The sequence below is a fragment of the Alligator mississippiensis genome, chromosome 10 (genome assembly GCF_030867095.1).
Source record: "Alligator mississippiensis isolate rAllMis1 chromosome 10, rAllMis1, whole genome shotgun sequence".
Taxonomy (NCBI): domain Eukaryota; kingdom Metazoa; phylum Chordata; order Crocodylia; family Alligatoridae; genus Alligator; species Alligator mississippiensis.
The window spans coordinates 58,345,905-58,490,083 of NC_081833.1; the positions used below are offsets into that span (position 1 = coordinate 58,345,905).

The window sequence follows — 144,179 nt, forward strand, 5'->3', positions numbered from 1 at the left end:
GCTAATCAGCGGTGGGGGACTTGCTGCAAAAAGACTATGAAATCAGCTCCACATGCCACAAGCAGCCTCCAAATTCCCTTCATCTTGATGCAATTTATGCAGGTCCCTGCTTGTTTCTGTATGTTGAAGAAAGTACCTTTGACTTATATTTACTATATTGGGGAGGACCATGAACAAATAGGCTTCTATGTACAACATGCACACACACCCTACGCAAAACTCTTTTCTTTAGTGAGGCTTAGGGATGGAATTCTTACTTAATGGCTTCTGTTTCAGTCTTCTGAATTTCAGCCAGATTTCCAAAGGTATTTGAGTACCTACTCAACAGCGCATCTAGTGGGAATCTCAAAAGCATCTAGGCAATCACTCACAAGTCTCTGTTTAGTTCCCTCCTCTGTATAGTAGAGGCAATAGCATATCCATATTTACAGAAGAATTGCAAGAGTAACCAATCAGAAAAGTTGAGGTGTTTGGAAGCTACAGTGATGAGAGTCCAAGTATTTAAGATAGGTACCAGGTGTTCTGCAGTAAGCAGTTTCCCATGGTTCAGTGGGAATATCTAAAAGAGTTGAGAACCACTGCCCAAAATGGTCACTTCTCCATCCTATGTCACATGTCTTCCTTTCTCCTATATAGATGTGTAATTGTCACAGAGGCCTCTGTTAAGGACCTTGAAGTTAAGAGATTTCCATCATCACCACATGAGCATGCGTGCACACACACGCGCACACACACACACATGCACACACACACACACACACACACACACATACTTTTCTACACTGAGTCAGGATAAAAGAAACCCAGGCATAGTCAGCACCAGCTGTAGCCCATTTAAATTAATCATTTCACAGGAAAATGCAACTAACCCATACAAGACAAATCTACTTGTTACAAAATCCTTAGTGTTTGACAGGAAAAATGCACTTCTCTTTAAGACTCCTTAAACAATGATTTTAGAAGCCTTTATAATTAATACTTTATTAAAAGATTTTCGATAACAAGGAAAGCCATTGTCAGAGCACACATTGTATGTTAGATAGAAGCTTGCTCCATGTGTATATTATTCCCCATACAAATCTCTAAAGTAGAAAAAAATAATTAACTCATTAATGTGCAGAGCTGAAATGAAAGCATGGGCTCTGCCTTCCTGCTTATGTAGTTCAGTACCATCAGTGCTTCAAGCCTCAACTGTAATTGAACTATGGGTACAGACAGAAGTGACAGGTTTTGCTCAATATGGCCCCTGAAAGCACTCCACAGGTATGACCAAACAAAAGTGCATCACATGAGGGTTCAGATGAAACCATTTCAAAGCGTAGCATCTTCAACAACTTCTGTCTGCGCTGCCTCCCAGCCTATTGCTGTTTTCAGAATGGGAGCAGGGAAACGGAGATGAGGGAGTTTGAGCTGGGGGTTTTTCAGCCCATGTTGGAGGGTGGGGTGGGTGGAATGGAGCCCACCCCACCCCCCCAGCATCAGCTAAGGGACCTCTAGAAGAAGCTCCCTCTAGTCCCTTGCTCCCCTCCCATTCTGCAAACAACGCAGGCTAGGAGGGAGGAGGGGGCCATTGCTAGGGGAAATTGGCTGCAGGCTCAAGACACCTGCTAGATTCCCCTCCATCCTGGAACAAACAATGAACTTCTGTTTGGTCTGGGGGGGTCATTGTAACTCAGAACACTTCTTAAAAAGCGTTCTGAGTTGCAGCAGGGAGCTGCACTTCTGTCTGCAACCAATGTGAACACTAAGACCCTTTTACAGTGTTAGTCACGATCATGCAAACTGCTTGCATGCATGAGTTAAGTATTTTGTTCTACCAATTGGGCACGCAAGTGGACTTAGATACCTAAGTGTAATTGTATTCCACCCTCAATGAATCCCTGAAAAACAGTTAATGTAAAAAGTGGGTGCATCCTCCTTCTCCTTGTTGCTTTTTTGAGATTCCTTAAATGATGACAGTGTGTTACAAAAGTTGATATATTAATGGATTTTCAAGGACTTGAACACAATTGACTTAAGTGGCTAAATCCACTTAGATGCCTAATAGGTGGAACAAAATCTGGCTTTTAGTATTCCAGGTTTGATGGCTTGACCAGAAAATAAATAACTGTTTTGATGGTGACCCATGATACTAGACACATTTGTATGGGATACAATGACAGAGAGAGAAATCATTTTAAATTGGTCTTAGCCTGGTGAATGATTTAAAATATTTTTTAGAGTAAATGCATTTAAAATTAACCCATCTTAATCTTAACTCAGTTTTTAAATACTGTCTCCAAGTCGCTGCAGTTTTAAGGGAACTGAAATAATGGAATTTACTTGTTTTCAAAACTTGGAGTTTCTTGTATTTATTAAAGTTCCATTTTAATAATGCAAATTAGAAAGCAATACAGACACTCTATGCCTTTTAAAACGCTATGGGCGCATCCACACATAAAAGCACATGCGCTTGCAGCAGCTCAAATAGAAGCGGTACAAATTTGAGCCGGGGCTTTTTGCCTCAGTGCACATGCTTGGATATGCACTTTGTTGTGGAGCAAATTGTGCCACTTGGGGCAAAATAACCCTGCCTGGCTCCTCCCGGATCTGCAGCCAGGAGGAGCTAGAGCCTGAAGCCAGCACCTGTGCTGGCCCCAGCAATATAAAAAGCTGTCCTGCCCTGGCCCCAGCAGTACAAAAACCTGCCCTGGCAAGCATCTCAGGGCTACTCACTCTCCATAGCTTCTGGGACTCAGCCACTTGGTACCTGGGGACACTACCCCTTGTGCCAGCTGGACTGCTGCAGCAGCATCCCAAATCAGTTTTTTAAAATACCCCAAAATCCATGTTTTTCCACAATTAACACAAAAGACCACTCTATACAAACACACACACACATATATATATCTAGAGAGAGAGAGAGAGAGAGAGCGCACAATCAGTTGGGAAATGCTTTATTGGTATATCTACAATGTTAAAGCAGTGTGGAAGCCTACCAGTGTCTCTATCATCATGATAAAATAAATTCTAAATACCTATATGTGCTGATGTGTACTATTGGTTTTCTTTGCACATGACTGGTGTCTGATTGGGGGGGATGTGGTGTTTGCAGGAAAGGGGTGGGAAGGGATGTGGGGGAAGGTGGGAGTGTGTGTGTGGAGGGATGTGGTTTGGTGTATGGGTAGGTGTGGGGCAATTGCTGGGGGGACTGTGGGTGTGGGGGACCTTGTGGGGGGGCTACTCAGGAGGAGTGGGTCCCCCTGCCCCCCCACAGCACATAGAATTCCCCCCTACAAGGCCCCAGCTCCCCCCTGGAGGGCCACAGCCCCTATCTCCCATAGGGCCCCAGCCTCCCCACCCAGGGTCCCAGGCACCCTGGAGGGCCCCAGCCTCTCTGCCCAGGGTCCTAGCTCCCCCTAGAGGGCCACAGCCCACCTGCCCAGGGTCCTAGGCACCCTGGAGGGCTCCAGCCCCCATGCCCAGGGTCCATAACTTACCTTTAAGAGCAGCAGCGGGAGTAGGGCACTCTGAGCCATGGTGGCAAGACCCGGCATGGCATGTGATTCCCACGTGCTGGGCCCAACCAGGTCCTGCCGGCCCTGAGGACCGTCTGCCACCCAGCCTGGCCAGGCCCTTGCTGGTGTGACCTGAAGCGGCAGATGGGGACTGCATGCCGGGCTCAGCTGGGTCCTGGGGCCTCTCTGCTGCCTGGCAGGCCCTTGGTGGAAGGACCTGCTGCCATTGAGGCCCCTCTGCCATCCAGCTGGGCTGGGACCTTACTGGCAGGACCCGGCGCAGCACACAGCAACCATGTGCCAGGCCCAGCTGGACCCTGCCACCCTAGGGGTCCCTGTCCTGCCTGACTGGGTAGGGGCTGGGCAGCACAGGGTCCCTGAGGGTGGCAGGGCCCGTCTGGGCCCAGCACGTGGTCCCCATGCACTGCGCCGGGTCCTGCTGCCCTGGGTCCAGTGCAGCTGGGTGGCACAGTGGCTCTGAGGGCAGCAGGACCCAGTTGGGCATGGTTTGGGTGGCTGGGGGAGTCGGTAGGGCCAACAGGGGTCGCCCCCATGGTCCTCCAGCCCCCCTGGCCCCTTACTCACCATCACTGGAGCCCTGGTGCTGAACACACGGCCTGCCTAGCTGCGTGTTTCAGCACCAGGACAAGGTCAGCCAAAGCATCTCCCTGGAGGACCCAGCCTCTGGTTGCCTCAGGGCACGTTCTGGGACTGTGCCCTGCCCCACTTATTTTTGTTTCCTTTTTTTAGACCCCTAGATATCCAGGGGTCTAATTTTCTCCCCACACTGCAAACTTGCAGCATGGGGAATATTCTTTCATTCCTGCATGTGCCTCTTGCCCTGCCTCAAAGGGGTTTGAGGTGGGGCAAGAGGCATGTGCGCACTCGTCTGGATGCACCCTCTGAGACTTGGTCTTTACTCTGGGAACCTAGAATAAGGGAGAAAAGTTCACACCAAAAACAGGATCCATATGTCTTATCATTTTGAAGAACCAGTTTCTGTCCTAGGTAACATTTATTTATATACTGAGGGTTTGAGTCAGAGTATCAAAGAATCAACCAAGACCAGCTGCTTGTTCATTTTTTAAAAGCATATCGGATCCTGTTACCAAGGCAGTGAATACATCAATAAAACATCAGTTACAAAAGAGCAGAGTATCAAATTTTCAATTTATAAGCTCGATAACAGACCACCTTCTCACTCATGATACACACCTCCCTGGGTGCCTCCCTCCACACACGCGAATCCCCATCTCTCTACAGGGCAAACCTTCAAAAAATCAGGACCTCCATTATGTCCATCAACTTAAGAATCAGGTTCTAGTGTACTGTTGCATGTAGTAGGTTCAAGAGGCATGTACCTACCAATTGATAGCCCTCCAAAGGAACCATTAGGGAAATACTTGAATGTGGTGCCATAGTCAGGAACACTTTGTGTTTAGTGTGTTTCTGAAAGATCTCAAAAGAAATCAACTTTTCTTGCTGACATTACAGAGTTAAGAGTAAATTTGAAATATCAAAGGTTGAACAGGTGCTAGGGGAGAAGAAAGCTAAATGATACATTTCTCCATATGTTTGAAAAGTAGACAAACATCCTGTGCTTTTCTGCTAAAACAGTGGAAATCATGCAAATCAGATTACAGAAAGTAAAACTAATATTTGAAAGATCCATTAATATTTTTCCACAAAAATTCCTGGACATAGAAAGAAAAAAGGAATAATTTAGCCCCTAAATGCAAGAAATCAGGGTTGCTGCTTACTAATGCTAGTAAAACAATGAAAAACAAACTTGGAATGAATCAGAAAAAGCTACTCAACCCAAAAAAGTGACCCTTATGAAAGTTGGTGGAAAGTTTTGATAGTTCAATCCAAAGTAAACTTTGGAAGAAAATAAACTGACAATGTTATAAACTATATACTAAACTTTCATCCATTTTAATCTTTTTTAAGCTGAAAAAGTCAGGTCAATGATTTGTTTTAGCAATAAAGAGGCTGTCAAATATATTCATGTAAAATAGAAAAGCAGTTGACTCCTGTAGTACAATGAATTTCAGGACCATCAGCATTCAGACTGGGGTATAAATAAGTTATAATATAAACAAGGTCTGCAAATGTTTACATGATATAGCTGATTTCACAATTGGCCTGTTTAAAACAGTTAATTTATTTTTCTCTAGGACCAAATTTTCAAAATATTATTTATTTCCATCAAGTATTGGTGGAAAAAAATGAGAAAAAGTAATATTTTACTCCAATTAGTACATATTACTTTAAATGATTGTATAAGCTTGGGGCAGGTGGCAGCAGCAGTGCTGGGAGAGGGACTATGGCGGGGAGCCTACAGTGAATTTTAGGGTAGCTGCAGCCTCCGCCCCCCAGTGCTGCTGCTGCATACCCAAAGCACAGCCCAGCCCAGCCCAGCCCCCTGCTGGGAAGAGCTCAGTGCTGCCCTGGTCCCAGCCCACAGCAGCAGCCTGCCCTCACCCCACATGAAGATCTGGGGGCACACATCCCCATGCCTTCCCAGGGTGCATGCAGTGGCAGAAGTTGCCCACCCTGTGCCAGCCCCAGATGAGCCGCTCGTGGCTCTGTCTCGTACCCCACCCCACCCTGACTGGGCAGTGCCTGTCCCTGCCCTTGACCCAACCCCACTCCCTCCTTCCCCATGGGGGCCTCAATCTGCCTCACCCCACGCCTTTTCCCTCCTCTTGCCCCTTCCTCCACAACAGGCTTGCCAGCCAGACGTGCAGCCTATTGGCCTATATGGCTCATTAAAAATCAGCCATTGGTGTTGGTCAAAAAAATCTCTATTGGTGCACTCCTAGATAATTCTGGTTTTAGCCAATAGACTTATGAGCAGTGAGTTTGCTGCTCCCATTGGATCCACTATGTGAAGGTACTAAAATATAGCTGAACAGTTTTAAAGAAACACTAGCTCACATTCTATTTTAGGACCATACAGTCAAGTACAGTTGAATTTTCAAAAATACTTAGCATTGGTCTGTCTCTCCTCCCACTGAGGTCCATGATTTCATAGACTACATAGACATTAGGGGCTGGAATGGACCTCACAAGATCATAGAGTCCAGACCCCCTGCCATAGGCAGGAAGTCTGCTTGGGGCAAATGATCCCAGCAAGATAAGCATCCAAACACTTTTTGAATGAGTCCAGAGTAGGTACTTGCACCACCTCTTGAGGGGAGTCTGTTCCAGACCCTGGACACTTAGACTATAAAGAAGTTTTTCCTTATGTCCAGCCTAAATTGGCCTTCCAGAAGTTTGTGGCCTTTAGACCTTGTTATCCCTTGGGGAGCCCTGGTGAGCAACTGTTTTCCCAGATCCTGGTACATACCCTTTATATACTTCTAGCCTACCACCAAGTCTCCTCTGATCCTTCCCTTCTCCAGGCTGAGAAGTCCCATGTCCCTTAGCCTCTCTTCATAAGGCTTGCTCTCTTGGCCTTTTATCATGTGAGTGGCTCTACTTTGGACTTTATCAAGCTTATCCATGTCCCTCCTGAAGTGGGAGACCCAAAACTGGATGCAGTACTCCAGCTGTGGCCTCACTAAGGCTGAGTAAAGCAGGAGGATGACATCCCTGGTTTTACTTGAGATGCATCGGTGGATGCATGCCAGAGTTTGGCTGGTGTTACCGGCTAGGGCATCGCATTAGTGGCTCATATTTATCTTGTGGTCATTCAAGACCCCCCAAGTCTCTTTTGGTCTTGGTGCTAGCAAGCATAGTACTGTGATCCTATAAGTATGATGCTAGTTTTTCCTCCCAAGATGGAGCACCCTGCAATTCTCTACATTGAATGCTATTAGGTTTAGATCTGCCTACCTTGTGAGCCTGTCCAGGTCAGCCTGTATCACCAGCCTGTCCTCCAGTGTGACTGCCTCGCCCCATAGTTTAGTGTTGTCCATGAACTTTGGCAGTCTGCATCTGATACCCGAATCCAGGTCATTAATGAAGATCTTGAAGAGTACTGGCCCAAGTACTGAGCACCGAGGGATGCCACTGGTCACCTTGCACCACGTTGATTTGCTCCCATCAACTAATACTCTTTGTGTCTGACCCCAGAGCCATCGGACCATGAGAAGGTCAAGGCCACAGTTCTCCAGCTTAACCATGAGGACATCATGGGACCCCAAGTCAAAGGCTGTCTTGAAATCCAGATATATGACATCGACCTCATCTCCGTTGTCTAGGCAATGCATCACCTTGTCATAGAAGGAGATGAAGCTGGTCAGGCAGGACTTCCAGCAACAAAGCCATGTTGGCTGGCACTCAGAAAGTTGTCTTCCATTAGCCTCTTGCTGATGGAACCCTTGATGATTTTCTCTAGGATCTTTCCAGGGGTGCATGTCAGACTGATTGGCCTGTAATTCCTTGGATCTTCCTTCCTTTCTTTCTGGAAGATTGGGATGACATTGGCTCTTTTCCAGTCTTCTGGTACCTCTTCCTAGCCCCATGAGTTTTCAAATATCTGCACCATAAGGTGTGGTATGATGTCTGCCAGCTCCTTCAGGACTCTCAGGTGCATTCTGTCTGGGCCTACAGACTTATGGATGTCAAGCCTCTCAAGTGTTCCCTCACTTGATCTATGTCAATTGTGGGACCATCTCCCACCTCCTGTTGACATAAATATAATAAAACTCACATTAATGTCAGTGGGAGTAGAGTTAGCCAATAGGGCTGTGTGAAATTTTGCCTGCTGTTTCGATTCAACACTGTTTTAACTCATTTTGAGCTCAAAACAGTGAAATTAAATTGAAAAGAAGGGCTTCAAAACAGCCCAGAAACAAAATGAGGCTAGTCAAAATGTTTCGAAGCACGCAGCAGCAAGGTGGTGAGAGACGGGAGAACCAGCAGCAGCCAGAAGCACAGCCCTGGCTCTCCCCGTCTCCCGCTGCCTGGCTGCAGGAAGCCAATAACAGCACAGGGGAAGGGAACTGAGCCTGGGCTCAGTTCCCCTCCCCAGCACTGTGATCGGGCTGGGGAAAGGAACTAAGCTCAGTTCCCCTCCCCAGTCCTATGGTTGGGCTGGGGGTGGGAAGTCAGCCCAGTGGGCTATCTTCTGCTGACTCCCTGCCCCCCCCAGCCTGATCTAGCACCGGGGGGGGGGGGTTGCAAATATTCTTTCTATAGTGTAGATTCTGCAAATCCACAGCAGTTAAGTTTAATCACTTACTGTCTCCTACAGTCATACTAGCAGTGAATTCCTGGCCCTATTGCAATCAGGGATAGCTGAATTCTTCTTACTGAAGGGCACCTACTTCAGTCTCCTTTAAACATTCTCTCTCTCTCTGTCTCTCTCTCTCTCTGTCTTTGTAAATCCAGTTGGGTTTAAATGGTGAGTAGATATTGTGCTAGGTGTCTACATGGGTGAGGGGTTGGAATTTCACCAACAGCTAGTTAGAGCTTTCAAAGTAATTGGCGTATTTACATTTGCAAAACTCCTAAACAGCCTGCTTAGTCACTCATTCAGCAAATGAATGTACAGCATCAAGAAATGGTATCCACACTTTGCAAAGACTGTTCCGGAAACGTACATTAGAAGCATCCCAATTTATAAAACTTCCATCTAGAACAATATGATTTAATTTGCACTTGCAGATAATTAAACAAATCTACAAAACATTTATGTTACATTAATTTACTTCACTTGGCCCAGCAATGAGAGTATCATAATTACTTACATATTTCCCTTTACTATTTTCCAAAACCCTTTTCTAAATTATCACTAAGCGTTCCGGAGCCAGTTGGATTAAAAAAAAAAAAAAAATTGAACATGTGTCTGATTAATATTTTAAGACCATCAGGATCAAATCTAAAACACGATTTTTGTTTATTTATTTATTTATTTATCACCACAAGTCCAAATTAATTGATAAAAGCATCACAGAATATATGGGAGCTCTCTTTATAGTTGAATGATGCTAACACTTGCATAATAATCAACACAGTGAATACAAAGGAATCCATATTCCAAACCGGATGGCAGTTCTTTATGTTAAAAGAATGCAGTTTCATTTGAGATAGTTAGTAAAATGTTGGCAAAGTGCTTACATAAGTAACGGTGGGTGTACTCTAATGCCTTGCTTGTAAAACAAGAGATCACCTTGGGCAGCCATTCTTTGTTTGCTGTCATTACAAACAACTCAGGGGCGATCAGCAGCCACAGTGACAACCTCATTCCTCCACCATCTGCTAGCTGTCAATCAGGCAGCAATCCTGAGGCCATTGATACAGCTGCCAGGCTGATTGAAACTCAGTTGTCAGAGAAGGCTTTATGATGTCAGCTTAGCAGATCGTTTCTCCGCATCTACAAAAATAGACTCTTATTTCTGATTTACATAATTTTCCAAGTTATTAGGAGCAAAGGAAATACATAATGTAACATGCTGCTTCTGCACCAGCTTCTGCTTTCTCTCTAGTTTCTGAATACCATGCTGAGCTGGTCATGGAGATCCAGGAAGCAGCACTTTGTCCTTCTGAGGTCTGGTTACTTGCATGGTCTTTAAGCAGCCCACAAAACAGCCAGTCAGAATTGCAGGGCCTGAACTGAATTCACTTGAGCACCTCTGTGAAAATATATAGCTGATGGCAGACTCATGCAAGGTGGGAATTCCTGAAAAAGTCTGCTTCTCTGTGCTACCCCTGGGTCTGTATAACTCCATCCCATCCCTGCATTGGCATAGTTTACCCTGAGTCAATAATGAACCAGTTCCAAAGGCTGTGAATTAAATTCACCTTTCTGCAGAGGTCCTGTATAAGGAGGTTTTTAAGTACGGTTTGGTGGGTATATAGTTCTGACAGTGCCTTTCTGCACTGGGACAAAATTTACCTGGTATTTGGGGAGCTATAGGTATTGTTCCTGAAACATAGGACTTGATCACTTATGATCTTCAAAGATTCACTGTATCCCAGTAGCCAGGGTATATTTCATCTCAGGTAGTGCTTGGAACATAATCCCCAGTAATGTGCTAGTCAGTGCGGTATTTTCCTCCTTTCCTGGTATTACATTTATATAATGTTGCTGTTCCTATAGACCTTGGAGCAGGTAAGAGAGCTGAGAGGAAAACACAAGCAGTGAAGTACTCTCTTGAGAAGCAGAACAAAACTTTATTGTGATAAGACTAATATTGTCACTTGTAGTAACTGGCTCCTTGACTTCCACATTCCTCTATACACTGTTGAAATAGCTGTCTTGTTCCACCCCAGAAGAGACTGCATTTCAGGGAGAGATGAATTAATTCTTTCTTTTCCTTCTTCACAGTGATGTATAGAGGCTTCATTAATCTTTGTAAAGTCATTTGAGATTGTCCTGCAGGAGGTGGTGCCCAATTGACAAATATTACATTGATTAAAATTAGCAGTATTCTATTTATTAAAAAAAGGGGTGGGGTGGGGTGGGGTGGGGGGAGATTTGGGATCACCTTTCTGCTTGGTTATTTATTTCACTTGTGAATAGAGATGAAGAATCTGTAGAGAGTGGGTTCAAGTCAGAAAACAATGTGATGGCCAGAACGGTAAAACTCCTTTTTGTTTATGAACTTTTACTGCCTTCAGTTGAGGATCAGTTCATTCTCTGCGCTAAATTCAAACCCATAATCCCTTAGGGAAGAGGCTAGTGCATTAAGGACAGTGCATCCATCAAGTGTACCACCCAGTCCCCTCGAGCCTCTTCTTTTGGAGCGGCAAGATTTATGGGATTTCTGCCACTTAGTACCTTACAACATAAAAACAACATTAAAAAAGACACAAAGTGCCAGATTTGGCATAAACCCTACCAGCAATCCTAGATTTCAACACAGCAGTGCACTGAAGCACTGAATAACAGAAAGCTTAAATTATGCCTATTGGGGCAAATTCTGAAGTCCACACTTTGGCAAAAACCTTCCTGTGGTCTTTGAAGATTTTGTGCCTGAGTAAAGGTTTCAGAGTTCAGCCCGGAGATTTATGTGAAAAGTGGGAACGATCCTGTAAACACTGCAAAGTGGCATGAGCAGTCATTAACTGGGTGAGTAGCACCACCAAAGTCAATTCAGCATGATTAAGGACTACTTGCTACTCCTAAGATTAGGCCCACTGCCCTGGGGGAAGTAAGGCTAATGAAGTGTAGGAAAGTGCTTCAAAAACTTGAAAACAAGGCTTAGTCTATTAGGTTGGATTCATCCCTAGAGTAACTCCACTGATAAATTACACTCAGCGGATTAAAAATTCCCTTCCATGAGGGTGCAATTCACCTCTATGATGGAAAGCCAATGCACCATTTCAGTTTCCTCTTTATTTGTATTTTTAAGGTGTAAGTGGGTTTTAAATGGTGGGGTAAATATCACTTTTGTATCAGTGCAACCATTCTGAATGTCAATGGTAGTCACATAATGATGGGGTGGGTGTGTGGGACATGTCCCAACCCTTGTCTAGCAGGAGGGACTAGAATGGAGCCTAGGGGGGCACCTCATCCTCCTGTTGCCTGTCCCTCATGTCATGTTCCCTGCACCTTCCCTGCAGCAACTCTCTTTGGTCTGGCAGTGGAGAGGGCAGAGAGGTCTGTTACTCCTAGGGCCATGGGTTTAAATGAAGAAAATAAATTCCATCAGCCAGTAAATTCTTAGAGACCTAAAGTAATGAGAAAGTTGGGTAAAGCTACCTATTATAGTTTGCCTTCCACTTCTTAGGGAAAAGACACAGTAAGGAACAAGTACAGTGACTGGGTAGCCATTTTTTCCATAAAAAAGTAACTTCAACCATTTCTCTTGACATCTTTGCATAGCTGTGAAAGTTTGGTTCACATATCTTAAGGGAAATCTTTGATTGTCCAATCTGTATAGAAAAATAAAAGCACGCCTTGCATTTAACTTTATTAGCAAGCACAGTATCAGGCAGTAACGCCTTCATTATAGCGATCTGAATACTTACTGAATAATTCAGAAGTGCCAAACAGAAGACTTGTTGCTTGGATGTGCTAATGAAAATATCAAGGGAATTAATTAACAGTCAATTATATCAATTTTAGATTTGGACATTGATTATGACGCTAAAAGCAAAATCTACACTCTTTACTATACATAATTCTTTTTTTCCTGGTGTTATACCATGGTTTAATCATTTCAATCAAAAGTGTAAAGGAAACACAAATTTAAATTATTTTTTTCATTCCACCCTGTCCTCGATTTAATGTGCTCAAGATAAATAAGGATAAAAGACACAGTTGGAAAATGTACGGGTTTTTTTACAGCTATGGTTATGCAGATTTTGCTAGTTTGATCTTTTTAGTAATCTGTTTTGGGAAAAGGAAATTTGAATCTGGGGGATAACAAATTATCAGAAAAGAAAAAATAAAAATAAACTGCATACAATATGGACTTATTTATATTTTAACGTTTCTTTCAGAGCAGGCAGAGGGAATGGTATTTTATTTTATTACACCAATTTTTCTCAAAAATTGTAGTTTTGGTTTCTGTTAGAGTTCCATGAGGAGTACGTTTATTTAAGGCTCTTTTGTTAAACTCCAAATGTGTAAAAGAAAAAAAAACAAATAAAATGAACATTTTCTGATCATTGATATTAGAAGAAGGCATTTCATTGAAATCAGTTTTTGCATGATTTGGCACGAGTTGTCTAGACTGGTTTATGAAAAATGACAGCTAGTAGGAAAGTAATTAAAAATGTATTTTGCTGAAAGCAAAAGTATTTTTGGAATCTATAACAACCATCTTTAATTTGCCAACCATTTCCACAATTATATTATATTAACTGGAGGATTTCATATTCTAAAAAATATGTACATTGATAGCTGTGTATTGATAGTTTTATATCTAGGTCTTCTCACGCACACCATTCCTGCCACAAAATGGTGAGGGCACAGAAAGTGATCAAAGAGTACATACAAATCACTTTGCCGCCCTTTACAAATTATTCGGACTGACAATGGATGTTGATTGAACTCCTTCAGTGAGCTAAACTATTCTACTATATTAATCAGGGCTGCAGCAGCATACAGAATTATGTATTTGTATGGTGTTTCAGATACTTTTTGGTTGACCCCAAAAAGAAATGGCACTAAACTAAAGCAGGGTAGATTTGCACTTTATAGACTAACTAAATTAGAAATGCATAAGCTTGTCTAAACAGTAACATACTTCATCGGATGCTAGTTTATGAAAGCTGTGCATCTCAGGGTACAGAGCTACCCTGACTTCTGCCTGACTTCAGACTGGCATGGCTAACTACCTCCCATCAGACTACAACATCAGTTATGCACAGAACCTTGATTAGTGGCACAGATTCATCTTCACTTATAAAGAACTTCACAGCCAGCTGATAAAGCTATAGCTAAAAGGCAGTGGGTACAGTTTGAGAGGTTTTTGTAAAGGTTAATTTAAAACACGCTTGCAATCTTAGAGTTATTCTGTTTTGGAAAAGTCTCTTTGCATGACTTAGAGCAGCCTCAGGGCTTCTCTAAATACTACTTACTGCCAAGAGGTCTAAGGGGATATTCCAGCAGCTAGATATCTCTGAGACGTAAGTGAGCCCTGGGGTAGAGGTAAACTATTGAGCATCTATATTTAAGAGCTCTTACAGCACCATAAGAGTGTCTCTTTACACTAGACGCTGGTCCTTCATAGCCTCTTAGTGATTTTATACGTGTGCCAGGGTGTGTGTGTGTGTGTGTGTGTGTGTGTGTGGGAGGGGGGGATCTTTAATTAGAGCAGCTCCGAGAGCCGCTCAAATTAAAGTGCCCGGAGTGTCACATGTATCAGTGTCCCCATGCTGAGAAATGGCAAAGAGGTGCTTTAACTAAAGCTCATCGAACTTGGAGTCTGCTGGAACCTGCTGGAGCACCGTAATTACCGTGCTCCAGCAGACCTGATTAATCGAGTCTGCTTCTGCACGCTGTAATTACAGCGCATCAGAGCAGCCTCGATGTATATGTATAGGCACCCTTAAATGTCTAGGTAATCTAGTTTCACTAGTTTTATAGCAAAGTTTACTCCCAAAAGGCCATAATTTATTTTCTTATAATAAGTGTGAAGTACAAGGCTAGCTTTAGGGGTTTACAGTTGTAGTTATGGATGTGGAGGTAAAGAAACCAAAGGCCTTTTCATCACTTGCATTCTCAGAGTCAGGAAGAATGGCGACAGTATCTAGTGCTTGACAAGGAAGCTGCTAAGCTGGGCAGTTCACGGGAGTCCCGAGGGCTTCTGCACTGCTGTTTAGGGAGTATGAGTTCCCAATTAGATTAATGAATGTATTGTCATCTAGTACATGTACTAGCCAGAGGGGGGTATACTGCTCCTGTTCAAAGGCACAACAGAATTTGCCCCACATAACACCATATAACACTGTCAAGAAATATTGTCCTAGCCAGCAGGCCCACAGGACACCAATAGCTCCAACCCTGCTACTTTTAACATCTCCAGCCAAAGGAGAGTTTGTCCTAAAGTATGGCATAGGACATCAATTGAACTGAATTTATATTGCTAGTGCAAATTTATTGTTTTCTGGTTATATTTCTGATTCAATTTTTTAAAGATGAGGAAAATCAAACCTGAAAGATTTCAGTAATGTGCTATCATTTATTTTAAAGACAGAGATTAAATTAAAATATTAATAACAAATAAAAAATAGGCTGAAACCATGACTTGAGAGTCCATTGATCTGCACCTATCCACACCATCTCCACTATTCTTGGTGAGTGTTTTGTTCATCATACTGTCATCCTAGTATCAAATATTTATTCCATAGTGAATCAGAGATTGGAAATTCAGAACTAGCATTCTGATGAAAAAATGCCATTCTTACATTGTAGTTATGAGTAACCTTAAAATCCACCATATGACAACTAATCTATATATCAGTTAGAAGCCATATTCCACCTTGGAAACATACAAAGAACTCTCTTTGAAATCAATAGGGGTTCTGTTTTGGAATATAACATAGCAGTGTATAGCCTGAAATTAAACATTTGTGCTAATGGTCCCTCTCGCAGGTAGCAATTCCTATTAATGACACTTGCCTATAAACTCCTATAAAGGGCTCTGAAATCTTCAATGAAACATGTCTCACAAATGGATCCAGACCTGTATGTGATAGCTTAGTACAAGAAATGTTCTAGATACCAAACAGCTTAAGAAGATGTTCACAAGACTCTCCTCTAGGAGATGTATTTTCATGCGTAGAAAAATGCTGCCTTATGGTCCCTGAAACAAAGATATAAGATATGTACCTTAGAAACCCCCCAAAACTGTTCATTTTTTATGATAGTTAGAGATGATCCTCAAAAATCCCCGGGAAAGAGCTAGAAGATAGACAACCTGGTAATGAGACTTAGATGCTCTGAATCGTTGAGACTTGACTGGTGACTGAAACTGAGAGCAAACTGAAGAGCTGTACTGGAGTTTCTGTGAAAATAAGCTTTTATCCTGGTTTCAAATATATCCATCAGTCAAGATTCCATTAACCCTGTATGTTCCTGCTTGTGTTGGCCTTTTTTAATGTTAGCTTATGAAGACGTATTTGTGTTCTACAGTGGCTCGGTCTTGGTTGGTGCACCTTTCTTCAATTTAAATTGAAACCAAATAGCAAAGAGCATTGACTTGATAGTGCCACCCATAAATTCAGGTATATTAAAACAAGAAATGTGACATTTGTTCAAGATGCAAGCCAGTAATTCTAAATTTTTGTGGAAAATGGCTTGTAAGTCTTGTGTTTGCTTTTTACTTTGATTTCTGAGATTGTACTATTTTGGTGCTACACCCTGAGATGCGCACCTTAGCTTTAGAAACTGGGAAGTAGTGCCGATCACAGAAAATGCATATTGTGCACTTGCTGTGAGAAGCACAACTAAGCAAAAGAAGCATCAGGTTTTTTGTACTAGCTGCAGAATGATCCTCCTGTACACAACATATTGCACTAATCCAGTTTTGTGTGAAATGTTCTTAGGCTAAGCTTCTATCCACTGACCCACTAGTTGTGTAATATATACATACAGTGAGGATATTAGTCAGGGATTTGGACATTTACTAGAAAGCATTTTGCTAAGTCCTGCCAATTGCAGGGTGATGGCTATTATTACATATTACCTTCTTTGCCTAAGCCCTGTTTATGGAATACTAAATGCTGTCTCTGGGTTTCTGTTGTAAGCAAGATAGTACTGAAGCATAGATTATTAGGCACATCATCAGCATTGCTGGTACACTAACTCTGCATCACAGGTAGCCAGAAACTACCCCTACAAACACCTCTTACTTAGCATATTGACTAAGGATTCCCCCAGCTGAAATTTCTATCTGTTGTTCCTAGGAGTCGAGCCAGTGGCCCTCAGAAGTATCCTGGATTGGCATTAATTTTCCCAATGCGTGTGAAGTCACTGTATTGACCTTTCACAGATGCTGGGTGGAAAATTTTTCCCTCCTAATACCAGGAATAAATCACCTGGAATTACATCTTAGATCTCATCTTGAAAACCCCATACAACATTACATCGAGGATCTTCATTATTCAGTCTTGTATTTGTCCAAATCATTTCCCTGTCTCCTGTCTTTCTACCCCAAACCAAATCCTCGTCATTCTAGTTTTGAATCAGCTTGAAATTCAATATCAGATTTAAACTCTGGCTGAAAATAATCCAGCTGCTTTGTGAGGGATGAAGGGGGGGGGGGGGGGGAGAATTGTATTAAATAACAGGCTTGGTGCTGAAGGTCTTTATTACTGAGTGGCATCATCCCATTTACACTCCTGTAATAACCAAGAGCCAAATCCAGAGAGAGACCGGACACCTGCAGCTCACATTGACTTCTGCTGGAGCTGCAGGTGCTCAGCCCTTTGCAGGATCTGGCCCCGGCTGTGTAGCCATGTGGAAGAAACAGATGTTGACAATTGGAGTTTTCCCACCATCCCCACCCTTTGTGTGCATTTGTATTTATCTAGCTCCTCCCCTCCTCACTTCCCTGCCTTATTGGAGTCATTAATGAGGGTGTAAGCCATCCCCTTACCAGACAGCAGCACATTTTGGGCTTGATGACCCTGATCCTCCTCATGCTCAGCCTATCTCCTTTCAATTGTTTCATCAGCTGCGTGACTGTCGGCTCACACCTGACAAGTGACAAGTCTCAGACTCCTGCTGACTAGATAATCAAAGTCTTGTCAGAGCTGTCAATACCCTGCAGATAGGAGAGGACAAAGAGAGGAAAGGTTTCTACAGAAACCACTGCCTTCAAAAAATACTGTCGATTCTTCTTACAGAAATCACCTGTTTGTTTCAAAACATTATTTATTACTGCAAATACAAACTCCATAGAACAAGCATATAAGTGGAATAATGGCAGGAACCTGGAATGGCATAGCCCTCCATATTCATCCTTCTCCCAGTCTTTTGTTGGAAATTGTTGTGAATTCCTGACAAAAGGAAAAAATATTAACATTCAGTAGTCATTTAACCTGACTGAGGAAGCTGACTGAAGGAGGATCGGTTCAAGTGTAATTGTAATTATTGTTTGATTAAAAAAACCCACATATTGTAGAGTGGATAGTGTGCAAAGCTGTCCTAGTCTAATATTGTAGACCAATAATATTTATAAAACTAAGGGAACATTTTCAAATATGGATTTAATTTGTAATGTTAATTGAAATACAGGGTCAAAATTCTGCTGTTATTTACATTACTGTGTATCTGTAATACTCTCACCAAAGACAGTGAGCTTCATCTGCATGTCATTGGTACAAATGAGCACAATATTTGAAACAATTATTTAGACATCCTAATATATTTATAGTTAAGATATACGTTCTGAAGTTTGGGAACTATTAGATGGACAGGTATTCTGTACAAGCTGGAGTCAACAGATTTGAATACACTGCATTAGAAAAATAAAGGGTCTTTGATTTAAAGAACAGCTACTTCAGTAGAATAATGATATTACTCTGCACTATTTAAATAATAGTGATGTCTCTGAAAACTGTATACTGAGTAGCTGTTTGGAATATTGCCATTGCCCTGGTACATAGGATACCAGTGTTGCCTTGCCTGCCATGCTGAAATGCATCTTGGCACACTGAGCATTTAAAGGAGTCTTCCTCTAAGCAAAGTTTCATACCTGCTTTCCATTGCCCGTCTTTAGTTATAGTTGAGTTATAATAGCCAGGACTCTGGGAAGGGGCATCACATTCCAGTGCCCCTGTGTGCATTTCTTGGCCTTCAAATACTTTTCTTTCTTTTATGAGTTATTTCTCAGACTTTAAAATTGTACAGATGCCTGTCTTCAAATGGGATTGTCAAGGCTGCCCAAGTTTTGGTTCCTTGCATCCTCTTTATCTTCTGCGTCTACTCAGCACTGGGTGGGGCTGATCTTGAACGTGAAAGGTGACCTTGAAGACAAAGCTTGTTGAACTCCCAACATTCGTTTTGGTTCCTAGTTCTTTGGCTGGAAATGATGGGGAGTGGGTCTTCTTCAAAAAAGGTATCAAATTCATTATAAGCAGTCTGATCTCTGGTGTCAGTGAACTATGGAGTTAGTAAAGATGCTGCTTGCTTTTGGCTTAGTACCCGAACACTTCCATCAGTGAGGAAGGCTAAAATGATTATAACTTCAGGTAAAATCCTGCAGATTACAAGCCTGTCTATCAGCCTAAAAAATCTACCTCTGAGCGAGGAAGGTAGTTGGGGCACCCTGTACATATGTTTGCCCTTGCTCTTGCTCTGCCTGATTTTATTTTCTAGAATCAAGTTTAGGGGAGGAAGAAGGAATTGAGAAGGACAGATGGCCTGTGGAATGGAGGCAATCTCCACTTAAGGCATCTCTCCCTGTTCATCCATCATTCAGTTATCATCTAACCAGAGAGAGATAGAGACAGGTTCATCTATGAAATAGTTGACAATAGCAGGCAGCTGCTTTATCTTCTGAAGGAAGATGAAGTGGGGGCAGGCAGAGCTAGTGGGAGATGCCACCTGGTAAGTTGTATCTGAAACACTGTCGTAACCTCCTCAGTTGCAGGCTGGGGATTCCTCGCTGCAGCAGTTGCTAGTCAAACTGGTCAGAAATGTTCTGACGGCATGTTTTTCCATCAGAAAGTGCCGATTTGTCAAAAGCAAAACATTTCATGGAAACATCTGGCTTTCAATGAATCTTCCAACAGAGTGCTGCCTGCTAAGCAGATTTTCCTTGGAAACTTGCCTGATTTCCTGCCAGGTCACCTGCCTGGCTCTTCAGCAGCCTGCCAAAATCTGCCACTCTAGACATTCTCACTGTACACACTCTCCTGGAAGAAGGAAACCCAGGCTTCACATTCTGCTGCTGTTGGCCATTGCCCTTCTCCTTCTGAGTCAGAGATTTCCATTGTCCATGGATCCAAAGAGGCCCCAAAGTCAAAGGGTCCCTGTGGGCTAGGGACCACAGGGCATTGAGACTTCTCAGTCACCTGACTCTCAGAGATCTAGCTGGTAGTTCTAGGTCCCCCACTTCTATAGCAAGTCTGTCTTTGAGCTGTGGATCAGGGAAACCCCAGCAGATATTGATTGAAAGAGACATGATTCTAATGATTCTCACTGTTGCTTGCCCCTGAATATTGGAAGTGGGTAGCATATTTTGGTGGGGTTGATCTTTCCAAAACAAAAGTTTCACAGCACTAAAAGTTTGGGGGGAGATTTGAAAAAGGTCTTTTTGTTACAAATTGGAATGCTGAAATGTTTTGTGAACCAGAAATGTTGAGTTTCAGTCAGGTCCAGCTGCCAGCAGGCAAAAAAAAATAAAAAAAAATCTAGCAAGGCACTGTAAGTCAGCCGTATTTCCATGGGAAACGGACTATAAACTTCTGTGTGCGAGGGCCTTAGAGAACTCCCCTGGCATCATTATTTAAAGTGATGCCCTGTTGTGAAAAATAATGTGATATATATACACCATTGATGTGGTTATATATAATGTAAATAAATATATGAAACCAACTATGTAATGCCACTGTGCCTAACACAACTAAATATATATTTTTTAAATTTACTGGTATGTAAAGTAAATAACAAATTATAACATTTGCCAACCTTGTAGCAAATACTTATGTTCTACATAGTTATTAAACCTCAATAAATACCTTTTAAACTATCTAATTGTGTTTAGTTAGCATACAATGCCTGTCCTGATAAATCTGAATTAAATACATAATTAGGTGTATTTAAAGTGCTTAATTTAAAGTATTACTGCTTATTTAAACAATAGTTTTCTTATTAGGTATAAATTTATTTGTTAATCAAATGTCAGTTAAAGTGTCGAGTGGGTGGAAAAGAGGAGTTGTATGAATTACTTGAAAGAAAGCAGTAGACAAAGTAGGTGGTAGAGAGTAAACAAGAACTGGTTTAATTAAGATCAGTATTATCTGTCTATTTCTAATTTTATCCAATTTCCTGGTGTAAAGAAATTCAAGGAGGTAAAAAAAAAAGACCAAGGGGTTAGTGCTTTGTTCAATTAGATTGTCTTAGTGTGAGTCCAATGTGGTTTTGCCTGTTTTACATCAGTAGAAATGAGAAGAGGATCAGACCCCAAGTTTGGAAGCACAATGATGAATCAAGCAAGTTCACTCTAGGAGAACTCTGCAAGCCCTGCCCAATTCTCTTTACAATGGTATTCATGAAACAGATAGTCAAAAAGCCCAAGGTTGAATCTATTTAATCTTCTTGGGTTAGTCTTAGCTGTATAGATTGAACTGAGAAGTAAGTGAACAGACGTTCACTTTTGATTCTGGAAATGCAGCCACATGCCTGCAGAGGCCCAGGCCAGGATCCAGGGGGCACTAGAGCATGCCTCCCAACTCAGCTGAAACAGACAGCCTAGGCCAAAGCTAGCCCACCCACCCTGCGAGAGGTGGGGTTGTGGGGGAGATGCAAAGCATCCTTGGATGCTGAGGGACTGTGAGTTAACTTGAATCTGGAGAAGATCTGGGATAGAAGTTCAATAAATCGATTTAATCCAAATCAGTTAAATCTGATACTGCATCCATCTGTGTTTATCATAAACCAGTTTTGGTCATTTTGAAAGCAGTATCTGTGCACTGAATTTCTGTTGTTACAGATTAGAACCAATTTCTGATCACTTAAATCAGTTTGTGTGTAATTTCTGTCCCTAGCCTATAGGTTTGTTTCGAGCTCCATAGTCAAATGAGTTGAAAGGAAATATGAAATCCTGTATGGATGCCCTCTCTCAAACAATAAGTTCCTCCCCATTGTTAATCAAGAATACAGACCTGGTAGTTGCTGGGAGAGAGCCAGTCTTCCAGCTGGAGTGAGGATGAATTTGCCAGTTGACCAGCTGTGCAAACAACCTCAGTCCACCTTTGCTCAACTTATACAAGTATAGACTGAAGTGTGCAAATACCCTAGATCTCACCTAGGTCCTAGTCTTAGTTCAAGTGAGGTTCAGAGTAAATATTTTGGATGCCTTTCCACAGTACCTGAGCTGCACAATGTTCCAGTTTAAATAGGCGAGAGCAGTTCAATTTGGAAAGAGAGAGGACATACTTAAGAGGAAACCCATCCTTCCTCTGCTAAGCTAAGAGAAGTTGTCTATAATTTCTCATGTGTTCCCAGATGGATGCTTTCTCCTAAATGTGGTTTACTTATAAGTATTCCTTATAAATATTCTAGTAACTGATTATGCTCGGTGACCAGTATGTATCAAGGTAAATCTGTAAGTACTACAAGACTTAATTTAACATGCCTTTCTTCATGTGCTATCACTTTAAGACCCTTCCCCCGAAGCTGCACTTAACAATTCAGTCACTGGGAATGAGGACACTAGTTCGGGAATTCAGAGCTGCAAGATAAGTGATTTTAATAGTAAAACAAACTATAAACATAAATAAGCTTCTGATATAAGAGACTGCTTTCTGTGAGTATCTTATGGACAGTGATCTTTGCCTGCCTTAGGTGAGTGAAATTAGAGGTCATTTTTCTGTAGCTGTAAAACTTATGGCCACATAGAGATTGCATCATCAGAATGAAAGTAAGAAGTTTGTTGACAAAGTTCCTTTTTTGGGGTAAGACCAGTAAGACTACATACTTGTAGGATAGTGTTAAAATGCATGCTCCAAGGAAATTTAAAAAAATATTTAAAGGTTATTCCCTACCTTTTAAATGAAAAGATGGTTGCTAGAATTTTGCAATCATTTGCAAGAAAAAAAATACTTTACAAATTTTATAAGTTTGCAAAGGCATGGCATGATTTTGCTTTGCAATGCATACATGCACATTGTATATATTCAGATACTTACAGTGTGATTTACCTTGATTATCAATGATTGCATTAAGTTTTAGTAGAGTATTATTTGAGGGAGACATTTTTTCTACCATATTTTTAGATTATTGGTCTATAACCAATGTTCCTCCCATTGCTGTAATAGAATACTCATATATTCTGAAGTCTCTTTATTATACTAGAACAAATAAAAAACAAGTTTTTATACTGCAACTTTTACAGGAAGTGTAGTTAGTGAATATACTCTAAAGGTTTTATAGAACTGTCACAGCTAGTGAAATATTTGTTGCTTACACTGTAAGTTCCACTACTTTGTCCTGTTGTTTCTAAGATAATCAAATATATGTAGGAAAAAGTATGGATAGAAGCAAACAGATATGGTAAAAATTGAGTCTTCAATTGAGATAAAAATTGAATATTGGAGATAGCTTTTATTTAATATGGACCATTTTGTGTTTTCAGTACTGTTTGCAATTTTGGGGGCAAGGATGGAAAATATCTATTGAAAATGTTATCAAAATATGCTTTGACCTTTTTTTTATTAAATGAAAAATTACTATAAAATGTTGACACTGTTTTCAATAACATTTTCTTTTAAAAATAAATAGAACAAAGCAGTTTTTCATTAAAAAAAAGGTTACTGGAGTTGAATATTTTACAAAAAAGTATTTAAACTGCTCTCTAAGATATAAAATATGTTTTTATTAAAATGTCTTTTTTCCATGCCTTTATTATTATTAGACTTCCACTATTTCTCTGGGACACCCTTAGGACTTGTGAGCTGCAATACACTAGGCCAGTGCGAAGCAGCAAGTATTTGCTTTGGATTTGGATTCGGATTCCGCCGTTGCAGAGGACAGTGATTCAATTAAGAGATTTGAATCACTGTCCCAGTTTGATTCGGCTGAATCAGATCTGAAAGATTTGACACTGCTTTGGAGATTCAGCCATAGACTAAACAGGCAGCTGATACAGCTGCCTCCAGCTGGTAAGTCTGGTGGGGTTGGGGGAGGGGAAAGAGAAGGGGTATGGGGGAGGGAGGGAGGGATTGGGGCTAGGACAAGCTACCCATCTGGGGCGGGGGGGCGCATTACTTGGGGAGGGGGTGGGGGGTGCGGGATGCAGATGTAGCAGCTCTGGGAACAAGGGCTCTGCCCTGCTGCCGCTTCCCAGCCGGGGTGGTGGGGGATGGCGGGATGTGGGAGCAGCTCGATCCACATGGAAGTGGGCAAGTGGCAAAAGGGCAGAGCCCCTACTCCCCACACTGCCACGCCTGCGCTCCCCCCTCCGTCCCCAAGTAATGCACCCCCTCGCCCCGGCTGGGTAGCTTGTCCCAGCCCCAGCCCCAATCCCTCCCTCCCCCTTCTTCTCTTCCTTTTCCCCCAACCCCAACAGATTTACCAGCTGGAGGCAGCTGTGTCAGCTGCCTGTTTAGTCCATGGCCGAATCACCGAATCTTTTCCAAATCTTTTTCTGAATCAATTCGGATGCTTCAAATTGATTCAGAGCTTTTAATTGGTCTCCCAATTCAATTTAGATTTGGAGATTTGGTCCCTGAATTGGGTTGAATGTCCTCCGAATCGAATCAGCTATCAAAGCTTCTCACAGCCCTACAATACATCTCTAATTACGCCACTACTGAAAGCAACTCATTTAACCTGGTTATTGCTAACAAAGTTTCAGTTTACCCAAAGGAGCTGTTGGTTTGCAAAATAAGCAGTGGTTGCCTTCTCTAGTCCCCAAAGGTAGTCATGGTTTTTCTATGGAAGCTCAGAGCCCATAAGCTTCTAGGAAGTTGGTAGAGAGGACCTCTGGTAGATATAATAACTAGAAATTATTAATCTACTTGGTTTCAAAGGTCTATTTCTGGACTAGCTGGCAGTTTTGTTAAACAATGGCACCTGTTTGCATTTGGCCACAGGTAAAGGTTGAGTTTACAAACAAAAAAAAAGAACAAATGATTATCCATTTTATAAGATAGTTTGAGCAATGATATCTGAGTAATAGAGCTTGATGTTAAGTGGCAAGATTCTGGGATATTTGGCAACCGTGCATTTTTGCTTAGGTTTTTGTTGTCTCTCTTTTGTTGTAGAACATATAATATTAATGGAAGTTCTCTAGTAGTTCACTTTTTTTCACTAGTAGTTCACTTTACCAAGGTCTGTGTATTTTTATTTATTAGTTTACTAGCTCATGTCAAAATCCCTATTGTCTGTTGTGGTGCATTTCTCCTCAGAAGTTGAGTATATTGCCTGTAAAAGTTCTGGAAAGTTCTACCAAAATCTCTCTCTAAGGATTGCTTGTGCAGTTAGTTGCTGCTGATGGGTTACATAGTCAGTGTTAAAATACTGCAAGCAAATTTGCCCTCTGCAGATATGTGGGTTATTGTTTTCCCCTTGACCATGTGCAGCCTCCAGATTCTTTGTTCTTGCAGGCTGCAGGATGATTATGTATGGGGACACCTTGCCAACTTATTCAGAGATTTTTTTCAATGGACCAGCCATGTCAGGTTAAAGATGAATATTACATCCTGCACCATACCTGGGCTGAATGTATGTAACATACAGAGCAGTATATGAAACATTCTGTATTCATGTTCTGTTGTGAAAACATTGTTGTAGGGTGATGATTCTCAACCAAGGTGCTAGTGCACCTGGGGGTGTCACAAGAGCCTTTGAAGAGGGCCACAAAAATGTGAGGATATAAACAGGTAAGGGCAGTCTCAGGCTGCAGATATGAGGAGAACAGGTAAGAGCAGGATCAAGCTGTGCCTGCCTGGCCACTTCCCCACTCTCACTGTCTGGTCCCCATGCAAGGAGGTAAACATTGTAATAAACAAATAAATGTTTTAAATGGGATGCCACTCAATTCACCACAGTTATGGAGGGATGCCTTGAGTCTGACAAGGGGTGGTAGTGTGACTAAATAAAAATTGATAACCACTGTTCTAGAGGGTTTTGTCAAATACATTGACTCTGGCAACTGAACAGATCCAGGTTCTTCCTGCTAGGTCATGTGACACATACTCCTGAACACATGACTTCATATCTTCATATGGACTTCATATCTTCATGGTGAAACCACTTATGTTGTTTTTTACTGCTCATTCCAGATCATCAGTGTTACTGCTGCTACTGGAGCTGAGTGAATAATTTTCAATGAATGAGGTGTCTGGTGGATCTAGCTTCTTTCTGCTGTAAGTATGATTGAAACAGACTTCATTTGAAGCATTGTGTAAATGTTTACAGATGTTTCCCTCTCTACACATCCTGTCCTGTTGCAACATAATAGGAAGCATTGTGGCTGGTAGGGCTGTGCAAAACAGCACTGTTTCGTTTCGACTTCCATTTTGTAATTTCTACAGGACAGTGTTTGATTCCAAGTGTCATTTCATTTTGAAACCACTGTTCTGTTTCATTTTCCTGAAACTATTTCACTGTTTCGATGCTGTTTCGACATTTTGCCCATAGGCTATAATGGGGAAGCACAAAACTGCCTATAACTTTGGCAGATTTGAATGAAAACAGCTGGGATGGCAGCCCCTTCTGAAGCCATGAAGCCTACCACATTTCAAGGAGAAAGGTGCAGGGGTTTCTGGGAAACTGCACCTCAAGCTGCTGACAAGCAAAACTCGTGACATGTATGACTGTCTGTGTGTGTGTAAGGTGCACCCTCACTGGCGCTGGGGCCTCTACATGACATGGTAGTGTGCCCCAATGAGGTCTCCTCCTCTCCTACAGCCTCTTCCAGTCCACCACTTTAAATGACGACAGGTAATAACTTAGTAAGTAGCACCAGCAGCATATCAGGCAGCCAAACTGTCACAATATCAGAGCAGTCCTTCCCACCTCTTCCACCTCCCTCTCCTAACTTTCTGTTTCCCTGCAGGCAAACCCAGCTTCAGCTTTGAAACTCAAAACTTTTGGAATGTTTCGGTTGCCCTCATTTCGTTTTGAGGCTGTTTTGAAGCCCTTCGTTTCTTTTCGGTTTCCCTGTTTTGAGCTCAAAAAGAGTCTAAACAGCATTGAAATGAAACAGCTGGTGAAATTTCACATAGCCCTAATGGCTGGTTTGCTATTACTCTAGTTACTGCTGTTTTTGCAGGTTACTTCCCATATAACTTTTAATAACCTCTTGCAGGTGCAGCTTGCTTATTTTTGCTCAGTTACAGGCAACACAATTTCATGCCCCTGTTTCCCTAAACCAAGGGAACCAAAGATGTGGCGCACATGCTGGGTCTGGCCCCTACAGCCCTGTTGTCCAGCCCTGATGCTGCCCATGGGTCTCAAAATGAACCCACTAACTGCATGTGGCATGCACGGGACCAGCCCAATGCTCAGGGACTGAGACCTGCACCATACGTGCCCACCCCAGCTGCTCCAGGACCTACTCCACATGGATTTCCTCACAGCAGCCCCTCTAGGACCCACACTACACACAGTGGCCATTCCAGCCAGTCTGGCATCCACACCACATGCACTGTCTGTCCCAGGACCCATGTTACAAATGGCATCAAGTCCAGCCATGTAAAGTGCAGTGTTAGGTGCAGATCGAGGACTAGCTGGAATAGGTGTTGCTTGCAGCATGGCTTTGGAGCAGGTGCCACAGGTACAGGATCTACACCTAACACTGCACCTAAAATGGACCATAGCAACACCATTCATTTGGTCTCCAGGGCCAGATTAATTTGATAACCTTGCCCGAACCCAACATTGTCATGTTCCTCTGCTTGCCTGATGAAGTGGTCACCAGACATTGTATTTGGAGAGGAGGATATCACATTCAATTGTCATCTTCAGATATTTCCAAATATTTTGGTGGTTGTGACAGGGCCCATCTCTTTTGTTTCAGTGATTTATTTATTCAGTGGGGTCTTCAGAGTTCGTGTTCTTACAGACTCCCGAGTTCTCAAGTCCTTGACATCATAACCTCCAACAGAAAGTGAGCTTTCTTTTTTTGATTATTTAATACCTTTTTTACCTTTATTTTTGCAGTGTTCATGGGTGCCTCTTATCAATAATTCCATTTCATGAAAAATGTCAAGGTTTTGAAGTTTTTTTCCTCAGTCCTATAAGAACAAACACAAGATGTCTGAATCTTTTATGGGGAAAAAAGGAACACTACAGGACAGAGAGCAACATATTAGAATGGCCAATAGCTTAGTTGTTCAGGAACATGTCTGAGATTTGAGACAATCAGGTTCAGTTCTATTCTCTACCTAATTTAGAGCAGAAACTGGAATCTCAGTCTTACAAATATCTATTAGTTGTCTAGGCAATTATCTAATCTGGGGTGCCTCTGACCTTCCCCCCTACTAAAAACAAGAGTTCTCACATACGTTCTTAAAAGATTTAGAACTTTTGCTTCAGAGCTGAAATCACTCCCTAATGAAAGTGATATATTTGAGCAAAATGTTTAGGTTTTGATGAAATGGCATTTCTAAACAGAAAATTGTATTTGTAAAATTTGCAAACAGCTCTGGGTTACTGCCTCTTTTTCTTTCATCCCTTTCCTTTGTCCCTTCATCCCCAAATATTATTAAAATAGGAGTTTGGGCCATGACTCCTTAAAGAATTTGTATTTAATACTTCCTTAATGTAGAATCTAAATTATTTTTGGTAATCTACGTAGAGATTATGTATAATACAATTAATTGATATAAGTGGTTTCAATTCTCCTTAATATGACAAATCTCTGGTGTGAAATATTCTTAGTTAATGATCAACATAAAATAGATAGAGTTCATTTTTAATGCAAGTACAAGATTTGAATTAATTTGTAGTTAGAGCAGAGTTATTAAACTGTATAATATATACACACACGTACACACACACATCCCATTCTTTTGTTTTTTGAAGTTCTTTCACATGTAAAAGATAATGTGACATAGTTGGTATCTTTCAATCTACCTTTATTTACATGTTCTACTCTTGACAGAAAAGCATTTTAAAATTCTTCAAAGGTTCACCTCCTCCTCCATCTTTCAGTACTTTTGTCATAGATTTACTCTGGAAATTAGCATTTCAGTTTATACTGGGCCAGATTTTCAACCAGCATAAATTTTCCTAGCCTCGTTATCCTCAATGGGACATAGGTAGGGAGACCATATGCCCATAGGTGGTGGAAGGCCGGGGCTAACAGGGCCTAGTCCTCCCAAATGCAGGCAGTGGTGGCAGCGCAGAGGGCTGCAGTGCAGCCCGGGTGTGGGCTCCAGGCAGTTGCAGTGAAGTGGGGGAAAGGGCATGCAGAGACTCAGACATGCAGGCTACACCTCTGTCAGGTGGGCAGGGGACACCACGCAGCCTGGCCGACAGATGCTGGCATTGTGTGGCTCTCAGGGCATCAATAACAGGGTGCAGAGCCCAGCCCACAGTGGTGGCTTGCCTCAACCGCACACACAAATCCACAGGGCACATGCCTCCCATGGTGCGCACATCAGCAGGAGCCCTGCCACGCCCCTGGATGAGCCGCCTGGGCTCCACCCATCCCAGCACCTGCCCCCCTGCCTCTTCCCCACTCCTTCACTCACTGTGCAGATCTCAATATGCCCCCGCTTCCCTATCCTTTGCCCCTTTCACTCCAGAGACTTACCTGCTGGGCAGGGTGTGTGTGTGTGGGGGGGGGTGTGAAGGGGATGATCCTTGGACCTGCTTGTGATGCATCTGTGGATGCATGACAAGGTACAGTTGGCCTTACTGACTGCGTCCTCACATTGGCGGCCCATGTTCATCTTGGAATCAATAATGACTCCAAGATCCTTTTCTGCCTCTGTGCTGACAAGAAGGGAGTTCCCCAGCCTGTAGGTATGCTGCTGGTTCTTCCTCCCCAGGCGCAGCACCCTGTATTGAATCCCATCCTATTCTCATCTACCCACCCCTGTAACCTGTCCAAATCTGATTGCAGCTTGTCCCTCCCTTCTAGCATGCTCACCTCTCCCCACATCTTAGTGTAATCCGTGAATTTGAACAAGGTGCTTTTCACCCCCACGTCCAAGTTGCTGATGAAGATGTTGAATACTGCGGGCCCAAGGCCTGAGCCCCAATGCCCACATCCCTCCAGGTCGAAAATGACCGTTCCACCACCACTCCCTGGGTGCAGCCCTCCAGCCGCTTTGCAACCCATCTGGCTGTGTAGGCATCAACACCACAGTTGCCTAATTTTTTTAATGATGATGGGGTGAGAGACAGTGTCGAAGGCCTTCCTAAAGTCCAGAAAGACTACATCCACCGCAATACCTATGTCTAAGGATTTTGTGAACTGGTCATAGAAGGCAACCAGGTTGGTCTGACAAGACCTGCTCCTAATGAACCCATGTTGGTTGCCCCTAAGCATAATCTCCCCTGTTGGTCACTCACAGATGTACTCCTGGAAATTTTTCTCAAAGAGTTTCCCCAGGACCGAGGTAAGACTAACAGGCCCTTAGTTTCCTGGGTCCTCCTTCCTCCCCTTTTTGAAAATGGGGACCACATTGGCCCTTTTCCAGTCCTCTTGCACCTGGCCAGAGCACCCTGAGTGCTCATAAAGCCATCCAGGGGCCCTGCAATGACCTCTGCCAATTCCCTCAGTACCCTGGGGTGGAGATCATCTGGACCTGCAGAGTTGAACACGTCCAGCCCTACCAGAAGTTCCCTAACTAGGTCCTCTCTGACTCTAGGCCTGGCTGTGCCTCTCCTGAGTCTGTCTGGAATCCTGGTAGTGGGGATGTCCTGGTCCCTGCTCAGAAAAATGGAGGCAAAGAATTTGTTACAGAGGTCAGCTTTATCGTCTGGTGCAACCACCAGATTGCCAAGCATGTCCTGCAGGGGCCCCACGTTACCCGGTGCTTTCTTTTTACTCCCTATGTATTTAAAAAAGGAATTCTTGTTATCTTTGATCCTGGTCGCTAGTCCCAGTTCTGTCTCTGCCTTAGCCTTCCTAACAGCCCCCCTACAGTCTTGAGCAATGGAGGTATAATTCTACTTGGTGATGGCCCCTCCCCTCCACCTAGCTGCCAAAGACCTGTGTTTGGCGGGGTGGCTCCAGGCTCTGCTCTGGCAGTGTATGGCTGGAACAGGTATGGAACCTGGCATTGGCGACATGTAGGGGGTGCACACAGGTGCATGTGCACCCCTTGAGATTGGTGGTGTACCCCCTGTGATTGCGGGTGGTCGGTGCTCGCCACACCCCCTTTCCGCTGACTCTGCTGGTGGCATCTGTGGGCTGTCACCAGTCAGCGTTTGCCCCCCACTCGCCACCACCATGCCTCCAATGCCAACACCGCCGCTGCCACCTGTGGTTGGTCGCTGTGCTCCCTCAGCCTTGGAAGACACACAATGTTCATGGAACCTGGACTCTGTCACTTGGGTCCCTTTGGGCAGCAGGATCGCACTGGGGGGGATAGAGGGGCTCTTCTTCTCTGTGGGGATACTCTCCCTCCCCATTCACTGCCTCTTCCCTTTTCTGAGCTTAACCTGGATGCTGCCCAAGTTGTGGCAGGGGCGGGTGCAGTGTGGGGCTGTTCCTGCTTTGCCTGCAACAGCTGCAGTGAGCAGTGTCTTGGATTTCCCATGGTTCCATATGGTCACCCTAGACATAGGCCAGTTTATAGCAGCTATAGCTCATTGTCTGCATTTGGGGAACCAAAAGCCTCACTCTGATATCATCTTGGTAAAGGACCTCCACAGGTGTAAAATCTTTAGCAAAGTGAGGTTTTCACAAATTAATCTATCTTGAGCAGACTATTAATGCAAGCAAGGCAGTGTGCACAAGGTAAGGATATTAGTAGGGTATTAACATAAAACTATGCATGATTATCATGGTCTTACTTTCTTAGATTTAATGTGAGTGACATCTTCTAATATTACTATTATATTTATAGCAATGAGATAAGAGACACATTTTCCTACAACTGTGTTATCTTGGGAAAAAATATCAGGATAAGTGCCAAACGGAATTTGAATATTGTTTCAAAGATGTGTGGGATGGGAGAAGCGACTTGCAGGGAACATCTGTTTCTGCTGGACCCTGTCATAAAATTTCTCAAACTTTAAAAACACTTTTTTTTAAGATGGACCAGTTTTAAGATGGCCTTTCAGTGTGCAGAAACATGTCTGTTTTGGAATCCTTACTATCACTTATCACAAACTGCGTAAGCCAGGACTAGAAGGATTTGAGGTCCTTTTGGGCCCTTTGTTTCTCTGCAGGAAAACATATTTGCAGCATTTGACAGTTCAATGAATAGCCATCCTTTCTTTTTTTTTTTCTATTTTTTCGAGTTATTTTTCCAAATGGTGGGCCAGGTACTTGGCTATATCTGAGGACCATATGGCGCAGCACAGGAGCATAGCTTATAATGTTGTCCATTGAGTTGCTTGTATCTTGAAACTGCTTTGTATGGAGCTGGTTTCCCTATGTAACTTAAGGCTGTCTTCAAATAACGCAGGCTGTTAGTGTCTCACTTCTTTAGGAGGGTAAGACTTGTTGAACTTATCCACAGCTTCTTGGTCACACCCTGATACTCTCTGCAAAGGGATCCTGCATGGCTGTCATAACATGGGCTCTCTGCTAGTGCAAGCTTCCTATGCATTACAACAGCTATGCCATCTTGTACACAGGCATTTAGGTTAGAATTTCTTGCTTAATGCTTTTATTAAGGGAGTTGTTTTACCATTTTCCATTTATTCTCTAACGGTGAACTCCCCCAGTACACATTTTTCCAAAAACTAACAGAATTATTATTTTTTTCCTTCTCTGGAACACTTTGGCTCAGTTTTCCAACAAAATCAGGTTTGTTTGGGGTTTTTTTGAGGAAAGCAAAAAACCCCCAAACCCTGCATTGCCAGGTTTTTGTTTAAATTCAGTTTTTTGTTTAAAATAGTTTTTGATGGAAAATGTTCAGCTCTGCAAATGAAAAATTAACCAATACCACACATCACAATTTACTCTTGTTCTATAGTTTATTGTCATTTATTATTTTAAATACATGGCACATACAGTAGAAATATATGACATTATTGTTTAAAAACTTACATTAAGAAATCATGATCTTCTGAAAGATCCTTTTATAAGATATATTATTAGGACTTTATAGTTGCAACTGTACCAGTTAATGCTGTGATGCTGGTAGATCTCACAAGCTGTGCTGCATCACTGTTTGAATAAGGGATGTCTAAAGAGACTTATTATACATCAGGTAGTGGTGCTGATGGTATTCTTCCCTGTGAGTCAACACAGGACTAATGTCCCAAATAATCTTAGGAGGAGACTATTGCTGGAATTACTATGCTAAGATACTTGTAAAACATAAATTTGAGGAGGCCCTAGTTATTTTTGGTTCAAATGACTCATTTCATTTTTTTAAGGTGGTGCAGCTGGCTAAATTCCAGTTTGAACTTGGACATAACCAGTTCAGACATTTTGCATTTAAAATTCCCTGCTAGTGTCAAGTGAATATGCCTCATATCTTGGTTTGTAATGTTACTATGTACTCTTAAGCTACTAGCACTTTATGCACTTTTACTCTAAAATTTGCTGCATTTTAGAAGCAAGTTTTTCATGGAATTCAGAGTAGAAGCTATGTTATAGAAATAATATATTATTAATATTTAACTAGTAATTGTGATATCACCAGCTCTCCGGAACATCTGGGTTGTCTGCGTGGAATACATGAATTAGATGCCTCTTCACCCTTGTCTTCCTCCTTTTCAATACTAACTTTAAAAGACTAAATGACTTAGTTGAATTGAGATAAAATTTGGTTGCTATTACCATTGTTAGAAATAGCTAGTATACATAGTATTATAGGTGATGGTAAGCACCATGAGCTTTATCCTATCCCATTGTAATTGATAGGAAGACATTCCTGGACTAGGCTTTAGATTTTCAATACTGAAAACATTCTCTAATTTTTAGAAACTTTCTCTGTGGCCAAAGTATAAAGATGACTTGGGCTGGAGGGAGAAGCACAGTGAAGAAGGACTTTTGTGCTCAATTTGTATTTTTAGTCCCTGTAATTGCACAAACAAACAGTGCATCTATACCACTGGTTCCTGACCCCTGGGTTACAAGGAGGTAGTTGTCCATGAAAGCTGTCAACGCTGCCTGTAGAAACATTTTGCATGTCAAACTTGGTAGTAGAATCAAAGATAACTTCGGCTTGAAATGGTATATAATGATAACCTTTTTTCCCTTTTCCTGGCTTTGAATTTCTTTGTTGTCAATTTTCTATGATATAATTGTAACCAGACAGTGGTTCCTGAATGCAAAATCAGCCATGGTGTATATTGAAGAAGTCACAGGGTTAACATCCTAACTTAAGGATTTGGTCCTCCTTTAATTGAAGTGGGTGTCCACAGCAATGAAGCAAGTGGCTTCTCCCATTAGAAATGATTTTCTGCCAGAAATCTATATTCTGTCATACTCAATTATGCATCCTACTAATCAAAAGAGAACTTGGTAGCACCCCGGCATGGAGAAGTCTGCATCTGTTCTAAATCCTGCCCTTCTAAGCAGGATCATTGCCAAGCACTGTGAAGATTGCTTAGCTGGGTACAAAAGATGCTGTACCCAAGCCAAAAAAGGAAAGAAATCCTGATTTTATTTGCATGAGATTATTTTATTGGGTGGAAAAAAGTAATTGAATTACATACAATAAAATAAGTTCTTGTTTTTTTTGAGGAAAACAAAGACAAATATGATCTAGGGAAAAACCCTTGGAACAACAGGAGAATACTTGCCAAACACAGAGCTCCTTAGCAGCTAAAGTACCTCTTAGTTGCCCTCTTATCCCTCTGGAAACAAATATTACTAGATATGTTTCAGGCTGCTATATTAGACTTTTCTGTCTGCCCCTTTACTATACCTTCATCAAACAAAGTACTTAGGCACGTGCTTAACCTTAAGCACATTTAACTTTATCACCAGGAATCCTAGTTTTCTCTGTTTAAAAATTGCAATTGCTCTGATTTAGAAAGAAAAATCCCAAAGTATGATTAAAAAGCCCAAATCTATGTTTTTCCACAATTTAAAATGAAATGCCACTATATATAGAAAGGTATCAGTTGAACAATGTTTTATTGATATATTTACAATTTTAAAGCAATTTGGAAGCCTATCAGTGCCTCAATTAATAAAATAAAATTCTTTCTAAATACCTATACATTTTGTCATTTGATTTTGTGTTTTTTTTCATGTAAAATTAGAGCTCCCCCTGCCCCCTTTGCTCACCAGGATGCAGGTCCAGCTGTGGCTATCCCCCCACTGCTTTATGATGCTAAGCAGCCCTGACATGATAGTGCTCTGCTCATGCCATTGGCCCTCACCGCCAGCCCACAGCCTCACTGGTGCCCATCATTCCCCACCCACAACCCCCTGGTTGCTGCTGGTGCACCTCACCTCCAACCCACAGCCCCCTGGCCCTGCTGGTGCCCATCACTTCCCACCCACAGCCCCCTGCCCCCACCAGACCTGCTGGAGGGGACCCCCAGCTGCCAGGGCTATGGGTCCAGGGATCCGGGTCTACAGCCCCCTGCCCCCCCATCTGTGCCCTGGCTGCTACCCATGGGAGGTGGCAGCTGCTGCAGTGAAGCCTAGCTCCCCCTCCTCCATGGATGGCATGGCTGGAGCCTGTGGGAGGTGATGTATTCTGCCTGGAGTGGGCTTGGGGCTCCTTGCCCTGGTGCCCTGCCCTAGGGGCCTCCATGGCCCAGCTGGCAGGACCTGGCATGGCAGGGCAGAGTGGGGTGGGGAGGTTTGGTGCTGCTGCTAGGAGGCCTGTGCTGCTGCGGCAGGGCACCCCATGCTGCCTGGTAGCAGCAAGGGTGGCCGTGCAGGGTTGGCGGGCGGGGGGTGCTGGACGGGTAGGGGGTACCTTGCTATGGCTGTGGCACTGAGCCTCTCTGCCCTGCTCTGCCCAGCCACGCCAGACCCCACCCGCAGTGCTGCAGAGGCCCAGGGGGAGGACAGCAGGGTAGGGAGCCCTGAGTCCACATTGGGCAGCCTGCATCCACCCATCTACCCCATGCACAAATCTAGGGGGCACATGTCCCCAACGGAGCCCTGGGAGTGAGCACAGTGCGGGGAGCCAGTTCCCCAGACAAGTCACCTGCACTACATCCTGCTCCCCGCCTGGGCCCTGCAGCCATGTATTCCAGCCCAAACCCCACACACCAGCCCAGCTGGGCAGCATCCCAGCCCTAGCTCTAACCCTAGCCCTGCCCAACTCTCTCCCTATGGGGGGCCTCAATCGCCGCACCCCACCTAGACTTACTTGCAGGGAGCTGCACATGGCCCCCCTGCCTGACCACCTTCCTCCCGCTCCCCCCAGCCCCTTGCAGGCTGGAACTCTGCTAGCTTTCAAGGGGAAACCTACCATGTCCCATGTTTTTCTCCCTAAAAAGAAAAAATCTGTGTTTTTCTCCTTAAAATTAGAACATCTGTGTTTTTCTCCTTAAAATGAGAAAATCCATGTTTTACTGTGTTTTTCAGGGTTGAATGGAAAACCCAGATCCCTGATTGTCATTAAAATGAGAGAACACATCCACAGACCCTCTCTTACAGCCTTTACCTTCAAATTGTAGTAATCTGGACTTCCTTGTGTTCAGGGGCCTCTAAAGTCCTGCTGAAAGCAATGTTAGAAAACAAGGCCTTAAGACATTTCCCATTTGCAGAGGAAAAAGAACATTTGTACTTGGGGTCCATTTGATTAGCTTCCTGATTCTAATACTGGTAGCGAGACTGCTCGATGTGTGTCCATACACTTTGTTGTGTAGAACTGGTAGTCTGTGAATTATAATTTAGTGCTTCAATGTGTTTTTTTTAAGCAAAATTATTCCAAATAATTTGACATAATGACTTTGACTTAATGATGTCATGAGGCTCTTCACCTTCCTCCCACCAGTGGAAGAAGATATGTGGTATAAACTAAGAGCCCTGCACCAAGAACTCTCTGCCACTGGTTGTAGGTGGTCAAATCTAGGGTCTGCTAAAATACAGCACCTGACTTCAGTTACCATAGTGGCATGTAAAGGTGAGACCTTGGGCTGGGCTACCAGTTTGCCTTTGCATAGTTGTAGCTGCCCATGGCAATATAGCTGAAGGTGACAAATGCCTAGCTTTATTGTAGGGCTGTCTCTTACTTAGATGTTGTTGAGTTTAATTTTTCAAAGGTGATAGGAACCTCTGAGAATTTCTGAAATCATGTGTGAAGTTTCAAATATACAGTTTATATACATCCCACCTGCTTATGGTGTGCTTGACTTCATTTTGCCTTCTGTCCCTCCTTCCACATACTTCACGTTAAAGTTTGAAAAGATACCTCACTATGATTGTGAAGGGAGGTGCTGAGAATACCGCTTGTGCTCTTAATTCCAGGATTTGATTTCTACTTTATAATAGTGTGATGGATCTGATCATTGTTCTTTATTTTTTTGACAAAGGCAACTTGAATTGGCTCTCTCAGACCCCACGAAGTCAACCTGTGAAACTCTTCTGTAGGAGCAGTGCTACATGAATGGCGATAGTAACCATTCTCTCTGGACGAGAACAGCTCCTCACGGCAAGTTTGTCTTTTTCTCTTTTGTTTAACTTTTTAACAGGATTAAAATTAATAGAGCAATTTCACATGTAGGCTGCACATTTTTAAGATTAAAATAAATTTTAGAAAATTCTCATTGTGAAGAATAACAAGTAAAAAAAAATGTGGTTTGGCACTAGCAACAGGGTCCTTTTAATCTGCATTTAAATAAAGGTATTGACTATGTAAAACACAAGGCTGCCTCCGGCAGCACATAAATAAGTGTTTGCCAGGTATAGTATTTGATGCGGGCTCATACTTAAGATTTTGAAGGCACACATCAGTAAATCTTTGGATTGCCAACCGTTTGTTGTTTGGTTTAGTTTTATTGTATTTTTTTATATTTTACCTGCCTTCAGAAGGGGCCTGAGCACACTTGCTTATATATCATTAAATAATGGAACAATTCATACATTTGTAACAGAAAACTTCTGATGTATTTTAGCAGGTAAAATAAAATCCTGGCATTTGCCTGAAGTTTTCCTTCACCTTAAAAAAACAGATGCCCAATATGACTGAGAATATAATACCCTAAAGTTTAAGACTGGTTTGTAAACACAGTCCCTAGTGTCTACTATTGATCTTTTGCTATTTTAATGCATTTTTACTGACCGACATGTCCTGTGGTAAAGAATATTGCCTAAATTAGTTATCTGATTGGTTCTTTTGATTAATGATGGGACTGTGCTTCATTACACATGACAACATGATCAGAATAATCACTACAGCCATAGAAGCTGGGACTGGCATTTTTTATTCCTTCATTTTTAAAGTTCATTTATAAAATTATTTAATGTATACGTCCTAAGTTGTAATTTATTTACATGACACTTTTTTCGATGGGAACTGTTGTACTGTGTCACAAATGGCTAAGAAAACAAGGTAAACTAGATGTACAAATCAATGTCTTCTGGCTCAAGGGGAAAAAAACATAATCAAGATTCAAGAGCTGACCTTGTCCAAAGTCCAACTTGTCACACAACAAACACTGAGGTACCCAACAAATCATTAGGATCAGCAGCATGTATTCAAAGGAATGTTTAAATGATATTATTTTTTGCTTGAGTTTTTACTGAAACTTCAGAACTGGAGTGAGTGCGAGATTTGACACCACCTCTGCAACTTCTAGCTGGCCATAAACCACACCCAATCGAAGACAAAAAATGAGAAGTTATGGCTGAAATAACTCTCCTGTGCCCCAAGCAAGGCATCTTTGCTTAGAAATGAAGGGTACTATGTGACAAAACTTGTTTATTGCTCAACTAAGTAAGGACTCTGAAGCCTGGTTTGCATCATTACTGGTATATGATTGTTATTCACAAGGGAGCATCAGCCTCTGAAATGATCTAAGCAGATCTAACAAGTCCAGGCAGCTAAGAGGCTACTTGTTTAAGTAGCAATCTTGTTAGGCCCTCACAGAAGCACTAATTGTCCTGGTTTAGGTATCTCTCTTCCACAATGCTGACTGTCCCATTTGAAGGACCAAAACCAGATGTGGTGTTTAGCACCAACTTAGCAGTTCACTATCTGCTATAGCCTATAACACCTTTACCTGCTTTGAGCTTCTTGATTGCTTTTTTAGTAGGTCATTGTGGGATTGATCTGTTTAAATTTATAAGGACGTGCATTCCACCTTATGTCATGTTGATGAATGATTCAAAATTTTAAATGGCAATGCAACATTTAATGTTTTGAAAAATGTTTGAATGGTGTCATGCACAGAATAAATGGCAGCTTTCATTTTCTTTCTTCAAAATTCCCTGGCAGCCTGTTTACATGATGTTGACAGACATTTTAGCATTTGCCAGAGAAATAATGTGAAGGATTGGATCCTTGCCATATAATGGTTTCCTTTCTATGGCAAGTGTGGAAACAAGTATGTGTTTGCATAGGATACACACACATACATTTTATACTTATTTCCAAACAAAATTTGTTTGTTTGCTGTTATGGTTACAGAAATCTATTTTCCATCAGCACTATTTCCAAAAGGGGTGGAAGCTAAAAATTCGGGAGAGTCTGTCATATAACCCAGACCTGAACTAGTGCAATTAATAATATATAACCATTACAACATCATAGGAATGGTCTCACTGACCCAGCCCCTGAACAACCTCAACTTTGCCCTGATATTGGTTTTAGCTTTTTATGTAAAATTCAAATATTACATTTTGAAATGGATTATACCAATGGAGTTACCAGGTGGAGAACTGAATATTTTCTTATTACTTTGTGTAAGACAGCACCCAGGAGCCTCAGTTTGGGAACAGAGCCCCACTGTGCTTGGTACAGTACAGTATATGTAACACACGTGATATATATCCATTTGCCTACTGCAGGGTAGGGTAGATGGATCGACTCTTTTCATGGGTAACTTCAAAGTAACTGCATGGGTACAGTTATTCCACATGCAGCCAATTGCAGGATCAAAGTTGAAGTTGTTCTGTGTAGTTAAGCGTGGTGCTTTATTAGGCCAACAAAATCATTCCCATGGAAGAACTGTGGCTTTATGATGGTGAACTAAGAGTCGATATTAGCATGTGTCCAGTCTGTTGTTTGGTGGCTAATATTATTTATCTAATTATGGTTACTTGGGATTTTTTGCTCATGAGAAAAGACTGCAGTTAAATGGAACTTGTTTAGTCATACTTAAATTTCCATTGATTTCATATAGTTGTATAAAAGCTTGGACTGGGTCCAGTCTTTATACATGAAAGAATAAGGTACTAAGGATATTTTTTAATGCATAGAGAGAAAGTTGTATGACTTTCTACTTCACAATAGTTTGGGGGTGTGTTGTTTAGAAACCATCAGAATTAAACGAGACAGTAGCATATTCTTGAGTGTCTTGATGAATTGGGGCTTATATTGAAAACTGTTGCAAACTTGCTGTATAGCTCACTGTGTTTTAGTGTTAAGGAGTATATGAGATATATACTAACAATGGGGTTCCAAGCTGTAATTAAAAGCAAAGTTAGTTTGTAGGTGCTGCATGTGTGAATAAAGGGGATGGCAGTTTTTTCTTGAACTATGAATAAAAACTAAAATGCAGCATGCTTCTTTACTTTCAGTTAAAGAATCAGTTTTTCTGTTCAAAAGGTTTATTGTCTAAATACAAACACAAAATCAGTTATCAATTATGCAATGTGTATGTATTAATGAAAACTTAAAAGTGGGCATTTTGGAGCTCTTCATATGGCATTCAATCCTTTTATACTGTATAGAATTAGATAGCATAGATGTTGAATATGCAAGTTGTATGTTAATATGTTTAAATGACTAGCGAATTGCCCAACGCAATCAATTGAAATATTCAACAACTTTGTGTTGAAGTTGAAGGAAATTATTACCTTGAGTCTGCCAAATCCACGATACAACTTTGCATTTGCAATAATGTGTGCCTTATTTAGCATTCAAAAACATATATATAGTTTACTTTAATGAAGTAAGATTAGTCCATTAAGGAGAGACTTGTTACAACTGCAGAATGTAATAATCTGCTCTATATAGGAGCTTTAAATGCTGGTTGGAGGATTTTATTTTTTTGTTCATAATGCACATTTAAAAAAAACTGCAAAGGCATCTATATTGTTTTGTCTTTTTATTATTTGTTTATTTACCCTAAAAATAAAATGACTTGATATAAGTGTGCAATGCTATTTACTTGTATTTTAAAGCCTTGCATAATATTATACAGTAGATTGGAATGCATACTTATGCCTTTGCATTTCATTGGACAGCTATGCTAAAGCAAATAAAATCAAACACATACATTCCCATTCAGTGACTTACAAACTGTAAGTGATGGGCGGAAAAAGCTGCAGCCATTCCACTGAATTCTGTTATTGACAACAGCAGAAGTAAAAAAATTAGAAAACAAATCCCTTTTTAAATAAAATGAAGTAAAAGACCTACATTGCTTGGAGGAAATGCTAATTGAAAATACCTTGCTAATGCTAGCTAGTCACAGGAAGGAAACATTAAGTTATTATTTTTAATAATGTTTACAAGTATATCCAGCCATTTCCAGCCAGTGAAAAATGTTAGCCTTGGCAAAATGTGGCAGTGCTACTTTTCACTGGTGATGCTGCTCATCTTCTCTCTGATAGCAATCATTAATTTTATTTTTTAACCCAGTCTTCAAATGAAGACAGATGAGCAGGAGAGTTTTAAATGCAAGCTGCTTATGTTCAGAAAAATGGCTGCTAGATTACAGATCACAGCGCCTGATCTGAGTCCAGTTACTGTTTGGAAAGGGGGAGAGAAAAAAAACAAACAAACATTAGGTACGAGACAAACAAGGAGGCCTTCTAAGATCAGCTAACAGCCAAGTGTGTGTGTGTGTGTGTGTGTGTGTGTGTGTGTGTTCTGGGATGGGGGGGCAAGGGGTGGGGGAGAAGGAAGAAGGCCTGCACAATGCTATAGCAATCTGATTCATTTTCTAATTGCTATGGAGACTTACAGATACTATTATTGTTAATTGCTCCTGATAATTTTAACATTACATTTTAACATTTATTTCTCATTAACACTCAGAAGAGTGTTAGAGATCAAAATGCCTATTATGCATCACATCACTGGCAACATTGTATTGCATCCTTAAGCAACTATGTATTGTTTTTCTTTTGATGTCATTTGAGTTATATTTTTAGTCAAGTGTCAGTGAGCAGGATTTAATTTCTGCATTTTTAAGACATATGTTAGCATCTCACAGTTTTACCTTGTCGACTTCTTATAAAGACACACTAGAATTGCCGTTATATACTGAAGCTCACAATGCCAAAGTTTCCAAACCCAGTCCCTACAACTGATTCTTTTGATATCATGCCCTTTCTTCTACACTAGTTTCTGTGATGCTTGAAAGCAGTAGCTGGGTCATGTAGTACTTTAATAGCAAAGGGAGAGAGAGGGAGGTTTAGTAGTTAGACAGTAGAATGGGAGTTGGCATCTTGGCTATAGTCCAGCTCTGCTACTGATTTGTTGTGAGACCTTGGGCAGCTCACCTAATGTCTCTATTGTGGTTGGGCATAATAATGTCTATCCTAGGAAGAGCTGCTAATATTTTAAAGGGCTTTGACAACCAAAAGTAATTTGTAAAATATTCTACTAGAATTATTATTAATGACAATTTGACTGAGGAATGCTGGGAATTGACACAATGGCTCAGGGAATGAATCTGGTACCTGAAAGGAGGTTTCATGGATGTGATTACTTTTCTGTTAAAACATATTTATTCAAATGTAAGGAAAAGAGAATAGGTCACCACCTGCAGTAGGCAACAGTTAACAACTCAAAGGGCTCTCACTCATGTGTCGAGGTATATGTTACACAGGAGATCTCTTACATCAGTGAGGACAAGTGGCAGAATTTGGCTCAGGATGAAGTTTCTGTCTTGCCCTTTAAGAAAGGGTGTAACAATAAAGTTGTCCTTTGTTTGTATGTGCGTGGATGTGAGCCAGAAATTACCTAAGTCCTGATTCTGAGCTGCACTGGGAGGGATATAAAGTGGATTTCAGACACCATCATTGAGCCCAGATTCTGGGCCTGGCCTCTAATGCGAGTCAGGGCACCCCTGGAACTTCTCTGACAGGGTGTCATTGAACAGCCTCCTGTGCCAAAGTGCAGAAAACTTATGCAGTGTTCCCCCCCCCCCCCCTGCAATCCCTTGGACACACTCCTTGATCAGGGATTGGGAAAATAGACTCCACAAAGGAGTAACTCTTTGCCAACCCACGAGCTCCTGGGGACACCTCCTGTGTCTTCACAGCAAAAATATTCCTTTGGGGGTAGTAAAACCAGTTTTGCTGTCTCTTTATAGTAAGCTGTGTATTAATCAGTGTGCTCTGCAGTAGTACCTGGAACAGTGCAGGATGTTTTCCAGGGGTAAGTACCCTGGAAGTGCTTCTCTTTAAGATGAGTCAAATCTCTGCAAAAATCCCACTAAAGTTACTGGCCACACAGAGAGCCAGGTCTTCAAAAACCATTTTGACTCAGCACCTCCAGTTTTGTGCCCACATGTTTAGAGAGTTAACTGTCCAAATGTCAGTATTTTTACTTGCAGCTCATTGTGGGTGCATCTATACAGGTACAGAAAAGCAAAAGCCCAGTGTTCAGGCAGGCCTGATGTAGTATCTGTACATGACAGAGGTGACACTAAGGTATATCTGTCAGACAGATTTAAGGGGAGATATCATTAATTGTTTACAAAGCATTTTAAAAACGCTCACCTGGCAGGTGCCATGTTAGTATTAGACCAAAGATCAAATGTTACTTGAGCTTGTTCTTTCATAATCAGAACTAGTAGTTTGAGCTGAATGCAAAAAATGAAAAAAGAAAAGAAAAAAGTAAAAGGAGGTCTTTTTGCTTCTCAAGACTGGAAATAGTTTAGAAACCAAGCTGATTTCAGGCCCAAATATTATTGAACAAATTTGTCAGAACAGTCTTAATTTCTCTCTGGATGACTGGTGATCCAAAGTAGGAAAATCAGTTTGGGAATGAGTGACATGTAACAAATGGAAGGCTTATATTCTAACTAGCGAATTGGCCATCAAGAATGATGGATGAATTTCAAATAACAAAAACAAACAAATAGATTTTACTTTTTATATTTATTAAATAAATTAAATATTTATTTATAAAACTTAAATAACATTGGCTGAACATTTGAAGATACCAATTCCTTCTTGCACTTGCTCTCGTCTAGCAGGCTGGAGGCGGACCTGCCCATGCCTGCACACCTCTTTGCTGGGCAAAGGCAAGGGCAGGCAAGCTCCACGCCCCGCAACAGCCACCCACACCCCGGGGCTTTCTCCGTGCCGCCCCAGGCTCCTTCTTCCCTGCTTGGAGCTCAAGATGGAGCTGCCGCTGCTCATCCACTGCCTTGCACCTCTACCTGGCTCCCTCTTTTCCTCAGTTGTCTCCTTCCTCTGTCTTCCACATCATACCGGGCTCCCAGTGCCCTCCTGGCAAGAGCTCAGTAGAAACAGCCCTGGCCCCTGACTTTTTTTCTAATTCTGGAACTTGGGATCATCCTGATATGATCAGTAAACTAAGTTTTAGCAAAGAAATTTCTCTGAAGACACAAATGTTCTCTCTCTTACAGTTTTCAAGCTATTCGCATTTAAGGAGTGGTATGGACAGACAGATACACAGACAGGTGGACTAAGCCCTTTATATATATATAGATATAGATACTCAGTGCCATACCTAGGCTCCTGGCAGCCCCAGGCAAACATTTAACATCGGGCCCCACTTCACCAGTGATAATGATTTTTTTTTTGCAGAAGTCTTTATCACATCTGTGGTATCGATGTCTTTAAATAGTTAGTTTTCAATTGATAACATTAATTACATATGTCCATATCTGCACTATATTGAAACCTTTTTTTTGAAATTGTAATTTTTTTTAATTTTTGGGCCCCTTTTCTGTCCTGGCCCTGGGTGGCTACCCAGTTCACCCATGCTTGTGTCTGGGTCTGCTAATACTGTTTCCATTTTTCTCTCCTCTTGGAGAGTAGATTGATTAAACCTCAGCAAAAACCAAACTCTTTCAAGTTGCAGCTTTGTTGGTACCATTTTATGGTGAAGGTAAAGGATAGTAAAAGCAGGTAAAGTTCACCTACATTTCTGTGATGTCAAGGATAGGCTCAGAAGAGGCTCGAAGGATAGGCTCAGAGGCTAACAAAGGCCAGAGGAGCAAGACTGATGCTATGGGACATAGGGTAGCAGAAGGTGCCAGCTGTTCAATAAAAGAAATGCCATTACTCCCAATTAAAGAATGCTCCAGATGCTTAATATAGGTATTGATTTTTTTAGATATTCCTTTTAACAAAGCTTTGAACCTGTGTATAGTTATGCTTTTATGCAGCTGCAACCAAATCACAGAATTATAGAGTCATAGAAAATTAAAGCTAGAAGGGACCTCAGGAGGTCATCTAGTCCAACCTTCTGCTGAAAGGAGGACCATCCCCAACTAGATCATCTCAGCCAAGGTTTTGTCTTCCTGGGTCTTAAAAACTTCCAAGAGTAGAGATTTCACAGCATCTCTGAGAAACCTGTTCCAATGTTTTACTACCCCACCATGAGAAGGATTTTCCTAATATCTAACCTAAACTTCCCTTGCTGCAGTTGAAACCATTGCTCCTGGCTCTGTCATCAGCCACCACTGAGAACAGTTTAGCTGAATCCTCTTTGGAAACCCCCTTCAAATAGTTGAAAGCTCCTATTAAATCCCCGCTGTTTCCTCTTCTCTTGACTAAAGAAGCCCAGTTCCCTCATCCTCTCCTCATAAGTCATGTGCCCCAGCCCCCTACCATTTTCATTGCTCTCTGCTGAACTCTCCAATTTGTCCACTTCCTTTCTGTAGTGGGGGTCCAAACTAAACACAGTACATCAGGCAGGTGCTCATTAGAGGGGAAGAATCACCTCCCTTCATCTGCTGGCAATGCTTCTACAAGTGCAGCCCAGTATGTTGTTAGCTTTCTCCACAACAAGGGCTCACTGCTGCCTCATATTCTGTTTCTTGTCCACTGTTATCCCCAGATCCTTCCTACAGAGCTGCTGCTTATTCAGTTGGTCCCCAGCCTATACTGGTGCATGGGATTGCTCTGCCCTAAGTGTAGGACTTTTCATAGATTCATAGACTATAGGGCTGGAAGGGACCTTGGAAGATCAGCAGGTCCAGTCCCCTGCACCAAACAGGAAAGACAACCGGGGTCAAGTGACTCCAGAAAGGTGACCATCCAGTCTCCTCTTGAAGATTTCCAGGGTAGGCAATTGTACCATCTCTGGAGGGAGCTTCCACAGTCAGGACACCCTAGATGCGAAGAAGTTTTTCCAAATGATGAGCCTGAAGCAGTCTTCAAGGAGTTTGTGACCATTACTCCTAGTTTTCCCCAAGGATGCCCTGGTGAACAGTTGTTCACCGAGTCCTTGATTTATGTCCTGGATGTAGTGGCAAGCTGCTACCAAGTCCCCTCTCAGCCTTCTCTTTTTCAGGCTGAAGAGTCCCAGGTCCCTCAGCCTTTCCTTGTATGGCTTACTGTTTAAGACTCTGTCATTCGAATGGCCCTTCTCTGGACTCTCTAAAGCTTTACCACATCCTTGTTAAAGTATGGTGCCCAGAACTGGACATAGTACTCCAGCTGTGGCCTCACCAATGATGAATAGAGTGGAAGAATCACTTCCTTGGTTTTGCTGGAGATTCATCAATTGATGCATGCCAGGGTATTATTAGCCCTGCTGGCTACAGCATTGCGCTGCCGGCTCATGTTCATACTGTGGTCTATTACCCCCAGGTCCCTTTCATTTGTAATGCTGGTTAGATTGATGTTGCCAAGCCTGTCGGTGTGCAAGGGATCGTTCGTCCCCAGGTGGAGCACTTTACATTTCTCAACGTTGAACTTCATCTGGTTCTGATCGGCCCAACTTGCCAGCCTGTCTAGGTCCACCTGTATCCGCAGCCTATCTTCAAGCATGACCACTAGGCCTGTGCAAAGTGATTAGTATTTGCTTCGGATTCGGATTCGGCTGATTCGGGGGATAGTGATTTGATTCAGTGGTTCAAATCAGTGTCCTGAATCAATTCAGCCGAATCTGATTTGGAGATTCAGCTCCTGCTGAATCTCTGAATCAGCCAGGCCTATCTCTCCCAGCCCGGCAAAGGCTGCCTCACCCGCCCCAGCTCCGAGCACTTGTTAAAAAAAGCCCTGACTCAACAGGTGCTGCCAGGGAAGGGCAATCTCTGCTGCTCCCCACTGACCCACACTGCATGGGGGACTCTGCATGAGCCCCCTGACCCCCCTTCTGCTGCCCCAGCCCCTCCCCCCCCATGGCTGCCCCACCTGCCGCGGATCTGTCCCTTTAAGAAAAAAATGAAAAAACCCCAGACTCACCGCTTCTGCTGGCGGGGAGTGATCCCTACTGCCCCCATTGCCCCACACTGTGTGGGGGGACTCTGCACAAGCCCCCTGAAGCCCCAAGGATGCTGCAGGAGTGGTGAGTCCCAGGTCTTTTCTCCACTGTTTTTTTTTTTTTCTTAAAAGGCCGGAGCTGCAGTGGGCAAGGCAGCCATTGAGGTAGGGCTGGGGACTGGGGGGGTTGGGGGCTCATGCAGAGTCCCCCATGCAGTGTGGGGCAGTGGGGGGGCAGCAGGGATCGCCCCCCCTGCCTGGAGGCACCCGGTGAGCACTGGGGCATTTTTTTAAAGGGCTGGGAGCTGGAGCGGGTGGGGCACCATGGGGGAGCTGGGGGAGGGGGTAGAGGTCAGGGGAATTGGGGGAGCAGGCAGGGGATGGGGGCCATCAGGGGTCCCCCCCATGGTACCCTCCCCCCTCCCCAGCCTCCCTCACCTGCCCCTAGTACTTTCCAGCTCAAAGTCAGTTGCAGCTCCCTGCTGCAGTCACCAGAGACAGCCCGAATAATGAAAGCTCTCCAAATCTTTTCTGAAGATTTGGAGAGCTTTGATTTGATTCGGACCTTTTAATTGGCCCCCTGATCTGATTCGGATTCAAAGATTCGGCCACCGAATCAGGCCAAATCTCCAAATCAAATCTTTGCCCAAGCTTCACCTGAAGCTTTGCACAGCCGTAGTGATGATGCTTCCCCATAATTTGGTGTCATCTGTGAACTGGTCAGTGAGCTTTTCACTCCCACATCCAAATAATTGATGAAGATATTGAATAGTACTGGACCAATTACTGACCCCTGCAAGACACTACTGGCCACTTCTTGCCAAGACAACACAGATCTGTTCGTTAGAACTCTCTGCATCCCACCCCACATCCAGCCTCCTACCCACCTTACTGTCTCACAGTTAAGCCTGCAGTCCTTCAATTTTCTTGTGAAAACACCATGGGATAACAGATTAAAAGCTTTTTGGAAGTCAAGGTATACAATGTCAACCTCTTTTCTCTTATCCAGGTGGTGGGTTACCTGCTGATAAAAGGAGATGAGGTTGGTAAGACAAGACCTACCCATGACAAAGCAATGCTGGCTGCCATTCACAATCCTACCTTCTGCAAGCCTATTGCACATAGACTCCTTAATGAATTTTCCCAGGATTTTCCCTGGGATAGAATTTGGGCTAATTGTCCTTTAGTTGCCTGGGCCCTCCCGTCTCCCCTTCTTGAAGATGGGCACAACATTGGCCTTCTTCCAGTCCTCAGGGACCTCTCTAGAGTGCCATGAGTTTTGGAAGAGCTTCACCAGGGGTTCTGTGATGACTTCAGATATCTCCTTCAGCACTCTCAGATGAAGTTCATCTGGTCCTGCTGATTTACATGTCTAATTTTTTTAATTGATCACACACCAGTTCTACAGCAATAGCAGGAAGGCGGTCATTTCTACCCACTCATTCTGTACCCCATCTGGCATGATTTTCCCCTTGGCCCAGCGAAAGACCAAAGCAAAGTAGTCATTCAGGAGTTCAGCTTTCTCCTGAGTGCTAGTAATCAGCTGTCTTGAGTTGTTGAGCAGTGGCCCCACACTCCCATTTGTTTTCCTCCTGTTCCCTACATATCTAAAGAAGGACTTCTTGTTGTCTTTGATTCCTGTTGCTAATTTTAGGTCAGTCACTACCTTATCTTTTCTAATATGATCCCTACAAGTGTGGGAAGTTTCACTTCTCCTTATTGAACCTCATGAGATTTATTTTGAAATGTGATTCCAATTTGTCGAGGTCTCTGAATCCTAGCCCTATCCTCCAGTGTATCTACTACTCCCCCAGCTTGGTGTCATCTGCAAACTTACTGACAGTGCACTCCATTCGATCTTCCAGGTGGTTGATGAAGATATTGCACAAAACTGTCCCCAGAACCAACCCCTGGGGCACTCCACTTGATAACATTAGCCAACTAGATATCGAGCCATTGATCACTACCCTCTAAGCCTGACAATCCAGCCAGTTTTCTTTCTGACTTACAGTCTGTTCATCCAACCTATGCTTCCTTAGCTTGCCTGCAAGAATGTTGTAGGAGACCATATCAGAAGCCTTGCTGAAATCAAGATATATCACATCCATTGCACTCCTCACATCTACAGAGCCAGCCGCCTCATCACAGAAAGCAATCAGGTTGCTCAGGCATGACTTGCCCTTGGTGAATCCATGCTGACTGTTCCTAATCACCACCTTTTCTTCCAAGTGCTTTAGAAATGGATTCCTTGAAGACCTGCTCCATGATTTTTCCAAGGATTGAGGTGAGGCTGACCAATTGTAGTTCCCTGGATCCTCCTTTGTCCCTTTTTTAAAGATGGGTGCTATGTTTGCCCTTTTCCAATCACCCAGGACCTCTCCCAGTCACAGGTTTTCGAAGATAATGGCCAGCAGCACTGCAATCACATCAGCAGATGTGGTTCAAATCCTGGTAACTTTTGCTTCTGCAATAGCTCCAGTACTCTCTTGAGTAAAACTAGCTTCCTGAATTAAATTTTGCAGAATGTTTGGTGGTTGCCTCTTCAAGACAAACAAACAATCCTCATCCCTCCTCCCCAAGAATAAATGAACAGTGAAACAAAACAGCCATACCCATCTTGGTGTGTTCTAATGGGATATCACTGCTGAAATAATGTTTGTATGGATGTACCATCAGCAATCTAGATGGGATAAAAATTCCAGTGTGTATACTCCAGGACCCCTGGGTCAAAGGATCTGCTATATACCTCTACTATATTACCCTTTGCCCACATACCTGGATGATGGGCAGTGTTATTCAAGCACAGAGATGCATGTCTACTTGAGAGAAAGAGAGTAGAAAGTTTATTTATTAAAATACTAGTGACAGATATTGGCATACACTTGGACTATGGGGCATCCTTTTATTTTACAGGTGTGGAGATGATAGAAACAGAATAGCAAAAATTGGTCTAAAAACAGGACTGCTGAGATTAAACAGGTTGAGATGTGTCTGGCAGCCCCAAATACAGCAGAGAAGTATAGCCCTAGAGTGCAGCAAATTTTATCATTGAACAGGTTTATTGTTTTATCAGGTTTTGGTTTAAGAAGGGTTTCATTATATATAACATTGAGATAAATTTTTGCATAGCAGATTTATTCAACAGGTTTATTCTTTTAACAACTCTCCCTGTATTTCACCATTTGGTATGTGGGGTCTTATACATCAAACAAGTTTATTACTTTATCAAGTATGAATTTTAAAAAGTTTTTACTAATAGTACAAGATATGTTGAGAGTTATAGGTAGTGCATTGTTCTTGTAGGTGTTCTAGCCTTCTACTAAGTACTGGAGGGTGGAGGATATAAGTCATTTGCGTAGTTACTGTGCTATGTAGTAACTACATAGCAGTGTTTCTGGAAATGGTGATAATTACAGTGTAGCTCATATTATCTTCCAGTATATATCTCACTTCACTGGCCTGGTGTTTTTAAAGCCCTTAAATGTCCAAATACACTCACGTTGACTATATTGCTACTGTAATTTAAAAACAAGCAAAGATAAAACAATACTGGCAATAAGAACAAAAGGGAGTTTTCTATGTTACTCCCATTCATGTACTTCTGGTAAACTTTATGTCCTTCTGGACAGGAGGAATCAGAATTACAAAGGTAGGATGGAGAACCTACTCTTCAACCTGTGTAAGGGGAACAATTATGTTTTACGTCTTCACGTGTTCTGCTTCCAAGAACGATGACACAGTACTGCGTAATAATAGCTGGCCAATCCAACAGCCATGTCTACATGGTTCACCTTCCAAAAAAATAGCCTGAAAATGTTTAACTACAGTAGAATATCACTGAATTTCCATAATGATGGGAAAGGTAGGCTATATGTTGTAGCATGCTATAACTAGTACTGAAGATGTAGAACAGATTGGGAATTTGCTGATGCACAATTTTTCATCAGAAAATGCTGATTTATCAAAACCAAAACTGTTCACAAGAAAGGGTGTATTTCACCAGTTATTTTGACACTGAAATTTTGGGAAAAAAATATAAGATTTTTATTGCTTTGATTATTTTTTTAAATAAATAGGTCTGGTTTTCTATTTGAAATTGCTTTTTGTTTAGAAATTCAAGTTAATGATAGGAGCATTTAAAATAGTTGAAATTGAAATAAAGCAATTTTAAAAAGTAGAAATTAAATGTCACTTGATCTGAATTGCTGTTGTTCAGAGGTTTGTTACATTAATATTTTTCCTTTTCAAATCATGATGAAGAGTTGAGATCTCAGAAATAGTCACCTCAGATTTTTACAGGGTGGGGAAAACATTTTCCACTCAGCTTTATTTAGAGCACAAAAATATCAGAGGGTATGAATTACAAGGCATACCTTGTTCCCATATTGTGATCCATTTATTTTCAATTATTTAAATTTCATTTTGATTCCTTTATCATGATATTTTACTTATGTAAGCAGCCCATTCTTTGGGTAAAAATTCAATTGAAAGGATGTTTTGTGTAAAGAACATAAATGTGATTTGCCTACTTGAGCCCTCTATTAGTAGTTATTGTAATGTATGTTGTAATAGTGAAGACTCCATGATACAAACCTTGCTTTGACACTCTGCTACTAAATCTTTACTGAGCAGTGGGAGATTGCCATTTTTTCTATTAAAATTACTGGGTTTGCACATTAGAAAAGTGAGAATTATCAAGGTTCTAGTGCACAATAAATACTTTCAGAGTGGTAACACCACTATTTTTGGACTTACAGTTTAAGGATAGATGTAATGAAATGTGTATATAAGCTCTAATTATGAAAACTGTTCAGCTATTCTGTTTCAGAAGTCCTTATTTTTTAAAGAAGTGCACCGATGTACACTTGATTGATTAAGAAATCATTGCTACTTGATAGATTAAGAAAACTTTCTGATAGTTCCCCCCCCCCCCCCCCCCCCCCGTTCTTTGGATTCATTATATTCACATATATGTTAGCAAAAGCACCTAAGCAAATGAGTTCTAAGGTTAATCTTTGTATTCGGGCAGAGCCTGTGGTGCCTCCCAACATACTTATTATGTTGGCAGCACTCACCTGATTGCATAGCCCTGCTGACTTTAAAGGAAGAGCAGCTAATAAATTTTAAAAGTGATGCTGATACTTTGGGTGAAATCCAATGTCAACGGAAATTTTTGTGAAGATTTCACCCAATGGCAAATCTCCCATTGACTTCTGTGGGGCCAGGATTTCATCATTTACTTTTATCTTCTACTTTCTTCTCTACTTTCCTCAACCATGAATTTGCTCTGGCCCTCCTTCAGCCCATGCCCAACTAGGTGTATTTTGTCTTAACAAATGCTCTAGTTTTTGCCTGCCTGGGTCCCAGTTGCCTATCAGTAACACTGAATTAATGCCATTGTCTTTATTGAAGTTGCTTGTGATTACAGTTGCTTAAGTAAGGGCTACATCAGGCCCAATAGGTTTACTTTTTTTATACGGGCTTTACTTGTCGATATGCTTTAATTCTTTAAGCTTTAGAAAGGAAACCTGTTGAGGTGATGCACCCACTTGATGATCACCAACTCATGAACATTGCCTCTGTGATTCAAGAAAAATCATACTAAATGACAGTTTGTCTGTGCTGGGCTTTTTCTGGACCCACATATTCCTTTGAATAGGCAGATCCGAGTGAGACTGATCAGTGCTCTAGTTTCTAAGGCTACCAGAAATCCCATTCTGGTGAATTCCAATATGGCATTGACATCTGATGCCAGTTGCTTGCACTGTTGATTCTTATTAATCCAGTTTCCCCCCTCTTTCTGCATCATAATTTATATAGATGACCTGTTTGAAACTACATACAAAGTACTCATAGACCAAGTGCAATTTTTCTCTTGTATTTAAGGTGTAATGGTGGCAAGATTCAACATTATAGTGGCACTGTCACCAGCTTGGTACCGACTCTTCAGTGTTGCTATATAACCTTCCTCTCTTCTACACTTCTAAATTGCTCTATGGAGATGATCCATTAAGAATCACAATAAAGCTTGAACGTTTGAATAACCTTTGAAATTATTGACAAATCGGCCCCAATGGGCTGCCTAGGAGCCTAATGTAGAACAAAAGATCGATGATAATGCTGCAGAGACAGGATCCAGACTGCAGCAGCGAGGGGATATGTCATATGATTTTTGCATGCTGCCACTGGAGGGATAAAGATGAAGTGCCATATTGGTGTGTAATGTCTATGCTACTATATAGGATGATCTGACCAGGTGTTGTACTTAACAGCTAGGGCTGGGTTTGTGTTGCAGCTCTGATGAACTCAAGCTGGCAGTTGAAGTAGCAGTCCCTGGGGGGGCTGCCTTGGTTTCCAGGTTTACTTGAAAATTCCAAGCAGTGTGTGAACTTGGCAAAATTAACCAGTATTGTAAGAAAAGCTAATCTATCTAGTCAGGTGTTTACATAGCCTTCATTATCACTGAATCTGGCCACCTGCAGTCATTAATGTATTTGATTCTCCTAGCCCCCCAAAATAATGTCCATCTTATAGAACTGAGGCATAACATAGATTGAGTTACTTGCCCAAGAGCACAAAAAGAGTTTGTGGCAGAGCTAGGAATAAAACAGAGGTTACCAGAGTCTAAGAGCCACTATCCATTAAATCATCCTTCTTCCCTTCCCCTCCTAATAGACTCCAGGACATTTCCCTTTTCTTCAAGCATTTCCACCAATGTGGGAAGGGCTGGGACATCTTGCCTGCACATTTCCTTCTGGTGTATGCAGGGAGTGGTTGGCAAACCTATTTTTTCTTTACTCTATTACACATTACTAATCTCTGTATGCCTTCTGTAAGTTCTGTCTGGTGTTTGTGCTTCCTTATGAAAGCCCTACTGGCCCCTAATCAACTTATAATTTACATAATTAATGAACCTTATTTACTAATGCATTTTACTTCACCCGCCACAAAAAGGGCTAGATTATTCATAATGCTTAGATATTCATTGCTACTCATTCCTTTAGGCCTATTATTTTCTTTGCCTACCTGAGTGTATTCCACCTACACCTACTTAGTGCAATAGTGACCTCCAATGGTTGGTTAGATTAATGATATCTCAAGAGAAATCTCCCTGGCATTAATTCTTATTTAAAGGTAGAAGTGTGGATCTGTATCAGGTATTGCCCCCTTCATGCTGAGCACATCTTTAGAAAGGTCAGCTCTTGGAAAGATCTGAGAGTCTGTTCCTTTTCCCTTGTGTTGTATAAAGGCACCTGACCTTTTGGTGATCCTAATTTCTCTTTCTTTCTTTTTTCCCCCTTCCTGCCTGTTATTTATTGAAGTGGAATGAATCTTATTTTTTTTAATAGTTTCTAAAATAAGTGACCAAAGACAGTGGTGACACACGTTAAGATTCAGGTTACCTTGATATTTCACAAGGTACTGTATCTTTGCAGAGTAATTGCACTATGCTAAATATGAGCTATGCGTAGGGCCATATTTTGTGTTGTGTGAGGAGATGTTAACTAATTCTCCTCACTTGCTATCAGTACTTGGCTGTGGACCTATTACCAGTGTTTTGGATTGGCTTGGTAAATATATTTGGGTTTAAATGTTTGCCTGAAATAGAAAACTAAGTTTTGAGCCCTCAGGTTTGTGAAGTAAATCTCCCAAAGGCAGCCCATGTGCAGAATAAAACTGCATAATTTATTGTTTCAAGCTCTGTTGTAGACACAAAGCCTGAAACAACAGGTGTGAATCTGCCTCAATGGCCTAATCACTCTGAATATAATTGATTTGATCCTCTCCTGCTCTTGATCTCTGCTCAGACCTTAACTCCATGGGTAGCCCAAACTCTGACAAATTTTTACTATTTCTGGGAAGTCCCCTAACTAGCCATATTGATGTATGGACCTTAAAGAAGCAGGCATGGGTAGACTCTAGGCTTGGTGTGGCAGTTACAAGTCTTGCTCCACATGTTAAGTGATTATGTAGCAACAGGGGCAAATCTTGGACCAGAGTGCTCCCCTCAGGTCACTTTCCAGCCCATTTGTTGCCTCTTTAACAGTACCAAAGATCCAGGTCTGCCCTAGGAATGGATCCCTGAATCTAGAGGACAACTTAAATGTCAAATTTGTTAAATTTATTTTGCAGGCAGGGAGTTGCAGAGTGACATGAGCCTGTTCCAATCCCAGGAGGCATGAGAAGAAGAAACCCATGGGATATGCTGAGACCCAGAGAGAGTAGGTGTAAGATAAATGGATGGCTCATTTGATCTCCTCTTGGCCTTAACTGCCTAGCTGATTGAGTAGCAATGCCTCAAGGACTCCAAAATACCCAGAGAGCAAACAGACCTGAGAACTTGAAGCAAGGGCCTGAAGTAACCGGAAAGAAATGAATAAGAGATCAGGTTCCTTCCAAGTTATGTGATGAATTTAACACATTTAATGGTGAGAGCATTGCTTGCTTAATATATTTTTATCATTTAATTTTAATAAGTGGTGTAACTAGTAGTGAAGAGAAACCTAGATAGAAAAACTAGAGCGAGGCTGAATGATGGGGTGACATGGAGTGGACAAAACCTGGAGGGGAGGGGAGGGGAAGGGGAGGGAAGGGAAGGGAAGGGGAGGAGAAGGCCTGAGAGGTAGAGAAGCAAGTGGGAGCCAGGACCAAACTGGAAGGGAAAACAGGCCAATGGATCAGGAGGTAAGTGAAAGGTAGGGAGGAGCAGGAGGACCACAAGGAGAAGAAGGACATAGAGGGAATGAACAATGCTCACAAAGAATTGTAGGGGTAAAACCCACAAAGGCAGCAGACGAAAGAAAGAACAGAACCTATCTTAACCCAGTCCTGCTTATCTGCTTACTTAGTGGCTGCTCTTGCTTTCAGGCTGAAGGACACTTCTCTTTCAGACTATGTCTTTCCTGAAACTGATAGCGTAACTAGGGGTGGGCGAGAGGGGCACCCATCCCAGGTGCCAGGTTAGGAGGGGTGCCAGAATTGCCCTCCAACCCTGTGGAGTCCACACCTCTGCAGTGCTACTGGTCCAGAAACTTAAAATCAGTTCCTGGCAGGGGCAGACAGAGCATCTCAGCCTCCACTGTTTAGAAGTCCCTTGTGTCCACAAGGCTGTTGCCCCCTTGCCACTACTCTTGAACTCATGCCACCCTGCCCCCCCCCCCCACAGGACCTGTGCTTTCCACCTCCAGCCTCAGAACCCTATTCCCCCACCCCCATTTTTCTCTTCTGTCCCATATCCTTGCCCCAGGGATGCCCCAGGCACTCAGTGTTATGTCACTGCTGCAAGCCATATTGGTACTGAAGTTTTGGTCTGCCCTAGTTTTCAGGCTGTTTTTTTTTTTATTTGAAATGTGATGCTGCTTGGCAGACTCAGCCTGCAAAATAAAGTAGGAAACTGGGGATGCTATTTGGTGGGTCCAGCTCCCCTGGCAGATGGCATATGCTGGTTTTGGTGCAAACCATCTCATTTCAGGGCTTTGCCTTTCATCTGAATGTAGGAAAGGAATAAATGTGAACCTAAACTACAGTTTAAGCTAGCATCCTTCCCTGGACAGTTTGGCCCTTTCAGGGCTTCCTGCATTTTGAGCTCCAGAGTCACTTTTCTTCTTGCAAGACTCTGGATCCATTTTTTCAGGTCCTTGTGAAACCTACTTGGTTTGTCTGAGCAGGCAGGATTCCAGCATCTGTTGTGATTTGTTTTTGAAACAGGCAAGCTGTAGTTTTCTAGCAAGAATTTTTGCTTGGGAAAGACATAATTTGGCAAGATATTTTTTATTCAGGGTGGAAAATAATATTAGTTCCATTCCAGTCAGGCGAATTTGTATTCTTCACCTTACACAGCAATGTGTCTCCTCCTCCAACAGCATAACGAGCAACTGAAATTCAGAAGCAGACTGTGTGGCCCATCCATGCACTGTGTAGAATCAGTATCTAAACAGTGCGGTCTCTACCAGCCTCATCTTCTATTTCAGCAGTGAGATTATCCCACCACTATTTCTTTCAGCACTGAAGCCACACAGGGTTGGCTCCAGAGGGTACAGTGGTATGTTTGCACTCCTCTTCCACAGTGAAGGTCACATGCCTATTTCCCTGTGCCCCTGAAAGCCTAGTCCCTTGCTGTGTATGAGGCCTGGCTGGGGTAGGACACCCAGGGATACCAAATGGGAAAAAGGTAAGGAAGGGGCAACCCACCCACGACCACTGCTGTCCCTGGCTGACCTGGGGGCTCTGGAGACCCCAAGACCATTTGTGCCCTGATCCATCCAGGAGCTGCAGAGATTGGCTGCATGGAGTGATGGGTCCCAGCAACCTCCCCATCCTGTTGACCCAAGGGCTCCAGCCATGGGAAGCAGCTGTGTGGAAAGCTGGGCAGGGCTAGGGGCAGCAGCATCAGTGGGTGATCTCCCCCTTTCAGTGCCAGGAGGAGACTGTGGGGCCAGCAGGGCACAGCTGATCAGTAAGACAAAAGGTGACCAATTCCTATGTGTCTTGGGAACATAGGGTGATGGAAATTAACAGAGGGACTGGGGATATGATCCTGTCCCATTAAAATCCATCAAGTTTTATCATTGACTTCAATGGAGGCAAGACACTGTGTTGATCTTTCTTGGACAACAGCAACACAATCATGGTTTGCCAAGCTGGGGATATAAGTAAAGAAATATTTAAAAGTGATGGATATGTTTTCAGATCTAGCCACAGAAAGATTAACAAATGAATGCAGAATGGGCATGCCATTTCAAAGAGGGGAGGGTACTAAATATGTTGAACCTTTTAATGTTAATGGGAAATTTGCTATCAAAGGAGCTGGAGAATTATTTGCATTTAGTTTGACCAGATGAGTCAGAATGCGACTGAGAGAAGCAGCTTGTGCATAAAATTATATCTGCAGATCTTGCTCTTGACCCTGAGGAGCATCATTTTGTCCATGTCATTGTAGAATGACATGGCACAAAAGAGCAGTATGTTGTATGAGATTCATGCTGTATTTGGTGATGAGGAGTTTGAGAATCATACAAAATATAGTTCAAAAGTGCATGCTATGCAGGCAAAGCTGTTCAAAAACAGTTAATTAGGTTTCTTGGTCAGGAAATAATGACCTAATTTATTAAAGCCATCTACAATTCAAAGTTTGAGAGTGCAATCGCAGATGAAACAGCAGACCAGGAGGATGGGAAGGAAATGAAACACCCTTTGCTGTAAGCATTTGCACAAAAGCATTATGAGAGAACTTCAGTTTACAGAACTGACTGTTGTGGCTGGAAGAAACAGAACACAGAAAATTCTGACTGAGCTATTACAAGACATGAGTGGATCTCGGTTGACTTAGGCTTTGGTGGAGCTCATGCAGCGAAGAGGGTGGACGCTTAAGTCCCCATTTCAAGTAAAGGCACACAACAAACATTTTAAAAAATGGCTTTTTGGCAATATAAACCAATTGTTATAAGGGATGGAACGAGCCCAGGGGCAGAATAGTTAAAGTATCTTGCTGTGCATCCAGAGTCTTGAGTTCATGCCTTGTTCTAGGCTTGGCCAAAGGCTGCATCCATTTGAGCCAGCTGTGAAAGGGGGTGCAAGGCCATTAAGGCCTTAGATTCAATGGCAGCCAGAAACAGTGCTAGTCACATCACTGCATTTTGGACTAGTATGCCTTAATCTTACTAACCCAAGGGCCATGACAGCTAGAGCAGCCCTTTTATGCTGCAGCCTCAATTCCAATTCAGCCCAGAACCAAAGAATTATCAGATGTGCAGTTCCAGGGATGCTGGTGAGAGCTGGATGGATGCTAGTAAAGAGGCAGGGAAATTAAACAGATTTGTTTTCTTTAGTTGCAATGAGATTAGGACATGCCATGGTCCAGTCCCCTGGTAGCTCCTGGAACAGTGTCCAGGCTACGTTGCAAAGCCTAGGAAAGTACAGAGTTTGTGGAGGAAACTGGAGAAAGCTCTGGTTCAAATCTAACTCCATCGCAGACAAACCTGCGATTCTCCCCCTGTTGTTGTGACAGTGTTATTTATATCAGAGATGCTGGCTAAGGGAAATAGACATGGACCTCAGTGCCAGATGCTCATAAAGCAGGGCTCACAGGTCTAGCTCATTACTCAGGCTAGGCTCCCATCAAAGTTGGTGGGGGGTTTGCCTGAGTGAGGACTGATGAGTGCAAGATTTCACTTTACATGATTAGCATTGCTTATAATCAGGGACAGTTGGGATGTATCTCACTGTGTTTATGTTTTTGGTTCTTATAATGAAAATGAGATCCCTCGTGTAGCTCTCTGCCATTTTACACGTCAGACTGAAAGAATATATGCTCGTCATGGGTATTAGTGTCTCAGCTTAATGACAGAAACCTCGGACAAATAAATCCATGTGCCATGGAGGATTTTCCTAATGAAACTGAAGTACAGTACTGTTTACATAATGTCCTTTAGACTATATTCAAACCAGGGCTTGTTGGACATCATTGCAATGCATAGACATCCACTAATGTGGACAGAAATTAAAATGTAATAAAAAGTGGCAGGTTCCTTTAACTTTCCCCAAAGTATCTGCATGGTTGCTCTGAGCACCCCCTCTGAACTTTTCCCCTCCTGGTCTGTTTTTTTTATTGACATTCCAGCCCTTGAAACAAGGTCTTCACTCCTTTTCTCATTTCAAGATCTTGTTTTGGGAAAGCTCTAACACCTGTCCACTGATCGCCTGCCAGTCCGCATCTGTGCCCAGCTGACAAGGCTGTCTGCTTTGACTAATGATGTGATTGATGGACAAAATAAGGAAGAACACACAAAAAAACATTTCTGTCTGGTCTGGTGTGTCAGCAAGCCTTCATCAAGTGGCTGCTGAAGGTATATTTTGCTGCATGCCTCATTACACAGTAATGGCATTCCCAGGCAAAGCTGTTTCTTTTCATGACACAAGACAGCAGGCAGCTTTATGGACTCTGGGCCTATCAAGCCTGGAGGAGAGAAGCACTAAAGAGTGGTCATTTCCAAAAGTGCCTCAAGTTGCTTTTTTGTTGTCATGAATTTAATATGAATCAACACAATATGAAATGAGCATGAGGAATTTTAGTGACTAGTCATTTTTTAAGACTGCTGTCTAAACAGCCATCAAGAAAAAAAACATTTTCTTCTACCAAACCTGTTGCAAAAAGAAGTCATCTGTCAATTTTATTACATTAAAAAAGTACACAGAGGCATATAGTCCAAACAAATGTCTGCTTCACTGCTAAACATGTGGAAAATGCCACATATCTAAAGCAAAAAAAAAAAAGGCAGATAACTGGCAAGCTGAATGCAATATTTAACAACTAAGATTCAAATAGCCCTTTATGTAAAGTTGTATGAAGAACGTTCATGTACAGTATGTATGTTGTATTAGGAGGCTGCCTACTTCAGGTTATAGGATAATTATGTGATAGCCGTTAGGCACTATGACGTGAGGTTATAGAGGCATTTGTGAACCCCAAAACATACCTTTTGCTTACAGCTGGCAGTAAGGTATAAATATGAATAGTCAACTTGGAATGAATAAAGGGTTGAAGGAATTTACCTTTCCTTTTGTACTAAATCCCAGTTCTGCTTTCTCACCTATTGTAGGTTTTTGAAGAGGTACTATGCATTTTCCCTTTCTTTCTCACGCGTGCAGCTTGTTTTCATACAGCTCTCTCATTCCTGTCAAGCTTTTTATATTTCTTTCTTATTATGTTCAATAGTTTTCCATTTTAAAATACTTTTTTGCAGGGAAGGTGCATTTCTTGTAGGAAAAGCAATGAAACAAGTTTAATTCCTTAACCCCAAATTGTTGGAATTTCTCTCCCTTCCCCGCCCTCCCCCCCGACACGATGGGTCTTTCACCATGGGTTATTGTGAATAATTTGTGATTTTAATGAGTTGTGATTAGAGAAGAAACCCCTCTGCATGTAATAAATACTACACAATAAATTAGAAAATGTATATGAGTTCTTTATACCCACTTAAAGAGAGAGAAAAACATCAATGTAAATTCTTGTTATGACAAATGTAAGAGATAATCTTTTAAAGTGCATTTAATTTACTGTAATAGTAAGAGCCACTTTATCGATGCCTAAGAGTACAGGAAAAAAATGAATACAGGATAATTCAAAGCAAATAAATAGCATGATTAAATTCAGCATGGCACTTACTTACAGACACAATCATGCTATCCTTACTACCTATGAGTTAAAAGAATAATAATAATGGAAATAACCATTTTTTATTTAAGAATAGAAGAATCCTATGTAGACATGAATAACTAATGGGAGTTGTTAAAGGCTGCTAACCTGCCTTTTTGAGCCTTGTTACTGAATAAGGCAATTCCTGACTCGAAGAAGAAATTCAGTTGATTGAAAAGTTTAAACAAAGTAATTATTCTATCAGCTGCAATAAGGGAACTAAGTACCACAAAATATCAAACACCTGCACATTTCCAAGAAGTTCTCTTGAAAACCAGAAGCAGCTGGGTGGAGGAGAGGCCATTTTATCAGTAACCAATAGGTTTCTGTGCTCCACTGACCTTGAAGTCAATACCAGTGCCAAGGGCTCACTGTCTGCTGTTTCTTCTTGCATTATTGGTTTGAGAACCATAAAAATGTCAGAGATTTACTATAAATCACAATTCAGTTGGGTTTTGTTGTCTTGGGTCATTTTTTTACTTTAGCAGAGGCTGGCCATATTCATTTGCAATTTCTAGGCAAAATGTTCTGCAGTTAGCAGATTGTGCTTCATTATCTATCCATAGAGTTTAAATATTTTCCTTTAAAATAAGGGTCGTCACATTTTCACGCATCTGCAGATTGCTGCTAATTCCTGGTGGATAGAAATTGAAGTCATGAGCACGCTGTGTCTCTACCACATCAGGACACAGCATAAAAACAGAGAGAGATGGGGGTATTTTCTCACTGCTTTGTTACTGCTCCTTTTTAATTGCTTGCCATCAGTCATTTGGATGAGAGGGAGAGATTTGATCATTAGCCTTTTCCAACCAAAGTTGTTCACTGTATTAGATTTGTTGGGTTTCAATGGTTTACTGTATTTCCATGCATTGGCACTATTAAAAAGATTTCCATTTAGGTCATTTTCATTTAAAGTCTGATCCTCTTCTCCATCTATTCAGAAAACTCAAATAGACACAAATGTGGATCAGAACAGGCACTAGAAAAAATCCTTTGAACTCAGTTTCCTGGCAAGTTAGTTTGTCTCTTATGTCGTGACTCCAGGAGCCACTGGAAAGCAAGGGAACTTAACTGCAAAAATATTCTTTTATCAGCTCCTTGCTTGGAGCCATGGTGAACAGGTTTCCAGTTTTGCAGATGCTAGCATTGAAACACAAAGGGCGATCTAACCTTAGGTTATTTTCCTTAATCTTAGAGAAACCAGCCACGCGTTAACATGCCTATCTATATTGTAGCATACAATTTTTTTTCCTAATCAGGTTTGTGTATCTTTCTTGATTGATTTTTCTTTTCCTAAACCCTTAATAATTTTTCATGATGGCTCCTACAACTTGCCCTGGCTCTTTCTTCCAACCTCTGCACAGATTCTTGTACACAATATGATAGTTAATGCCTGTGATTGCTGAGGAAGTGTTTGCTTGTTTTCTCTCCCTTGCTGGCAGAAATCTAGCTTCTGAAGATCAAAGATTGTTTGCTTAACATTTTTGATAGAAATGTTGCAAGTTTGTGATAGGTGTGTATTTTTGTAACGATGCTTTTCAGGCAATTTTTTTTCTTTCTCTGTAGCTTTTAGATAAGGAGTTTACTGAAGTCAATAGACTGTCAGATATTTGGGGCTGATCCCTGGTCTACAAGATCATGTTATTCTAGGATGAAATACCCTCTATTCATTTTGCAGGCTAATCTCTCCTTGCTTTCATACAGAAGCATACAGAACTGTAGAACTGTGCCATAAGGGTTATGTTCTGATGCAGTTCATGCCAGAGCCAGTTTCTCCTGGGTGCAGCGTCTTCACGTGCACCCAGGACTGCAGCAGTTTGAGATGGGGCAGAGCAGCTCAGGGCTGGCATTAGGCCTGGGGGGTTAGCCCCAGGCTCTGGGTGGCAGCATCAGGCAGCAGAGGGGATGGCTGGGGCACAAGGGTGCTGAAGTGTGGAGCTAAGCAGCAGACAGTTAGTTTAATTTGCTGTGCCAGAATACTGGTACGCTTGTATACAATGACGTTTTATTGCGGAGCTAGTCAATGAGCTCCACAGTAGAGCGCACGTGTAGATGCACCCACGGGGTATCACTGAAATGCAGATCTCATCAGCACATTTAAGGACACTGCCTCACTGAACCTGGCAAAGTGGAATGAAAGTTAAAGAAATAGTTTGTTCATCCAGTCATAATTGTGTCCTTGATCAAATCTTGGTCAAATAAAAAAACTTGAGTTCTTTCTTTCATATGAACAATATAGAGAGCAAGAAGACAGAGAGGACCAAAGCTCTGGGTGGTACAGGATAGGAATGGGCTAAAGACTCCTTCCTAGTCAGGGTACAAATGTTTATATCCTTACTATCCCGAAAAACAACTCTATAATGATATGTTAGTAAGTGCATAGCATCCCGTCTCAGTTGTGTAGATGACAGTAAGATATCTCAAGGGATGTGTTCTATATAATTCAAGCCTTTTCCATGCTTTTCTTTCTGTTATCTTTAGATATGATCATGTAATCGACTGCTCAAAAAATCTAGGTGTAAGTGTTCTGGTGAAATGAGACCTCAACTTTGCTAAGAAATAACAAAATAACAGTGTTTAATCTGGAGTGCAAAGCGGTTTAGAGAACCAGCAAATATTAGTTTGAAAAAAAATAGTTTTAAAATACCTATCACAAGATTAAAAACACTGAAATAGTTATATACCAAAGAGGTGCTACGATAAAGCTCCTAGTAAAAAAAATTACAATTATGCAACTCTGATTATTGGCAACACTTTCTCTTCTTATGCAGGAAGAAAAAAGTATTAGCTCATGAACATTTTTATACAGTATTTTGATGACTAAATCTGCACAAATAACTGATATTTAGGTTCACCAGCAATTCTGAAATATTAATAAAGTTTCAGCTCAAATGCAACACTGATTAGATTTTAGGCAGACACAAGGTTCGTTGGGTAGATGTGATATCTTTTATTAGACCAAATAAATAGTTGGAAAAAGTGTTCTTTGCAAGCTTTTGGGCACAAACACGCTTCTTCAGGTTTTTAGTTTTTAAGATTTTAGTTTAAAATTTTAAGAGCTTTTGATTTTAAGCGGTTTTTAACTTTTAAAAATAAGACTGGAGAAAATGGCCAAAACAAAATTATTTTTGAATTAGTTTTCTTTTCTTTTTTCAGTGCAAATAGTTCTAACAAAATTCAGATGACTTGATTAAATGTTTTGATGCTACTGAATCTGTCTTTCTCTCACAAAAATGCTTATGGATGAATCATTTGGCCTGTCTGTAGTGATGAAACTCTTCTTACAAGGATCAATGGAGATTGAGACCAGGACTTTTTAGTTAAAAAATACTAAGAGAAGTTCATTTTATCAGCCAGTAAACTGATATATAAACATCTTTAGGTCAATCAACCACTAGAAAGGAACGAACTTGCTCTGCGTGATTTATGCACCATCACAGTGGAGTGGCGTTCAGATAATTAACCAAACACATAAATTTATGCATAGAGTTTGGAAAGCCACCAGAAATGACAAGGTAGTGCTTCCTTCTCCTTCCCAGTCAGTGTGGGGAAGTCCTCAGCCATCATATAACGTGCTCATACTCCCTCTACACCCCGCAGTCTTAGGTGGGGGCTGTGTTGAGATGGTGTTAGTGAGCTTTGGTTCATAACCAAGCATGGACTTAGAGAATTGTAAGTAGCTCTGTTGTGACCACACCTCATCATTTCAAATGCTTCCAGCAGGCAGTGAGTGCAGCTGAGTATCTATCTAATCTGTCATCATCTGAAATGTAGGCGTATATATTTAAAAAATATGATATATATACATAACATGTATTAAATGCTATATGCATATGAAATACATTTGGATTATACACTGTATCATGTAGGCACAATAGCTCATAAAAATAAAAGTGAACAGGTTATATGGGATAAATACTGTACTGCTTATGGCAATATGAATATTAACCTCAATCTTTACATAGAATCTGAAAAATCCGTTTTAAAACAAGGAAGGAAACTTAATAGCAAATTAGGAGAAGTTGTACGTCTTCAAAAGTTCTTATGTCAAGGAAGCAAAATACCATTCCAATACCTAGATTTAATATGTACTTCACACAAAAATAAATCATGTAATATTTTCATGGCAGGCATAGAATTTTATGATTTTTATGACGATCATGGAATTGGGCTTCATATTTTATAGACAGTATTAATAACATAAAGAAAATGCACCAGAAAAAAAAGATCTTTAGGAAACAGTAGTGATGGTGAAGTTAAAAAGGAACTCAAATTTTAGTATAATGAACTTTTTCTGGTAGATTTTTCCTTTCTATTTGGATTTGTTACTAGCATATTCATAAGCTGGACTTACTGGTTATTGATGTGTAAAGTACAGCGTGCCTGATTTCCAATCATGATGGTAAGCATGGAGAATTAGTTGATTTCCTGAGAAGTTTAAATAATGTAACTATAATTCTGTCTCTATTTAGGTTTACATTATGTTGAACAGGGTTGGATGTTCTGTTCGGTTTACCATCAAAGCCTCCTGGCTCAGGTCTCATTAAGGCCAGAGTAAGTGTATTATGTGCACATCACTGTCCAGGCTTTGTACTAATTACCAGTAAAATATATCAACGTGACTTTATCTCACAGTCACATAGGTAGTGTGATGGGCATGTATAGAGCATGTATAGATGAAACAGGGGCCCTAAATTGAAGCAGTGGGTTTTTAGAACACCACTTCAATTTAGGGCAAATTAAACCCCCGTGTCGTGCACGCACCGCACTAACTTACTTTCTTCTCTGGCAGCAGGGAGAGGAGAGCGAGCTGCCAGTGGGCAGAGTGGTCCCTGGGCTGCAGTGGGGCTGGTGCTTCCCTCTGCAGCAGTGGTGCCCCACCTCAGGCGACACCTGCCCGCAGACACCTGGCTCGGGCAGTCCCGGGGGGCACTGCAGTCACAGAGGGAAGCACTGGGCCCCTGCACAGTTAGTTTTCTGAGCCCAAGTCATTTAAGGTGCATTACGCTGCCAAATTTCCTACAGTGGCTGGAATTAATGCACAATACTCCACCAAGGCGTGCAAACACTGACATTATTAAAGTGGTGCAAAAGTATTTAGCCCCCTTTAAAGTGTTGAGCACACACGCCCCTCGTTTATTCTACACACGGCCATTATTGCTAATATTGCCTAGAGCCTGCACCCTGCCTGTTGTATTTCCCTCAGAAGTGGGTGTTTCTTGGGATAAAGGGATAAAGTAGGTGAGTTTAATCCTGCATGCTCAGGTATGCATTTTTCTTGTAAAAGTCTTCCTTGCTTGTGGATTCTGAGGAAATCTTGGGATAGAAAGAGCAGCCATCTCACTGCCTTGCCCACCCACCCATGTTCCACTTCATCATCATCAAGAGCTTCTGGGCTGGCTTTGTGCCAGCAAACTGCACTTATATCAAGAGGAAGCAACAAAGTTGTCTTTTTTATTTTTTTAGCTTTTTTTTTTTTTAACTGAGCATTCAGTGAGCTGCAATCTATGGCTACCCCTATCCTCCTGTGACTAATAAAAGACTGTCAAAGGAGCATCATACCCTGTCCATACACATAGTAACACCTTAAGTAACTTGTTTGTAGTCTTGACCCAATTAGTGCAAGAAGGCTGAAACCATTAGAGGCAGAATTTCTTTTCCAGTGATAGTGGGGTTCAGTACAGACACATAGGTCTAGCATACTAGGAGTGATCCCTAAATAATTTGTATTACATTAACATATGTATTTATCTTGATGCCCCCAAAGACCCATTACAGTCAGGATTAGCCAGTGCACATTTTTAAAGTTCCCTAAGTGCATATTTGTCTGATTGAGCTAATAACATGCTCTAGCAGTGTGTCCGTCACACTTACATTGAGCTTAGTTAATTCACTGGGTTTTTCATGGTCCAAGCTGAGGTGAGTTAAGGACAGAAAGCAGGTTCTGCATTTAAGCTTTGCTTTTGAATTTTCTTGGTTTTGTGATTTTTATATCAGATGCTTCACACCAGATTTCTTGCTTTCTCCCAGTTTAATAATATCTGATAGAAATAGTTCTATACAACACACTTCTTCTAGGAATTGTCATTACTAGCAAACTTAGTTAAGAAAAATAATTGACTTACAACAGGTTTGATAACTTACAAAGTTTAATGCTTCCAGGAAATGACTCATTTCCCATGTGCATCTTACAAACTGTGTTCTGAATGCTGAACTCACCACAACCTAGTGATTAAGTGACTCTTTTTTATATTCCCTTTTGATATCAGTAACAATAAAAGCAGCAGAAGCTTCAAAGACTATATATATAGGGTAATGGCTTTCCAAAGTGGATTGATAATTACTTATAGGCTAGGTACAGGCATTCAAAAAGCCTGAGGGGGAACTGATCTAACTTGTGTGGTTTTCTGTAAGCACATTTGCCCTTTGGTGGGAGGGGACAAATCTTAGACCAGGTTCTGCCATTTTTAAACCACTCTTTATGTGGCGAACTTCTGTTCTGTTCTGGGTATGGGCTGGCTCCCAATCACTTATACCAGTAAAAGTGTAATGTCTGTACCTGGCCATAGTATTAAATATCCCTAGAAGTATTTTAGTGGAAAGATGTGGAAGAAAGAATAGATTCATTATAAATGAATCCATATATTTCTCCCCCCGCCCCGTATACAGTGTCTTATTCATTTAAATACCTACACCCAGATAATTTAAGAACCTTCTTTTTTTATTGTTTGAGGGTGTTTTTTTTTTAATTTTAGCTAATGTAGCAGACAGTTGTGTGTAGAGTTAAAGACCATAATGCCATTAAAGTGTTCTATTTATCCCCTTGTACTTTCCATTAATCCCCCAATAAAATATACAAGCTGGTCAAAAACAAAGCAAAACAACAACATTCAAGGATCTTTGTAAGAAGTATATCACTTTTTGGTGGAAAACTTTGAATCTTTAAAATGTGATGTTGCTGGTTGAAAAATACCAGGATTTTAATGGTAAAAATGGAGGTCTCTATGTGCCTTTTACAGCTAATTCCAAAGATGATCCTTTCCTTTAGTGGCAAATGATTTTCAAAATAAAAGGCTGTGGAGATGAGAAATTGGACTTTATTTCCTCACTTCTGTCTCTAGAAATGTATCAGGATGACAAAGTCAGTTCCCCTATTACATGATGGGTCATGGTGTACGGTCCTACCCTAGTGACTACCATTTCAATGTTTCTATGAAACAGGTGCCTGCTTCTATTTTAGTGAGCACAAGTTTATGCCTTTCACTTTTTCACTAACAGTGTATAAGGAGGTATATGTGAATAGTTACTGCACAAATCAGATATTTTGGGTATCTACTGCATGAGATATTAAAAAGGTGGAATTTTTACAGGTGTGAGACCTCATCTGTACAATGAGAGATCAAGTTGCAGCCCACCTGAAATTCAAACCTTCTGAATGATGCACTCACAACCCCCAAATTATTTTTTTTAAACTGAGTTGTGTGTAATTTGATACTGATTGTTACACTGAATGTCTATACAGCAGGAATAAAAATGTGTCTATATCTTTCTCTCAGCTAGCTCTGAGCTAAATTTCTTTGAACTTTGACCTAAGCCATTATGTGCTGTTAACAAAATGCCATGGCCAAGTATAAATACAAAATTAGGTGTTTATGAAGCTGTATAGTAGCTGCATTTTATGATGGCAGAAAATGCGTTTTATGTGTTTCAGAGTGAACAAGTATGTGTTCTGAGTAATCAGGTGGTGTTTCTTTTTTTTGATTTAATTTGTTTCCATTCAGATCTGTGATCACAATTTTTGGCCAAAAGAGGTAATGGGCTTCAGGGAACCTGAACTATTCCATATATAGATCCAATACAATTCAGGGCCAACATAACATGTGCTTCCTTATACTGCCCTTTCCCACCTTCAGCCCGGACTTAGAGAGTTTATTTTGTTTATCCCTTTTAGGGCCAAAGGCTGAAAAAGTTCACCACCCAGCAGCTTCCACTGAGGCCAGGCTTTAAAAAAAGAAAAAACTTTCTGGTTTCTATCTCTTTATCTTTTTCTTAAATCTAAAACAATTCTGTTGGTATTTTATATAGTTCAATTAGCCAAATGCACCAAAACCCATTTAAATTAATTGGCCTAGAATGTTTTGGATTGCTAAAAACCCACATAGGAGGAATGTGGGTTTTTTAATTAAAAATCCCCCAGAAAATATTTACCTAGCCCTTATTGTAGGGCTAAAAATCCTTGGAACAAATCAGCTAGAATTACACCTTCTCTGTGAAATAGCAGCAATTAGGATAGACACCCTCCTCTAACTCTGAGCCAGGCAGCCTGGGTGACAAATATGTCAAATTAATACATCACCAGGTATGAAAGCGCAGTTAGAATTTGACTGAGGTACTTCCAGCCTGAGAAAGGGAACGATTTATCAATGCAAACTTAATAACATCTATTTGAATCTAACTAAAAATCAATATTTCATTACCAAATTGTTAGTGAGAATGAAGAAAAATTGCGGAAGTCGGGCAGTTTGGTGGAAGAGAAGCATCAGGAGTTCAATGTGAAGACGGAATGATTCATGAGGCCAACGCGGTGGAAGGGTGAAGGAGGACGAATGCAGAAAACTTGGAGGGCCCTCTCTCTTGTGACCTTGGCAGTGAGAGGAAAAAAAAATACAAGAAAATGAAAGTGACTGTCAACTCCCAACAGGGATGGATCACACCATAAATCAAGCATAGCCCTGAGAGAGAATAGGGGCTTAGGGTGGGGGGTTAGCACTGAGAGGGAAACTCTTGGTTAATTTAACTCTTTGAACCTTGGATGCCTTTTATTTGTACTTTAGAGGAGTTCATAAAACATATGTGAATCTCTTCCCTTTGAAACAGTTTACATAAAAATATGTCAGCAGGAGATAAATGGTGCAACATTGCTTTCCATTGGCTAAGATTTAAAGTACAGTACCAATAAGCATTTCCTTCAGTCTCAGAAAAGAGACAAACGAGAGACTGAGGCTTCCCTGACACATAACTAAATCAGTTTGTTGGGAGACCTAATCCAGAAGAGGCTTTTTTGATGATTTTCAGGAAAAAAATAGATTTAAGGACATTAGTATTTCTATTACTGAAATAATGTATTGATCTAAAAAGAAAGCCATAACCACTTATTTAACCTAAACTACAAATGAACTGATAGGGGTGGGGCATGTGTGGTGGTGGTGGTGGGGGTTGTTTGTCTGTTGGGGGGGAGTTAAAGCCTTTAATGCTTTTTTTTTGTTTTAGTTTAGTTTAATTTTAAATCTATTCTTTGACCACATCTTCCACTGTAAGGAATTTGTTGACTAACATGGAGGAATTCATAACTCTCCTTTAATAAGAGATGAAGGCGAATTGGAATCACACCTTCTATTACATATCCACAGTAAATTAAAACTTAGTATCCTGAGTACTTCATTTGTTGAACTGTAATGTACAGCACCTAGTATTTTTCCCATAGACATCTTTTATTGTCCCTCCCTCACTCCTAATTGAGCCCTTTTTTTTCCTCCTCCTTCTCACCTGTCAGTAGGAAGAATTTGTTTTACTTTGTGGGCCAAATTAGTGCATATCCATTTTGGTGTCCTGGCCTGAAAAGCAATCACCTTTCATTTTCAGCTGGGATGCCTGAAAATGGCATGTTTATTCCATGGGACTTTAAATTTGAACAGATGTCTTAATAGATATGCAATGGTCTAATCTAGCTTGGGGAAAGCACACCTTCTATATCAGCGTGTCTATAAAAGGCTCACTCAAGTACAGTTCTGGTACAGATTGCTGGCAGCATGGACCAAGATCCTTTACATTAAACCTTTGGGTTCCCCCCCGCCCCCACCTCAGATGCTAAAGGATAAAGACCACATTTTGTTCTATATAAATACTAAGGAAAATATCTTTGAAGTACATTACTCAAGCTCTTTCAAGCAAGTACTTATTATGGTGCTAGTGGATCTGTTCAGCCTAAGTTTTGTGGAAATTATTTTCAAAAAGCCTGCAAATTGGGGTTGTAGTTTCAAAAGAACAGGAGCCACTGGACCACGGCTATCAGTGTCATAGTGGAAGGTCCCAGGTTCTGAACTCGCTTGAAAATCTGGCTGTGTTTGCTTTGACAAAAAAATAAGCGGAGACATAAGCAATCCACAAGGGTCCCCTCAAAGCAGCTGTATAACTGTGGGTGTGCTGAACAGCAGTGCTACCATGAGAAATACTTCCAAGAATGCTGTCATGTTCACCAATCAGCAGTTTTCCGTAGCAGTATCTCCCTCAGTAATCTTATCTTTTATTAGTGGAGGAATTGCTTGTTTGCTTGGCAGAGGTGAACCTGGAGATGAAAGTTGGTATTTTATTAACATGTTGGAGGCAAATATGTGGCGCCAGAGCGGTTCAGAAAATGGAGAAAATACCACTAACAAACAATCTTTTGCATGCTCTGGAGTTTGCTAGTGTTCCTCCTATTATTTGTTTCCAAATGTATGACTCATCTCAAGCCTTGCATGAAAATTTGCAGGCCTAATCAAGGTCAGAAGATCACTAAAAAAAATGGGAACAGGAAGAGGCCATCAGGACCCATATTTTTGTTCCTTCCCCCCACCCCCCTCCTGCCTTAATGCTGGAACCTGGCTCTAATTGCCCTTTATTTTTTATTGCTTTCACTATGTTTCACATGTAATGTTTATATTAATGGGGGGGAAAAGTGAAGAAACCCCAGGAAATGGAGTGCAATTGGAGTATGTGAGATGTGGCTTTTGTCTCCTTTATCACCATTTTCTTGCAGTACTTCCAGCACAGATATTAATTTATTGTTGAGAGTGCTGCAGAACTGTGGTCCCTTGTATTTTATGGAAGGTTTGATCTAAATTCCAGATGGTCACCATGTGATCAGCCCAGCCACGGGCAAATAGGATATTTCTTTGTGTCTAAATCTGATTTCTTTGCCAAATCCATACCTATCTAATCTCTGCCCAAAAGCCTGCATTCCCTCAGTTTTTTTAAAGATGTGTATAACAACTCTGCACCCTTATTGTACATAGACAATGAGGATGATTGCAAACACTCACCATTTAAATGCTGTTTAAAATGAAGGCTCTTTTTTGCATACAAATAATGGTTATTCAGATCACAAGATGGCTCTCTAAAGTTCAAAGCAGAAACAGAGTTTTTCTCTTAGAAGAATGAAATGTTTGCCGTTTGTATAAGGTGGGGTGTCAGTATATCGATGCCATTCTGCTTTAAGAAGTAAATGCTTTGATTTTGTGTGTGAGAAACTGTGAAACATTGCTCTTAAAAAGCTACTGAGCAAAGGCCTTGTAGAATCTCTGTTTCAGCACAAGGTTTTAACGTATAGAGATGGGAGACTGTATATACAGAGAATGCCCTTCCTCCTCCCTCCCCACTCCCCAGGCAAATTTTAGATTATACCAAAATTCTGCATTCTAAAGTGCAACAGTAGACACAACAATATGAAAACTTTCTTAATCGTGATATGATTAAAGGATTTTAAAAAGCTGCCTGGTAGTCGCATTTACATTTCCTGATAAATTCCTAATTTTCTTTCAAATCACTTCTTAATAATGTGAACTGTAAAAAATCCTTCCATTTCTGCAATGTGATAAAAAAAAAAAAAAAAACCTGGGGAGTGGGGGGAGGAATTCAGAAGGCTCTATGTTTTATCATTCTGTTCATAAAGTGCTACAGCACCATAACTGCAGCAGAGAAAAGAAACAGATACTGTAGTGTCTGAGGTATTCTGTGCCATAAACTCCCATAATAGAAACAGATGGTAAAAACGCCTTGGAAGTAAAGAAACTACTGTACATGCAGCTCTACCCTAACATATGAAGAGATTCAGACCTGACACATAAAGGAATACATTTGGAGTAATGCCAGTGCTACTGTCTAATTCAGTGGTTGGTATTAAAGATGAGGACCCAAAATTTAGAGATTCGAACACTATGGAACTTCATCATTTTTCATCATTAGTTATTTCTGATGATTCAATGACATGGGGGGGGGGAACATTTTGTGGGGAACACTCCTCCATACTCTGTATGAGCCTCAACTATATTAGAACATCCTACAGATAGAGTTTGCCCCGTGCTCATTTCCTTCTTGCTGTTAGGTAGTTATCATAATATCTAATGCGAGCTAAACAGAGCTTTGTGGCAACTATCACACCTACAGTGGAACTGGCAAAACTATTTTATTCATCTTTGAAACCTAGCTAAAGAAATGTCACTTAATTCAGCTGGCATTGTTTCACTGGTTTTGCCATGAGTGAAAGGAAATATAATGTGTGCATTGCACTGGAGGGGGAGCTGAAGGTCAGGAGTGAAATATAGCTTTCTGCAGCACTTGGTCTCAGTCTGAATGTTACCTACATTATCATCAGAGCTCACTGTCATCATGGAGAGACCTTGTCACAGGAGGGAGGTCACCTAGAAGCTGGAAGAAAAATTGGGGGAAAAATACTAAGTAAGATAGACTAAAAAGAAGACCAATAGGGTCCCCAACTTCCTTTGTGTGCAGGTGAGGACGGTACATTATCTGCAAAAGATTTTCTTGTCCTCCAAAAGCTCTGAAATTCCAGAGATGCCCTGGCTTTAAGGTGTTGGTCTTCTAACTTTTTATTATTTAGTTATCAGTGTCTTTCCACTAGTGAATCTGCCTTTGATCCTTGTGCTCCCTGCATAGCTTGGACTTATTAGCTCCAAATGCATTTCAGATGAGTGGCTTTCTGATATTAAAGGCTTTCTAGTGGGGTGGGGGGAGAGGGGTTTATCAGATTGCTGCGCTATCTGGCACCTTGAATCCTGCTTTGGAGCTTTGACTGACTGTGGCACAAAGGTTGGTTACTGCAGATAAGCTGCGTCTTTGTTGTGACTCCTTTTTTTTGCCCATATGATTGCATGTTGTTCCTTGAAAACCCTTGAAATTTTAAGACTTTCAAAACTCAGGGTTATCTTTCCATTTTGTGACTAAAACATCTCTCTAATTATTGAAGGGAATGGATTAAAAAAATAACAGAAAAGTGAAACACTAAACATTATGCAAACAGTAAAGAGCCAATAGGGCAATTACCAACCCAGTATTTGCATGGAGAACCTTTCATCTAAGGATCTCAGAGAGCCTGAAGAACATTAACAAATTCATGAGGAATATGTTGCCACAAACAAATATTTCATTGGTCCTTTCAGAAACTAGTCAAATCTTATGAGCCGTTCTGTGGAAGTGTTTATGCAATTTTGTGATGGGGAAGCCTGTGCTTTAAAAGAGTAATTATAGAGATCAGATAAGCACAGCTTTTCTCTGTTGAAAATCAGTTCCAGTTGGTATTATTAATGCCCCTCCATCACCAGCCTACTCAGTTCAGCCAGCAGTCTGTCTTTTGATGTAGCAGTACATTTATACTGGGGAGCTAAAGGTGCTTATATACATGCTGGGGGATGAAAGGGGATTTTAATTAGAGCCATTCCCAGAGAGCCACTCTAATTAAAATGCTGCAGCTTCGTGTTTATTGAGCCCCTGTGCATTTAAAAATGATTGTGGGACGCTTTAACTAAAGGTCATTTAACCAGCTTTAGTTCAAGCACCCCAGTGGCCATTTTTAAACCCACAGGGGCTTATACATGTGATGCTGTGGCAATGCTAGGGCATTCTAATTAGAACATGTTGGAGCAATTGCATAGGCACCCTAACTTCTTGGAGGAGGAAATTGCGGGCAATGTGATCTCTACACTGAGATTCGCAACAAACCCAAAATGGACTTTTGAACATACATTTATAAAAACCTTACATTTGGCCACATGCAGGAAGAGAGCATGGTTCTTGTTTCACCTCAAGAGTCCAAGACTCATAAGACCCTTTTTCCACTCTATGGCCCCTTTTAATTTCTGACTGAGACCTGCACTGAACCAGGTTGGGTGAGGTTTCTGGTTTTATAACGGAAGTTTTCATCACCTTAGAGTTAAGTTGCTTTTGTACTTTCCAGATATCAGAAGTTTGATGGTTCACAAGCAGATGGTTAACAGGCAGCCATGCAAACTGTAAGTACCCGTTCCACTGGACCTACTTTTGGGAGTAATTGAAGGTGATCTCAGCTGAGAGTAAGCAAAGTGAGGTAAATACTTGAAAACCCTTTTGCCAAAATCTTACTTCTCCCTTATATCTATGCTGCAAAATAGCCTTTTCTCCCATCCTGTTTTCTTTTGTGTTTGATTGGCTTTTGTGTGTGTTTGATTTGTTGCATTTTCTAAGTAGAGGAAAGAGAGCGGTATACCATATCAGTGTACTAAAAATAGCAGTAGCAGAAGCATTTTACCTTGTTTCTATATTCTGAAAGATGATAAAAAAAAACAAAACATGCAGCATTTGCTCTGTTTGGATTTACCTACGGTTTCACTGGTGCCACTATTGTACTTCAAGTTCTGGGTGATTCCTACGCTAAGAGTGCAGAAAGTGAAAAGATTTTACAGGTCCCTGTTCATCCCTGCATTAATTCAGAGATCAGGTCTGGAGAATATATTTGTGGCATACCCTAACTTGGGTCCAGGTGTCCAGGGCCCCTTTGGGTATAGGTAATGAATTGTTGGGGTGATTAATTGCTCTGCTGCCTGCACCTACCACATGCTCCAGAAGGTATCTATCCTGTTTGGGGTTGGTTGCAGTATTACATGGTGGCTTCCTGTGTCTGAGGTTTGTCACAGGTAGAAAGTAGTGGCTTCTGGCACTGGTTCAAAGAAGCCATAACTACAAGTAGTCCTGCTACATGGACAGTGTTAAGAACTGTATGGAGAATCACTACCCTCACTTCATTTTGTATAAAAAGCAGATGAGATTCCTAGATCTTTGGTTTATGCCTAAAATAACAAAAGTTGCTGTTTTACAATAAAAGCAACTACTATAAACCTTTGTTCTGAGTATGATTCATGTAAATGCCTTAATTAGCATGTGGTTACAGCATTTGAGTGCATATTGTCTTTTAGAAGGTCTATATAAAAACATCCTATATAAAAACATTTGACATATGCAGCCAGGTACCTCTATCAACAGCCTCTTGCATAAAGTGTATTCTTTCCTATGGTTTTTGGCATTATGATACTTTAAACTCCTACACTATTGTTTCTGTCTTTTATGAAGAACTCACACAAAAATAAGATTGGAAATTTCCCATTTCATTATTTTAGTTCATCAAATAGGTTTTATATGTATATTGGTCATTTTAACTGAATTCTGAAGTCTTCATAAACTGAGAAATATAACATTTCATTACACAATTACAGCTAATTATTTTAGAAATACAGTTTAAATGCAAGTTATCTTAAATTTATTGCTTATCTGACTGAGAAGATCTAAGCAAAACCTGAAAATCATAAACCCTTCCAGAACATTATATTTTATGCAGTCCAAAATGTGACACATGGGGTCTTTAATAATTCACTGCTTGTTAACATTAAACAACTGTTAACATGCTCAAATAATTAGTTATGCTTGCTTGACATGTTTGCATCTTTAATAATTGATGCATTTATCTTAATTACTAACAGTATTATGGTCGTAATATGCATCTTTTTTCTATCTTAAAATTTTAACAAAAACTGACTTTTTGCCAAAAATGATTATCCTCTAAGTTTTAATTACTCGTTGTAATTAAATTGCAAGCTGCAGTATTTTATTAAAAATATCTTTCACAAAAATATTTAATGGAAAAGAGGTGATTTGTTGTTTATGCATCACAGTTAGTAAATATTTCATAAGTTTCATATTACCCTTTCAGAGCGAATATAAAAAACATAACATTCTTAATACAAGAGTCAATTTAAAAGCTGCTATAGCAGTCCTCAATTCTTCCCCCAAAGGTTTGCAGAAGTCAATGAGTAAAGTAAGATAAAACAAAACAAAACAAAACAACAAAAAATCATTGTGATTGCATGATGGAAACGCACAGTAACTGGAGCCCAAGTTCTAGTAATTAGCAACGACCATGGCTGAGAGTGCAGTGGAGCCTTGAAAGGAGTTTATTTGACCTGAAATGAAGATGAATATTAAAAACTATTTCATTTTTCAATATTCTTTCCAGTCAACATCACTCTTGCATGCTGCTAATGACAGCAGTAGTGGTAGAGCTTTGCCTGTAATCAATTATGTATTTATTAAAATCCTGGTAGAGACAGGGTAAGACTTAATTGAAGAATGTCAGACAGTTTCAGGGAGGCTGTGTTTTTGAGATATGTCTTTCACATTGTTAAGATGGGCTATTTTGATGAGAATTACTTCCCTTAGTTCTTCTTCTTATGAAGACTATGCTGATAGCTGCCCTTCATTTTCTTTTGTTAAGTGCCTCACTGTTTCATCCCACCACTTTCTAAATGGCTAAATATATGAAGCACCAAAACAGGAATGGATGAAAAATAGTATAGTTGCAAGGCCTGTGAATGTGAAAATAGGGGCAGATATCACATGAGTGCCAAATGTAAATCATCATTGGGTTCATGGTTAGTCACTGAATCTGCCAACCCCAGAAGTTTTCATTGTGCTTAATTACTTTGGAGACAGAGCTCTACAGAAGAGCAGCTTGAGATCTGCTGGAGAAGAATACAACATTGGGTTGTAATGTTCCTGGGAGTCCTGGGCGGTGTATGTTGCCTGCTTTCTCAAACATGTTTATTGAAGACAGCCAAGTAGATCCTTCATGATTCTTGAATATTGTAACATGTAAACAAAAAGACAACCCCCCCCCCCCCCATTTTGACCAAGAATGACTGTGCTACCCAATTCCTCCCATTGCTACTCAGTCACTACAGCCCTAGAATCTGGGGCATATATAGCTTAAGGTGAAGAATTGAACAGGCTGAGAGGAGTGAGTAGATTAAGAGTAATATATTGCTTCCAGAAGCAAAATTTTTGGGGGTGATAACTTTTATTGGACCAGCTACATATTTCCTGGATTATCATGGGTACATCACTCCAGTATTTCTTGCAGTATATTCCTAAGAACACCCAGCAATTGCTTAAAAACATGGAGGAAAACACATGGGAAATAACAGACTTGTTATATATCTGTGATTAGGGTCTCCTCATTGGTTATTTTTAGACATGTTTAAACAGCTGAAAACTCTTACCTAAAAGACCATGAAAAAGAAACATCCCATTCTTCCTCTCTCTCTATTACCTTAATGTCCTCCCAATTCATTTCAATGAGTGTGTGGGGATATTAGATCTGAGAAGTAGTTATTTAAGTATCTGTGCACCTCTGAATGCTTGAGTTGCTGCTTATTTCTAGTGCTGTACTAGTCAGGTTTACTTATCTCTCTTGGAGATAGGTCAAATTGTACAGCTGAGACATGGATTCAAAACTACTTTGAAGTTTAAGAGTGCTTAGATTCAGAGATTTGATTCAATCTTTTGTCTACTTTTTATGTATATCTTTCCATGAAAAGTATACTAGCCACATGCCTGGTCATCCTAACCCCTGCAGATGCACCTTACCTGCCCTCTGATACTTTTAGAAGCTTTTCATGCTTGCAGAGCCTTCATGTCTCCAGTCTCCAGAAAAGCTCTTTCTGTTATGGTTCTAGAGTTAATAAAAATGTACACATTGCCAGCCTATAAATCAATCTTTTCTAATATATAGGTGTGCCTTCAGATTTCAGAAAAGTGCAATTAAAAAAAAGGTCTTGTCTAGACAGGTTTGGGCCCTAGCTAGGATGGTTGTGAAAGTGAACACTAAAGAGGAGTCCCAGCACAGTAGTGCTTAGCTGCAGGATGTCCATATTTTTCTCAACTGTACTAGTATGAGGTGTAGAATTCAGTCCACTTTGGAAGCAAGGGATGGAGTATGTGGCGGGCCAGTAGGGGGTGCTCCTGCACTGAGCCACCCACCTCACTGTGTCCGACCACCTTTAAGGCTCCGAGTGCCTCCCTGGGGGCACCTCATATCTAGCCAACCCCCTTCCTGGAGCACACCCGCTAGCCTGGGGGTAATGTGACCACCACCCAGGGTCTGGACTGATCCTGGCTCTGTGCCCCCTGGGAAATGCAGGCCTAGTAGCCCTTGGGGGTACTTGACCCACTTCAAGAACTTGGAGTGTTTCCCTTAGTCTGAAGCACAAATAGTGGTCTCCCTTAGTCAGCCAAACCAAGGGGACCCCAAGGCATAATCTAGCCCCTCTTGCAATAAGTCTTCCATGCTAGGTACAAAGGAGAATTTTATTGGTTACAAGGAGTAGGTTTGGAATAGAGTACAGGGTAGAGTAAGATCAAAGAAATCCCACAGAGCAAACAGGGCGGCTGGGTAGCCTTTGATCACACATCTGAGTTACTGCAAGCTATATATTTAGTTAGATCTCAGGTAGCTTACTCACGAGTATCATCCAGAGGCAGGTAGAGATTCCCTCTGGAGGCAGGCAGTTCATTAATCATGAGTTTCAAGAGAGAGCAAGTTTCAGATGATCCAGCTTCTCTCTAAGTTTTCATCATGGCTACTGCTCCTCCTCCTGGGCAGTACTTAACTTATATAGACCTTATGACCTCATTTACCTGGTCCAATGGAGGCCAGCACTTGGCTGCCAGCCAACCAATTTGAAATGCATCACTGGTTGCCAGGTAGACTGGCATTGCTTAGAGCAATAGGGAGCCTGTGGCAGTGAGAAGCCCCCACAGGCACCAGGGGCTGGGGGTAACCCCAAGTGCCCCTGCAGTAAACAAACAGGCCCCCACATCCTGGGAGACTTACCTTTGGGAGTGGGATCTAGGACAGTGCTGGAGCCATGGCCACAGCTGCAGCCGTGCAAGCTGACATTTCGCCAGCTCTTCAAATGGCTGATCCATGAGTGGGGTGGCACCCAGCTGATTGCAGCAGCTGATGCCACCACTGCGGGAAATTTAAAAGCCCCACCAGAAACTGGCAGGAGCAGAAGGTCGGGAGGAAGAGTGAGCCAGCAAGAAGCACGCAGGTCAGGCAGCCCCAGTGGCTCCAAAGGCTGGTGAGGGCAGCAGAGCAGACACTGCCCCATTACTGAGGCAGAAGGGGCATGTCAGACATTAGGCTGGGGACAGACCATTCTAATTGTTCTGAACCTTAGAATTTATTGTGAGCATCCGTCTCCCAAGGAGGGGGAGGAAGGTTGCTGAGAAACCCAGGAGTGCAGTCCTTTAGGATCAGGAACTGCGGCTCTAGTAACGATAACATCTAGGTGACCAACCGGTTGCCTGAAGCAGATGCCAGACCTCCTCCATAATAATCACAGAGATCAGTGGAGCAACCAGCAGAACATCTGAACGGTTGGCAAGTGGACAGGGTGTAGGGGAGGCGGAGCCCCGAAGAACACCATGGCACAAATGTGAGTACCTCCATCACCAGGTCACCCGAGAAGAGGAACACCACTGAACCCCTCCTTTCATCCAGTAACAACAAGTTGTGGTAGGTGAGTTGAGGGGTGCTCTGGTCAAGTGGGGGGGCGGTACGGTATGCTACTCACAGTGTCCACCAGAGATTCCACAGAGCCTAAGCCCCTGTCCCAGGGGAGCGGGGGCACCGGGAGACCCCCGCAGCGGCCAAGGGGTCTGCTTACCTCCCATAGGGCCGGAAGACCCGAAGAAACTCCACGCGCCGGTGCTGCCGGCACGGGCCATCAGCTGGGCGTTTATCCAGCTGCGGCTGAGCGGCGGGGGCGGGGCACGCTGGCCGGGAGGAACAAAAGGCGGCCCCGCCGAAGCAGCGGGGCGGCTGGAGGGAGAGAGCAGGAGCGCGGAGCTCAGCGAGCAGGGGATCAGCCGCCACCCGCGGAGTGCGGGACGCCGCCGGATAGAGGTGGAGCAGGCTGCGAGCAGCGCAGCGGAGAGCCCAGAGGGGCAGAGACAGGGGGAGAAGTCAGCCCCAGAGGCAGGGCAGCAGCCGGCGGGGAACTCACCACCCGAGGCAGCGGGAGGCGTAGCAGCTACCCCAAGAGCGGGGCCAGCTGTAGCCGGTGTTGCGGAGCAGGCTGTGAGCAGCGCAGCAGAGAACCCAGAAGGGAAGAGACAGAGGGAGAAGTCACCCCCAGAGGCGGGGCAGCAGCCAGCGGGGAACCCAACACCCAAGGCAGCGTGAGGCGTAGCAGCTACCCTGAGAGCGGGGCCAGCTGTAGCCGGTATTGTGGAGCCGCCAGAGTGGGTAACGGCGGCCGAGACTATTGGGGGAGGCAGAGAGGACGGCTGCCTCCCAAGGAAGGAGGGATCAGGGCAGCACCCTCCAACTGGGTGAGGCATACCCAGCCCGAAGACAGCCTGTAGGGGCTAGGGTGCCCGAGCCGAGAGAGAGGACGAGACGAGGACGGGTGAGAGGCCAGGACAGGAAGACCTGAGGTGGCGTATGGCCAGGGTGTAGGGGAGGACGGAGCCCCGAGAGTACCTGCGAAGAGGCGTGCCAGCACCAGGGGATACCCCAAGGGAAGACCCCCCACTGAGAGAGTCATCAAAGTCGTGGCAGGCGAGTTCTGGGGTCCCCCTTAATACCAGCCGGGGTAAACCCTGGGGCGTACCAACGAAGCTCGGGGGCACAAGATCCCGAGCCCGGGCTAAGGCGGCGCGCGAGCTCCTAATCGAACGGAGGCGGGAACAGCCCCCTACTTAGGTATATGATGCCAGTCACATAGGCAGAGGGAGCAAGCTTCCACCTTTCTCAAGAATGTATCCAACTCAGGTTACAACTCAGGGTTAGCTAAAGAGATGGGATGTCTGCCCTCTGCAGAGACCATGTTAACTAAACTGGTGCATAGTAGAGTTTTTGGGGAGAGACAGAGGTGGCATTCTGCCACAGGTCGCGTTTTGGTTTTTTTTCCATATGTTTTTATAGTATGTTAGGGTGAGGAAATTGTCTGGCATTAGACTATAGGTAAGTGAATTTAATGAACAGATTATGGCAAACTAATTTGAAGACAAGATTGAACTTGAAGAAAAGGATAGCATGTAGAAATACAAGCTTGAACTATCTGCTTTGTTTTATGTTATTCTGGGTTTCTACTTTTGTAAGATATTCATTTTATTGGAGTTCTTTTTCAATTTTAGGTCACCGTTTTGGAGCTTTTACTTTGCTTATAAGAACATGAGAAAATCAGGTTGAATGCTGCTGTCAGACTGATAGTAATCCTTTCAGAGTGCAGTTCTATACCATCTACTTTTCAGCAACATCCATAATTTGCTCAGAATTTTTAATTTCAAAACATGCAGATTGTTGTTTCTACATTAAAACATTCCAAAGTAGGGTGGCATGAAAGAGTGTGGCTATGGAAAGGTCTCTTGATTGTTCTTTAGAATGATAACTTTCATTTAAAATATATATACTGTATCCCATGCACTGAGCAAGGTATGACTCTTTTAGGAAAATATATTGTCATTAAGGACAGTATCACAAGGCAAAAAGAAATGGACACTAGATTCTGGAATTTTCTTGAATGCCAGACTTTACAACCTATATAGCAATTCAAATTTAGCTTGCATACATAACTTACTTCTTTAAAGGAAAGGACTAACACCATTCTTTTTGTCTAGATTTGTGACCACGCACCCAGCAAGTTTCAAGAGCAGAGTCTGAACCTTGAACCTCAATATTGAATTTTGCCACATCAGCTTAAAAGGCTATTCATGTTAGGTGTAATAGAAGAATTTGAGTGTTGTTGAACTGATGGTCCAGGAAACATGCAAGAGGTAAGGTGACGGGAAGCAGGGGGGAGTTGTTGATATCTTTTATGGGCTTCTAGATCCAGCACCAGTGTCTGCTGCTGCTTATTCAGCGATGTAGGCCCGTCCTTTTTGAATATTCACATTCTGTTGTTATTTTGACATGCTGCCATTTCCCTCCTGAGGAATGCAAGCAAGAAAAGGATAATGGTGGCTTTCTATCTACCGCAAAAAGACCTTAAAGACAAAAAGGTCAAAGAGAACCCTTTCTTCTGAAAATGTGTAAGTCTAGGTGAATGGGGCATGAAGGACTGCTAGGGGTTGGGGAAGAGAGAAGGTGTATAAATTAAGATGTGCAGGCCTTTAACAACCCATGCTGAAGCTATAAGAGGGACATAGTGGGGCTTCACTTAAAAAATAGGAAACACTGGCTGAAGCAATATACTTTCCTTCCCATGAACTGTATTATTTGCAAAATATGCAGATGATTTTTACAGTATTTTCAGTAGGAACATGTTGGTGTTTATTGCCCAGAATATTTCAATTGTGAAGTAAATTCTCTCTACCTTCCTTAGGATTTCAACATTTGTAAGTCGCTGCTCACTCCTGGAGTATCTTTAATGGCTCATATTAATTCAAGGTGTCCCTTTATGCACTTAAAAAAACCCCTTCCTTTTAATGACATTTCCATTTATTCAGAATTATTATTTAAAATCCTAAATTAGCATTCTGCACTTGGATTCTGACAGAGCCATTACATTTTATACTGAAAGGGTTTAGTTAATTTAAAATTATTAAACCCCATTGGCTGCATGATGGGAGCATCTTTAAGCAAATTTCTATATTTCAGGTGTATGCTAACAGCATGCAAGTGCAAACTGGATTAGGATCCGTTTGCCTTTGTTTCTTACATTCTTATATATGGCAAAGTTGTTATTCTAGGTTTCACCTGCTGTCCTGAAGTAGCTGAAACTAAATAACAGATGAACATGCTAGCAGCAATATAAATAACAACCTGTCCTCTGTCTGTCCCAAGGTGCACAAATGATGTTGCTTTTCAAACTAAAGCCAGTGAAACTGACATAAGTAATTATGAGTATTCTTCTGCTTTTTTTTTTAGATCAAGCTGCAATAAAAGAAAGAATATGAAAACTTATGTCGCAAATTGTGTGCTGTCAACTATTTCCGTTTATTTTGAATATAAAAAAAATGCAACTAAGCCATTCAGAAGAATTATTTCACTTTGGTCTGTATTTGCTTCTTTCATATGTTTTCTTTCACAGATTTTGGATAAGGCCCCGATTTCAATTCCTGCTGGCCTAAATCATCCAGTGACATTTGCGCCATTGAGTTTTAAATGGTTTTAAATAATATTTATCCTACAGAATAACTGATATCTTCCTTGGTAGTCCCAAGAAGTAGATTTCATCTACTTTACATAGATGAAATCCAATGTTATATCTTTAAGAACCATATAGCTAAAAAGACTCTGAAATTACAATGTGTCTGAGATCTTGTGACCCCAAGAACAAGAGGGAAATGGAAAATGTTATAACAAATAGTGTGGTTAAAATGTAGTGTAACTAGTAAAGTAACTTTTGTCTTAGAACTGTGAAATCACACTTGTAGTGTGGTGTGGATATCTAACAATCAGCAGCATCTAGAGCAGTTTAGTTGCTGTGACTTCAGGTGAAATTTGCCACAAGCAACAGATCCGGTTCTAATTATTTTTCTGAATCTGCCAACAACCATGATCATTTACATGCATTACTAATTCGCTTATCTCCTGAAACTTGAGCTGCACAGTTTGCGTTTTACAGATTCATCAAATGAAACAATTGGGCTAATATCACCTTAATTAAATTAAGTTTAATTTTAAATGACTTGCTAGAGCACCTAACAAATATAACATCTTCAAGATGTTTTAGCAGATAGATACGCCTTTGTTGTACACACTTGTCAATGTAGCAAGAAAACATCTTGTTAGCATGAAAGGCCCCTTAGTGTTTTAAAAGAGAATATCTTGTTTATATACTAATGTTTGCATTGATTGTCATTTGGGGATGAAGAAAAGCTATCCCAGTGCTGCTTACGGTGCTGGTATAATTTTAGTGCTCAAAAATACAAAATAAAAAATATTTTTCTAAAGACAGAATCCTTCATATATATTCAGCCTTGGTAGTCACTTGACCACACATGCTGGTATATATCCATTTTCACAAGAAAGTGCACGCTGAATCTAATTAACAACATGATCTGTAGCTCATTGAAGTCAATAGAAAAATTCCCATTGCCTTGACTTTGGGATGAAATACAGCAGGATGTTAAACCTTGTCATTGTGATAACATAAAAATCAGACTAATGTGAAAGGCAACATGCTGTCAAATACAGTGTTCGTAAGATATAGGGATATCATTTGTAGCTGTTCTGGTCTAAGGGTACAGGCAGACAAAACTCTTGGGGCAGAGGCGATATCTTTTATTGGACCAACTAAATTGTTGCAAAAAAAAAATTTCTTTGCAAGCTTTCAGGCCCACATGCCCTTCATCAGGCAAAGGAGAATTCAAAGATTGCAAAATTTCTCCCAAGTAGAAGAGAAACTTCATCTTGCAAAGGGGAAATCAGCGATGTCAGGGTGCTACCTATGTGGAAAGGCCAATGTGTAAATAGCTGCTCTGTGAGAATGCAAATTAAGAGCAGACAAAGGCTGAAGCAGACCAGTCAGGTTACCTGAAGGTGTCAGATGGCAGGCAGGGTGTTCAATTTGACTTCTTTATTGTTCAGTTGTGAATTTTGCATTTCAAAGCAGCAAAACACAATATGTTTCATGTTTCAGGGATATTGGTTGTAGCCATGTTGGTCTAAGGGTACAGGCAGACAAAACTCTTGGGGTAGAGGCAATATCTTTTATTAGACCAACTAAATAGTTGCAATTTTTTTTCTTTGCAAGCTTTGAGGTCCACACACCCTTCGTTAGGCAAAGGAAATGGTGTTTCTAATGCACCCATGAATCTGCTGGTCAACATGTGAAGAAAGACATTTACTAACATTTAAAATCTTTGGTGTCTGGGTGTTTATTACCTGACCAAGTCCCATTGTTAGTAAATGTTGAATGTTTCAAAAGCAATCACTGAATATTTATCAAAATGTTTAGATACAAGTAAGCACGTAAGAATGTATCAGATGCCAGTCAATGCGGGCCAGTTTACAGGTGTTGTCAATGAGAGTGAGAGAGAAAGGAAGTGCAAAACGAGCGGGTTCAAATTATAGAAATTCTATTTGCATCATACCTATACATAATATGAATATTAAGGAACACATGAATATTCAACATGTGTTTAATATGTATTTGTACCTGGAATTTTGTCACTGACCCTTTAACTTTCTTTGCTAAAGCCAGTGTTCAAAGGATTATGCAGTTTTTGCTGCAAAACTTTTACATTTATCTGCTGTAAAATAGGCTGAATGGCACCAAAGAGTGTCGTGTTTAGTTTTAAAATGCCACAAATAACAGATTTATAGATTTTTCTAAATACATTATTTTAGCTTGACAGCATTAATCATTCATGCTTCCTTCTTTCATTTTTCTACCTGCAATGGATTATTGAAACAGAAAATAACAACGGGAAAGGCTACAAGCAGTATCAAAATGTCAAGTTTGTACTTACAGTTGTATGTGCGTAGACAGGGTCAAGAGCCTCAATTATTTGTATATGTACACAGTGGTACTACATGAAAGGTTATGTCACCTGCAGCTATTTTCTTGCAGATTTAAATAGGACTGATATTCAACTCCACAGTCAGCCACTGACATGGAACATAGAATTGTAAAATACTATGAACTCTCATGTCAGGACCTAAAATATGAACTGGGTGATTGCAAGGTGTAGCTGTGGGCAATCCTATGTATTGCAGTGTAAGTCCTTTAAATTACTTTGTGTTATCCCTGACCTGTTCTTTTCATTTAAGCATAAGCCAGGAACAACACGGAAGTAGTTTTCAGAGAAAAAGCAATACTTCTTATTTTTCAAATCTTGTTTTTTTAAGTAATGCTGCTTTGTCTTTCTGTGACCACTAAATGTACAGGTATGATGATTAGAAAACACTTAAGAGCATGTCTTGCCTTGTGTCAAAGGTGACACAACAGAATTATTTGGAAGAGTAGGAGCTGATCAATATATTTTCCACTGATGGTTTCTTTCTTCGTGTTATCTTTTAAAATGTGAGTTGAGATAATATGATAGAATTCCTAATGGGTAAAACTCAGTGCTAGGCAGATGGTCAATGTCAGGCCTAGGCATCAACAAGTCTCATTTTGATGGCTTAAGCCAGGGCTGTCCAATTTCTAAATCCACAGAGACCATGCCAGTGGGAGCTACATCCTGTGCAGGAAGCACCAGGTGAGCCATGAGCCATTGGGCAACACTGCACACTCCCCTTCTCCACCCCAATGCTGCTCTGTGTGCCTGTGCAGGCATGCCCTCCCCACAACCTGCTGCACTGTGCAGATGAGATTCCCACCCTCCCACTGCAATGTGTGCCTTTTGTGGATACCCACCCCGCACCTCACTGCTGCACTGGGTGCTCCCCTCCACTGCTGCCCCATTCAGCTGTGATCTCCCTCCCCAGGCAGTCCCAGTTGCCCCCCACACACATGACCTGGGTTCCCCTTCAGCTCTGCCCTGTGCTGCACTACCCCTCCTGGTGGGGCAAGGGCAGAGAGTAGCAGCTGGAGGAGGGAGAGAGGATCCTGGAAACTCGCCCTACAGTTGCACCTAGAGTGATTGGGGGAGTTGCAACCAAATGAGAGCCCAGGGGCTGCAACTTAACCCCTTGCAGGCCACATGTGGCCCACAGGCTGCCTGTTGGAGAGCCCTGGTATAAGTAGTATATAGACCTAATACTAGTGTCTACACAAGGCAAAAAGACTGATTTAATTCTCACTCCCCATACATACTCCCCCCCTGCGCCCCCCCATACATATAGATTAATTGCCTTTAGGGTTCTGTAGACAGCTTTTTGAATGCCAGAATAGTGGTGTAGTCTAGATGCTCGAAGGCTTGTTCCACACGCCTTGTATGCTTCAGAACAAAGTTCTGCTAGGGGCTGGTATGATGAAAGCATAGAAAAATGCTTTCAGGGAATGTGGTAGGGCTGTAGGAAGCTGTCCACCAAGGGGACTATTTCAGCCTTGAAGATATAGCAGTAAACTAAGAGATAACTGTACCACCCCAGTGTGTAACCATTCATGCAGGCCACACACTGAGTCCAGAATCTGGGTCTTATCCTTCAATTCTAACAAAGAGTGATTAACAGGCACAAAGCCATTTAATAAGACATATACAAACCCCTCTTTGTTGCTAGATGACTGTTGGCTCGCAAGTTTTTTTGCTTCTTCATTTTGTGATTAAAAAGGGGTTTTCCTAGTAATAGGATGCTGATGTTTCATAATTAAGCATTCAGAAGGAAGACTAAGGATCTGTTCCCTTACTAACATGCATTATAATGGTATCATTATTGATCTTTGTGAAGGCATATTTATACATACATTTAATGTAGTTTAAAATGATCTCATTGGCTGAGTCCAGACATTCAAGCACGTGTAGTTTGTGGCACCGCAAAGAGGTTTGCAGTGCCACAGTCTGCATGTGTGCAATGCTAAAGTGTGCCTTGCACTGCAAATTTGCAGCATGGAGCCAAAATTTGTACTGGGAAGTCCTGGTAGCAAAAAAAGGAACACCAGGAAAAAGGTGGAGTGGCACACGTGACAGGAGCATGAGCCAGAAGACATAGTTTCATAGTAGGTAGGGTTGGAAGTGACCTGAGTAGATCATCAAGTCCGCCCCCCTGCCATGGCAGGAAAGAGTACTGGGGTCAAACGACCCCAGCAAGGTGTTCATCCAGCCTCCTCTTAAAGACCCCCAGGGCAGGAGCCAGCACCACTTCTCTTGGAAGTTGGTTCCAGATCCTAGCCGCTCTGACAGTGAAGTAGCGCCTCTTGATGTCTAGCTTGAATCTACCCTCTGCCAGCTTATGACCATTATTTCTAGTCACTCCTGGTAGTGCTCAGGGGAACAGGGACTCCCCCAATGCCTGCTGGTCCCCCCTGGCTAGTTTGTAACAGGCTACTAGATCCTCCCTCAGCCTTCTCTTGTGTAGGCTGAACAGGTTCAGGTCCCGTAGCCTCTCCCCATAGGACCTGCCCTGCTGCCCCCTGATCATGCGAGTGGCCCTCCTCTGGACCCTCTCCATGTTGTCTACATCCCCCCTGAAGTGCGGCACCCAGAACTGGACTCAGTACTCCAAGTGCAGCCTGACCAGTGTCACATAGAGGGGAAGTCTCAGTCCTTCAGGAGATGCTGTGGCTGCCAGCCAGAGTGTCTCAACTCCTGCAGTTGTGCCCTGGCTCCTCCAGCACACTGGGAGTCAGGAGGAGCTGGGGAATTGCAATTTGCCTGAAGTGGAACAATTTGTCCCTTTGTCCCTCACTGAAGCATGCATTTAGGGGCATGTGCTACAGCAAAAAGTAGCAGCACATATTTTTTATTATGTTTCTCTTCTATGTAAATGCTGTTCATAGGGCAGTATTCATCTATAGATCTGAATAGTGGTGTAACAGAGTGCACATGCACAGGCAGAGTTAAGGTCACAAATTCAGCCTTAGCTTTTTTCTTTATGAATTACTGAGGACCAATTCTTCTCAGATCCATGGAACTACATCAGAGCAGGATTTGTTTTTGAGGGATTGCCTTTCTCTAATTTCAGTGTTGTTTTACCATATTCTGCCATTGAATATTACAATATTATGGTATAATTAATGCTGGAAAAGAGCTTACAGCAAAGTAATGAAACATATAGAACTGTAAATAATATCAAGGATTGAAGGTCAGATATCATTGTTTTTTAGATATATAGGGAGTAAAAGGAAGGCCCAGGGTGGAATAGGACCCCTACTAAATGGGCAGAAGCAATTGGTGATGGACAGGGGGGACAAGGCTGAACTCCTCAATGAGTTCTTTGCCTCAGTGTTCCTAAGTGAGGGGCAGGACAAGGCTCTCACTAGGATTGTAAAGAGGCAGCAGCAAGGCACCAGACTGCCATGCGTAGACCCTGAGATGGTGCAGAGTCACTTGGAGGAACTGGATGCATCTAAGTCGGCAGGCCCGGATGAGCTCCATCCAAGGGTACTGAAGGCACTGGCCGACATCATTGCAGAGCCACTGGCGGGAATATTTGAACACTAGTGGTGCTCGGGCCAGGTCCCAGAGGACTGGAAAAGGGCCAATGTGTTCCCCATTTTCAAGAAGGGGAGGAAGGAGGACCCGGGCAACTATAGGCCAGTCAGTCTCATCTCCATCCTAGGCAAAGTCTTTGAAAAAATTATCAAAGCTTACATTTGCGAAAGCCCGGCAGGACAAATTATGCTGAGGGGAAACCAGCACAGGTTCGTAGTCGGTAGATCATGCCTGACTAATCTAGTCTCTTTTTATGACCAGGTTACAAAACGCCTGGACGCAGGAGTAGGGGTTGATGTCATATACTTAGACCTCAGGAAGGCCTTCGATACGGTATCCCACACCATACTGGTAAACAAGTTAAGAGGCTGTGACTTGGATGACTACACAGTCCAGTGGGTGACGAATTGGCTAGAGGGTCGCACCCAGAGAGTCATAGTGGATGGGTTGGTATCGACCTGGAAGGGTGTGGGCAGTGGGGTCCCGCAGGGCTCGGTCCTTGGACCGATACTCTTTAATGTCTTCATCAGCGACTTGGACGAGGGAGTGAAGTGTACTCTGTCCAAGTTTGCGGATGACACAAAGCTATGGGGAGAAGTGGACACACCGGAGGGCAGGGAACAACTACAAGCAGACCTGGACAGGATGGACATATAGGCAGAAAACAACAGAATGCAATTCAACAAGGAGAAATGCGAAGTGCTGCACCTAGGGAGGAAAAATGTCCAGCATACCTACTGCCTAGGAAATGACCTGCTGGGCGGCACAGAAGCGGAAAGGGATCTTGGAGTCCTAGTGGACTCCAAGATGAACATGAGTCGGCAGTGTGACGAAACCATCAGAAAAGCTAATGGCACTTTATCGTGCATCAGCAGATGCATGACGAACAGATCCAAGGAGGTGATACTTCCCCTCTATCGGGTGCTGGTCAGACCGCAGTTGGAGTACTGCGTGCAGTTTTGGGCACCACACTTCAAAAGGGATGTGGATAACCTGGAGAGGGTCCAGAGAAGGGCCACTCGTACGGTCAAGGGCTTGCAGGCCAAGCCCTATGAGGAGAGACTGGGGCACCTGGACCTCTTCAACCTCCGCAAGAGAAGGTTGAGAGGCAACCTTGTGGCTGCCTATAAGTTCATCACGGGGGCACAGAAGGGAATTGGTGAGGTTTTATTCACCAAGGTGTCCCCGGGGGTTACAAGAAATAATGGCCAGAAGCTAGCAGAGAGCAGATTTAGACTAGACATTAGGAAGAACTTCTTCACAGTTCGAGTGGCCAAGGTCTGGAATGGGCTCCCAAGGGAGGTAGTGCTCTCCCCTACCCTGGGGGTCTTCAAGAAGAGGTTAGATGGGCATCTGGCTGGGGTCATCTGAACCCAGCACTCTTTCCTGCCTATGCAGGGGGTCGGACTCGATGATCTATTGAGGTCCCTTCCGACCCTAGCATCTATGAATCTATGAATCAGTGCCAGTCTCTATCAGCAATCAGGAAGCATAAATCACTGATTTTTGCTGAACTAGTAAGATTATTGTTGCAAGCCTCTTTTGAGATATGCTATTCCCTAAGACATCATGGTAATGCATCATACTAATTTGTACCTTATAATCACTAAAACTTTCTGTTCATTTTTAGGATTTGTCAAATCTTAAAATACAGATTTCACTGTCTCAAACCACACCAAAAGCAGATTAAGTCATTAAGCATTACTGAGGGGACATATTTTCCAGAGCTTATTACTAATGCCGTTATGCATCAGAAAGTTTGATCACAGATTTCTCTAAAAGAAAAAATAGTTCTCTGTTGTGTCTAAAGCAAATGGTTGTAGCTGTTATTGTCTAACTCATTCTCTTGTTTCATTTTTGTTTTTGAGCCATTTAGCTCCAAAAAGTAGTTGTGTAGGTATAAGGGATAATTGATGTATAAGGGATAATTGATACAAATAAATACTCTTTGCTCAGAGAAGTTTTTCCTTCATATTTTTTAACATCTTCAAACATTTTTTTAAAATGCTTTAAAATACTTAAATATTTTAAACGTCTTGAACATTAACATTTAGGACAGAATGCAGTGAAATTTCTCCTACAAAGTTAGGTGGAACAGCCATGATAACTGTATAATCCTGGGCACCCTTGAACACACAGACAGTTCTGTTTAAGTTAGTGGAAGTGTGTAAAAGGGGTCATTAATCTTGTGGGTTGGGGGCCTAGTCAGTCACTAGGGGAAAATCTTCTGTGTCAATGTGCCCAGGGGGTAAAGTGCACCAAAAACCATTGCAACTCAGTGGCTTGCAGAGGACAGTAAAGTGTCAGATGAACTGGGTACAAATCCTTTGTCTCCCAGCCCAGTGGAGATTTCCACAAAGATAAATCACCCAATCAAAACTCTGTCTCCAAAAGGCATTCTGTGTTTAGGTTTAGGTTTGGGTTCTGCTGAACTGCCACAGCCAAAGAAGGCGCTGGTAAACTTGCCAGAATCTGGAGCTACAACTATTAAAGGCATTTAGCAATTGTAGAGAGACAGGGAATGGGAATCCTTCAGTTTGTGTGGGCCCCACTGATAGTTCTGCCTGGGGGACAACCTCCCAGCCCAACTCTGATCCACCTTATGATCTCCTTATGCTTTGCTGCAGGTGAGAGATTCCATGATGCACATTAAGCAATAGTGGAATATAATGGTAGCATTGAATGACCTGAAAGACAACTGTCTGATTCATGCTAACTCATTTGTATGTCAAATGATAACACAATACAAACATTATTTTCAGTGACTTTGAATCAAATCTGTCTTACAGCCACAACATCTTCTTCATCCAGTTGGAATATATCCATTCATGGCATAATGTTCAAATGGACCCCCTTGATTGATATTCCCAAACACAAGATGCAAACATTCTGAAAATTATATTCTCTCATTTGAAATAGAGTTATGTAAATTGTTGGAAAGAACAGGTCTCTATATAGTTATATCTTTACAAATTGTGTTCTTTACCATTTCCATTGTAGACGATTTAAAGAGTTTTCATTTTATGATTAAAAACCAATTTTTTCTTGGTGTTTACTGGAAGCTGTATATTTCAAACATATTATCTTCTTATATGAAACTGATATTATAATCATCTTCCATAAGATATAATTGTGGAGAAGCATCATAAGAAGTGTTATATTCATCAACAAGGAGGTCTACTTATGTGGTGCTTTGTGTTCCTAGTATTTTCATCAAAGCTAACCAGTAGATATTTCAGTTCTTTCAAGCAAAAAAATAACCCATGTCTCCAATGATAACCAGTGTGCACAGACATACTGATAAATAAGATACATTTACAGTTCTTTTATTACCACATTCTTTGACAAGATAAAATAAGCAGTATTTTGTGGAACATTACAACTTACAACAAAAGCTAAGCTACTGTCCAAAGACACTGAAAAATTTTAGTATATATACATTTTATTTTCAGCTGGCTTTTGGATGATTAGGGTCTCCCAACAGTTTGACAATTTTCATATAATACTATGAAGAATTTCGTGATTTCCCTTCATCTTACTGCTGCTACCACCTCAATACATCTTTTCTAGTAAAAATTATACAAATCTATGGTTTTTACTCTTCTCATATATAATAAATCCTGTAGATGGTTCACATGCACATTAACTACAGTCTTTTTTCCTCTGCAGTTCAAACAACAAAACCTCAAATATATTACACAAGAGAGGATATGAAACAAGGAAACATCACTATGGTGAGAGTTGAGTAATTTCTATTTAGAAAGATTTACCTGTGTTTCTTTTACATAAACACTAGTGAAAGACTAGGAAAAGTTGGGTCATCTACTGGCATCTGTTTCTTTGCATGAGCTATCCCAAGAGAATAATACTTACTGAGCTAACATGAGTTACAAGATGGACCATAATCCAGAATTTTCAAATTGTCTTGGCAGCTGTTCATTTGCTGAATAGCTCTGTGACTTTCTAAGGAATTCTTTGCTCGATCCTGTCAAGGCAAAGAAAGAGTTTTGATATATACAAAATGCTATCTATGCTTTTGTCTTGAATAATCTCTCTTCACAACATGCTCATTTATGAAGCCTGACTTTACTGTTGAGAAGAGACTGCCAGAATTCTTTTAGCCTTAGGATTTTTTTCTCTGCTGTTGCTGTAATGGACTCTCTTTGGGTCAGGCCCATGGTATTCCTAGGTTTGCTTATACTCAATAGGTTCCTCTTGTTTTTGTTGTTATTGTTGGCCTGAATAATGGCTTCCCTGGGAAAAGCAGGTGTTGTGTGCTTGAAGATGTCTGTTCCAAGGGACAGGGACCTGGGAAACAGCACCCCCAAAAGGAATGAAATATCTTACTCATACCTCTGCAGCAAAGGAAGAAAAGAGTAAAGCTGTGATTTTTATCAGCCCTATCGGCAGAGTAGAGTATAAAGCTTCGATTTAGACTGTAGGGCCCAGTCTACAGTGAGATCTGCATAGATACAGGAATCTACCCACATACAATCACTGCAGGCTATGGACCACACAGTTGCAACCTGACAGAACTTGAAATTTAAATTTATCATGATACCTGTAGGTGTATAAGAGGTAGTACGCAAAGCAGATCAAAGTAGGAAGACAAAATATCTATATAGTTTTAGAAGTGATGGAATACCTCATGCTTATTTCTAGATGTGTTTTGGGGGGCTTGTTTTATTAATGCAGGTCATTGTTTGGCGGCATAACATTGGTGGATAGGGCACCTTGACAAGGGCTTCTTAAACTGCATTCAGAAAGATTATGGACCAGCTTTAGACAAAGTAGAGTACTTGTGCGCAAGAGAACAGTAGAATTTGAGGGGAAAGGCATGTGGAGCAGGAATAATAGTCATAGAGCAGGAGCAGAATCTGCAGATTATACAGGTGGTATATGGCATGGCACAAGGACACCCCAATAGTTAAGAATGATGCCCATGGATTCATTTAAAATGTGTATTAAAAATTCAACTTTTTCAACTATGCAGTTGCAGTAGAAAAAACACAAGCACTAGTAAAATTAATATTTGCTACTCCATCATTTTCTGTGTTAAAGTGCGTGTCTTTCTAGCTCATTATGTCTCATCCTGAAAGATCCCCCAACAATAATCTACTGCTGCAAGAAGTCTACGTAGATGCATCCTATGTCTCTACTACCTCCTTCTTTCTTTACCTTGTGTATCACCTCAAGGTCTTTGTTTTACTGTTTAAAATTAATCCTTTTATTATATTTATATTTAATAATTATTATATTTATAAAATGCATCACTATTGCTGTTGTTATTGTAATACTATTGTTGTTGGTGGTAGTTTTGTTGATATTCATTTATGTCCATGTGTTCATTCAGCAAGTCCCTTCATTGTTCGAAGGTTCTTCTTGATAGGCAGTTTGGAATACAAAATGATTCCAAAGTGCTTGAAAATTGTATATAGTACATACTTGGAGGCGGAGGCAACCCGAGCAGGGTGCGGGGCCCGGGGCAAATGAGTCTGTGTGGGTCCCCGCCCCCTGATGTGAGGAAGCTGGCAGCAGATTCATTGGCAGGGGTGCCAAGTGGCTGGAGGAAGCAGATTCAGTGGCAGGGGTTACAAAGCAGAGCCAGAGGTGGTGCATGTGGGGAGGGGGGCAGTGGTTCTGAGCAGCTAGACGTGAAGCTGGTGGCAGCATGGAGTCACTGCGGCTGCTCCACTCAGCTCCACAGGGCCCCCCAAGAGATTCATGCCCCCCTCCCCGCCCCCCCGGGACAGTCGTGCTTGGAGGAAAGGCTTGCCTAAGACTGTTTAAGTTGCCTTTGATAGGTGGGGCCCAAATAAATGAGGCAATCTTGAAAATGCCAGCCTGAATGATTTTCTCCCTTGTAGCTAGTTATGGGAAGATTTTAAAATGCCTTTGACCACCCTCTAAGTTAGACCAACAAGGAACGTCCTAAAACTTGTACCAGAAACTTGCTTTACAAGCAGGAGGTCCTACCAAAGAAATTCCAGTTTTGGGGTGGTGGTTCTGCTGTTTGTTTTCCTTCAACATTTTGAGGCGTGTGAATACTTATGAAGAAAAGTGGAGGAAAAAGTGAAAAACCTTTATTGTATTTGCTATTCCTTGCTATTTCCCCCCTCTCCCTCCTTGTTTTCCTGTCAGGGTTTTACTTGCATTTTAAAATTTGTTTATTGGGTTTCATTTGAAAGAGTAAACTTGGCTTTGTTTCTTGATTTACTTTATATGCATTCTAATGTATTTCTCCAGTTATTTGGCCTGTTGTTTTTCTTTTCTGCGACAGTGGCTGGAGTAGCTCTTTGTAGCTCATGTCATGTCAGTGTCCAGCATCGGCAGATACGTGTCTACTAGGGCTGTGCAAAACAGCATCGTTTCGTTTTGACTTCCGTTTTGACATGGCAGTGTTTCATTTTGAGTTTCATTTCATTTTGAAAGCACTGTTCCATTTTGTTTCCTTGAAACTGTTTCACTGTTTCGATGCTGTTTCGACATTTCACCCATAGGCTATAACGGGGAAGCATTAACATTCCAATAACTTTGTCATTTTTTGGCAGATTTGGATGAAAACAGCAGGGATGGTAGCCCCTGATGAGGCACAAACCCTGCCAGCTTTCAAGGAGATAGGTGCAGGGGTTTCTGGGAAACTGCACCTCAAGCTGCTGACAAGCAAAACTCATGATATGTGTGACTTTGTATGTGTGTTAAGGTGTGCCCTGACTGGCGCTGAGGCCTGTACATAACATGGCAGTATGCCCCAATGAGGCCTTCTCCTGGCCAACAGCCTCAGACCAGTTGACCACTTTAAATGACAACAGGTAGAATAATAACTTAGTGACTGCTAGCACAGTAGAACCAGCAGCATCTCAGGCAGCCAAACTGTGAAAGAGCCTTTCTTGCCTTTCCTGCAGGAGCTTCTTCTCCAGTGTGTGCTTTAAGGCAAGCCCTCACTGTGTGACTGTGTGTGCATGTTAAGGTGCACCCTCACTGGCACTGGGGCCTCTACACAACACAGTAGTGTTTCCCAATGAGGCCTCTTTCTCTTCTGCAGCCTCAGCTCAGTCCACCACTTTAAATAACAACAGGTAAAATAATAACTTAGTGACCAGCCACAGTAGCATCAGCAGCATCTCAGGCAGCCAAACTGACAGAGCCTTTCTTTCCTCTCCTGCAGGAGCTTCTTCTCCAGCAGCTGCCAGAGAACTTTCCCTGCCAGCCCCAGCCCTGGGGCTTAGATGTGCCCAGGTCCCTGCGTCCTTCCGGTCAGGTGCTAGGGGTGTTGGTCTAATGACATGGCACTGGCAGACAAGGTTATTTGGGTCAATTTAATCTGGTATCTTTTAGCAGACCAACTGAACAGTTACAGAAATATATCTTAGCAAGGAACAGCACACACACCAACTGCAGGTGCTTCCTCAGCCTGACAAAGGGTTTTTCAACCCAAAAGCTGGCACCCCAGGCAGCTAAGCTGAGCTCACCTGGAGCCTCACAACTCTACTACAACCTTCAAGCAAGCTTCAGCCTGTCAAAGACATGACAAGTCTGGGTTTTCCCCAGCCAGGACTGTGTGCTTGTGTTATGGTGGTTACAGTGCTTCCTACCCACCTTTCACCAGGGGAATCCTTGGTCCTGGCATTTTCTGGGGCTGCTGCAGCACCAGCAGCAGTCCCACCAAGCTTCCTGACCCTGGCAGAGTGCAGTTTTAGTGGTTATACCCAGGACCAGGGGCCTCCTCCTTCCCCATAGCCCCAAACCATACCTTCAAGTTCATCCTGGCATGGAAGCTCAGCAAGGACATGGTCTTCCGCTGCTGGCTGGTGATGCAGTGTGTGCCCCCTCCAGCTCTGAGAGTGGGGCATTAAATGGTTTTAAAGAAAAGAAACAAGAAAATAGGTGAGGATGGAGTGAAGAGGATGGCATTCATTCTGTCTGCATCTAGAGCTTGGGGAACCTGAGCAGTGGGAGGTTCACCTTGAGGAACACCAGCTGTTCCACCAAACCAGGATCCAAGAAGGTGCAGTGGGGTGTTACTACATCCCCAGCAATTCTGAGTACCCTCTTGCTTGGAACACTGATCAGTGGATAGGACAGGTGTTCCTGGGCAACCATGGCCATATCTGGCCATATCTGGCTGTGGCTTGCCCAGTAGATCAAGAGGTTACATAGTAACAGCTCCATGCCCTCAGTGAGATAGGCAGCCACCAAGGCCTGAGCACTGCCTGCCTGATGATGGGGTCTGGGCCCCACCATGGAAGCCATTCCCTTGACCCACTATGTCAGCGCCTGTGGTGAAGGAGGAGACTGGCTGGTGGGTGGTGTGCAAGCATGGGACAGTGGATCCCCCTCTTCTACATCCCCCCACCTCTGCCGTTTTGCCTCCCTGACTCTCTTCACTAGCACCTCTGTTGACCAATTCAGGCTTTGGCTGCTGCCCTTCACCCTTGGGTCACACATGGCAGCCAGCACGTGGACTGTACTGGATCACAAGGTATCAAGCCATTTCCTGATGCCCTTCTTCAACCACCTCACCAGTGCTTGAACATCTGGTGACAGCAGCTTGCCCCAGCCAGGAGCATTGATCCCTTGGAAGCTCTCCATTTGGATCTGAAGTTCCCTCACTACAGGGATCACCTGGCTAAGGAGGGCATTGCCAGTTCTGAGGGTCTCAATGGCCTTGAGGAAGGGCTTGAGGGCCACCAAGATCTAGGAGATGGTATCCCAATCAGCTCTGTAAGGGAGCCACTGATCCCAATCTCCCTGAGCAAGTCCATGTCATGGATGGTCTTCTGTTTGTCCACTAGCCTCTTAAGCATCAGATATGTGGAGTTCCACTGAGTCTCTACATCCTGCATGATTTTGTGCTGCAGGATGTTCAGCTCTGCTTGTTTGTCCTGCAGCATCTTGCCTCCTTTGATGCTCTCGTGGGAGTAGCCTGCCATGTTCTTGCATTTTGAAATGAGCTTGCTGGTGGTGCTGGTCACTGGCAGCCCTGTCCTTCTCCAAGGCATCCATAACTATGAGATGGAACTTGTGTGCCACACAGCGGATGCCAACAATGTTGGCATCATGGACTGCCTTGACCATATTGAATGAACCTATGAATCTATGAATCTATATTGGCCCCATTGTCCTTGGCCATGGCCTTGACCATATGGGCCTTGGTGACCATGGGTAAACTTGCCCTGTGAGGTGAAGTGTAGGGCCACCTGTGGACCTACCTTGCACAGCTCCTTCTTCAAGTACTCCCTGCATGCCTCATACAGGGAGGGTACCACCGTCCTGCTGAAGGTGGTACATGCAGGCATTTGGTAGGATGGGGCTATGAGCGCCATGAGCCACCTAAACCCTGGCCACTTAACTAAGGAGAAGGGCTGGCCATCCACAGCAAGCATCTCCCCAAAGCTCTGAGTGATCTCACTCGCCCTCTCAATACACCCCACTTTCTGTCTGCCTGTCCCTCACTGTTCCAGGGTGGCCTACCTCTGCTTTGAGGGATGAAGGCTTTGAAGTGAAAAGTGGACTTCCCTTTGGGCATGCTCCTGCTGGTGCCAGGCTAAGGAGGAGCAAAGGCAAGGGCGTGGTGCCTGCGGAGATGCATCAGCATCCCCATGGTGCTCATGTGTTTTGTTTCCTTGCCCTGGCTGGTTTTGGCTTGGCAGTACAGGCAGATAGCATATGTGGGATCATCTGAAAGCTCAAAATGATCCCAGACCACACTACCCACTCACTTCTGGGATGCATGTGCATATGTGGATGCTGCAATATCCACCTCCTCAGCAGGAAGAGGCACAGAAACAGGAGGAGTGGATTCAGCTGAGCCACTTGCCTCTGTAACCTCTACCTCAGCCTCCTCTGAAGTGCCTTCTGGGGAAAGTGACCTGGCTCTAGGGAAACTTGAGGGGTGTGGAGCACAAACTCAGCCAATTCCCCCTTCTTCCCCAGAATTTCCCTTGCTAGGACACTCAGATCCAGATCCACCTCCAGCTCTTCTTCTGGCATTGGAAGGCTCAGCATGAGAAGTGAAATGGGGGTGGAGGAGACTGTTATACTGGTGCTGGTGCAGGTGCTGGTGCTGGTGCTTTTGCTTGTTTTCATGTTGGTTGAGGGTGGGGGTTATGGCTGATGCTCTTAGACAGGATGCAGACTCAGGCACAGGAAGTGGCACTGGCACTTCTCCCCTCTTCTTGCTGCCTGTACTAGTGGAAGCCTCATGCCTGTTTGCTGTAGCAAAGAGGCTACATCTGAGTTTTCTGGGCAGGGGGGAACTTATATGTCTCCCTTTACCCCCTCTTCTGCCCCTCCCTAAAGGCTTGCCAGCTGCCTTTCCAGAACACTTCATGATGTATTTCATAGTTTCTTGTTTTTATAAAAATATATAAATGTATATATGTGTTTTCCTATATAAATTCTATATTAAAATATGCTATATTATATATGCATATGTGTGTCTTTCTATATAAATTCTATAGTATAATATGTAATATGATTATGAAACTGAAAAAAAATCAATTAATATAATAAAATAAAAGGGTCTAGAAAGAAAGCAAAAGGTATTGCGGAATCCCACTTGCTAGGCTAGCAAGTAGGAAATCAATGCTAGTAGTAGCCTTTGTTCCTGAACTTCTGGAAGATAGCTGAGTAACTGACCCCAAGGCAGAAAGCGGGCCAGTTCAAACAATGTTGCCTTTTACGCTGTTGTTCTATCCCTCCCCCAGAGCACTGGGATTGGAAGGGACCTCAGGGAAGGATCACAGTCACTGGCCAGCTACACAGTCAATATGAGAGCAGTCTTTCCCCGCTTTTCCTCCTCCCCCTCCTTACTTTCTGTTTCCTTTCAGGCAAGCCCAGCTTCAGCTTCAAAACCCAAAACATTTCAAAACTTTCAAAACATTTCATCTGCCCTCATTTCATTTTGAGGCTGTTTTGAAGCCCTTCATTTCATTTTGATTTCACTGTTTTGAGCTCAAAATGAATTGAAACAGCATCAAAACAAAACAACCGGTGAAATTTTGCACAGCCCTAGGGTCTACCTCCAAGACAAAGTGAGCAGATTAAGGATCCTAAATAATGGCCTCCTACAGGGAAGGGTTCTTGCCCCTTCAATATTTATATAAGCAATATGCCTACTACCTTTTTGAGGAAATTAGCATATGCCAATGACCTGGCACTAACCACCTAGGCAAGGACGTTCAAAGAGATTGAAGACATGCTGACATTAGACCTGCCAATAACAGCAGGATATTTCTGCAAGTGGAGGCTGCGACCAAATCCAGCTAAGTCCATCAGCTCTGTGTTCATCTCAATTACCCCAAAGCATATGTTCATCATCACAATGTCACCTTTTGTGGACAAAAATTATAACATGATCCAACTCTGTCCTACCTAGGTGTGACACTGGACTGCACCTTAACCTTTCATAATCATCTTCAAAAAATAGCTGTGAAAATTAAGAGTTGGGTGAACACAGTGCAAAAACATGCTGGAATGAGCTGGGATCTGCACCTCTGCTCTAGTATTGGTTTTCTCAATGGCCAAGTACTGTGCACCTGTCTTGGCTTCTAGCACTCATACCAAATGCATGCTATAACTGGAACCCTGAAATCTACACCAATTCACTGGTTATCAGTACTGGCCAATATTGCTCCTCCATACATTTGTCATGATGAAGCTACATACAGGGAGGTTGTCTGTATGAATGACAACCCAAGCCTTAGCATCCGTAGAGCTTTAAGGAACCTCCCAGCTCACCACTTGGTCTCCCAGAAATCTTTGTGGACACATGCACAAGTCCTTGTAGGACACAACAGTACAGTAGCTTGGAGGAAAGCGTGGAATGAAACCACCATTCAAAATAAATATATATATAATTTCTGACTCCCCAATAAAGCCTCCTGGTTTTGGCCTTTCATGAAAAACATGGAAGGTTCAAAATCGGATCTGAACTGGGCATGGCCTCTGTGGTCACTTAATGCACAGATGATGTACTAGGAGTTCTGCAGAATATTATTTTGGCAACCCTGACAAACTATAGATCATATAACACTTTGCCCTCTACACAAATTTGATGGTGACATTGCAGAGATACATTCCCTTTTCTCAAGAGCATTAGACTGGTAAACTAACCTCAAACTGGACTTATAATTGTTGCTCCAAGTCAACCATATGAAAGAAGAAGTGTCCATGTTCTGCATTTGAAGAGCTAAGATATTTTGAAATGTGGCAGACTGATATCAGTTGCAGATATGAACTAGAAGCAATGCTTGTGCTAGGATTGACTGTAACTTTCAGTGATCTTTAATTTCAAATAAAGGGTTAAACATTAATTAAACACAAAATTAGGAAAATAGTAGCTGGAGGACCTCTTTAAATATTTTCTTGTTATAGACACTAAAGGGTGGAATTCAGACAACATTGAGCTAATGGAAAAATTCCCATTGATTTGGGGGAGTAAGGATTATACCCTGAGTCATCTAGGCTTGCAGATGTAAGATGCAGTCCTGGGGAAGATGACACAACGCTGTGCAGGACAGTCCATGACAAGTTCTTCAGAGGATCAAGGCCTTGAGGTTGTATATAGCATGTTGCCAGTAAGATGCTGGGCAACTTTTCTAGTTCACTCACTTGCAAGTTAACTTTCATCTAAGTGCAGATATTTGCGAACATGGCTTAGTGTAAATGTCAGTAATCAAAAGATTTTTAAATAAGCAAAAAACTTATTTTTGGTACCTATCTACCTGCTATGTGTTGGGAGTTCTGCCATTTTTTAAAAATGAATAGCTGAAATATTAGTAAGACTTTATTTCCATTTTCCTAGGACTCCCCAAGGTCTATAGTTTTCTTTGCGGAAACAGTTGCCATTAAATATGCTGTATGTCAATGCAGCAGTGAGGTGGTTAATTTTGACTGAATATTATGCTATATAACCACTTGGCATTTAACTTGAAAAATGACTTTCTGCTTCACCTGTCAGCAGCCCAGTTCTCATCAAATAAGTGAGTGAGAAAAATTTTTAAATTTCAATTTCCTGATGCTATTAGACACTACTTCTTCCATACTTAAACAGTTTAGCAGTGCATGTACATGTTTTGGTATTCATGCCATGCATCACACTACATGCTATTACAATAGCTTTTTTGTTTAAAGGGTAAAGAGATGCATGGATCTTTATCTTGGGGTTAGGAAAATGTATTGCAGGAACATGGCCAATCAGGTTTCTGAATAACTTTGTAACATAGTACCATAACCCTGATGCAGTGCAAGGAATTTAAAATACTAGGTGGCTGTGACTCTGAGGAAAGAAAGCATTCTAAATGAAGTAAGCATGCACGGTAATCTTGTACTCTACTTCTCTAGAAAATCAATGACTTAACGTAGCACTAATCTGTTTGTAACCTTTATTTTGCCAGTTATTCCTTTTGTAAATCATGCAACAGAATTGCATGCATTTTCTGTATGTGTTTAAGATTAAAAACATTTAGCTTTGTGTGTCTTCCTTAATGTCTATTTCAAACAACCCTATTACAGCTTTTTTAATTTAGTTTATATACCCCCAAACAGCAAGGGAACTACAGGGATATAGATGTGGCACAAGTGAGAGATTGTACCATTTCTATTTTTCCTATTATCTAACACCTTATTCATTTCACCATTGATAAATCTTGGGACATTTTACTTGGTTACAAAAAAATGTATCATCCCTTCTCTGTTTTTTTTCCCTGACATTATTTTTTATTGCATTATATAATGTGCATAAATCCATAGTTCCATAGTAGTAAACATCAAACAGTATTTGAAATAATAGTTCCTTGTAAATCTAGACTGGTATCACTAAGGTTATTGTTGTTATTGCTATTATTTATTCATTTATTTGTTTAGTATCATCTGTTGACTCACTGTCATGGAATACGTGGTATTAAAAATAGATGCAGAGAACACGGGGGGTACTTAGGGATATATAGGAAGGAATAACCTGAAGAGCTACTTGAGTATATTTATGGTAAAATCTAAGAAAGCAAGTGTGTAAATACTATCACTTACATGTAAGTAGCAGGCTACAGATTTGATTCTCTTCTGTGTTGTTCCCATTTTACTCCAGTGTGTGTCCACCCGTGTGCATTTACTGTGCAGAAACTGAAATTACTGTGCAGTATGGGTATGTGTCTACACATGGATGTCCATACTGAGCAGTAAATATGGCAATTTATGCCAATTTGAGCATAAATTTGATACCTACATGATGTAGGTATCAAATTTATGCCCAGTTACTTACTGTGCAGTAATGCATGCATGCAGTAACCCAGGGGGCCTCTCTGCTGGGTCTGCCCAGCCACTAGGGGCCTGGCCTGAGCCAGCTGTAGGGCTCCTGGCTGGATGCCTCTCCTGGCTTCAACTTGGAAGTAAAGTTAATCCCAAAGGCTGGCAGCCATGTGGCCGGAGGCTGTATCTCCCCCCACCCAAGGGCCACAGGGGTACATGGCAGGCTGCTGTGACCTGGGACTAAATTTAGTTGTGCAGATGCTGGCCTATTCCCACTTACTGTGCATAGTATCATAGTATCATAGTGCTTAGGGTTGGAAGGGACCTAAACAGATCATCAGGTCTGACCCCCTGCCCTGGGCAGGAATAGGAGCCAGAGTCATATCATCCCAGCCAAATATCTGTCCAGCCTCCTCTTGAAAACCCCCAAGGTAGGAGAGAGTCCACCTCACTTGGGAGCCCATTCCAGAGCCTGGCAGCCCTAACTGTAAAATAATGTCTCCTGATGTCCAGCCTGAACCTTCTGTCTAACAATTTGTGGCCATTATTCCTAGTAACTCTGGGTGGTACCCAGGGGAACAGAGCCTCTCTCAATTCCCGCTGGTCCCCCCAATGAGTTTGTAAATGGCCAACAGATCCCCTCTCAGCCTTCTCTTGTAGAGGCTGAATAGGTTCAGGCCCCTTAGCCTCTCTTTGTAGGGCCTGCTGTGCTGCCATGCAAGTGGCCCTTCTCTGGACCCACATCCCTCTTGAAGTGCGGCGCCCAGAACTGGACGCAGTACTCCAACTGTGGCATAGAGGGGAAGGGTCACCTCTCTGGACCTGCTTGTGATGCATCTGTAGATGCACGACAAGGTGTGGCTAGCCCAACTGACCGCTTCCTTACATTGGCAGCTCATGTTCATCCTGGAGTCAACAATGACTCCAAGATGCCTTTCTGCCACTGTGTTGACAAGAAGGGTGTTCCCCAGGTGTGTTGCAGGTTCCTTCTCCCTCAATGCAGCACCTTGCACTTGTCTGCATTGAATTCCATCCTATTCTCATCCACCCACCCTTGTAATTTGTCTAGATCTAGCTGGATTCTGTCCCTCCTCTCCAGTGTGCCCACCTCGCCCCACAACTTGGTGTCATAAGCGAATTTGGACAGTGTGCATTCCACACCCACATCCACATTGCTGATAAAGATGTTAAACAGTACAGGCCCCAGGACTAAGCCCTGGGGGACTCCACTGCCCACATCCCTCCAGGTCAAAAATGACCCATCCGCCATCACTCTCTGGGTGCAACCGTCCAGTCAATTTGCCACCCATCTGACTGTGTAGTCATCAATGCTACAGGCACCTAGTTTTTTTTAAGAGAATGTGGTGGGAAACCATGTCAAAGGCCTTCTTAAAATCCAGGAAGATGATATCCACCCTGACACCTGTCATGACCCAAAGGTCTGATTTTGTGTGTACTTCGGCACTAGAATTATCCCCGTGGGATTACAGCTTCATTGCACGGAGGAGTTTTGCTGCACAGAGAACCCGTGTGCAGGGGAGAGAGTTCCCGCCACTTTGCAGCTGTCTTTGCAGGGTGCATTTTCTTTGCAGCACAGAAATGCACGGTGCAAAGAGTTCCCGCTCTTAGAATGCAAATTTGTTCCCCGCTATTGGCTAGTTCTAAATTATTCCCACGTGGTGGCTAGCGATTGGCCTGCTAGTCGTATAAGAGGCTTGAGCAGTTTCCGCCCAAGCCGAAGAGGACTCCACATCCATCTCGTGGGGACTCTGGGTACACGGCAGGGTAACAGAAACCCTGTGTGAGACTCAGAGGAGTTTGGCGGCCTGATCCACCGCCCACCTCTTCCCGTCTTCATGTGGTAACCTTTTATAAGACGTATCTACGAGTTTTGAGGCGCGCTTGTCCTGGACATCCGGAGTTCTGTTTACGTGGAGCCTAGCAAACTCCACGTGATTGTTCGTGTTCTTTTGTTTGTAACCGCAACTCAAGCAAGTTTTCAGCCTGCACCGTGACCATCTCGGTGTAAGTAAACAATCTTAAAATCAACCATTAAGCATTTGTGCCTAATTCTAGCTCGGCGACCGCCCTCTCTGACCCGGCATGCCCGGGCTGCCGGCCACAGCCCGCGTGCAGCGTGACAAGGGCCGCGGGTTCGCACCCAGCCCACACATGGCAACGAGGATGGGATCAGGAGAGGGCTCGCTAGAGTTAGAATTAGTTGAAAACTGCCCTTGGAAAAGTGGGAGACGCAACGTAGCAAGTGTTGCGAAACCGGAGGCGCACATCGCGTACCACCAGGCGGGCAGAACGGGTAAGAGATGTGTCAGTGGACGCCTTTCGCTAAAGGGAGAAGAGGGAGCTTCTGAAGACGGAGCCCTAGAAGGGAGAGAGGTGTATCTTCACCCTGCGGCGTTCGGGTGTATCATGAGCGACGAGCGGGTCCTGTACAGGCCCCTCGATACTGTTTCCCTCGCCGAAGTTGACCTGGTGAGCGCAGTGGACCCGACCCTCACCCGGGAGTGTGTCCGTTACTCATGATGTGCCCGGGAGATGGGGGAGCCGATGCCGATCGGCTGGCTCTCCCCTTGCATGGTAATACCTAGACTGAGGGGTCGCGATCTTCCGTCCAAGCTCCGCAAAAACCCGGAGACGGAGGAGCGCGCCGTAGATGAGAGAGTGGTCCTACAGTGCGACAAGGGGGGAGAATTGAATGCAACTTTTCAAACTATGACGGATCTAATGAATAAAACTTTAAGTTTGAAGACCCAGCTGCGTATGGCCTTTCGGGCGGTCAGAGAAACGGCTGAGAGAGGGGATCTTAAAATGCCACGACAAGATGGCGCCGAGCAGAAAGAAGACCGCGTGGAGAAGCCGGAAAAGAGGGATGGAGCTTCGGAGGAACCCGCGAGGGTTCAGCCAGTGACTCCACCCAGCGATGTAGTGTCGATTCTGCCGACCACACCCCTCTGCCGACGGGAGGGGCAGTCAAGCGGAGGAGTGCATCCGCCCCTCCCGCCTGAAACAGCGACAACCCCCACTGTAACAATAACTACAGCTCCAACAGAAACAACAACAACGACTCGTGAAGAAACTGATCAGCCTGCAGCATCAAGCAGCCAAGTCATCAATCCGCAGAGTGCAGTTCATGCTACTACCTATTACGCTCGCTCCAGAGCCGAACTGCAAAATTTGTGTAGAGAGTCCAGGATCCAACCCGAGGAAACTCTGGCTGTGTGGTTGGGACGTCTGGTCGTGGAGCTTGGGTCCGACCTCCTGGACCAGGAAGAGGCAAGCTTCTTGGTGAGACAAGCTTCATGGAGTAGGGGACATGTCACTAACATCGACATGGTGGCGTTTAGCATCCACTGGCCTATTCCAATTCCAGCGCTTGTGGCAGGAGTAATCAAACAAAAGGCCCATGCATGGCATGATGGACGACCAGAGCACACCGGTGCAGAACAGCTTGTACTGGCTATCATCGGAGTTTCGTATTGCGCCTGGAACCCAAGAGTATGTACGCTGGGACTGACACCGCTCCAGCGAATGTGACCATGGCCTCATCGTCACCTGCGAGACCCTGGAACTGTTCCGGTGACCATCGACAGCATAGACAGTTGTCTTAAGGTCTACGGGCAGAGGAACATAGTGGTTTTGCAAATTGTGCTTAACCCAATGGTCGACCACCCTGTGAGTAGTCTCCTTCATCAGTTGCCGAGATTGCGTGTCCTAATGGAGCCAAAACTGCCCAGTGATCGGGAGTGTCAACGCCCAACTGAGGCTCAGAACACAAGACGCCGCGAATCTGAACGTCCAGTATTACGCCAGAGAACGCAAGAGGAGCGATACATGTTTGGATTCCTCCTGCAGCATTCTGGACTTAATAAGCGACAGCTTCGGATTTTGGGGGATGCGGGACAATGGCAACTAGCCTATGAGTTAGGTTTTCATTACCTAGAAGAAGGTGACGACGACTCCTCGACGATTTCGTCGAGTTGTTGAGTGTGAAAAGAGAGAAAGAGCTGTCCAGTATAGAGCCGTGTTTAAATATCTGTATTTAATAGTGGTAGTAAGTTTAATTGACTGCATTATTGTGCGGTCCCATGTAATTTTGTAAATAATAGTAAAATAACCATTTTAAGAAAGTTCTTTTATAGATCCAGGATTCGAAGTGCATGGTGGAGAGAGGCCCCGAGAGGGGCAACATCACCGAAAGGAGCGAGGGCCTGACGCGCGATTCCACCATGACGCCCACTGAAGCCATGATCGTCCAGTTTTTTGTTACGAATGTAATTATGTGTATATGTGTGTGTGCCGGCTATTATTTGATTTGATCCCTTGAGGATGAAATTTTAGTGTTAACTAATTTTGTATTTGTTCGTTTAGTTTCACAAACAGTTAACAGAGCTACTAATAACCCGGATGATGGACATATAGTATAATTCTATTGTGCCTTCAGCAAGGGGGGATGTCATGACCCAAAGGTCTGATTTTGTGTGTGCTTCGGCACTAGAATTATCCCCGTGGGATTACAGCTTCATTTTACGGAGGAGTTTTGCTGCACAGAGAACCCGTGTGCAAAGGAGAGAGTTCCTGCCACTTTGCAGCTGTCTTTTCAGGGTGCGTTTTCTTTGCAGCACAGAAATGCACGGTGCAAAGAGTTCCCACTCTTCGAATGCAAATTTGTTCCCCGCTATTGGCTAGTTCTAAATTATTCCCACGTGGCGGCTAGCGATTGGCCTGCTAGCCGTATAAGAGGCTTGAGCGGTTTCCGCCCAAGCCGAAGAGGACTCCACATCCATCTCGTGGGGACTCTGGGTACACGGCAGGGTAACAGAAACCCTGTGTGAGACTCAGAGGAGTTTGGCGGCCTGATCCACCGCCCACCTCTTCCCGTCTTCGTGTGGTAACCTTTTATAAGACGTATCTACGAGTTTTGAGGCGCGCTTGTCCTGGACATCCGGAGTTCTGTTTACGTGGAGCCTAGCAAACTCCACGTGATTGTTCGTGTTCTTTTGTTTGTAACCGCAACTCAAGCAAGTTTTCAGCCTGCACCGCGACCGTCTCGGTGTAAGTAAACAATCTTAAAATCAACCGTTAAGCGTTTGTGCCTAATTCTAGCTCGGCGCCCGCCCTCTCCGACCCGGAGTGCCCGGGCTGCCGGCCACAGCCCGCGTGCAGTGCGACAAGGGCTGCGGGTTCGCACCCAGCCCGCACAACACCCTCATCCAAGGACTTTGTGACCTGAACATAAAAAGAAACCAGGTTAGTCAGGCAGGATCTCCCTCAATGCACCTGCGTTGGTTGCCCCTGAACATTACCTCCCCTGCTGGGCCCTTGCAGATGTGCTCCTTGATAATTTTCATGAAGGTCTTCCCAAGGACCGAGGTAAGACTGAGTGGCTTATAATTGTTGGGGTCCTCCTTTCTCCCCTTCTTGTAAATGGGGACCTTTTCTAATCCTCTGGTACCTGGCCAGTGCCCCATGAGTGCTCATATAGCCATGCTAGGGGCCCCGCTATGACTGTCTCCAATTCCCTCAGCACCTCAGTACCTTACTGTGCAGTAAATTTAATCCAGCATAAATGCATCTGTAGATATGCTCACTTATGCCAGTGGAGTTGCATCAGGGTAAAACAGGTACAGCACAGTAATGAATCAGGTCCAATGGTTTTGAAAATCTATTACCTCCATTTTTTATAACTAACCATTGCCCTCATACTCTGACCATCAGGGTCCTTTAGTGTGTCTCAAAGTAGGCACCCCAAACTTGAGACACAGGTAATTACCTTTGAAAACATTGGTCATGATGCTCAGTAATACTATATTTAACTGTGACAAATGTGTAGGCATATATATTATATCTGAAAGAGAACAGTGTGACTTTCCCTGTGGGTCTTTTGTTGTAGCATTGAGAGCAGGTAGGTTGTATGTGAATAAGAAAAATTAAATGCAGCATGGACGATGCTGGCATAAGTATGGGGTTTTAGTGACAATGACAATAGAAACACTGTGTCCTTAGGGTTGATTACAGTTATGCTCTCACATTTACAGGAATTACTATTTAATGAAACAGTTGTAGACACATATAACCTGTGGGTAAATTAATACTCTCCTTGCATAATGTTTTGCTGGTTGTTAACTTCAGTAGTGTTACTTGGGATTTATGCCACTACAACTGAGAGCAGAATGTCTCCTTACATTTATTCCATTTTGGAGATGAGCAGGGTACAGACTTTTTGGAGGGAACAGACTTTTTATTTCCCTTTTTTTTATGTTGCTTTGTCCCAGCAGAGACAAGAAAATCCATTTGTCATCCTCAGCATAGAGGTGTGGAAGCCCATCAACTGTCTTTGGTCTTCACACATATAGTAGTATTTAACCACTACCTATGTCAAGGAGCATGTTCCTAGTTCCCTGATGGTGAATGATGTCCTCCATCCATTCAAAAACACATATACATGAGTTTGTGCATGACAATGTACTTGGATGTTCCAGGAACATGATTTTCCTTTGCTGGGTGGTGTTCTGGGTTTTCACTAACCAAGCACTGTTTCAGGTTAACTTCACATATTTATGTAGTGTGAGGACCTTATTGCATGTTAATTTTGGGTGGCTTCTAGAGCTCTTAACACCTGCATTGTCCACATGTTAATGCCTTTAAGTGGCTTAAAGCACTCATTATGCAACTCAGACTTACATCACTCCAGGGCAGGATTTTCTCTGCTCTGGACACCCCAGCTCTTGTTCCATTAACATGTGTCCACTCCCCACTGCTGTGCCACTTAAATTGAAGTCCTCCAGTATCCCAAGATGCAGTGGCCCCTTCCTCACCCTCCTGTTCTGTAAGCCCTCACACTCCCCACTGATTAGTGGAGCAACCCAGGGACTAGAGCCACAACTTTTCTATTTCCCCCATCCCCCTGGTCCAGGAATGGCAGCCCAGGGCATCTTTCTTCACCAGCACTAAACCTGTTTGGATGGGCAGCTACTGCTGGACTCCATGCCCCCTGTCAAGCCCTGGAGAGTGGAGGAGAGTGTGGCCATCCCCACAGAGCCCCCAGACATAGCAGGGCTCTGGTAAACCCTGAGTTCCAGCCCTGCAGCTCCAATAGCACCTTGCTCTATGTGCCCAATCCAAATGCAGCCTGGCAAGAGCTGGCAGCGGCTGCTTGGGGGGTGGGAGGCAGCCCACTACAGTGGAAGCCACTGCTTCAGGTGGATCCATTCTGATAGTGTGGGGCTCTGCTGTTGCCTGTGTGGATGTGGGAGCCCAGCTGTTCAGTGAAGCCAACCTAGGGGGCAGGCTGGCTGCACCAGTTGCCACTGCCACCCCAGCCCCGGCCCTGTGCCTGCTACTGCCTCTACTGCTGTCTTCAATGTGTCACTACCTCAGCCTCCCCTACCCTGGGGCATAAGGGTGTCTGTCCACATGCCCTGCACACTGCTGGGCTGCTCCTGCCAGCCCTGAGGACACTAAAGAGAGATCAGGGAGGGATGAGGTGGATTCAGGGCAGAGCTGTGGCGGGGGGGTAGGGAGGAAGTGAGGCAGGGGAGCAGCAGGAAAACAGCTGGGCCCATCAGGATGAATTTGCCTGGGTACAGGGAATAGCCTGGGGACACACATGGCTGGGAAACATGCCCAGGACATGTGCAACAGTGAGCCCAGAGCATATGTGAGCCAGGACCCGGGCAGGCAGTGACCTCCCATTGCAGCACCCTGTTGAGTCCCACAGCCTTGCTTTTGAGGGAAGCCACTCAACATGCCTCCATGGCAAGTCACAGCTGTGCAGGTGGCAGACAGTCAGAGATGGTTTCTTAGACTCATAGATGTGCTCCAAATTCCAAGGCAGCACCAAGTAATCAACCTCAGTGTGGCTCAAAGTACAACATGTAACAAGGTCCTGAGTTTTTGCCCCTCATTAGTCCTAGACTGTATGTCAAGCTTGAGTCTGCTACTGGCTTTCAGCTCACAGACCTCAAGCAGTAGGGGATTATGATTTATAGACCCAAAAGGCAAGAGTTGAAGTCCAGCTACAATCCACCCCTTGGGTCATCCCTCCAAATGAAAAGAGCCTCTGCTGCAAACTGACAGCTTGGTGGTTCTTATCTTCTCCCTAACCTCAGTCATATGCTGCTGGGCTGGTTGTTTTATTAGATTGTTAAATGTTGGATCACCCAGGCTCTGGCTAGTAGATGTGTTTCCTTTATGGTCAGTTGTTTAATCTTTTTTTCACAGCTTTCATATGAGCTCATTTTGACAGTGGTCATTTTTTAGATGCAATGTAGTTGGTCTTAAACTAAGCGCAGGCCCAGAAATGGGACCATTTTATACAAAGAATAAGAGGCTATGGAGAGGTACTTTGTGTGCAAGTCTGTTCATGGAAGTGAGATATGGGGATTTGGGGTCTACCTATTTGTCAGAGCTAAGCCCTGCATCCTGGTAGGCTGCTATGGCCATTGAACTTATTGAGAATCAATACATAAAGTGAGTGTGAGGCAGGATTCTGTCCCACCCCACCGCCCCCTTCCTCCCGGAAACAGGGAATTTACCCAGGATAAATAAATAATAATTAGAGCTGTGGCTATTTGTTAAGCCAAATCAACTGCATGGAATATTTACTGGTTGGCCTCCATCATGGCAGCAATGAGGGTGTCTGTTTATATATCACTGTATAAATGTCAGCCCCCTAACATTAAGATGAAAATTACTATGTACAGCTTTTTATTTCTAGAAGACAGAAGCAGTACAAGGGTAAGAACTTAACTGCCCTGGTCCATAATCCATATCTTTTCTGGTACCCAAAGGTCAGAATCTTTCAATAATTCTATATATATATATATATATATATATATATATATATAAAAAAGGCTTAGTCTGTCTGTCTGTCTGTCTGTCCATCTGTAAAACTCTTGGAGCACTTTGATTGATTGTCTCAGCAGCCAACCACAATGCTTACTGAAACAACTAATCAGAGTGCTCTGCACAGATAGCATGCTCCACAGAGTACTGGCATGATGGAGGGGAGAGAGTGCGGGGCGAGGCCGCTGGCCTTGCCCCCTGCCCCAGCCCTGCTCCTTCGAAGCAGTGGCAGCGTGGTATGCTGGCAGAGGGGATGGAGGGGACAGCAGAGGTAAGCTTCCCCTCCTCCCCACCCCCTCGCTCCTGGGAGGCAGCGGCGGCAGTGCGGGGTGGTGGGTGGCAGCGCTCTGTCCATGCCCCCCCTCCCCTATCATTCTTGATGGGTAATTCACTAGTAATAAATATTTGTTCAGAATGTTTTATACATGCTAACAATAAATGCCCTATTGATGTAGATAGGTAAAGTGCCATTATTTCCATGAGGAAACTTGAGTAAGGAAATTTACCCAACTTGCCCAAGATCCCAGAGGCAGTGAGAGCCCAGATTTGAACTCAGTAGTTCCAGATACTTAATTGTAGGCCCAGATACTTAGTGGATGAAGTCACCTATAATCTTACCATTTACTGACCATCACCTTAATGTTCCAGCAAGTCATACACCCCAGTGTTTGCTACTGTCTCCCTCCCACACACCACACACACGGACATTCAGAAAAGAGTCCTTACAATCTCATGATTGGAAAGAAAACCAACTGCTTCAATTCCCTAAAAATAAAAGAACATCAGGAAAAGGGGGTTTCAGCTATTTCTTTTGTCATTCAATAGTGCCTCATTCTTTACATATTTCTTTAATCATCTGAGGATAGTTATAGATATTTAGAAATTCTCTCACTTCCTTCAGGATTTTTTATATTGGATTTTATTGGAGTTTTATAATAGAGCAAATAACAGTTTGGATGAAATTCTGGGAATTCTTCTGTAGTGCCGCTTTTGCATGATAATCATTATGAGATTGCTTCCCCACTGCTTGCTTAATGCAGCTGTCCAAGTTTTGTATTTACTGGGAATCCAATTTGTTTTAAGAAATTAACAAAACAAATACTTAAGTACTGTGCTGAACATATCATAAAGTTTTTATTCATTTTGGTGAGAAGAAAAAAGCATTATACTGCTCACGAAACAGCTTTTGAAACCACTTTTATGAAATTGAATCTCTACCAAAATAATTTGCTCATGTTAATACAGATGCAGTATGGCATCTCAATAATTACTCCATTGTCTTTATCTCTTAACTATGTCAAAGTTTTCTATGGTACTGGTCTAATATCTGCTTAGAGAGGCAAGTCCTGTCCCCATGAATAAAGACTGCCTGCTAGATTCTGGCAGTGATGCCTCTGCACAGTGTAGGTGCTGATAGGAGCCACATTGCCCTGGGGGGAGCACTAGGACATGTGTGATTCAGAGAGGCATTATTTCTCTGGCTGCTCCTCGGTGCACAGATCATTCCACCCATCATTGCAGCCCTTCCCTGAGGACCAACACAAGAGCCATGACCCTGCCAATTCCTATACGATTGAGGGCAGCAGTGAGCAGGGACTATGATTTCCAGAGTCCAGGAACTGCTACTCTAAGCAGCCTTTCCCTAAATGTACAAGATCCATTCCCATGTTCCTGGATTAGTGGTGCAAGGAGGACTGTGCTGTCCATTATGAGGGAATGCTCTGACTCACTGTGGGCTCTCTCCCTCCAACTTAACTGTGGAATATGGAGCAGTTTACTCCAGTGGTCCTGTCTTCAACACTCACCTGGCCCACTGTTCACAGATGCATAGAGCCTGCTGCCAGAGACTACTGTCTTAGACTGTAGCCCCTCCATACCCTGCTTCTCTGGTTCCCTTACCCAAACAGTGGAGGCAAGACAATTCTGTTGCTTTTCACATCCTGCACTTTTTAACAAGATGAATCCGGATTTGCCCCATGGTATGTTACTTTTGAAAGCCAATATATGTTACTAGGTGTTGAACAACTGTAAAATTTATACTTCTACTAAACTTCCACGATCTCTTTAGAGTTCAGTACCGACTCGGTGCTTTTCATTATGGGGGCCTTTAATTGGACTTCTGTATAAGGTAAGTAAAGTATGCAACGTTTCTCAGGCATAAGGAAAAACGCTGAGCATGAAAGTTGAGTATCAAAAGGCATTTTCTGACAAAAACCCGAAGGGCAGGTACAGACACAGTTCTATGGGTATAAATGTTCAGGAACTGCTCTATATTCATAACAGAACAAAAGTTCAGCTCACACAGAAGTTTGATTTAAAAATGACAGACCCTGGTCTAAGAGTTGCACCCTACCCCCTGAAGGGCAAATATGTGTTCTGTTTAGTACTGAACTAAACTACATTGCTTACAGCAAACTGCATAACTTAGATTGATTCTAAGTGTTTTTCTGTATACGTAAAAAATATGTAAAAAATTAAGGCCTAAGTATAATGTCTAATGAAGCTGGTGAATATTTGACTGAGGATTCCAGGATCAGGCTCATAACGAGAAGATGTTATAATATCGTGTAGCACTAACTACCCATGAACTTCTTTCCTTTTTTACTCCTCCCCCTCCCACCCCCTCAGATTAATAGTTTTGGGAAAATAATGTCTTGCACTTTCACTGTCTTGCACTTCTATGAACTCTCAATTGTTCATGTGTTGCCAAAGAAGATGTAAACTGATCCATAGAATGGTAATGTGTGCTCCTTGTACGTAAGTATAAATCCTTGCCTGTGGTGCTAGCCAGTAGAGAATCAAGGCTAGTATTTTACAGAGTTTTTTGATCCTTTTTCCCAGTCAGTTGCTAGGCTGAGGCTATAGAAAAAAAAGAGAAAAAGACAAGAGATAGTCATGTGCATACAGTCCTTATTGCACACATACAATAAAGAGATACAGTGGGCAATCAGTGCCCACTGACAGATACAGTCTAGCTGTACCACAGGTTTGTTATTCAAGGGCTATACTTAGAGGAAAACAGAGGGAAGGGTCAAAGAATACAAAGCATCAGTCTGCGCTAGCTTTAATCAGTAATAATTTGCTACCAGTTGGAACTGGACTGACTGAACCAAGTTTGACGTGCTGCGCTTTCTCTGTGCGCATGCATTTTTCCGCTTCTTACTGTATCAAGCACGGTGGCCTTTTCAGTGTCTTTTTCTGAAAGATATCATTTTGCATAGCAGAATATAGCATTTGCTAGGGATTCTATCTGAGACCTTTGTAATTTGGCATCCACACTAGGTCTCCCTGGGTTTTGCAGTTAAATTGCATCTCTGGCAGGATTTTCTGTTGTAGCTTCCATGGACAAATTAACTGTGGTGGGCTTTCCAGTCACCCAGGAATTTTTCAGTGGATTGCAGCATGTGCAAGTGAAAAAATGTGCTGCCAAAATTCAACATTTAAACAATATTTCTCAATGAATGGCATTCAGCATTTCTGCATCTTATTGAACAGTGTTTGATCTCAGTATTGCTGAAGTTGTGCTTTGCCCTCCCATTAACTGCTTGGGCCACTGGAGTCCAAGCCCATCTCTTTGCCTATTTTGAACCAGATTGCATTCCCACTGGGATGCAGGGCAGATTGGGCAGGCCCCAATGCTTGCAAACACTAATGCACTTGAATTCATCTGAAGGGATTACAGGTGTAAAGTTACTCACCCATGCAAGCATTGGCAGAAGTGGATCCATCTCCTTTAAGTAGCTTGTAACACAAAAGTTTGCTCATCATAACATTTTCAGCAATATTGTCTTTTCAGTTATAGGGCTGCCAAATAATTATAGTACTACATTTTGTGTCAGACGCTAACAGCAGGAAACATTATTTTAAAAGATTTAAATTAGCAGATTTTATTTACCACAATGGTATTCTCGTGAGGTATCTCGCCTCTTTCTAAAAGAGTTTTAAATTAGCAGCTTTTATTTATCACAATAGAAAGCTCTTGAGCTATCACACTTTCTCTTATGTTATTTACCCAGACCAGTATGGCATAACAGCACCATGTGATACCAGGAATTCGGCAACACAAATGTGAAATGTCCAGCAGTGGAATAACTGCTGAACTGCTGAAACCCTCCTTTGAGAACTACAAAATTCAGAGGGACTTCTTCAGACCTTTTTTAGCAATTCTGAATTCACTTTCATCTCTGTATATTATTTTAACCAAACAGAATAAGAGAACATAATTTTGCCATTTTACTAAGGGTCAGAAAGATTCTGAATCAAAATCCAAAATTAAATGCTACCACAATTAGATTTAAGCCTCTGGTTAAAGTTTATTCAAGTTTTGACAGAGCACTGAGAAGAGTTGGTATCATTCAGTAGATTTTTGTGTATTTTGAGCAGTCGCTTCATTTAAATCCCTATATAAAGGCTTTTAACAATATCCAGTGTTATTTTTCATCAGTGTAATCCATTCAGTTTTTTATATGCATAGGAATAGCAGAAGGAATCCATGCTCAGAGGATCATAAACTGGACATCCACATTTTTATGGGAACAAAGAAAGATACAGTGCGCCCTTCGCATATGCTCATATTAAAAAATTTATTAGGTAAGTTTCAACATCCTACAATTAATGGGCAGATTTTAAGACCCTCATAAGTAGTATAGCAGTAGTAAATGCCAGTTAATATTTTATAGAAATATTCAAAATAAAAATACTTTCTGACTGCAAGAGGGAACAGAACCTCCTAGAACATATCTTCATTTTTGGTAGTTTAGTTCACAGTAACAAAAACCACCACATTGTACCAATCAGATATTTAATGAGCCTCTAACTCCATTTCTACCTTATCCCAAAGGTATAGCAAATAGTGCTGCTTTTTTAAAATATCAAGAAAACATCATTTGCTCTAAAATGTCCCTAAAAGCAGGTCTAAATTGCCAATAAAGGCTAGGTAATTGTATCAGCATGGATCAGAAAGCATTTCTCAGAACTGATGAAATAGTTTGCAGTATTGCAGAACCTGAATGATGCTGTCTGTACATTACACTGGAAATATCAGAGACTGGTCTCAGTTTAATTTGCTCACTACTGTGCATTTTGGATTCACAGGAAATATTTCTCACTAATGTCATTCTAGTTTTCTTTAAATGTGATTTGTTTGGGAAAAGTTAGATGATTTCAGCAATTTAGGATTCACTTAGAAGAACTTTGCTTTTATTTGTCTTTTATACAGCACTACCTTTTTGGTACTTAAAAACTGTCAGGGCCTACATTTCCATACTCTGTTCAACGTTTTAAATATGTAGATTTAAAAAGTAATAATAATAATAATAATAATTCACAAAGTGGTTGCACTGGTGTATCAGTTCTACCTCAGTAGTTATACCATCATCTGATGACCAAACACACATACAGTATAAATATTTAAGAAAAAGTAAATCCCATTAAGCTGCAATGTGATAGATGCAGTAGTAGGTACTTATCTTTGAAATATTAAACTCTAGACATTTATATCCATACAAAAAAGAGTTTTCTGCCATTTGATGAGAATTATGTGCCTGGCACTAATAAAATATTAAACTCCAATTTAAAAGATAAGTATCTTCCCCACTTTTTTCATAATAAAACATTTTACAGTGCATATGAGAGCTAATATGCATCAGAATTTCCATACAATACTGTATTTACAAACTTTTATGAAAGTTTTGCGTCTGCATTTATTAGTTGCTGACTCTATTTGAGCACTTATTATTTCACCTAATGACATTGTGTATTTCAATAATGCATGATAGAAGGTGTACAAACAGGCTTTATTTTTTGTAATGGAGTTTTCTTTTGTTACAGGCTACTGCTGCTAGTTAATTAAATGTAGATAGCCACTAAAATTGCATTATCCTTTTCTGTCCCTATTATATAAATTAATGTCAAACTGATGCAATGTTTCATGTTTAAAACAATAGATAGATGTGTTAAAAATTATAGCCTGCAGTTTTCTTATTTGACAATGCATTATTTTCAGCTAGAAATGTCAGTTTCTAACCTTCTGCCAAGAATATTTTGTAAAGGGCAATAAGTAATAAGGGTTAGTTATCAAATACAGTGTCTTTTGAAATTTGAACAATGTACATGTGGGGGAAAAGCCATAATATATATTGAGTTTCCATTTAAAAAATAATCTCATAAAAATGATAAAATCAACAGATACCATTAAAGTGAAAAGGAGCTTCTTTGAATGAAGAATAGTCACCTTTTTCAGTAGATGAACTTTGCTGTGTGGTTCTCAGTTTTCAGCAAGTCTATTTTAGAATAGATGGTTTGACTTTTTTCTTTTTCAACTCACTGATGTAAAATGGTGGACCTTGTAAACAAACAAGTTTACTTCAGGTACCATCCCATTAAAGTCTGTTTGCAAAATCATTTAAAATATTTATCAATTTCACATCAATCTATGTAATCCCTCAGTTATGTTTCACTAGGTTAATTGAACAATATGATATTGATTTAATCAAAAGAGCCTATACATTTAATTTTCCAGTTCCCATAATTATGCACTCTTAAAATTTACAAAAATCTTTCATTAGTGTCATTTCACTGCATCTTTCTGATCAATGTCAATAGACAAGTCTTGTCTTCTTTAATTACTGAAGTGGGTGATTGGAGTTAATAAGCTATAGATGTAAATACTGTCATTTCAAATAAACACAAATGCTCTTGAAAGGAACAGAACAGTGCAGTGAACTTAGACAAGCCATATTCCAAGGGATATGCAGTACCAGTGATTTACTGTATTACATGCAGTAGAGTAGATGCACCTTGTTCCCCCTAAACAGGAAGATATAGCAAAAGGTTTTCATTTTTGTGATACCCTTTTAAAAGGCACAGGTAAAATGCACTATATTTTCAAATCACAGAGGTCTTGTATTTATATTTTCCACTTTCCACCCAAAGAGATAGTTGTGCTCTCATAAAAAAATATTCTATAAAAAGACAGCTTTGGATTCCACTTTTCTTCTAAAAAGGATGCCCTCTGTCATCTCAAAGCCAGCAGATATATCTATGCCCATCCAACTGATTCTTTATAAAAAGGAAAGAATCCACTATATACATATTCTGAATCTTTTTTTTAAATATTTTTTTAAAGATGAAGCAGTTTGCTGTAAAAGCTAAGGAGTAATATTTTTTTTTAAACTAGCTAGCTAGTGTGTAATGACATACAAAAAAATCTTATTTTCTACTGTGTACCTCTAAACTTGTAACTGCAGGCATCACTCATGTAAATTCTAGTTTGCAGGACAGCTGCATTTTCAAATATGTAGTGCTTGGGTCAGTGCGTAAGTTTACAGGTGCATTTTGAGATGGTTGAATATATTGTTTTAAATGAGGAATATGACACTATTGATGGTTGCTTTATTGCTAACGGTTTATTACTACTACTACTACTGCTGCTGCTACTACTGCTACTACTACTACTACAAATGAACTTTATTGTTCTTATTTGCTTATCCTCTATGTTTTCTGTTCCAAAGGTATCCACTAATGTTATGTTATTTTTCTAAACTCTTAAAAAAAAAAGCTGTAATGATCACAAAGCTAGAAAAGTGGTGCCTAATTATGGCCAGGATAAGCTGCACTTAATATCTATCTGTTGTCAGCAAAGCAATTTGCTAGATGATATCTTTAAATTCTTTTCCCAAATTGTTTTTCTTACAAATTATTGTAAATGGTTATATTTAAGAGTCCATTCACAACAGCTGATGGTTTTGCCTTTTTTAAAAATAAAATCAATTAAGAGTGAAATCCATGTTAGTATGATCAGGATTCATTTGTTTTTTACATATGTCTCCATGATCAATTTTCTATCAGGAAAATGTACTAATTCCTAGCAGCACAGTATCTTGAAAGCAGCATATGATGTGAGCCTGCATTATTTTATTAGCGTGTCTGGGCATCACCCTTACGAGGTTGTATAGCTGTTGCCTGGATGCTTTATTCCCCGCAGCTTTTAATAAGCTACCAGCCTTTGGTTTCACGCTTATGATTGCCAATTGATGCCTTCTTTTGGTGTCAAATAAAGCACTCTCAGTGCATCTACATGTGCACTTTACTGCGGAGCTGACTAATTAGCTCTGCAGTAAAGTGTCACCGTCTACATATACACTTACATTAGGGTGCAGTAAACTAATTAATTCCATTGTAGGATGCTACTGTCTCGGACATGTACTATCCTACTGCAGAGTAATTATGTGAGCTGAAACACACGTATAGACATAGACCAGGGCTTGCTCGGGCACCAGGGTGCTACAGTGTAGGGGCTGCCTGCCGACTAGCCCGGCACTATAGCACCCTTGTGTCCCAGCCAGCCCCTCTGCAGCACGTTGAGCTAAGGCAGAGCAGCCCCCGGCTGGCAGGCTGACCCCACCAGGTTCCCTGCCAGCTGGGGCTGATCTGTCCCAGCTAAATGTGCTGCAGTCCTGGGCACATGTGTAAACACTGCGGCCTGGAGAAATATACTCTGGTGGGAACTGTGCCAGAGTTTATTACTATGTGCTGATTGCATGTGTAGATGCACCCTTTGTCCCTGAAGACAAGGGTCTGTACTAGATAGTACATATATAGTTGTGTGGTAGAGAATGTGTCCTGTACTCTGAAAACTGCCATTTGCCTTGTTGAATAAGGAAAGAGGCTGGAGATGGATTTGTGGTGCCCACTGTGTTAACCTTTTCTTTTTCTTGTCTATGTCCAAAGCTGTGGGTGTGGTTTCCCATTAGATCAAGTTCATGCCAGACTTGGAACCTGTTCACTGTGTACTGCCTTGCTAATGCAATCTTCATAGCTCCTTTTTTCACTGGCTCTGATAACATCCCATCAGTATAAGAGGAACCCTATTATACAAATAGAAATTGCTATTGGAGGCAGTGGGGCACCAGGTCCATATTATTTCCACTGCCTGTATTTATTGTAGTCCTTGGTCTATGCTTAGGTACAGAGTGATTGGGCTTGCTCACAGTCCCTTAAAGCTGCCTTTGCCCACTTGTCCTCTGGCTAGTGCTCTTTTCACTTCACCTGTGGACAAGGTTCTGGCCCTTAGTGTTTTCACAATTGCTTCATATATTTCTTCAGATTATAAGAATCACAGCTTCCATCTTTAACCCAGGGAAGATTTTCTCTGCCCACTTCTTCATTCCTTTTTTCAGTAAAAGATTTCAAGTCACATTTTTCTTGCGAAGGCAGATTTACATATGTATTAGGTTCATGTTATCAGGATACACACACACAGCAGTGACACATCTCATTGACAGTGAGCTGTCTGATGGATAACTCCACACAAAACATATACTTGAAAGGAAAATAGGAGGAGGAATAGAATTAAGAGTCTGTACATAAATGACATTATGTTTTGTGAAGATGAACCACTAGTGTGTCTTGACTTACTTCATATTCCTGAATTGTTCAAATACACAACAAGTGTTCTGCAACCATAGGCCATTTACAGCTCTACAAGATGTCCGTGGTGTTACCAGCCTGATGGACACAGCCTATTGCATATATTAATCAGGTATGCATTTTATTTATCAGTTATCCAACATAGATAATCTAAGTAAAGGTGACTTGAACATTGCATTCTTTGATCTTCGGTACCAGATCTCTGGATGGGATTAATTTGTGTCTAGTGTCTAGGCCACACAATTCAGGCCTAGGTGGTATTTGTTTTGTGTCTCTATAGTTACAGGGGCAAAACTCTACCTTTTGAACCCAACCCTGAACTTTCTTCTAACAGATAATTGGATCTGTAGCTTATGGTCTTGGCCCAACTATGTCCAGTTTCCCATGTCATTTCTGGCTGTTTTATCTGCACTGAAATGGAAAATGTATGAAGGGAGATCTTTGCAACTCTTGCTCTGATGGGCATTTGCAAGGGCTGTAGAACATTAGTAAATAAGTTGTGTGGATAGATTTAAAAGCTGAAATAGACATTAACTTATAGGAAAGATATTTATTATGTGGATTCAGCTCACTGTTCTTGCCATTGCTCTTCATAGATCCCTCATTTGCTTTCTTACTGGTCATTCTTTATTTATGTCCCATAGCTTGGACTCAACCATTTTTAACGCAGGGTGCTGTTTTGACCTAAGTGACCTGATTCTCTCAGTAGGTTAATTGTAGAACATTTTTTTTAATTACAACTAAATCTAATGGCTGTGCAAGGAACAAAATTGCTAACCCTGGAATCCTCTCCTTATCTACAGATGGGCAGTGTCACACAGGGCCTGTAGTTTACCCAGAAATATTTCCCTAAAAAAGAGCTTTCACAATTTGGGCCCTCTTCAGGGACTAATCAAGCCTTCTATTTGTAATGAGATCACAAATTAACTTTCACAAAGGCTAAAGAACCCTGTTTAGACATAACAGTATTTACTAGTTTTAATCCTATTCATATCAGTGGTTTGATATGAAAAACTCATTTACCCCTTGCAAGTCGCCTGGTATCCCTTTCCCACCTCATCCTATTAGCTTCCCATTACTTCCCAATAAGAAGCAAAGAATTCTTGAAATCTAATGGTAATTTTGAAATCTAATCTAAGTTTTCTCAACATCACAGAATCAATAATGAGATTTTTTGATGGCTTTGTCTTGGGATTTCCCATCTATAAATTGGGATAATAATATTTTTATAAATACCTCCCAGAGAGGTTGTTGTGAGGAGTAATAGAGCATTGGGGATTGAGGTCTCAAGAGCAGCTGCAGAGCAATGCCCTATTGCAGCCTCGCTCATGTATTTCCAGGCTTGGAGTCTGTGAGTGGAAGCAGGTTCTGTGCAGCTTGCTCAGGACCTCCTGGCTAAAGCTCTCTGCCATCAAGGTGCGCCTACACCTGTAGTCTTGGCATGGTGCCACTGTGATATTGTTATGCAGCTTCCAGTCCTGGGGCTAGCACTTTGGGGTAGCACTGCCTGGCTCTGTCTTGCACTCTCTACAAATGAGAGCTCAAGAAAACAGCTAATTAATTTCATAGATTTCATAGACATTAGGGCTGGAAGGGACCTCGGAAGATCATCGAGTCCAGCCCCCCGCCCAAAGGGCAGGACGTCAGCTGGGGTCATAGGATCCCAGCAAGATAAGCATCCAGTTTCATCTTGAAGGTGTTCAATGAAGGCGCTTGAACAACCTCCGGCGGCAGGCTGTTCCAGACCTTGGGGGCTCGGACAGTAAAGAAATTCTTCCTTATGTCCAGCCTGAAACGATCTTGTAGTAGTTTGTGACCATTCGTCCTCGTCATCCCTTGGGGCGCTCTGGTGAACAAACGTTCCCGCAGATACTGGTGATCACCCCTGATAAACTTGTAGGTGGCCATCAGATCACCCCTGAGCCTGCGCTTTTCCAGGCTAAAGAGCCCCAGGGCTCTCAGCCTGTCATCGTAGGGTCTGCTTCCCTGACCCCTGATCATGCGCGTGGCTCTTCTCTGGACTCTCTCAAGCTTCTCCACATCCTTTTTGAATTGTGGAGCCCAAAACTGGACGCAGTACTCCAGCTGCGGCCTCACTAAGGCCGAGTACAGGGGGAGATGAAGGCTGATGAAGCAGCTGAAAATGATGTTATCTGATTCTTGGATGGTATGCAAAGCCCTGTTAGCCCTCCTGGGACTTGGGGTGTTTCCAAGACTAGGGAGGACCCATTGATAGCATAATATTTCATATACTTCTTCCCCTGGGAGGAAGAGTGAGAGAGCAAACAACATATGACAGGTGTTTGTCCTGTTACTTAATGTAAGTGCTGGAAGGGGCTTGGATGTTACAATGACGACTATGGGATAAGACCCAGTATAGAATAAAATGGAGTTTATTTCAGGATTTTCTTTGGGCCCCAACAAAGCAGCAGCCAATAAGGTCACAACTACTCCTGAACCACAAATTTTAGAACTGCTTATGTTCCTAAGCCTATAAGTATGATACCAGTGGGAAATTTGAATGCTCAACTCCTCCCTATCGCAGGTCACTTCAGCCCCTGGCACACATTGCACTTAGGATGTGATTAACCAGTTTCTCATGTCTTTCTTTACCTGGCCACATGCTAATGAAATAAATGGCATGATAAAACAAGGAATAAACCACAATGCTATTACACAAAATACGTGTAAAAACTTCGTAGCTGGTTCCTGTCACCCATCAATTGAACTGCCTGGCCAGTCTGGGGCTCCCACCTGGGAGCCCCATCAGCTGATCTGGGCCTCTAGCTTTGGCGGTGCACTGTGCACCCAGTGGCTAAGAGCTGACAGCTGATCTGGGCTCCCAGCTTTGGAGACGCATGGTGCACCCCCATGGCTGGAAGCCCTATCAGCTAACTGGCCAGGCTCCCAGCTGTGGGAGCCTGCTACTTGCTGGAGCAGGGGTGGAGGGGAGGGGAGGGGAGGGGAAGGAGCCCAGGCTCTACCTGCACCAGCAATAAGGTGTGATGGAATCTGATGCTTAATTCCACAATTGCAGCTCCTGCTTTGCACGCATGGCATAGAAGGAAACAGGATTGTGGGGCTTGTGCATCAGATCCCGTTGTACCTGTACTTGCACGTCTGCTGGGGGTCTTATTTAAGTGCCTGTTTATAGGTATGGAAATGGAACTGGACACTTTTTCCCATGAACTTGTTTAGAAGAAAAACATAGATTTGGTTGCACCAGACATAAAAAATATTTTTTTTTATTTTATTTATTTATTTATTTATTTTTGGCCAACTTGTTTGGAACAATTTTAAAATGCTAAAATTCTCAATTTTTTTATTTGTAACATTCAGTTTTAACAGTGTCACAGCGAAACATTTTGAGTTTTCTTTTAATTTCATTATAAGATGGATTTCAATTTTATTTTAAAATGTTTAAAAGACTCAGTCTAAATTAAACTGATTCTTTTAGATTGATGAAACATTTTCTTCTTCTGTAAGTAAATATTTTCAACCAAATTTTCAAATGTCTGTTTTCAGGTGAACCTGAAACAATTTTTTTTCCAGAACTGTTCAGTGAATGAAAATTTCAGGAACTTGCATAGTTCTATTTAAGTTTCTACCTTTAAGTAACCAATTTTAAAAATGTTTCCCTTTTAATTTTAGATTCAAAAGAGGATGCCTGTGTATTAAAATGACTTTGAGAAATTATCTTTAAAATATCATTTTTCATTTTAAATGCTACAGCAACAGCTGGAACACTTTATTAGATGCTGCAACCAAAGCAGACTTTCTGTGACACCTATGCTTCTTTGTTAAATTTTTGGATGAGAAAAAAAAAAGAAACAATCTTTGTGTCTGTCCTAAGATATAGTATTGATTTATAGGTGGTGTTATTATCTATCTTCTTTTATAATACATTTGAAAAAGCCTGTGGATGAGTTTACCTTGCTCTCTCTGATGCTTATAGGCAATCCCCTGAATATAGTTTCCTCCTTTTTATAGTAAGAGTTGATTTGGAAATAAAACTGGTTCATAAAAAAGAATCAAAATCTCATCAGCTAACGCAAGGATTGGAGAGAGAAGTTTAGTTACTGATTGCTTGAGAGACTTACACTTGTTTTGGTGGCCTTGCAGCTCTGGCTCATAAGTAAAATCAGTTAGGCATTTAAGGATGCCATTGCCTTGGAGATGTCAAAAGGATTGTAGTCAATTAAGGAATGTCTAGTGTACCTTGAGGTTAAGTTAAACAGTGGTGATTATTATGAGATATTTCCATAATTGTTTGGCAAAGAATTTTCACTATTTATATAGTGAAACTCATGATATAAAGGCAGATTATTCGGCTCAAAACCCCTACAATCAATCAGCGATACTGTCTATCAAATGTCTCACTCAGCCTGTAGTCATTACAATATCTTTTTTTCCCCCTCCTTTGGAGACATTTGGGATGACTCAATTCCTCTAATCTCATAGCATTCCTTCTGTCTTTAGAAGGGAATTTGTAATTGTTGAATTATTCTTGGCCATCCTTCATTCGGAATTTATGTTGTAATTTCAGCAAAAGCCAGACCTTGTACAGCAGTTTTCATCTTTTTCAAGGCTGCTTCTATTTCTTGAAATGCTGGAGGGTTTCCAATTATTCCTTCTGGTCTCTTTGGATGTGAAGTGTAACAGATCATCTGAGAGTCGTGGTTCAACATTGTTAAGCTTATCAATATAAATATAATGTTAAACCCTTTTTAGATAATTGGGGCTATGTGTGAAAATGTGACCAATTTATGCATAAATTGGTCCTACATTTCTTTCTTTTTCCTTTTACCAGGAAGAATTGCATTGTACGTGGATTTCAGGCTGCTCCTGGTCGGGGCTTCTTCCATACCTACTAACTGTTGATTAGGTTGTTCCATTACATCACAACACCAGCTCTAACCTGATGCCAGCCAGCTATACAAACAAAATTCATTAAATCAAACTGAGTTCTCATAGTAAGAGTTTTAAAGCAAACAAAGTGTTGATACAGTGGACACTAATATATGAAACACTGTGGTTTGAAACAAAATCTTTTTAAAAGATGCCTTATTATCTTTAGAGTTCGAGAAAGTTGACAATAGGAGTTGTTAGAGAAAGCGAGAGATGAGCCATGCAACATGCAGGGTGACATGCCTAACTACCTAGCTTTGCCTACCTCTCCAAGCAAATGTGTTTTGCCCACCCAGCTACTTACAATTGGAAAGACAATTGTTAGAGGCTGCTGTAGAGGGCAGCTGAAAATGTGCCCTTCCTGCTCTCTGTCCCATAGCAAGTGGGTATTTGTCATAGAGTTTCTTAAAGTAGTTTGTCTTTTTCCCTGTGTTTATTGTGTTCATAGGAGGGTAGTTTGTAGCCTATCAATATGATGAAGTGAAGTTTAAAATTACATTGGGAGCATGTTTAAAGACCATCCTGTAGGTCCAGGGAAAGGGCTTATCCAGTCTGTTCAGGCCTGACTCAGCCCTGGCAATCCATTATTCATGTTGACCAAAGTAGCTAATCAGGAGAGCTTGTTTAGGCACAGTGTAATGTTGCAGTGATAAAGTTAGCATGCTGTGTTGGTGGATGGCCAGCAGAAAAGAATGTTGCAGAGTTGGCTACGACTGATGGATTGGGCTTGGAGGCTTTCAGAAGGACATTGTGCACACAGAAAGTAACAATGAATAAAGCAGATAAAGGACCAAGGAAGGGCATTGAAGTGGTGAATGATGCACTGTAAAATATTACAAATGATGCTGTAAAAGCACTAAGAGCATTATTTAATAGCACTGATTAGAGATGGGTGACATTTTTCATACAAAACTGTTATTGTCAGGATTTCTGGTTTGGCTAGCAATCCAAAAAATCAGTAGCCAACATATTGAAAAATCAATTAATCACACAACCCTAGTCCTGATGAGGGTTAATACCAGATTTATAGTGCAAGGATACTTTCATGCAAATATATGGTTTAGATTAGAAATGTGTGGTTTAGGCTTATTAAGCTAGCAATAATGTCATTTTAATATAATCCATAACAGACAAGAGACTAGGAAATTACAAAAGGGGATTATTTTTCTTCCTCTCATCCTAGAAATTCCACTTAAAAAAAAACGCAACCAGTATGGTGTTATTGACTAATGGTCTTGAATTCTGGATATTTCAGAATTACCACAGTATTCTAGCTCATTATTATAGGAAATACGGATGTTCAAAAAAAAGATGGAACAGTGACAGCCGGCCGGCAGCTCACCACCCCCACCTCCCCAGCCCTGCCATGGGCAGGCTCTACTGGGGGGGTGGGGGGGGGAAGTGACAAGGGGAGTCACTCTCCCGTGGCTGGGGAGTGGGCTGCCGGTGGGGCCTGAGCTACAGGGGGCCCCATCCTTCCCTCCACAGTGGTGGTACCCCCCAGGGAGCAACTGCCTGCTAGCACCCTGCCCTGGTAGCACTGGTGGTGGGGGGGGGGGGGTGCTACCACAACAGGAAAGACTGGGGCCCCTCGTAGCTCAGGGCCCACCAGCAGCTCTCCCCCTGGCTGTGGGGGAGGCAGGCAGGCTCCACCCAGGGTGAACCCTAAATTGAAATAGCAGGTTTTTAATTTGTGGGTTTTTAATTGTGACCCACCATTTTAATTTAGGGGAACTAACCACATCCCCCCCCCCACATAATCGCATGTACAAGTGCCTTTAGATTTTTTCTTTGAAGAAGTTCAAATATTTGGATCTGTGCTTCAGTACATCATTCCCCATTGCCCAATAATAGTACTTTTGAGATCAACAAAAAAGAATTGTGTGGAAATAAATTTATAGTCAGCAATATTTTTTATGACTTCATTAAAACAGAGGACTCCCGTTCTGTAGATGCATATGCACACCTACCTGACTTTACTTATGTGAATGGATCTCCTTAAATACTTTCAGAGTCAAGATCTTTCTTGTGATGGTTTTGCAGACCTCAAAAAAATGAAAGTGTGGTTTTGGAGGCTGCGTGCCATTGGTGATAATTTGGCCCATATTATTGATGAATAATATAGAATCTGTTGGTATGCAAAAAGTTTTAATAAACAATGAAACAATGAAAACATCACTAGAATTAGTATTATACTGAAAAAAACTAAAATCATAATGGCCTGAATTGGCTTGGGGTAATTGGTAGTCCTAGAGTATGTCTACATGAGACTCTACATCACCATAGCGATGAGCTCATAAACATAGCTCCTCACTATGGCAACATAGCATCAGCAGGAACCATGATGCTGATGCTACTTTCCAGTAGTAACAAGCTACTGCACAGTAGGGTTGGAAATGACCTGTACACTGCCGGGACTGTGCAGTAACAGCTGTTACCACTCGGTCATTAAGTACTTCTTTTAGCAAGTACTAAATAACTGTGCAGTAACAACTCCACACTCAGGGGCATATGTAGACATGCTCCTAATGTAGAAAATGCTGTACAGCTCACTTACCTTTTCAATGAAAAGCTGCTGTTATGTTAAAAATAATCCTTCTGTAAATGTTCAGTAGGACCTGCTTATCAGCACTTGGAAGCTTGCAAAACTACGATGAAAAATTAAGATGAATTTGCTGGTTTGCAGATAACTGGAATCCAGAGCAACAATGTGAGTGGGCCCATTACACCCCATGGGAAGTTAAAGACAAGACTATATTTTCTCTTTCTCTTTTCCTCTCCCCCTAGTCACTGAAAACTCCAAATATAATCTACTTAAAAATATAATAATCTTAAAAATAGCAGCTGCTGTTGCTGCTTTGAGGGGTGAAGAGAGTGGGGTGGGGTGTGGCATCTCACTTCTCTTATTGCAGTTCTTCTATAGCCACGGCACTAAGGACATCCTGATCCCCACCTCATTTGCAGTGGTCCTCAGAGCTGTTATTTTCCTTGCACTTCTTACACTTCAAGCTGGAGGTTCCCCATCTTTCCCACAGCAACAAGAAGTTAGGGTTATCTTTGACTTTTCCCAATGCTAAGGGAGAAAGGAGGAGGCATTGGCTTTCCAGAATACTACTGCAGATGGGGAGCAGGGTGCAAATGCAGTGGTGCATTTGGCAGCAGCTTTTCTCAAGACCATCCAGCCCTCTGAGAGGCCACCAGGTTGTTCCTCCCATTGCTTCCACCAAAACTCCTGGAAATAATGAAACCCTTTGTCCATGTCCAGTTCTTAGAGCAGTAGCAGGAGCAGCCATTTGTAAATTGATTAGGGCTTTATTGGGTGCCAGGGCAGGACAAGTGATCATCTTGTTTTCCTGCCATGTCCTGTGGAAAATTTCTCATCTTCAGCGCTGGTTCCACTCCATCACTTGCTGGTCTGCTAACCTCACTAATCTACACCCATTTGTCAATGCAAATTAGCATGGCTCTGCTGTGTATGGCTTTTTGAGGCCACCTGTATTTACAATGCATAATGGTATGTCTTTAGGAACAGCTTCTCTTTGGGCTTAAAAAATGTGAAGCGGATGTGAATGGTTCTATCCCAGATAAACCTCATATGAGACCCACTCTATTACACACAGATCCTCAGGGCTCCATACAATTTAATTATAAAGCACCGAAATATAAACTGACAAAAGTGACTAATGAAAGAAAGAAATAATGAATTGAAGTTTATTTTATGAAAATGGAATGTTTTCTCCCCCTCAGGGTGAACCTTACAATGAGGCAGCCCAGCACTTGCACAGCAATAGAATAATGGAAAACAGGAACAGCATGCTGACGCTCCAAATCATAAGTTACCCTGGAAGCAAAATGGCTTGGTAGGAATTTTCACTCAGGCCAGGTATCTGATTGGTTTACCAGCCTAACTGCATAGTAAATGACAATGTAAGACACCCATTCTATTTCCCTTAGCTAAAATCCTCTCTAAGCAGTATGTCCTCTGTAATCTGACAAAGTAACTAGAGGTAAGTAATATGCTAATACAAATAGAAAAATGGTCTTCTGCTTAAAACACAAGATTGGAATTTAGAAGACGTTGGTTCTGTTTTCAGCTTGCCATACAGACCTGGTATGGCCTTGATGAATTTCCTAAGTCTTGATCAATTTACTTAGCATCTGTATTGGATATAGCAATACTTAAATAGCGATGTGTGTGAAGTGCTCTGAGATCCTCAAATGAAAGGCAATTTGAATTATAAACTATCGTGAATCTTAGCTAAATGATCTACCCTCTTTCAAGGGGGAGTTCATCAGGGGAGGCTGATTTATATTTGGACAATTATAGAGAAGAATGGAGAATAAGTTTCCCGTTCAGCCAGAGCAATCTTTCTCAAGATGCTGGTCCAGGCAGCAGTTTTCCCAGTAAAATCTGTAATGTGTCAGTGTAATAATGGTGGCTCATGAGGTTTGATATTTTTTTCACTCTGGCTTTTAACAGAAGATTCAGAATACTGATGGGGAATATCAAGCATAGTTTGAAGTCTTCTATCCACTGGGTGTAGCTATACATATACTTTACTGCAGAGTTGACTAATTAGCTCCACAGTACAGCATCACCATCTACACGTGTGCCCCTATTAGGGTGCAATAAATTAATTAACTCTGCTGTAGGATAGTACTGTCTGAGACAAGTACTATATGATGGTGGAGTTATTTAATGCACCAAAATGCATGTGTAGATGGTGACTGGGGCTGTCTGGGGCACAAAGATGCTACAGTGCAGGGGCTGCCTGCTGACTAGCCCTGTACTATAGCACCCTTGTGCCCCAGACAGCCCCTCTTCAGCACGTTGAGCCAGAGCAGAAGGAGAGCAGTTCCAGGCTAGCAGGATGACCCCCCAGGTTCCCTGCCAGCTGGGGCTGCTCTGCCTTGGCTCAAAGTGCTGTGGTCTCAAGCACATGTGTAAAAGCTGTACCCAGGAGCAATAAACTCCAGCACAAATTGCACTGGAGTTTATTGCTATTTGCTAATTGCACATGTAGATGCAACTGCTTTATTCTAACTACTGAAGGTCTATTTTGCCTAGACATTAAGTCACGTTTTGCAAGAGGATAAAGATTTTAATTAATGAATGATGGACTGAGTCATGCATTATTACATATTAGCAGCAATTCCCTCATCTCACCAAAACCCATGCATACATTTTCAAATGATAATGGCATATCAGTGGAAAGGGTGAAGTATAGGCATCTTTAAAAAACATACTTTTTTTTTCCAGATTCATTTCTGCTGTGTTTGTTATCAATCAAGACCTCCCTAATTTTCTTTCTGCACATATCTATTGATGATGTCTCCATTATCATTTCAAATGTACCGTTGTGGCCTAAACCTGATAAATATAATATAGAAAAGTGACTGTACACAAATGTAAGCTTTTCTTCCTATAGTACCTATACCGATTTGGTGGCTGACTCTCCAAATCAAAGTGAATCAGAGGACCCTTTAATCTCTCCAAATCGATTCAGAACCCTCTGAATCAATTTGGAGAGATTCAGAAAGATTTGGTAGTTCAGATGTAGATACAGCTTTAAATGTTTTTTCTACATACTTCTAGGTAGTAGGGGCTCTGAGTGCTGTGGTGCTAGGGCAGATGTAATGTCTCACAGAAGCACGGGGAGCTCCCCAGCACGCTTGGCAGCAGACCCAGAAGGGAGCCAGGAGCACTTCTAGGTCCACTGGGGAATGTGCTGGGGGGCCCCCCAGCTCAGTGACTAGTGCCTTCTGGGTCTGGGGGAGCACCTGGACTCCTCCTGTGGCCGATTGCCAAGCAGGAGAAGCATGGAGGGACCCCCCAGCATGCTGCCCAGCAGACCCGGAAGTGGACCAGAAGTACTTCCAGTCCACTTCCAGGTTTGCTGCCGAGCATGCTGGAGAGCCCCCCACTCTGCTGTGGGACACATCCACCCCAGCATCACAGCGATCATGAGCTGCTAACTCAAGGTGTGTAGAAAAAACTTTTAAAGCCATGCCTGTGTCCAAAATGTCAGATTTCGATTTGGCCAAATGGAATCGGGGACAGTGATCCAAATCAACAGATCAAATTACCGTCTCTGATTCAGGCTGAATCTGAATCGCATAAGGCCCATTTCACGCACCCGTAATAGTTACCATATCCAGGCATTCTACAGATTACTGATGACAAAACAGGGTCAAACTTCCCTTTACAATGGCTCCAGTTGAACTGCTTCAAGCTAGCTTATGTAGCATTGCTAGACTTATTACTATTAACTACCTAAGGAATTTGATACTAGGAATATAGAACAATGACATTCTAAAAGGTGAACATTAAAATATTTCATCCAGATTCTGCTGCGTCCACTACTCCTGCTGCAGATTCTGATGCCACTTTATAGACTTAGAGCCATGACTGGTATGCACTGACAGATAAAGTATGGAATTTAACACACAAGGAGAAATCTAGACTTGGATCTTGTGACACCGTGTTATTTGATTCCTTTGGCTGCTGTCTATGACTGAATTAATGCATATTATAAAATTATGTTCAGCCATTTTCATAAGCAGAAGTCAGTTACAAAGAGTTTCCAGATGTCTGCTTAATTTATTTTTATATTTTTATGGTGTCTAATTGATATAAATTTTACTGACTAAATGGTTAAAAAAGTTGAGGCACACATGTAAGTATACTGTGCTTGAGAAACTGTCCAAAGTGCCAGCGTTTGAAAACTAAAATCTGAAATGTAACAGACTTACTGACAGTGCTTTTATGGACATATGAACATGAATGTAGCCTTTTAACATTTGGGTAATTCTACTGTTTGTAGACATAAAAATAAATGGCCCTACAATTAGTTTAGGGTTGTAGGTTTAGTGTAGGGAACTAGGTAAAGCTATGAAAATAAATCAGGGCAAAATTATTTCTGGCACCACATCTGCTGGATACATTGAGAAACAGATATTTTACATACTTGTTCAGTGTGATTCAGGAAACATATACTCTGCTGTGCTAGACTGGTCAGGTGGATTCCCAGAATTTATATCCTTTGCTCTCTGTTTTCAGACATCTTACTTTATGGTCTGCAGCCATACCGTTTTGGGCCAAGATCTTATCCGGTGTCACAAACTAAACTGTATCCAGAATGGTCAATACGTAAACCCTTCCAGTGCAAGACAAGAAGTATTGTTAATGAATAGGTAGGTATCACTCTTCTCTGAGACAAATGCCCCGTCAGGGTGTTATCTGGCACTGCATTGTTGCAGGTGCTGTCTTTCAGGTTATATATAAAACAGGAGACTTGACCATTAAAGGTTCCATCGCACTTTTTGCTAGAGGAGAGAAGTTACTCCTAATGTCTTAACTATATCTCAGTTTATGTACTTGTTTGATATGCTTAAAAGTTCCCAGACAATTCTGACCACATATTGTATACTTATTTCCTCAGCTAAATACTGCTTGTTGCAGTGTTACTTTTAACGTTATTGGTTCTACCTCAAATGGTATTTTTTCTTAGCCTGCTTATTGGGAGAATTGAATTCCCCCTGTGAACAGTACCAAATTCTAATAATAATTATGGTCTATGGTCCAGTTTAGGATTGTGCACTTTCTCCAATCTGCAACCTTCTCCCACCAATATTAATGAGAAGTTTACAAAAAAAAAAGATCAAGGCTAGAGGCATATGGCTTTTATGTAGTAAATAAGCTTTTAGTCATTAGCATTATTTGTTTTTAAGTGCCTGAGTGTTGCATTTGGTATCACTCAGTGGGAAAATATCACACATTTTCTGCCCTTTGCTTTTCTTCCTTCAGCATCTCTTCTCTGTTTCTACGCCTTTCTTTCTCTTTATTTTTCTTCCTTCTGTTCCCTTGCCATGACTAACTTCTGGTACCCGCCATGGGGGAATCAACCCATCACACTCTTTTCTCAGTTGCTAAAATTCTTAGCAAGGAAATAGGTAATTTTGACATGGGCTGATCAACTATTGGAATGGTGGGTAAGGGAAGAGTGAGTCATTGTTTCAGACTGGTTTTTGCAGATGTGAGAAAACAGCAGTCCACCTGTTTACTAGTTCACATGCAGAGATTATCATCAGACATGGGCTTGACATTTAAAATGCTTAAAATACTGGAATCTGAATAAACTGAATATGTACCACATTTGTACAGTGAGTTGCACTACTCTGGCCCTTGGGCTTTCTGCTTTACTCTGCTGCAGTACGAATGCTGCTGTTCATACTGTTTTTAAAATGCTTGTGTATCCTGAAGTTTTCAATGGTCCCTGTAAATTTAAGATAATTTTTAAGAGCATGGGAGTTGCCATAATGGACAAGACAGTTAGTCCATCTAGTATGTTCACTGCAAAAATAACTGGGGGCATCTACATGCGTCCTTTACTGTGGAGTCAAATAATTAGCTCTGCAGTAAAGCATCACAGTCTACACGTGGTGCTATTTGGCTGGAGTAAACTTCTGTAGGATAGTATTGCCAGACACAAGTGTTATCCTATGGTGGAGTTATTTATTCTACCACAACACACATGTAGACAGTGATGGGGCTTGTGGGGGCATGAGGGTGCTATAGTGTGGGGACTGCCTGCCGGCTAGTCCTGCACTGTAGCACCCACATGCACCAGCCAGCTCCTCACAGCAGGTTGAGCCAGGGCAGAGCAGCTCCAGGATGGCAGGCTGACCCCGTGGGCCCCCTGCCAGCCAAGGCTGCTCTGCCCTGGCTCAGTGTCCTGAGATCCCAGGCACACATGTAAATGCTGTGCCCGGGAGCAATAAACACTGGCACAAACTGCACCAGCGTTTAATGTGTCACCTTAATAGCACATGTCGATGTGCCCACTGAGACCTAATACTTCAATTTGTAAGAAGGCCCTACAGTGTATCTAGCCAAATTTCAGTGCTGTATTTGGGTGTATAAATTCTGTTTGTGATCAGTGCGCACATGCAATTAGATGATCCTACTGTTCCGTATCCCTAACTGCATATTTGAACCAAGCAATAATGCTTGAAATCTTTTTACCTCACAGGATCCCACATGTTCATCATCTATCAAATTATCCAATAATGTAGAATGTTGCGTTATTTTAAGTATTACATTGTTAAATTAATGATTTTTTTCCCCTCATGCCCAGATGTACTCTATTTTACCTTTTCTCTGAAATATTAGCCACAGCTAGGAACGAGACACTAAGAAAGGCAGATAAGTGTTCTGAGCCAAGGTGGCATGAATAGTCCTCTTCCTGCCTTTGCTTGGCTGGATTTCAAATGCTCAGGGTCAAACCCAAAGCCAGATTTGGGGGCAGGTAGGAATCTTTCTTTCCAGATTGGTTTAGATACAGGGGAGTTTTAGCTTTCCTCTGCCACAGGGGGTGTAGGTTTCTTGCCAGGACCATCAGGGTGCATCTCACATAATCAATCACTTCCCATTTCAGTAACCTCTGGATTTGGTTTGACCTCAGGCTCTGCGTATGGCACACATACTATTTAACCTTCTGAGGGTTGAAATGCTTTAGCCTGCTCAAGTTTTGTGGCTCAATTTAGGGGTATCTGGGTAAAATGAAATGGCTTATGATATACAGGAGATAAGACTGGATAATTTAATGGAGCCTTCTGGCCATAAAGCTTATGAAATTATATACTTAGCTAGTAGCAGGTGAAATTGGATATCATCCTATCTTGTCACAGTGAGCTAGATCCAAAAAAGGACTTAGGGTCTCCAACTCAGCATTGCTGCACCTATGTTTTAGGCACCAGTCCACAACAGTGGAACCAAAAGGCCAATGTCAGACACCCTGTGCACTGCAGTGGAGAGGGAGTTAGGTACCTCTGAATGGGAACTGCAACATATTGAGTAGGAAGCTACCTCTAGGTTTAAAATTAATCTAAGTCCAGGTAGCCCATTGAGTTGGAGCAGGGATTGGCGCTCTTTTGCCATCGTGTGCCAGCCTCTACCATGGACCACACCAGAGTTCAAATTATACACCGGCTTTTGAAGGGGTGTACAGTGGTGGCAGCTGGAAGGAGCCATTGCCACTATCTGAGCTAGTTAGAAAGGCATGGGGCAAGCTGGGGGCTCTCATCTCTTATGTCACCCCTCCATGGCTTCCACCCCACTCTTGTAGCTGCAACCTCGTCCTCCAGTATCAAACCTAATCAGAAGGTAAACACAAGCCAAACTGCTTCAACTAAAATTTCACGCTGGGCCATTGCCTCATCACAAGCCCCTGGCAGCTCAATGAGGTGCCTGCCAGTCTGTCTGCTGCAGGCATCTCCCTCAGGAACCCCTCTCCCTGCAGCCTGCATGGCCAGATTTCCTGCTTAATCCCAGCCACTGGGTTTATGTGCCTAAAGCTCCGTCCCTTCCTGTCAGGTAGCTCTCCAGCCACAGGCAGGGATTTCTACTTTGGCCTGCTTACCAGCCTGACCTTCTCCGCTGCAACTCAGCTCAGCTCAGCTGTTTGCAGTTTTTTAGTTCTGTGCTACTTGGAAGTTGGCCCCTTAGCTGCTTACTGCAGAGCAACTAGCTCCAAAATAGTCCCTCCTCAAGTGGTAGCTCCTACCCTTGCTGTCTCTGGCCTGCTTACTTTCTAGCAGTTGGCCTTTGCCTAGCTGCCAGCCCCAAACAGCAAACTTGGTCTGCCACTCATTGCTTAAAGTCTTTAACAAGAGCCTCTGGCTCCCTGTTATAGGAGCCATATGACTCTAGCCTGGTGGTCAGGGCACTCACTTGGGAGTGACTTCCCAAATCTCTGTTTTCCATGACTATGAAAATATTTTTTACAAAAAAGTCAATTACCCAGTGATTTTCAATGAATAAATGCTGTTTAACATAAAATGTTAATTATAAATGTATTAAACATGAATATTAAATATAACAAAGGAGAGAAAGGCCTACTTCATGTATTGCAACTGAGCTTAGGTGCTGACCTGCTCAGCACTGTCGAGACTGAAGTGCTTCTGGGCATGTCCACCAGCAAAGCTTTAGGCACTTGGGAAATTTTAATATCAAAAACTGAACCCCCTGGGAGAATTTAGGTGTCTCCAGGTTAGGGTACCGCTGAGTGGAGATTCTGAAGACAGCCATTTTGGACTCAGGTGCCTACAAGAGATAGATTTAACCTTAATACCAACTGAAGTATGTTATCATTCGCTGTTATTTTTTACTATACTGTTTTAGCTGTAGACTTCACTAGCTTACTGTCCACTTATCTTCCAAAGGGGAAACTTGCCTCAGTGAACAGGGTTAGCAGAAGGGCTACTTAAGTTTCATTAAAACAATATATCTCCTCAAAGCTTATTTTAAAGACTACAGTGAAGCATCAGTGTTAGGTTGGCTTTTGCTCAGCCCCTGCACATGACAGCTGTGACCTAAATCAATTAGCAGATATCCTTGGATCATTCCTTCAGAGAGTGCTGCATACCCAGGCCATTAGGCTTACAGAAAATCTGAGTTTTCAGTCGAACTTGACCAAAAAAAAAAAAAAATTATATATATGTGTGTGTGTGCACGTGTGTGTGCGTGCGTGCATGTGTGCGTGCGTGCATGTGTGTGTGTGGCAGACTTACTGATACAGCCCAGACATCCGGGCTTGGAGAATCTCCAGTATGATTGGTGGAGCCCATCCACCAATCAGGTAATGGCAGGGAGGGGCTTGCCCCGCCCCTATCTGGGGTGAGCAGAGAGCCCTGGACCTGGTTTAAGCCTGCACTCTGCCGGTCTGGCAAAACTTTGGGAGGCAGAGCCTCCAAAGACAATAGAAGGAGCTGTGTGCCCAGCATGCAGCAGACGCATTGGGGTTAAGAAGAGCTGAGGAACAGCTGCCCAGCCAGCAGATGCTGCTGGCCTTAAGAGCTCCTATGGACGCCTCTCACTGGACAGAAGCAGCGGATGGCTTTAGCCCCAGTTAGTACACAGTGTGACGCATGGGGCAAGACCCTAGGAGCTGTGTGAGACAGCTTGGGTCTCCAGCAACTCAGTGCATGCAGCATGGAGCCAGAACCTGGGAGCAAGAGGCTCGGGTCTGCAACCCCTGGCATGCAGCCAGGGCTCTGGGTGCACGGAGCCAGCGAGACTCTGGGAGCCATCCACAGAGGCTCAAGGTTCTGTCTCCCGGCACATGGCAGGGAACCCAGTGCAGCAGACACCGTATGGAGGGTCTGGGAGTGGACTGAGCCCTGGAGCCATGCAAGGTGGTCTGGACCTTCAACCCTGAGCAAAAGCCAAAGCCCCCAAGAGCATGCAACGGTGCTTGAGGGTCTGAACAGGGAGTGGCCCAGGAGGAGTCAGAGGCACCAGAGGCTTATCCAAACAGGGATCCACCCACCTGAGGGGACAAGGACCCCCATCTGGGCATCGGATTCATGAGTTGCTGGGGGATAGGGCTCCCACAGGGGAGAGGAAGTCCTTCTTGGCTAAAAAGCAGTTCCTGAAGAGGAGGTCCAGGGAGGGTCCCTTCTGAGTTTGTGGCCTGCCTAGGGGGCTTGATATGAGGCCCAATGGGCAATAAGATCTTCCCTCACGGGTCACTAGAGTGTAATCCAGGCCCTAAGAATGTGGCGGGGCCTTGGGGACCTTTTTAATAGTTTAAGGTTACTTCTACGCTTATGTGCCTTATAATTTGTTACACTGCACCTTATATTTTGTGATATTATATTTTATGTTTTGTGATATTGTATCCTGTGAATTGTGCGCTCCCGTATCAGTAAGAAAACTAACATTAGAATGTAAAATCTACACTGAGGTCCTGCTAGGACCCCTCCCCATTACTTACCTGTGTTTACTTGTAACTTACCTGAACCTCAGTTGTGGTCATCAAATGTAGAGAATCAAGGTTATTAGTCCTATATTATATGTAAATATCTGTATCAGTTTTATATTAACAGTTATTGTTTAGGGTTCCCTGTAAATATTAATACATTTGTATATCATTTAATATTCTCCTGGCCTGACTCTATAGGGAGTGGGGAGACTGCTCTCAGCTTGCAATTCTCTCCCACAGCACCCCAGCCTGCTGCCAATCCCCTTCAATCAGAAAGGGGAGTACATACCCTGGGTACACCCGGGCTATATATATATGTATATGCATTTATACAGATCTGTTCTGGGGTTGGGGTTTACATGTCATAAATTTTAAAGCACTGCAGAAGTCTGAAACTCCTTCAAAACTCCTTCTAAGCCATTAGACATGAAAGCTTATGCCATATTTTGCAAGAGAAATAGAATTAGAATTTCAAGTTTGGTCTTTGTATTAATGTTCTCTGTTCATATACCTAGCTAGAACTATTAAACGTAAATTTTAAATCCAAATTGTTGGATAATGAAAAACACTTCCTCCTCACACATCTTTGTTTTAATAAATAAGGCCAAAATGTGCCTACCTTGAATTCAGTGAGCTTGCTAGGATGAGTAAATTGAATCAATATACAGTATAATATGAATTTAATATATGTAAGGTATACTGAATTTTTAATCAGCTATATATTTATTGTGGTGAGGAGTAACAAATTATGGTACCAGTAGCACATACAAGCTTATGGCATTCCATTATTCTTAATTAATAGGTAAGTACAAAGCTTTTTTTATTTATACTGGAGAAAATCTTACCAATATGGTTGCAAATATATGTGTAAAAATGGGGGAAAATGTGTCTCTTCACTTTTCTACTTTAATAGTAAAAACACTTTCGCTTTCTCTTTAGTTTTCTGGGCTAACTATTTAGTCTGCATCGTACTGTTATTCTAATGTGTTTATAACCATATCTTTAATAAAAAATAAGAAAGATGCATGTGCTTAATAAGAAATGTACTATTTTGTTTGTCAAAAATGTACTAAAAACACCTTGCCTGAAAAGAAAACAACCAAACAAACAAACAAACAAACAAAACCACACCCCAAAACCAAAATATAAATGATAACTACAAGTTCCCAAGATCTCTCTATTTGGAATCTGGTTCATAAAACTATCATTAAAATGATAAATTAGATTATAAAATGAATAGGAGAATAAGTGCAGGCTAAATTATTCATATATTGCTAATCCTTGCATTTTTCCTCTTCCCCTAGCTTCACTGGAAAACAACCTCCTGAGAATCCTTGGTTGACAAGATTTTATTTTACCTTTATACCCCAAAAAGAAGAAACTCACTTTTGATTTCTAGAAGGTAGCACCAACTACAGCAAGTCATTTTCATCTGTTCAAAAAACATAATAATATAACAATTATACCTTTCATTTCAGTGGCACTTTTCCTCTGAGAATTTCAAAGCTCCTGAGAAAAATTAAACCAAGATTTCAAAAGATAGGCACTTAAGTTTAAGTTTCCAGGATCTGATTTAGATTCCTGAAGAAATCGGCTGATTGTCAAAAGCACAGAATACACAGCTTTACCCATTTGGCGTTACTGGGAAGTGGTGAGGGCTCAACACTTTTGAATCTTAAACTGCAATTTTTTGGGAGCCAAATGTATACTTTTAAGATGAACTGCAAGCTTCTTTAAAAAAATAGAAATACTTTTTCAACATAAGGACATCATGCATTCTGAAATCTTTATAAAAAACATAGAGTTATTTGGGGGGAAAGTACCAATTATTTAATTTCTTGATAAATAAAACACTCTTAGTTTCCCCTCATATTCTAAACATATTGCATACATTGCTTAAATATTAAGCTGTTATCCTTTCTATCTATAGCAAGAACAAAGATAATTTTCATAGGTCCTTTATGGAATATAGAAGGCAACCTTATTATGGATGATTCAGAGAAGGCTGAAGTATTTAATGCCTTTTGTACTTCAATCTTCACAAATGCAGGCAGCTACCAGATAAGTGCAGTTGGCAACAAAGATAGGGAAGGAGATAAATAGCCCAGAGTAATAACAGAACAGGTTAGGGCTTCCTTAGAGAAGTTAGAGGGTTTCAAGTTGGCAGGGCCAGAGAGGATGCATCCTAAGGTACAGAAGGAATTGGGTGAGGTAATTTTGGGGCTATTGGCTATCCTCTTTGGAAACTTGTGGAGGTCAGGTGAGGTCTGGGATGACTGAAAAGGGCAAATATAGCACCCATCTTTAAGAATGGGAAGAAGGAGGTTGCAGGGAAATACAAACCAGCCAAGCTGACCTTGAAACCTGGAAAGTTCATGGAATAGGTCATCAAGGAATCTATGTGTTTTCTTTAGGAAGCACCTGGTGAAGAACAAGGTGATCAGGAATGGATGAATTCAACAAGAGCAAGTTATGCCTGACAGGCATGGGGATAGAATAATGGATGTGTTATTCCTTGGCTTTAGCAAGGCTTTTGACACTTTCTCCCAGGACATTCTCATTAACAAGCTAAGGAAATACAGAATAGATTAAAGTACATGTAACCAGTTGGATCATCATACTTAGTGAGTAATTATCATTTATCAGTGGCTCAGCAGCTCAATGATTGGACAATAGGGTTGAGCACCTACTTTGCAAATTTGTGGATGACACCAAGTTGGGTGGAATATCAGTTTTTCTGGAGGCTGTGGCTAGTACCTAGAATGACTTGGATAGATTGGAGAAATGGTCCACAATCAATCAAATAAGATTCAACAAGGACACATCAAAAGTCCTGCATTTGGGATGGAATAATTGCATGCACAAATACAGACTGAGGAATTTCTGGCTAGGCTGCCATACTGCAGAGAAGGACCTGGGAGTTCAGTAGACCATAGGTTGAGTATGAGCTAAAAGTGTGCTCTTGTTGTTATTGGGCTATATTAACAGGAGTTAATGACCTTGGGAGACAGGACTAGGAGCTCAAGCTCCAATAGGGGAAATTTAGGTTGGAAATTAGGGGGAACTTGCTGACTGTGAGGAGAGTCAAACATTGCAACAGACTCCATAGAGAAACATCCTTGGAGGTGTTCAAGAACAGATTAGACAGACACTTGACTCAGGTGGTTTAGTCAGGAATGCTCCTACCTTGAGCACGGGGTTGGACTAAAGGACCCTTCCAGCTCCACTTTCCTATGATTCCTATGTTAATAGAGAGACTGTCATTGCCATGGAACTATGTATGTTTTGTCACTAGCATATGGAGAATGTAACATACAGTTTTTAAATGTGAAAATGTATGCATGTATACATAAGTAAGCATGAAAATTATGAGGAAAAATTTGGCACCGCACCCTAAATTCTAGCACCACCCATAGGTCCCAAGCTTCTTTTTTTTCCCCTGAAGACAGTGAATGAGGTAACAGACTTTTAAAAAAGACCACACCCTCTAAAAACTGTGACATAGTCTTTCTTTAATATTTTATTAATACCATACTAGACCTGCATCAACAGAAGTGTCTGCTTAAAAACAAATAACACAGTGTGGCCCATAGGTAGACCAAGAGACATTTGAGTCCCGATTAAAATAGTTTAGGCTGTTCTCTGTTACCTG

The 144,179-nt window shown here is 42.1% G+C and overlaps 1 protein-coding gene and 1 long non-coding RNA gene across 7 annotated transcripts in view; both read left to right on the plus strand.

Annotated features, from left to right (window-relative positions):
- Positions 1 to 22,275: 22,275 nt before the first annotated feature.
- Positions 22,276 to 109,658, plus strand: LOC106738670 (uncharacterized). 6 transcript variants are annotated; one of them, XM_059713836.1, is made up of 9 exons: positions 22,276 to 22,416; positions 25,857 to 25,940; positions 27,596 to 27,685; positions 37,159 to 37,281; positions 55,344 to 55,428; positions 75,412 to 75,540; positions 82,950 to 84,324; positions 93,984 to 94,048; positions 97,483 to 109,658. In XM_059713836.1, the coding sequence occupies exon 9, from the start codon at positions 107,118 to 107,120 to the stop codon at positions 108,114 to 108,116; it is 999 nt and encodes a 332-aa protein (XP_059569819.1). In that variant the 5' UTR covers positions 22,276 to 22,416; positions 25,857 to 25,940; positions 27,596 to 27,685; positions 37,159 to 37,281; positions 55,344 to 55,428; positions 75,412 to 75,540; positions 82,950 to 84,324; positions 93,984 to 94,048; positions 97,483 to 107,117; the 3' UTR covers positions 108,117 to 109,658. The 6 variants fall into 6 exon arrangements, with proteins under 6 accessions (XP_059569819.1, XP_059569821.1, XP_059569822.1 ...); XM_059713838.1 differs by having other exon boundaries at positions 82,950 to 83,105; positions 96,866 to 109,658; XM_059713839.1 differs by having other exon boundaries at positions 82,950 to 83,105.
- Positions 109,659 to 131,234: 21,576 nt separating this feature from the next.
- LOC132243604 (uncharacterized) overlaps positions 131,235 to 144,179 on the plus strand; it is a 14,942-nt gene continuing 1,997 nt past the window's right edge. Inside the window, exons 1-3 of the long non-coding RNA XR_009455285.1 lie at positions 131,235 to 131,646; positions 134,824 to 134,957; positions 141,832 to 144,179. The exon at positions 141,832 to 144,179 is cut by the window's right edge and continues 1,997 nt beyond it. This is a non-coding gene — a long non-coding RNA (uncharacterized LOC132243604). The remainder of the gene's footprint in view (positions 131,647 to 134,823; positions 134,958 to 141,831) is intronic.

Bases quoted from the DNA above. Each gene is read 5' to 3' on its own strand.
- LOC106738670 (XM_059713834.1), top strand. From the start codon at position 107,118: ATGGGGGAGCCGATGCCGATCGGCTGGCTCTCCCCTTGCATGGTAATA.